The 144,179-nt window shown below is 46.1% G+C and overlaps 2 protein-coding genes across 2 annotated transcripts; one reads left to right on the forward strand and one right to left on the reverse strand.

Moving 5' to 3' along the window:
* The first annotated feature begins 22,386 nt into the window (after positions 1–22,386).
* LOC141060779 (aspartate aminotransferase, cytoplasmic-like) lies at positions 22,387–79,379 on the forward strand. The gene is made up of 10 exons (XM_073557133.1): positions 22,387–22,544; positions 30,824–30,989; positions 37,424–37,605; positions 38,465–38,582; positions 60,803–60,915; positions 65,362–65,463; positions 65,744–65,894; positions 72,234–72,399; positions 72,922–73,064; positions 74,866–79,379. The coding sequence occupies exons 2-10, from the start codon at positions 30,872–30,874 to the stop codon at positions 75,003–75,005; spliced, it is 1,233 nt and encodes a 410-aa protein (XP_073413234.1). The 5' UTR covers positions 22,387–22,544; positions 30,824–30,871; the 3' UTR covers positions 75,006–79,379.
* A 1,454-nt stretch (positions 79,380–80,833) lies between these two features.
* LOC141060781 (olfactory receptor 9I1-like) lies at positions 80,834–81,781 on the reverse strand. Its single transcript, XM_073557134.1, has one exon. It carries the CDS (start codon positions 81,779–81,781, stop codon positions 80,834–80,836), a length of 948 nt encoding a protein of 315 aa, XP_073413235.1.
* Between the last annotated feature and the right edge of the window lie 62,398 nt (positions 81,782–144,179).

Consider the following 144,179-nt stretch of genomic DNA (forward strand, 5'->3'; position numbering starts at 1 on the left):
AGGGAGACTCAGCTTTCTCACACTGGGCCCTACATTATGCTGCAAAATTTGTTGGTAGTCTTCAGACTTCATAATGCCATGCACACGGCCAAGCAGTCCAGTGCCAGAGGCAGCAAAGCAACCCCAAAACATCAGGGAACCTCCGCCATGTTTGACTGTAGGGACCGTGTTCTTTTCTTTGAATGCCTCTTTTTTTCTCCTGTAAATTCTATGTTGATGCCTTTGCCCAAAAAGCTCTACTTTTGTCTCATCTGACCAGAGAATATTCTTCCAAAACATTTTAGGCTTTTTCAGGTAAGTTTTGGCAAACTCCAGCCTGGCTTTTTTATGTCTTGGGGTAAGAAGTGGGGTCTTCCTGGGTCTCCTACCATACAGTCCCTTTTCATTCAGACGCCGGCGGATGGTACGGGTTGACACTGTTGTGCCCTCAGACTGCAGTGCAGCTTGAACTTGTTTGGATGTTAGTCGAGGTTCTTTATCCAACATTCTCACAATCTTGCGTTGAAATCTCTTGTTAATTTTTCTTTTCCGTCTACATCCAGGGAGGTTAGCCACAGTGCCATGGGCTTTAAACTTCTTGATGACACTGCGCACGGTAGACAGAGGAACATTCAGGTCTTTGGAGATGGACAAAAGATTTTGGTGTTATAATTCATATTCTCTGAAAAAAAGGCCAAGAAAGCAAAAATTCTGCCGGGGTATGTGAACTTTTGAGCACAACTGTGTATATATATATATATACCGTACATGTGTGTGTGTGTGTGTGTGTGTGTGTGTGTGTGTATACATACATACACACACACACAATGTTTTTGTTTTTTTTTAAAACACTTGGTGTTTAAACTTCATTTTAAAAGGAGCCTGCAGGACATTTTTACATATGACTGTATAGTCGACCATCTCCACTAACAATTTATACCTTTCAGGGCTGCCACTAGGAATTTCGGGGCCCCATACTGGCAAAATTTTTGAGGCCCCCTTCAGACTCCTTCCAGGATCCACCCCAGCCCCGCCTCCAGCCCTTGAACTGTCCACAGTCAAAAGATTATTTTAAGCTGCCACCACGACAAGGTAGACTCTTTTGGTTGGGCCATACTCTACTCTAACCTATTAAACATTTGTTAAAATATCCAATACAATTTAGGTATATTTTTATTTATTTTTCAATTTTAAAAATGACTAATATATGATTTGCCAGTCCTGAGATATCTATTCTTAAATGCATATGCAAATTAGCCTGGAAGTGCACTGAGGGCGTATAATTGCTCTTGTAATAAGCGATCTGAGTGCATCAACAGTCATGTCATGGCTGTGTCTGACCATGCTGGAACATGATCTAATACCACATCTCCTGGGTAAGGAAAGAAAATATAAGAAAAATATGGCGCCCCCAGGAGTATGGTTGCCACAGTGGCATTACCTTCCTCCTAGGGAGTGTGATGTCATGCTTGGAAGCAATAAAGGTTCCCTCTGTCAGGTAAATTCAACACACAGCATGGTTCCCACTCCAGGCCAGCAGAGGGAGCTCTGAACCAAAGCTGGGGGAGGAGCTGCTCTCTGGGGACCAGGAAGGGGAAGTTGAGTTAGTTCGTGTGAGGAGGGCGAAGTGTGTGGACAAGAGAAGAAGAGCTGGAGGATTGAGCAGAGCTCAGGCTCACTTCTAGCATAGCGCATGGTCCGGAGTCCGATCTCCGAGGTTGTATGGATACTGATGTTCCTGCAGCAGAAACCGGAGGAATAGGAAGCTGTAAATGCTCTGTTCCCACATAAGACTCGGAGGCACAACAGCAACATGTGAGCCAGAATAAGGAGGCTACAGCTGTCTGCCATACGAGGGGGTTCTAAAAGAGAGCAAGCAAGGGGAACTTCAGTGTAACTCAGTACTGCATGTACCTCAGATAAGCGCTAGAAAGGAGACTACACAACCCATCTGCATAGAGAGATTCCTAAGTTGCTTCCAGGCTGGCCAACTCCTGTTCCATCTGTAATCTGGATCCTGGACTGCACTTGCAAAGTAAAGGTAAAGGAAACTGCACCCTGTTGTGTCACTGCCTTCTTCCTGCAGCCCCTTCAGCACTGCTACATCTCTTTGCCTAACACTGCACCCTCTTCCTCAACACCTATTACTACTGCCCTGGTACCACAGCTCTACCTGTGGGGAGCTATTACATCTTGCTGCCTTATACCATCTATCCCAGAGGATCTGCCTGCAGCGTTGGCTTAACCCCTTCATTGCCGAGCACCTCAGGTGGCATCACGTATCATCCACTTATAAACTTTAATCAGCCATGCTTAACCCCTTTTACATGGATGCCCAGGGCCACGGACCGTGTCACTGCTACTGTGACACTTCCCTCTGAGATACCGGCCCAGTACCGAGTACCCCACTGCCCAGGCGGGCGATCAATTTTGGCATCACGAACAGGATTTAGGAACCCCGGTGTCACCGGGTCCTGTGTGCCAGAGACTGAGTTGTGTGCCATAGGCCTATTGCGCCGTTGCCGCCATTACCCCGCCACTTGGCAAGCGCGGGAAGCCACAAAGGGGCGGGCCGCTGTGGGCGGAGCCTGCCAGAGAGCGCGAAAAGTGAAGTGCTACGTAGGAAGAGACCAGCGGGCAGGGAAGTGAGAAGAGGCCTCCAATCCTGGCATCCCCTGATCATCCGGCCTGCAGAGCGGCAACCGATAAGCCAGCGTGACCCAGGGCCTGGCCAACGTTAACTAGGGGGGGGAGGAGAATGTCTGAGGCAAGAGAAGATGCAGCGGTGAAAGCCACCGCACCCCCCACAGCGCCGCAAGATGCAGGGGCCAGCGCAGCTGCGGCCCCAATGGCACCGCAGAATCCAGCGGCCAGCGCTGCTTCCAGAGCACAGCAGGAACAAGCGCACATCACAGCAGTCCCCGTAATGCCGCTGTCCATGCCCTATATACGGGGGCAGCCTGGTTACCACAGTACTCAGGGGAGTCACATACCCTGAGTGAATTTAAAAAGAGACTGTGCAGTTTGTTTGAGGTGTATCCTCTGTCTGAAAGCCAGAAAGTGAACATCCTTATTAGGCAGCTAACTGGTGCAGCGCAAAGGGAAGTAAAAGCCTGGCAGGACACTGATAAAGAGACTGCTAAAAAGATTCTGGCTAAGCTAAGATGCACCTTTGACACTCGCTCTGCAGCTGAAATAAAAATGAGATTCTTTGGGTGTAAGCAGAGAGCGCAGGACAGTATACGGGACTATGCTCTTAACCTGCAGGAGGCGCTGCGAGCCATAAAGCAGATTGACCTAGACAGTGTGAAAGATGGAGAAAGACTGTTAGGCCTCTTTCACACATCAGGTTTTCGCCGTCAGGCGCGATCCGGCGCTTTTGACAGAAACCGGATCTGGCGAAATACAATGCCGGATCCGGTTTCCCCCCCAATTGACTTGCATTTGCGCCGGATGGCCATGCGTTTCATCCGGTTTTCGCCGGATCCGGCAATGTGTCGCGATCCGGCGTCTGGAAAAAATGGCTACTGTAACGTTTTTTGTCTCCGGCGAAAAAGCCGGACACGCCGGATCCAGCGCGTCCGGCTTTTTCACACAATGAAAGCCTATGAGCGCCGCAATGCGCCGGATCCGGTTTTTTGGTCTGAGCATGCTCAGTAGCTCTGCCCACAGGAGATATATAAAAGCAAGACAATGGGACCCTCAGCCACACCCAACATGCCACCCAAGGCAAGAACCAGGAGCAGGAGAAGGCAGCAGACATCTGCAGCAGCAGCACCATCAGCACCACCCCAAATGGAGCAGCAAATGGAACATGCTGAGGAGGGGAGTCCAGCAGCAGATGAGAGACGGTAATTATCAAATCCCCCATTCCTCCAAACTATGGCCATGGAATATCAAGATATTCATTGGCCCTTTGTTTCTCTTTATTCAACAGCCGCCAAAGAGATGCAGCAGCAGCAGCAGCAGAAATGGCATCACTGGCAGCAGCAACAGCAGCAGCAATACCCACAGCCATGGAGTCTGGCCATCAACAGGACAGCACATCTTCTTCTGGGAGCCCTCCCTCGCATCGTCAGCGTTTGACGGTAAGTTTTTATTTCCAAAATCCATCTTCTCTGTAATATATGTCTATTCATTGCCTTTTATTTCAAAACAGGAATCACAAGATGAAGAGGAGCTCCCAGAAGAAGAAGGAAGGGGTGGACAGACATCTGGAGTGGGCTCACAATTGGTAAGTTTTTGGCATCAAACGCAGAAACACAACATCACACTACACACAACACATAGAAAACAATGTTCTGCAGACCACACACAGCAAACAAATGCCTACATCCAAAGACATAACATTTTTTGTTTTCTTCTCTAGTCTTCCCAATCTGGTGCTCGGCCAAGAGGTCCTCGCAGTGCCTCCCAGGGTCGTCGGCGACAGCAACGCGGCGGTCACCAGCGTGTAAGTATAAATATTTTTGCTTTGTTTTTTTGCACTTTTTATTTCATTTCTTTTGTGGAGGCTAATTATGTTATTTTTGTCTTTTTCTTTAACACCCTTCACAGCGTGCTCCCGACTCTGACGGTGAGGATGGAGGGATTGATGTGGACCACCTCATCGATCTCGTCAGAGAAAGGGAGCCGCTCTGGAATATGGCTGACCGCTGCCACGCTGACCTTATCGTTACCTGACGACTCTGGGAGGAAATCTGTTCGCTCCTTGTGGGCCGCTGGGAGGACCTCGATGTTCGGGCCCAGATTAAAGAGCGTAAGTATATACAGTACCGGTTGCTTGATGTAAACCAGTGTTTCCCGAACTCCAGTCCTCGTGGTCCCCACGGATCATGTGTTCAGGATTTCTATTTACTATGGAAATCCTGAAAACATGACCCCTGGGGACCATGAGGACTGGAGTTTGTGAAACACTGATGTTGTATACTAACCACTCCTTTCTCGTTTCAGGGAACAGAATTGTGAATCGGTGGCGGTCTGTGAGGGATCGTTTCAAGAAGGAGTTCAATAAAGAGATGCGGGCCCCGAGTGGATCTGGAGGACGCAGGAGCAAGTACAAGTACGCACAAGCCCTGTCGTTCCTCCGGGAAACAATGCTCACCAGAAGGTAAATATTACACACCACATGTGAAAAAAATGTTAGATGTAACTTTTTTTTTTCAGCCAGGGCCATACCATGTCAGTATTTTAATTGTTTTTTTTTCTCTTTATTCCACAGCACGGTGAGCAGCACTCGGGAGCCTGCACGATTGGACCCTTTTGAGGCGATCCCTGAGGAGACCGGCACCGAGGGACACTTCGACCGCCCCGGTACATCTGCACCTTCCCAGCCTTCCCACACATTCGACCCATCTGTCCCATCCACCAGCACAGGAGCATCGTGGCCGCCTACATTACATGAAGCTGCTGGTGAGGAGATCGCTTTCCCTTTACCCCACCCTTCTGCCCCTGCCACCTCTAGTACACCTGCGGGTACTGGGCGGCAGCGGCAGAGGGGTCAGGAAAAGAGTTATGCGCAAGAGTTCTTGCATCTGAATGCATCTTTCCAGAACTGTCTAAAAGTCTTGTCAGAGCAAATCTCCGCAGGCTTTCAGCAGATCAACTCCAGCATTCTGGAGGTGAAGACACTTCTGCAAACCATGCATTCAGAAGCAAGATCTTCGCCAAACCACACCTTTTTCAGGTCTGTTGTGGAGCGCATGGCAACACTATCTCCTACCCAGCAGATGCATGTAATGCATTCGTGCCACGGTGCTCTACAGCAGGTTACCTCCCAACCTCCACCTCCCACCACTGTAGTTCCTCCACCTGCACCCCCTCCAGCCAATTTCCATCCTCCCCCTCCTATTACATATGCACCCCCTCCAGCCACTTTCCATCCTCCCCCTCCTATTACATCTGCACCCCCTCCAGCCACTTTCCATCCTCCCCCTCCTATTACATACCAGCAACCTCACCAGTACCAGCAACCTCCCCAGTACCAGACATCTCCCCACTTCCAGCAACCTGCCCCGTACCAAACTTCTTCCCCGTACCAAACTTCTTCCCCGTACCAAACTCCTTCCCCGTACCAAACTCCTTCCCCATACGACTTTCCATCAACATCATCTGCTCCTACAGTCCCTGCCCAACCCTCCACTCCACCGCCCACCACCTCTTCTGCTTCCCACATGTCCACCCATTCTGTAGCTTTTTCCACACCTTCACCTCTAACTGTTCCTTCCCCACCACGATCCCAGTCCTCTCTCCACACACCCAGTGTCGAAGTGTCCTGCAGCCCCTCCAGCAGTATTTCCACCCCACAGTACACAGATTTGTAATGTGTGTTTTTTGTAATAAAAATGCCCATTGGGTTTAAAACCTTTATTAAAAAAGTTTTTTGCACTTTAAAAACATTTTACAAAAAAAAAAAAATTTTAAATAAAAGTTAAATTATCTTTTCACAATGGTTGTCTGTCATTTCTTTCTGCGGCGAACTATGTTTAAAAAAAAGGTTAAATACAGGGTATTTCAAAGGTAAAAAGGTATTCAAAACCAGGTATATAACTGTGGGTAAATTTTAGCTTTTTGCCACAGTTGTGTTCCTGGTTGTGTTTGAAGCAAAGTATTTCACCTAAAAAGTTGTGTTTATTGTTGGTGATTTCCTACCAATGTACACAACTTTTGTTAAAAGGTGAAATACTTTGCATAAAACACAACCAGGTACACACCTGTGTCCTAAAGGTAAAAATAGTAAGACCATGACAAGATAGCCAACTTTGGTTGGCAAAGGTATATACTGTTGGTCCAGAAGGTACACAAGTTTGGTTAGGGCACAAATCTTTCACACTCTGTCATCCTGCCAGTGTACTCTGCCTTGAGGGTCAATTTTAAAAACCGGATCCGGCGTAATCCGTCGAAAAACGGATGAACCGGATGAGACGGATCCGGTTTTGTCTGTCAAGAACAAGACGGATCCGGCAGAAAACCGGATCCGGCACATCAGGTTTTACAAAACATTTGCCGGATCCGGCATTCCGGCACGACGCCGGATCGCGCCTGACGCCGAAAACCTGATGTGTGAAAGTAGCCTTAAAGGAGCAATTTATTGAGGGACTCCCATCCAGTACCCACAGAGCACAGCTGCGCATCATAGCCCTACAAAACCCTGACCTAGACACTGCAGACTTCAAAGCCAGGGCTATCTGGGTGCTGCATGAACCAAATATCAGCCGTCCAGTGCCGCCTAGGCGTCCAGCGATCACATACCACCAAGAAGCAGCATCTTTGCCTCAGAGCCCTGTGGAGGCTGATGCACAGACTCTGGATAATGATCCATCTACAGAACTGCGCCTTCAGGTCCAAGAGCTAACCAAAAATATGGCTGCACTTGCCAAAACTGTACAGTCCATGCAGGTGTCCTCAAAGGAGAAGATCCAGCTGGCCTCCAGTTCAGAGGATGTGCCGTGGCTACGGAAGAAAAGGAACCCGCCACTCCGAGGGCGAAACAACGATCGCTATGACCAGGACGGACGTCCCATCTGTCGTCACTGCCACAAGGCAGGCCACATAGCAAGGTTCTGTTATTTAAATGAGCAACCCCTGGGGCAGAGGGCCAACCCCCAGGAGTAGGACCACAAGGCCCAAAGAACTGGTGAGCCAAGTATGTTGGAGGGTGACCGGTCCTCCCAGTGGTGATTGACAGCATCCCCATGAACGCTTTGCTGGACACTGGCTCTCAGGTGAGAACTATGCCATATATCCTTTACAAGCGGTATTGGGCTGACTCTGAACTGACCCGTGGCCCATGTGATGAACTTACAGTAGTTGCCAGCAGTGGTCAGTCTTTACCGCAAGTGGGATGTAAAGAGATTACCATTAAAGTGGAGCGAGTAGAGCTAAAATGTAAAGGTCTGATAGTTGTAGACATTGATCGACGAGAATGTAACCCAATGATGACCTTAGGTACTAATGTGATTGAAAATTGTCTTGCCGAGGTTATTGTTTTGTTGCAACAGGTAGCTGAGACTGCGTGTTACAGTGAACAACGAGTCCTGCAGAAGGAGATCAAGGCCCTGATGCAAAGACAGCAGATAGAACTGTCTGGCGGAGAAATTGGCAGCGTCAGAATGAGTGATTCTTTCCCCATTGCGATACCCCCCCAGATGTGAAATGTTGATTTGGTGTCGTGCAGCCATAGGCCTCAGAGGAAAAGATTACCAAGCCTTGGTAGAGCCAGTGTACTCTGATAGCAGGCCCACTGTCCTGACAGCCAGAGGGGTAGTTGATGTTCGCAAAGGGAGAGTACCTGTACGCCTCTTGAATTGTAGGGAAGAGGAGGCCACAATACCTCGGTATGCCACAGTTGCTAACCTGTTTACTGTCAGTAACAATGCAATACAGGTAGCAGAGCCCTTGGTCTCATCCGACCAGGTGGAGGACAATGGCTCTGTAAATCAGCTGGAGGAGTGGTGTCAGCAGCTGCAGGTGGGAACTGACTCCACCCCTTCATACCAAAAGAGTGGGGTTTACCGAGTGACTCAAGAGTATGAGCGGGTATTCAGTAAACACCCTCTAGACTTTGGGAAGGCAAAAGGGGTTCAACACCATATCCCCACTGGAGATCATCCACCCATCAAAGAAAGGTAACGGCCTATACCCCCAACACAATATCAATGTGCCAAAGGTATGTTGCGGGAAATGAAGGAGGCTGGGGTGATCAGAGATAGTTGTAGCCCCTGGGCAGCTCCAATAGTCTTTGTGAAAAAGAAAGATGGTACCATGAGAATGTGTGTTGATTACAGAAAAATTAACAGCATTACACATAAGGATGCCAACCCATTACCCAGAATTGAGGAGTCATTAGCTGCACTTAAAACTGCTAACTATTTTTCCACCTTAGATTTCACTAGTGGGTATTGGCAGGTTCCCATGGCAAAGGCAGACAAGGAGAAAACAGCATTTACCACCCCAATGGGTCTCTGCGAGTTCAACTACATGCCATTCGGGCTCTGCACTGCCCCCAGGGACATTTTTTACGGCTAATGGAGTGCTGTCTTGGACACAAGAACTTCGAGACAGTCCTGTTGTACCGTGATGATGTCATTGTTTTCTCCAAGACTTATGAAGACCATCTGAAGCACCTGGCTGAGGTGTTTGAAGCCTTGTCCAACTTTGGCCTGAAAGCGAAGCCATCCAAATGCCACCTCCTGAAGCCCAAGGTAAAGTACCTCGGTCATGTAGTGAGTGCAGAAGGTGTGGCACCGGATCCTGACAAAGTCACTGTCATCCGGGACTGGCAGAAGCCCAGCAACCTCCATGAGGTACGTCAAGTCCTCGGGTTGGTAGGCTACTATCGAAGGTTCATCAAAGGCTTCACTGAGATATCCACACCTATGCAAAATCTTCTGGTGTGCCAGCCCAAGAAAGCCAGGAAGAAGAGTCCTACATTTGAATGTAATGAGGAACTGGAGAGGTCCTTCACTCGACTGAAAATGGCTCTCACAGGAGATGAAGTTCTGGCCTACCCAGATTATGACCAACCATTTGTTCTGTATACTGATGCCAGCAACATGGGACTGGGAGCAGTACTGCCACAGGTACAGAAAAGCAAAGAATGAGTGATCTCCTACACCAGCAGGAAGCGCCGTCCCACTGAAAGGAACCCTGACAACTACAGTTCCTTCAAACTGGAGTTCCTTGCCATAGACTGGGCTGTGACTGAACGATTCAAGCATTACCTAGCTTCAGCCAAGTTTAACATCTTAACGGACAACAACCCGCTGACTCACTTGGAAACTGTAAAACTAGGTGCCCTGGAGCAGCGATGGATGGCCCGGCTGTCTAACTATGAATTTACCATCAAGTACCGAGTGGGGCACAATAATGCCAATGCTGACGCGCTGTCCAGAATGTCCAATATGCCAGATGCAGGAGAAGACCCTGAGGCACGCGAAGAAATAGTTACCTGCCTTCCACCGGCCAATAGCGGCCCAACGTGCCCAAGGAGTGAGAAACAGATGATCTATCGTGAAAGAGGCCACCCTAAATCCATTGCCTCATCATGACTGGGCAGAAACGCAGGATAACGACCCCGCAGTCCGCCTGATAAAGGAGCTACTGTCACAAGCTGACTCATGCCCAAGTCCAGATGCTCCTGAAGAAACCCAGCAGTTGTGGAAGGAAAGAGGCAGGCTGTTCATCTATGAGGGAAAGCTGTGTCAGAGGAGTATCAATGCCCGCACTCATGAGTTGGTCTGGCAGGTAGTAGTCCCAAAGAGGGAGGCATCAATGGTCTTGGAAGCATACAACAATGGAGCAGGACACTTTGGATGGAAGAAGTTGGAGGCCTTGCTCCGAGAGAGATTCTACTGGGCTGGTATGAGGTAGGCCATTGAAAATTGGTGCCAGGAGTGTGGACAATGCAACCTTCGCAGAAAGGACCGTAACAGCCAGCGAGCTCCATTGCAGCCAATAATTAAACAGCCACTCGAGTTGGTAGCCCTGGACCATGTGAAGCTGGTTCCAAGCCGTTCAGGCTACGTTTATGCTCTTACCATCGTTGACCACTACTCGAGATTCCTGGTAGTTGTGCCTGTCAATGATCAAACAGCCAGGACAGCAGCCAGAGCATTCCAACAGCACTTTTGTCGACCACACGGATATCCCGAGCGAGTTCTTACAGATCAAGGTCCAGCCTTTGAGGCAGAAGTGTTCCAGGAATTCTGTAACTTGTACGGTTGCAAGAAGATCAGGACAACACCGTACCATCCACAGACCAATGGCATGTGTAAAAAGATGATGTACGGAAGGTGACCAGATGGACGGACAGACTTGTCAGAATAGAGAAAGGAAGGTTTGCACAGTTTAGACAGGTGTCAGTTATCACAATGGGGGAAACAGCTAAGAAAGTGTAGTGGACGTGCAATACCTTGGGCTGACCATTAGAGGGCAGGGAGGAGTGTGAGTGAAGGGCTTGACATGATCTTAGGGCTTAGGAAACCGTTGGTCATGGGGGCGGAGTTACAGGGAATCGGGAATGATATAAATTTGACAGGAGGGTTCCAGAAAGTTCCAGTCCCCAGGGGGAGCTCAATTGACAGGAAGACTACGACAGTTTGTACACTGTGAGGAAACCAAACCAGGGGGACTGAAGAGAGAGAAAGTCAGGGGGGTGGTCCTGACATAAAGTACCGCAGTATAGACGAGGATCCGGATGTAGGACACCGTATTTGTAAAGACGTTTGACCAGTAAAATTACTGTTGGTGCACAGGCCTACGGCGGCCACAGTGACGGAGCTGTCAGAAGCGTCGCAGAGTGTAAAGGGGGACGGTACATATATATACGTCCCCGGAGAAAGTACGGTGTTAAATGTGTTCTGTAACTAGAGAACTGTGAAGAGAATTGCAGTGTGCGGTGAGGCCGTTTGGCGGACAGCGAGAGAGAGAATAAACTTGGACCTGTTGCACCTGAAACTTGCCTCCAGCTTGTGTCTGTACGTCACTGCGCTGTATCCATAGGGACTACCCCCCAGCCCGGCCCACGACCCTACACTTGGCGTAGTCGGCAGGATCGCCGCAGCTAATACGTCATCTTCTGCAGCAGGCCTGCCCCAAGGGATGGAAAAAGTCTCGGACTGCTCTGCGTGGATTATAAGCACCTGTGGAATACAAATCACCCACCTGTGGATTACAAATTGGGAACGCTGTGGAGCACCCCCGTTGTTAACAGAGGATCCGGGGCGGTGCCAGGTACTGTGCAGGATGGCGGTGTTACTTCAACGCAGAGGAGAGGTCCGGGTGTTTATAGTTGTTCAGAATGGACTGGGACCCCCACCAACGTACCCCTGGGGACAGCGATATGTACCAGTAGGCCGCCGCTCCCACATACTGGACCCCGACAAGTGGGTGGAAAGGCCTGCCCGTTGCCCCTCCCAGCAGAGGGAGTGGCACAGAGGAAAAGTTTGGCTGTGGCTGTCTGGCGCCATTTGAGTGCTGCTCATCGGACGATATGCGACGCTGTGGATGTCGGGGCATAGGGCGTCTGGAGTGGTGGTGGCACCGGGAGGTCGAGTCACGCCAGAAAACATCTTCCTCAGAGTCCCAGGCAGGAAACTGGATGCCGGGCGGAGAAGTGGAGCCTTTGCGGGGCCAGCGGGAGCGGCCACTGAAGATACCAGCAGGGGACCTGCCCGCGGAGTTCCTGAGCCTGGAGGCTAGCCCCGCCGGACGGCGGGCTGAAGAGCGGAGACTGCGGAAGGAGCCGCATGATAACGTGACGGAGGCCACGGTGCCGGGGAAAGTGAGAGTTCCCCCGGTCCCATCAGTGGCTCTGCAAGTGGCCCCCACCATTCAGCCGCAGCCCGCTGCATCCTGTGTCCCTGAGAGCCTGATCAGGGAAGGCCCTACTGTTTACGTGGAGCTGAGCGGGCCCTCCGCTCCTAATCCCGAGTCACCCCGCCCTGTGGCGCCACGGCCGGTGTTGCCGATGCGGAACCTGTCGCCAGAAGATGCTGTTGCGTCCCCCCTGCCAGAAGCGACATCTTCCCTGAAGCCGGCCGTTACTTCTGCTATACCGGCTCCGGCTGAAACTCCGGATGCGGTCCACCTTGCGGCCGCGGCTATGCCGGCGTTGGAGCCGGCTGCGGCTTATGTGTCGGTTCCTGTGGCCCGTTCTGCGAAAAATACCGCTGTCCCTGCTTGCCACCCGGTCCCAGCGGCTGCTGGGGCACCGACATCATCGGTCGCCTCTGCCCTGCTCTCATCCCCGGCTAAGTCCCGGCCACCGGACTCCCGGGCTCATACCGGAATCTCCGTTTGGGTCGCGGAGGTTATAAAGAAAAAGAAAGCCAGGGAGCAGGAAGTGTGGAACTTACTTCATACAAAGGGAGAGGCTGGCATGGCAGCCACATGATCCCAGGGACGGCTTGTGTATACGAACATACCAAGAGGATACGGGTTCATACGAGATCTTGCGACAGGCCAGAAGGTTTATATCAACGTTGCCTCTGTCCGTCATGGCCGGGCCTTGCAGGAGGGGGACTTAGTATCCTATTATAAGGAGTATTGCCCCCGCGGCTACTATGCAGTAGCCGTGCTCGTGGAGCCTGAATAACACGAGCCCCCATAGGAAGGACTGTAGGACACTCTCTGTATCCCAGGAGCTCCACGGTTGTGGGGATTCCTTGCTACCAGGCACTTGAAAGTGAATTGGACTGTTCGTTGCACCGTAGTGCAGGTTATAAAGGACAGTTCGTGAAAGAAAAAAAATTGTATATCTGTTGAGTTTCTTTTATTATGTTCCTCTTATAGGATGGTTTACGTTTGCTTATTAACCTGACAGAGCAGGGATACGAAGAAGAGAGGGAGTGTCCATGTCGAAGGAAGGGGGAGAAAAGGAAAAAAAAAATCTGTTATGTTTTATTGTTTTTGTGTGTGATGGTTTTAAAGCATTAGTAAAAGAAAAAAAAATGTAAGAAAATGAGGTACTTGTGATATTATAGAGTTGTTCTGATGTATGATATGCACAAGAAAATGCAACAGGTCAGGGTAAGGGAAGGTCTGTGTGACCGGCGGGAACGTGAGACCGAAGGGGTCTATGAGTTGAGAAGGTCTGGGAGACAGAGACGCCGATCATGACATGTAACTGAAAGAAAGGTAAAAGAGATGGAAGACGTGAGAAAGACAGCTGTCCTAGGTCATGTCCCCAACACCACGGACACCCCTGAAGGAGGAAGGCGGACACCGGCAATGACCTGGTAAGTGTGAGGCCTCGATCATGGCGTACTGGATAGTGGAAGGTGACAGAAGGGGAGAGTAGGGGAAGGTACACGCTGGTAAGGGAATGCAGGTGTGCGCGCGCGCGAGCTGGCGAGTAGCAGTAGGCTGCTCGGAGCATGGTGCTCCCAGTTTGGTTCGGCCCCCGGAGGTATCGGGTTTGGCCCAACAGCTGGTCCGACAACAGAATGTAGGGTAAGCTTCAGAGCGACGAAGGCAGGGATTACAATTGTCGAGGATGACAATAGACAAAGGAAGGGGGAGTGTAGGGAAGGTGACCGGACGGACAGACTTGTCAGAATAGAGAAAGGAAGGTTTGCACAGTTTAGACAGGTGTCAGTTATCACAATGGGGGAAACAGCTAAGAAAGTGTAGTGGACGTGCAATACCTTGGGCTGACCATTAGAGGGCAGGGAGGAGTGTGAGTGAAGTGCTTGACATCAGCTTAGGGCTTAGGAAACCGATGGTCATGGGGGGCGGAGTTACAGGGAACCAGGAATTATATAAATTTGACAGGAGGGTTCCAGAAAGTTCCAGTCCCCAGGGGGAGCTCAATTGACAGGAAGACTACGACAGTTTGTGCACTGTGAGGAAACCAAACCAGGGGGACTGAAGAGAGAGAAAGTCGGGGGGGTTGTCCTGACATAAAGTACCGCAGTATAGACGAGGCTCCGGGTGTAGGACACTGTATTTGGAATGACGTTTGACCAGTAAAATTACTGTTGGTGCACAGGCCTACGGCGGCCACAGTGACGGAGCTGTCAGAAGCGTCGCAGAGTGTAAAGGGGGACGGTACATATATATACGTCCCCGGAGAAAGGACTGTGTTAAATGTGTTCTGTAACTGGAGAACTGTGAAGAGAAGTGCGGTGTGTGGTGAGGCCATCTGGCGGACGGCAAGAGAGAGAATAAACTTGGACCTGTTGCACCCGAAACTTGCCTCCAGCTTGTGTCTGTATGTCACTGCGCGTATCCAGAGGGACCACCCCTCAGCCCGGCCCACGATCCTACAATGAATCAGGTGGTGATTGATCTACTGAAAACCTTGCCTTTGGAAGAGAGGAATCTGTGGCCAGAGAAGTTGCCAGATCTGGTCGACCTCTACAATCACATTCCTGTGAATTCCACCAACTGCACTCCAGCCTACCTAATGAGAGCAAGGCCTGGCAAGCTGCCTATTGATTTGGATATGGGAGTCCTGACACCTGAGGTAACTTCACCAGATGCTGACTGGGATTTAGAGTGGCAGCAGCAATACCGAAGAGTACAAGAATGTGTAGAAAAGAGTCTAGCGCAGGCAAGACAAAAACAGCTGAAGAACTACAATCAACATGCACCTGCAGTTCCCTTGTCACCAGGAGAACAAGTGCTAAAGAGAAAAAGAAGGATGCATAAATTGGATGGCCAATGGGAAGCTGAACCCTACACCGTTCTACTATCAAACTTTGACAACACCAAGGTGTGCTTTATAAGTAAGGATGGAGGAGAAACCTCATCAGCAGTATCGAGGGATCATCTGAAACTGTGCCTTGACCAAATAAAGGACAGAATGGAAGAGCAAAACAACCTTCAGCCCATAGAGGAAGAAGAGAAAAAGGTCAGCACTGTACTCGGAGAATTCCCTGCAAATTTGACTAGAGCGAATCAAGCCATAGTGGTGCCAGTTTTGACCTTTCCCCAACTGGTAGTGCAAGAAGAAGTGACTCAAGATCACCCTGAAAACCAGCAAGTACAGGCAGCGGATGCCACACCAGCAGTGGTACAAGAGAATTCTCACCCTGCCAGTGGTGAATCTGTCATGCCCCCAGTGAGTAGAAGTGGTCCTAGGAAATCTAGTATCCCTGTGCTATGTAGAACCACCAGTAGTGTAGCTAGTACAACACACACTACACCAGTAGTTAACACAAGGCATCCAGTAAGGTCCCCAACAACACCAGTGCTATGTAGGTCTGTCCGTAGTACCCAAGGTATACCACCCCTAAGGTTTCAAATATAAATACTGTAAGTTATGTAAATGGTAAACTGTAAATATGCCACCTTTTCAAGCTTATGTGCCTACAGAGACTCTGTAAGAACCTTTTGGAAATATCAGTTAGTCTTGTGGCCCAATTGTCCATCAAAAACAATGTGTGGCCAAAACTATCTTGTACATAGTTAACAACTGCTCAGGAAATGGATCATGGTCATTGACGCATGGACTAATTGTCATCAGGACTATTTTTGAGCTTTCGTTTTTGTAATCTTTCATTTTTTAAATCTTGTTACATTTACAATTGTTCATTTGTTAATATGTTTTGCATGTTTTCTTCAGTCCGGGAATACTGAATTGCACTAGGGGGGAATGTGGCACGCCCAGGAGTATGGTCGCCACAGTGGCATTACCTTCCTCCTAGGGAGTGTGATGTCATGCTTGGAAGCAATAAAGGGTCTCTCTGTCAGGTAAATTCAACACACAGCACGGTTCCCACTCCAGGCTAGCAGAGGGAGCTCTGAACCAAAGCTGGGGGAGGAGCTGCTCTCTGGGGGCCAGGAAGGGGAGGTTGAGTTAATTCGTGTGAGGAGGGCGAAGTGTGTGGACGAGAGAAGAGCTGGAGGATTGAGCAGAGTTCAGGCTCACTTCTAGCGTAGTGCATGGTCCGGAGTCCGGTCTCCGAGGTTGTATGGATACTGATGTTCCTGCAGCAGAAACCAGAGGAATAGGAAGCTGTAAATGCTCTGTTCCCACATAAGACTTGGAGGCACAACAGTAACGTGTGAGCCAGAAGAAGGAGGCTACAGCTGTCTGCCATACGAGAGGATTCTAAAAGAGAGCAAGCAAGGGGAACTTCAGTGTAACTCAGTACTGCATGTACCTCAGATAAGCGCTAGGAAGGAGACTACACAACCCATCTGCATAGAGAGATTCCTAAGTTTGCTTCCAGGCTGGCCAACTCCTATTCCATCTATAATCTGGATCCTGGACTGCACTTGCAAAGTAAAGGAAACTGCACCCTGTTGTGTCATTGCCTTCTTCCTGCAACCCCTTCAGCACTGCTACATCTCTGTGCCTAACACCTCTTCCTCAACACCTATTAATACTGCCCTGGGACCACAGCTCTACCTGTGGGGAGCTATTACATCTTGCTGCCTTATACCATCTGTCCCAGAGGATCTGCCTGCAGCGTCGGCTTAACCCCTTCTTTGCCGACCACCACAGGTGGCGTCACGTATCATCCACTTATAAACTTTGATCAGCCACGCTTAACCCCTTTTACATGGAAGCCCAGGGCCACGGACCCGATCACCGCTACTGTGACACTTCCCTCTGAGATACCGGCCCAGTACCGAGTACCCCACTGCCCTGGTGGGTGATCCAAAAACAGTACAAATTCATATGTACTGTATTATAAGAAAGACAGGAAGTGAGGTCCTGGGTGATAGACATGTGTCGGCAAGGTGAATGGCCTTGGTAATGTAAAGTCTGTACTAGTAGCAAAAGGTTATTGGGAGGGTTAATTTGACTGGATTTTGGGTCCAGAATTTAAGAGCAGCCGAAAGAGTCTGGATTAGAGCAGCTGTTCCCATAATCCAGGCTGAGTTCTACAGGCCTAATAAACAGACATGAACTAGTTTAACAGTATGGATTATGTTGGGACTGGAGAAAGACAGACTAGTCTGCTCTGCAAATGGAGTTCTTTGGTGAATGTATTTAATATAGTGTGACCTGCCGCTGCTGGGAATCCCAAGATTGCTGAGGCTTCTACATTTACCTTTGTTCATTATGCTGAAGAAAGGACTGTTTTATGCAATTCATTTATACCGAAGGAAAGCGGTTTTCATTTTGGAGCTGTAAAGTTTATGATGGACAATTAATTTTATACTATTTTGATATAGAAACCCTGCACATGTGCGTATCCAAGCGGTTACCAGAGAGCGTGACCCCCTATACGATATATGGTACTGTATATGCATAGTAGGAGCAGCGCCTCTCTTGGCTGCAGTCCATTTCTTTGGTGGAAAATGGGACAATGAACAGGCATCTCCAGCAAAGCAAGACACTCCCTGTGGCCTTTGACAACCTCTCAGCGACCTCTTGGGATCTAGAACTCCCCACAGTGGTGGCTCTACTACTCCTCTTTTGGGACTCAGGTTCCCACTGGGTACACAATATGGGGATGTACCACCCCCTGGTTTCCTTAGGAATTTCTCGACCACCTGGAACCATTCCAATAGGCCCACCAAATCGTCTACATTTCAGGGATCTCCCTGGACAACCCGCTCGACCATCCTGGAGCGTAACAATATTGCATCTTACTATGTTGCTTGATCTGGGCTGGAGTGGAGGATTCTGGCTGCAGCCATTTTTGCACCAGATGCAGTAGGTCAAAAATTTGGGACGGAGGCTTTTTATACACAATATGCCCAGTAGTGAACCCTTTGTGCTCTCACTGACACTCCCACGCATACCAAAATTTCGATTTTTAACTGTGCATCCTGTAATGTCAGATTATAATAGGCCTTCTGGGACTCACCATTCAAATAAGGGGCCAGTACCTCTTCCCACTGCTCTAGTGGTAGCTTCTCATGCTCTGCCACCCGCTTGAATACAATCCGCATCATCACCCGGGGTCATTTTTTTGCATAGCTTGTCTTACCACCTTCCAGACGTACGTGTCGTCACCTGGACTTAGGAGCGGAGCTTCCGGTCTTCCACAAACCGCATCTGTAAGAAAATCAATCTGCTTCTGGTGTTGCTGGTACTGCTGCTGCATAAGCAACTCAATTGTCTCTTGCGGCACTCTCTGTTGCTGCTGGTGCTGTAGTTGCTGTTGCTACTATGCTTATAGCAGATATTTCAGCAGGTCCTCCATCTTGCCTGACGTACGCTGGCTTGTGGCCGCCCCACGTGTTCACTGAAGACGTTGCCCGCAGTCTCCACCACCTTTGGTAGATCTGCTCACTTGGCTGCACACGGAGGTAGGCACGGGTACACTGCGGCTTTATGAACTTCCTTTGTTATTGTAGGAAGCATAAACTAAGGTGTGGTAAAGAAAATACAGCCCTCTGGGCAAAACCGGAAAACAAAACAAAATTGTGGTAGAAGAGTCCTTCTGTGAGCGGAGTTCCTCACACTCACAGCTGGAAGAACACACACTATTCAAGTTCACAAGTCCATGCGACACTTTCCTGGAGTGCTCCTTCTGCAAGCACATACTGAAATCGTTCAGCCATTTAAGCCCAGACCATGTGATTCCTCCATCATATGACTGATCACATGATGTTGACATCACAAAGGTCCTGTCAGGACTCTGCATGTGGAGATACGGTGGACCCCCTCTCACCCGCTCTATGGAGGTCCACTAAAACCAGCCCATAACATAACTCTCATTTCATCCTCTGAACATGTAGTGTGCTGGAGGAACTACCCTGGTTTTACATCACTGACACCATCATGCACAGTGACACGTATCTCCCCTCTATCACTTCACCAGTGACTCTGTCGCAGTATGTAAATGAGCTGTTAAGATCTATGGGCCAGACTAGATCTGGACTGGCTATCTCGAAATTCTGGCAAATGCCAGAAGGGCCGGTCTGGTCGTGGGCCACCTTGTCTGCTACATTGCTATCAGAATCTGCATCCTTAAGACGCCCATACTGTTACCAGTTGTGATGGAGCACAAAGTCGATGGCTCTGTCACTTACCTCAGCTGGGTCCTGCTGGGGGCCAGCACCAACAGGGAACTGGGCCGGTGCAAGTGGTCATGATGGTCTGAACCGAATGTAAAGGGAAAATGAATGACAACAATCAGCGAGCATGTCACTGATGAGAACCTGCACAATTTACACATATATGGTCTGCAGATCACTGGTGTAGACCTGATATCACAATTACAGTATATGGTCACTGTATGGTGGTAGTATTGGTTGCAGTACAGTGTTTTTGGTAAAATAGCAGTTCAAGCTTTAAGTTAGTTTGCAATGACGGTATGTGGCTCTATGTGACTGTGGACTTTTGAATCCTCAAAGAGCTCACGCACTGTGAGGATTCTCTGATGCTGGCGCTGCAGTTGGTGATCATGTGCAGTGGTATAACTTGAACAGCATGGGCCCCAAAATAAAAGCTCTAATGGGTGCCCCAATAATTGCAAGTTTTTAATAGCATTGGTCTTTTTATATAGGCCAAAGGGACTTTTGGGGTTCTCTCCCCTCCAGTGCCTGGGTGTAAATTGCAAACCTCCCCCCTATTGTAGTTACGCCCTTGATCATGTTAGAGAGAGTATGTGATTTGCATACATGTGGTCACTGCTGACTAGATGTGTACGGCCTCATGCAATACAAGTGACATTAGCAAAGCCGAGTACAATTAGTCAGAATGTGGCCGGAGGTGTGAAAATCACATACTTGCGGTCACATGATGGCCGCTCCCAAGGCCGCCACCAGAGAATCCTCACAGTGTGCGCTATGAGGATTGAGAAGTCTGACGTCACATAGAATTTAACCTTATCCCCTTTAATTATCAGTATGATGGTAATATCAGTACTGTACATGCTGTAATATTTGGGTATGGTTTGTTGGGATTTGTCTCCAATATTGCAATATTATGTAATCTTATACAATATTATTGGTGTTATTAGAAATATTAGTCTTGCAGTAAATCTTGATTTCCTTCAGGCAGGGTAATATTGGTTATATATTCCCATCTGGGGCTGGGGGGCAAGGACAGCATGAGCCTGTGTGTTGTCAAATGCCAGGGCTGAATTTCAGTTCCAGTCCATCCCTGGGCTGGACATAAAGCTCTGGAGGCAGATTCTCGGGGAGATCTTTGTAAATGAAAGTGGTCGTTATCATGAAAACCAACAAAGAACTGAGGGATCTGATTATAAAAAATCCTCCCAAGAAAGATCAACAAATTATACTTAAATTAAGCAATAATATGATAATCCAGATACGAAATATAGGGTTATTTTTAGAAAAAATAATAAATTTTATTGCACAAATATTATACAAACAAGACAGGGTATTCATATAAAGTGATAAGTGACAGCTAAAGGAATAAATGCACTACAAGATGGATAATGCAGTACATAGAGAAATGCGTCCCACAGCAAGACTGCATGTCTAGTAAATGGCAAGTATACAAAAATATAAGATTAACAGACCTAAAAGCTGACAATATACAATACAGGGCCAGCGAATTAGTAAGCCAAAAGAATAAGTAAATGGTGGTCTGTATATAACCTTGAGACATGTTGGATGCCGCATGCAGGGGTGCTAGAGGGACGCGCAGGAGCCTCGACGTGCGTTTCGCCTCACTCGGCTTCGTCAGGAGTGAGAAACCTGTTACATGTAATGCTAGCCCCGGAATCCTGCGCCGTGCAAAAGCACCATTATTTGTACCCATTCCGCCCTTCTATGGGCATTGGCTTCAGTGTTCTTCTGTGCAGGCGTCGGCGAGTCGCTGCTTCTTCAGGCGCAGTGACTTCTGGCGTGCACAGCAATAAGGTGCTCTCCCCACTTCCTTACTTCGTGCATAGTTAGGAACCATACAGTGTATGATGCCTCTGTCAACCGTATATGCATGGTGGGGAGAGCACCTTATCGCCAGACACACTGCAGGTCACTGCAACAGAAGTAGTAGTGACACGCCTGCATAGAAGAACGCTGAAGCCAATGCCCATAGAAGGGCAGAAAAGGTTCTATATAACTGCGCTATTGCAGGGCACAGGCGCGGGATTCTGGCACCACCATTACACATAACAGGGCACTGTGATGCTGATGGGAGGGGGGTGGTATGATAATGAGGACAGGATGCCGAGATTTCTTGCAGGAAATAAAAATACGATTTCTCAACAACAAGACCCCTAATATGAGGCATACAGTTAGGACTAGTGTAACATTTCTACTCCCACATTAATAGGTCATATATGTCCCAGGGGGTGACTGATTCCCTATAATCCATGCGGCCGCCGCTGTCGCCTGGGAAAGGTGATAAATTCAGGGGTTAATGATTTTAATCTAATGGAAGCTGGTGGGGATGGAAACAGTGATTATTGGAAAACTCCTTTAACAAATGACACAGACATGAAAAAATAATTAGTGAAAAAAACAATTGAAAAACACAAATGCGAATATGCAGCTGACCATAACCGCAGGACCGTGTTCACCCGAGGATTATTTGTCACCTATTCTAACTTAACTGTAAACTCCAAATTTTTTTAAAGAATTTAATTTGCAAAAAAAATGTTTTTCATTTTTGCGCACACATTACACTTATCGGTAAGATAAAAACAAACAACACAGGCATGAAAAAATAATTAACTAGTGAAAAAAAACAAATGAAAAACAAACACAATTGCGAATATGCAGCTGACCATAACCGTAGGACCGTGTTCACCCGAGGATTTCTTTGGTAGCCCCAGAAATAAAGTTAGGGACATTACGCCGGCACGTGTGCAACTCTTGCTGCAAAGTGGTTATAATTTTTTTTTTTTTACGCACATTAACCCCTTGCACCATGTGTTTTTTTTGAAGCTCTAGTCTATCAATAGCTGATGTTTTACAGTTTTTTTGACGGTTTCCTCACAAGCCTCAGTGGCCGTGTTGTCGGATCACCTTGGTGACTATAGTCACACGCCGTAACCAACGACATAAATGAGCGGAAGCACGGACTGTAGACTCAGGGCTGAGGAAGTGACAGGTGCCCGGGGCCTGTGTGCCAGAGGGCCATACGATGACGCTGTGTACACTGAGGAGGGGTCTTATTCCGGGTGTGTTCATAGGAATGTAAGGATCTAAACGTCAGAGAAATCCACATTCTAGTGAAAAAGGTAAGGATCTGAAATCATTGCTTTACCATAGCACTGACCTATGCTATAGCGGCGTACAACATTCTCTTATGCCTTTTCTTATATTAATCAGCTAAGCTTTCTGTCTGTGAATGCAAACCTTTATCAATCCAAGGGCTCAAAATCCTGACCGAAGCTTCCACATCTCGCATCGAAGGTTTTGATATAATTGGCAATGTTCTGAGAGGACAAATCTGGATCTAGGACATAGAAATGTAGGTAAAATGTATCAGCCTGGAGAATGGGTGGGCCACAGGAGTGAAGGTGACTATTGTGGAGGCCGAACCAATAGGCTGAAATGAATTCTGCTCAAAATTAATATTAAGATTATTTTTTATTATTAATTATATAATTTATAATTATTCATTCATACACACAACACCCCTTTACACAGCATGAACCCACATGCAGCCTTCATATATATCATATAATCCCCACACAGCCTCACTATATACAGTATAAACACCACATCGCCGCTATACAGTATGAGCCCCCCATACCCTCCTTATATAGACAGTGAACCCCCATATACATTATGACACCACACACCTATAAAAAAAGAAACAACACACACTCCTTGGTCCCGTTCCCCCGGCGTTTTGCTCCGGTCTTTGCTGTATGCGCTGACTCTCGGCACAGCAGGCGTGATGTGGTGACATCATCACCTCTGCTGTCTCAGTCACAAATGCTGATTGGTGGAAGAAGGATCCGGCGGCTTCCTCCTTCTCCGTCTCAATCACTAATAGCTTCATCCTCGGAATGCTGAGTGGGGAATGGCGGCAGCACAGTGTCTTCAGCCCTTGGGCAGTGTTGGTCCGTGAGCCGGACTGGAATAGCCAGAGGACAGATGTGATCCGCGGGACGCACTTTGCCCAAGTCTGGCTTGTAGTATTGACTGCGCAGCTTACAAAGCATCGCCTGGACTGGATATATTGTAGCAAACCTGCAGCTGTGAGAAGTTCTAGTTCTGAGCAAGTTCTAAGACTTTAGTGTAATTACAGACAACAGAAGTCTCAAAAATATAGTCAAAGTTATACATCAGAAAACCAGGGTGAAAACGTTGAAAACAGAGGCGTAGCTAAGGGTTTAGCTTAAGGAGTGGGCCCCTAACAGGTGGACATATCATTGGTGCAACCTGCACGGCCGTACATGAGCGCAAGAGGTAAGGGGGCCCATTTCTACCTCCAAAAAAGGTGCAATTTTGTATTGTTAGGAGCTCTAGGGCTGCAAAGGGATCATATATTGATCTTGTACAGGGGCCCTTTCTGTGTCCACCTGTGGCCCCTAACCAGGTAATCATGATTTTAGCTATGGTGGTATAGGGGAACCTCAGGAGATGACCGCCCTGTTATTGAAAATAAAAGTCTATACAAAGACCAGCACTGATATTACCACCTTATGGTGACATATAGTGATAGATACCAGTCCTGCAGGACATATAGAGATTACTGCACAGTTATAGATGGTGACTTACAGAGGACGTTCTTTCTGGTGGAGTCATTCACTTATCCCATCTTTTCCATCTGGCCCAGACCAACATGGCGACTTCTCCAGCCAGGACTCGTCTGCAGAGATTAGAACAAAGACACATTTCTCTTCTCATATTTCCAGCACCGTTCACATGAAATTCATGAAATCCTAGGATGTTAGAGTTGGAAGGGACCTCCAGGGTCCTTGTGTCCAACCCCTTGCTCAATGCAGGATTCACTAAACCATCTCAGACAGATGTCCGTCCAGTCTCTGTGTGAACAATTCCATTGAAGGAGAACTCACCACCTCTCGTGGCAGTCTGTTCCACTCATTGATCACTCGAAGTGTCAAAAAGTTTTTTCTAATATCTAATCTGTATCTTCTCCCATTCAATTTCATCCCATTGCTTCTCGTGTTTCCATGTGTAAATGTATTCCCAAACTGCACAAACTCCTCATCCTGCCGATACCCCAATACTGAGCCGCTGCTGACGTATGTGTCCCTATTACTGTACCTGCTGTGGTACAAAAACAGAGCTCCTCTTACTGCCCCACATACTGTAGTAATGCCACCACTGTGCCCCTTACATCGTAATAATGCCTCCTTTGTGCTCTCTAGAAGGAAAAATTGCCCCCTTAAAAAATATTAATTTCACCGTATGATGATCCCACAGCTCTCCTATACACAGTATGGAGGGCCCACAGCTCCCCTGTCCACCGTATGATGATCCCACAGCTCTCCTATACACAGTATGGTGGGTCCACAGCTCCCCTGTCCACCGTATGATGATCCCACAGCTCTCCTATACACAGTATGGAGGGCCCACAGCTCCCCTGTCCACCGTATGATGATCCCACAGCTCTCCTATACACAGTATGGAGGGCCCACAGCTCCCCTGTCCACCGTATGATGATCCCACAGCTCTCCTATACACAGTATGGTGGGTCCACAGCTCCCCTGTCCACCGTATGATGATCCCACAGCTCTCCTATACACAGTATGGAGGGCCCACAGCTCCCCTGTCCACCGTATGATGATCCCACAGCTCTCCTATACACAGTATGGAGGGCCCACAGCTCCCCTGTCCACCGTATGATGATCCCACAGCTCTCCTATACACAGTATGGAGGGCCCACAGCTCCCCTGTCCACCGTATGATGATCCCACAGCTCTCCTATACACAGTATGGAGGGCCCACAGCTCCCCTGTCCACCGTATGATGATCCCACAGCTCTCCTATACACAGTATGGTGGGTCCACAGCTCCCCTGTCCACCGTATGATGATCCCACAGCTCTCCTATACACAGTATGGAGGGCCCACAGCTCCCCTGTCCACCGTATGATGATCCCACAGCTCTCCTATACACAGTATGGTGGGCCCACAGCTCCCCTGTCCACCGTATGATGATCCCACAGCTCTCCTATACACAGTATGGTAGGCCCACAGCTCCCCTGTCCACCGTATGATGATCCCACAGCTCTCCTATACACAGTATGGTAGGCCCACAGCTCCCCTGTCCACCGTATGATGATCCCACAGCTCTCCTATACACAGTATGGTAGGCCCACAGCTCCCCTGTCCACCGTATGATGATCCCACAGCTCTCCTATACACAGTATGGTAGGCCCACAGCTCCCCTGTCCACCGTATGATGATCCCACAGCTCTCCTATACACAGTATGGTGGGCCCACAGCTCCCCTGTCCACCGTATGATGATCCCACAGCTCTCCTATACACAGTATGGTAGGCCCACAGCTCCCCTGTCCACCGTATGATGATCCCACAGCTCTCCTATACACAGTATGGTAGGCCCACAGCTCCCCTGTCCACCGTATGATGATCCCACAGCTCTCCTATACACAGTATGGTGGGCCCACAGCTCCCCTGTCCACCGTATGATGATCCCACAGCTCTCCTATACACAGTATGGTAGGCCCACAGCTCCCCTGTCCACCGTATGATGATCCCACAGCTCTCCTATACACAGTATGGTAGGCCCACAGCTCCCCTGTCCACCGTATGATGATCCCACAGCTCTCCTATACACAGTATGGTAGGCCCACAGCTCCCCTGTCCACCGTATGATGATCCCACAGCTCTCCTATACACAGTATGGTAGGCCCACAGCTCCCCTGTCCACCGTATGATGATCCCACAGCTCTCCTATACACAGTATGGTGGGCCCACAGCTCCCCTGTCCACCGTATGATGATCCCACAGCTCTCCTATACACAGTATGGTAGGCCCACAGCTCCCCTGTCCACCGTATGATGATCCCACAGCTCTCCTATACACAGTATGGTAGGCCCACAGCTCCCCTGTCCACCGTATGATGATCCCACAGCTCTCCTATACACAGTATGGTAGGCCCACAGCTCCCCTGTCCACCGTATGATGATCCCACAGCTCTCCTATACACAGTATGGTGGGCCCACAGCTCCCCTGTCCACCGTATGATGATCCCACAGCTCTCCTATACACAGTATGGTAGGCCCACAGCTCCCCTGTCCACCGTATGATGATCCCACAGCTCTCCTATACACAGTATGGAGGGCCCACAGCTCCCCTGTCCACCGTATGATGATCCCACAGCTCTCCTATACACAGTATGGTAGGCCCACAGCTCCCTTATATATGATATGCCCGCAGCTCCCGTACATACAGTATGATGTCGCCCAGAGTTCCCCTATACATATAATGATGCCCCCAATGCTCCATAGAAATACATGCAACTGAGCGCTCCGGTCCCAAGTGCAAGCGGCAGTGCTGGATATTAAGATGCAAGACTTGTGCAAGTTTCTCGCAAGTCTGATCCCTGCCTAATAGTTAATAGCGTTCCGACACCTTGTGACGCCCACACTGACAGCTTCTCTGCAGGGAGGAAATTAACTTTATTCCTCCCGGCAGCCTTGCTCTCCCAGTCATAAGGTTTGTGCTGGTGTGTAGATCGCACTAACCCACATTTCAAGAGAAGCTCTCATCACAAAAGGATCTTTAAATCAGGGGTTTTTATTCGTGTTAAAAGTATTTTTTATATCATACAATGTGATTTTCTGATTTTTATTTTTAGATTTTGTCTCTCACAGTTGAAGTGTACCTGCGATAAAAATTACTGACCTCTCCATTCTTTGTAGGTGGGAAAACTGGAAAAATTGGCAATGTGTCAAACACTTATTTTCACCACTGTACATGTTAAATAAAACCTGTTCATAGAGAAGTCTGCTTCTTTTTTCTTTTATGAGCTACTTTTTTTTTTCTGCTTTCTGAAATCATCGATGACTTTGAAAAACTGCTTACCGTATTCCGTCTTGGTGAAAGCAAGATGGACTATAAGTAGCTCACTGAGGGATCAGGTTCCAGAACACACATTGAAGTCTATGGAAAAGGGAGGGAGGAATGAAAAGCACAGTGAAAAGTCAGGCAGGCACAGACAGATGATGTTGCAGCTTTTCATCAATTTAATGCTGGATTTAGCTCCATTCTGCAGTAAGATGTTCTCCATGCTGTTGCCGCTGCTTCTCTGAGCGCTACAGAGGGAGAAGAGCAGATATCTGTTTCTCTGTGTTGTAGCAAGGTGGCAAGGGGTGGTAGTCATGACCAAGTCTCTTAAAGCAACAGTCCATAAGCACCCCAGCCCCTTGTACATGAAAAAGACAGGTGTGGTCCCAATCCTACAGCACAGTCTGTTACCTTCTTTCCATGTTCACTGCAGCCATTGAGGGTGAGGATCCAGGAAAAACACAACAGGCACCGTTCTGCTCCAACAGGGAAAACTCTACTGTACATGAAATAATGCTTCCTGCTCTGTCCCTGCAACTTCATGAGCCGGTTCAGCATCTCCAGCTCCCAGAAGGGGTTAAGAGCCACAAAAGTCCTTCAGTTGTCACTCACACTGTCCCAGTGTGCTGTTCCGTTGCCCGGTAGTCCTTGGCAGCCTGTAATCCCAGCCGGGAGTCCTTTCTGTCCCAGACGGGGACATGTATTCCCCAGACGGAGTTCCCTTCTGTCCCCGACAGGGACACACATCCTGCCTCAGGCAATCCTGCCTGGGCTCTGACTAGAAGCAGGAACTTCCTGCTCCTCACCCACTGGCAGGACCGACCCCTTTTATTACCGTATCTCTTTCTATCCCTAAGGCCTGTTTCACACTTCCGTTTTTGACCATCAGTCAAAATCCGCCGGTTTTTGAAAAAAACGGATCTGCCATTTTTTTCCCCATTGAGATGTATTACCGGCGGATCTTGATGGACGGCCATCCGCTGGATCCGTTTTTTTGCAGATCCGCCCAATCTTTTGCGTCCGCCGACATGCCTGGACGGACCCTGCAACGCTTTTTTTGCTGCAGGATCCGCATTTTATAGTGCGCATGCCCAGAGAAAGGAAGTCAGCCGGGAATTTAACCCTGAAATCCTTTCTGGCGGACGAAAAAAACTCTCTCTCCCTCTCCCCCTCTCCCTCTCTCTCTTTTTCTCTTTCTCTTTCTCCCTCTCTCTCTCTCCTTCCCGGGCAGCGGTTCCTTTAAAATTCTTCATTCGGCAGATCCGTCAAAAAAACGGATCCTGTGGCATCCGTTCACATCAGTTAATAACGGATCCGCTTTCCGCCTTTTTGGCGGATTTTGACTGACACAAAAAACTGAAGTGTGAAACAGGCCTAACCTAACAATACAAGAGATAGCATATACAATACAGGTCATACCTTACGAGAACATAATACAGACACAGTAATCTCCATTGATAAAGAAGAGTAGTTATAGCAAAACATCTGGGCACTGCATGGGGGACATGTGCCCAACAAAGGAGAGAGGGACTGAGGGTCCCTGCCACCTCCTTACAACATTTTATGCTCAGAACCAAGTGAAAATTAGGTGAAAACTGCAGTGCACAGGCCATCTAATGCTCACAAATGGGGTTATTCCTTATGTGAACAACCCCTTCACTGGAATAAATGGATTGCCCAAGGCAGAAATACATTTTTGGCTTTAAAATAACAAACCGAGAAATACTTTCCCTCCGACACCATTCATTAGGAGTCCACCATAGAGGTCTACACTGGCTCTAGTAGGTATGTTTGCTCTGCTTTAAAGACACAGGACAATGGCAGCCTGTGATTGGCTGCAGCAGTCAGGTGATTAGAATTGTGAATGTTTCTCTAATTTCTCTTCTAGTCACCCGACTGCTGCAGACAATCACAGGCTGCTGCAGCCCTTTGACTCCCGATTGCAGCAGACGTCACTTACAGACCTGGACGGGTGCCAGACAAGCCCTTTAATCTTCATGTATAGAAGAATATAGCCCATTTAACATTCTCTATGGTGGTTTCTATCTGTAGTGAAATGTGTGCCTAAGACAATGTTAAAAATCCCTTTCTTTAATAGAAAAAAGACAAATTATGGCCTAGACTAGAATCAGAACGGTAGAGATGGATGAGACCTCCAGGGCCATCCGGTCCAACCCCCTGCTCAACGCAGGAGTCACTAAACTATCTCAGATAGATGTCTGTCAGCCTCTGCTTAAAGACTTCCATTGAGGGAGAACTCACCACCTCTCGTGGCAGCCTGTTCCACTCATTGATCACTCTGTCAAAAAGATTTTTCTAATATCTAATCTGTATCTTTTCCCATTCCATTTCAGACCATGATCTCCATGTTGACACTGCAATGTTGGGTGACCCTCATTAATTGCATTTAACAATGTCCCTGTTCCTACCAAAGCATTACTGCAGAAGAAAATCCAATACAATGCTATTCCTTCTTTTACATATTGTTTTGAATCTGCAGACACACATCTATATGTTTTCATGGTAACAGACAACAAACAAGACATGTAGTCTGATTCCGCTGTCCTATTGCTCCATCAATCATCTACAGTAGTTCTTGCTGATATACCAAATGTATGTTAGTAATAATTGCCTAAAGGTATTTTCCCCCTTTAGAGAGAGTTTTCCTTTTTTTTGCTTAAATACATATATCTGAGGTTAAATAACATTTTTGCAATTTGGTTTTGCACCTTTTGACTTTGGCAGGTTTTTTGCTTCTCTGCACTTTCGACTCTGAAGCGGTCTGCAATTATAAATCATCTGAGAAGAGCTCAGAAACAGACAGATAAAAGAGCTGCAAACTCTCCTGCCCAACCATCAGAATGGGTTCACTGATGGAATTTCAGATCGTTCATTCTACAGCCAGCCATAGACAGTGTAACACAGAGGCTAGAGAAGGAAACTGGTGCAAAATTTTTAATAAAATCCAATTGCAAAAATATATATATATATTTTTTTTGCCTGGGTTATATGCCGTTGCCCATTATTTTAACATTGATGTCCAGGCCTTAGGATAGGTCATCAATGTCTGATCAGTGGGGGAGAGCGACACTCCCCCCCCACCAATCAGCTGTTCTAGGAGCCCGAATTACGGAGGTGCTCTGTCTACTGATAGTGACTGTGACGAAGTACTGCACATCCGCCCAATATTCAAGTCAACAGGGTGCAGATATGAATTACCCATCGAAGGCCATTAGATGGAGCAGTTCCGTAACTGGGCAGTCGTAACTGATCAGTTCCGGCAGCCGGAAGTGCTCTGTTTACTGATAGTGGCCGTGTCCGGGTTTTGCACACCTGCTTCCTATAGGTGTCACACCTCCACCAATCAGACATTGATGACCTCTCCTAAGGATAAGCCATCGATGTTAAAATAGTCGACAACCAAGTTAAGTAAAAAAACAAAAAACAAACAAAAACACCCTAAAAGGTGGACGAGGACAACCCTTTAAGATTTTGTTTTGGTTAAGCAGAAGACCTGCTCCTTCAGTCCTCTCCAGTGAAGAAATGGTGAACTCAAGATGACAACTCTCTCCGTGTTTCTTGATGTTCCAAGGTCTATAAAGGATAAAGATAAGCAGCAGGAAGAGGATTATCTCCAAGACCGGAATAGAAGGAAAGTTTTCCTTGGGCACAAAGGTAACCTTATAAGAGAGATTACACCTTATTGTAGAAACTAATTTTATTCTGAATTAATTTCATTTTTGGGAAATGAATTCAAAGTCTCCGTTCTGAGGCTTGTAGTCACATTCTTCATCGACAAGTATGGAACGTTTTAAGGTTTGAGAAGAGCATGGTAAAGGGATAGGCTTGTGCTGCACTCTTGCCAAAAATGGCACTGAAAATTTGGTAAAAAAGCAATCAAGGAACACACCAGACTCCTATATCTATAAAGGGAATTCTCCACTCACCCGTGACTTATGGGCCATCACGTATAAGCTGTATCCGGTCTTCACCGTTTTATGTTAGCTGCTACCCGCCAAATTAGTTTTGGAACCATTTAGATGTTTTTTTTACAGATATTTCTACAGATCCTTTTTACAAGTTGTTTCCGCTTTACATGGAAATATACTGAGATATTCTGTGAGAGTCTGCAAGAAAAAAATAACCATATAATATACTGAGAAAAGAGTAAAAAATTCTAAATGAAGTGAATTGGAGAAAAACCAAAAAATAAAATCTAAATTCTGCTACTGTTTTTTGGGTTCCGTTTTTATAGCTTTCAGTGTGCAGTATAAATGACCTGGAAACGTGGCTCGTTAGGTCAGTATGATTCCAGCCGATATAAAACCTGTACAATTTATTTTATTACTTATGGTAATTGGCTTCAATAATTCTGAATTCTGACCTGAAAAATAACAACAGGCAAAAAGTAATGCCATTTTCCGTGACCCATAACTTTTTTATTTTTTGCATCAACGGAGCCGATTGAATGATTGGTGAGCTGTACATTTTACTGGTACAATTCTGGGGTAAATAAGATGTTTTGATCACTTTTTATTGTCTTTCTTTTTATTTTTTAGAAGATGAGCGGGAACCAAAAAACAGCTGCTTTGACAATGCAATTTTTTTTTTAACAGTGCTTGGCTTATGGATTAAAAAATTGTACATTTTAATAAAACTTTTATGCTTTTTTATTTTTTAAATATTTAGTATTTTTGGATGAGGATAAAAAAACCTGTTAACATTTCACTGTATTTTTTTGTCCGCAGAGGGCATATGAGCCTGTGGTCTTTTGATTGCATGTACTATATACTGCAGTGCTTCAGTATTTGGGCTGAGTCAGACTGCCATATAACTCGTACGAGAATTGCATCGCACTGCACGGACTGGCCCGGCACCTCTCCTGACCTAAGTAAGACAGCGTGATGGATTACTATGCAGCTGTCAAGCTCAGGTTAGGAGAGCTGAAAGGCAGCACGAGGTTTCCCATGCGATTCTCGCACGAGAAATACGGCAGTCTGTCTCTGCCCTTAATAAAATCATGGTCTCCTTTGAAGCCCACTGGCACGTGCATCTATCATGAGAAAAGTCTCTGGTGTTGGATAGGAGTTCCAAAAATTGTTGAGCAAACATGCTTGGCAAGTTTTGGAATCTACCTTACAAGTAACTGAAGACACCCTGCCGCAAAGGTGCGCCAGAAATGTCCAAAATGGGAATACCCTATTGACCTTGACAGGTAGTGGCATCATATAGTAATGCTGGTTGGACCTTTACAAAGAAAGTACATTTCTTCACATGTATTAAACAGCTGAGATACTTTTTTGGTGCAAGTATGGGGACGTGGCATCTTCCCATCTTTCATTAGTCTGCAGTTCAATCCTTAGGCCGGGGTCACACTAACCGACGCAAAATACGGTCCGTAGTCTACAGGCGTAATACGGATGAATGACCCCTAAACAGTGCTCCGTAGGCAATCCGTAAGCAAGGTGTGGTTGCGTATTTTGCGCATGTCTGCATCCGTGTGTAATCCGTATGGCATCCGTATGCAATCCGTATGGTGAGATTTTCTCGCCGCCTTGCAAAATGGACATATAATGGAGCCCTATGACAGGGTTTATAACAGAAACGAAATAATAGATATAGACACATAGAATGCATATATATATATATATACCCACAAGTCACTGAGATGAACATATATAAATATATATATTTATATTTCACAGAGTTCTTCATAGCAGAATAGCCGCTAATTAAATTGCCGACTACTATCAAATAATTCCCCAACCCGACATGAAATGACACATGGTTTACATTCAGTAAAGCATTTCATTTCATGTTTTTTAATATGTCCTTGACTAATAATTAGATGAGGGTTTGTGTGCAAAATTTGGGAGTTGTAGTTGTTATTTTAAGGGGTTAATTCGTTGTTAAACAATTCGTGGGCTTCCCATTGCCCTGTAGCGGTTGCGAATGGGTTAATCTAACAAAGGGTTAATGTCACCTTACAATCGAATGGTGACATTAACCCTTTGTTAGATTAACCCTCTCGCCACCAATATAGGGCAATCGGAAGCCCACGAATTGACCCCTTAAAATAACAACTACAACTCCAAAATTTTGCACACAAACCCTCATCTAATTATTAGTCAAGGACATATAAAAAAAACTTTAAATTAAAAGGTTTACTGAATGTAAACCATGTGTCATTTCATGTTGGGTTGGGGAATGATTTGAGAGAAGGCGGCAATTTAATTAGCAGCTATTCTGCTATGAAGAACTCTGTGAAATATATATATATATGTTTGTCACAATGACTTGTGTGTGTGTGTGTATATATATATATATATGTATTCTATGTGGCTAAATCTATTCTTTCTTTCTTTATTAAACCTGTCAGTGTGAGTTTACTGTATAGTGCACTGAATTGCCGGCTTTTCTAAAAGACACCTGGTGCGTATTTCTCACAAGTCACATGTGTGGTCCATGTGTAATCCGTATTTTTTGCGCACCCATAGACTTGCATTGGTGTATTACGGGCATAGTACGCTGACAATCGCAGCATGCTGTGATTGGCACGGACCGTAGAATACAGATGAGAAATATATGGTTGTTGGGAGCTGCCCCATAGAGAATCATTTGTCCGTGTCTAATGCGAGCTTTTAGCGCCTCTCACTCGTCCGTATTCCTCGCCAGTGTGACCCCGGCCTTATTCTTTGTAAAAACTTTAAATAAAAACAACTTCTAAAAGAAAAATCACCTAGTGTAAAACAGCACAGGGTGTAGAGGAAACTGAAAATCAGGAAAGAGGGAGATGCAGCTGCAGATTCACACTCAGTTCTCAGTTTCAGTAAAATGGCATTTTTTTTGTCTTACAATAGAATAACTTAGTTACTTTTACATTTTTCTGACCCTGTGGCCAAAATAGACAGCATAATGTGTTTCTGATACAACCTATAATGTTGATCTATATGTTATTGGGGCATGACCAACTTTTGCCCCATGCAGGTATCAATGGGCTCTGTTAAGCTGTATCCACAGAAAACTATGTTTATTTGGTCTATGAGAGCATTAAGCTCTATTAAAACGATATTCTCATGTTATTTTTTGAGCAGTTCAGAGATGTGCAGTCTCATTACTTTCTGGTTTCTGGGGGGATGGGGGCAGACACTACTTGAGTGATACTTATGGCGAGTAGCAGAGTTGTAGTATTAGTAATACTGCTAAGCTCAGCACAAGTTTTCTTGTAAGACATTCAGTTGTCACTGGTATGTTCTGGAGTGTACATTGTTATCATTATTTTACACATAGAGATACCAGGGCATATGAACAAGCACACAGCTGGGAAAAGTGAGAGCTGTAATTAAGAGAACTGCTCTTAAAGTCACAATGCATTGTGATTTTGCAAGATTAATAACATCAGCTTGTCAGGAGCTGAGAGCAAGAGCGGGCAAGGTAGGTGAACAGATAACTGCTGCATACAAATTAATAGACTGGAAAGAAGTGACTGGGATGTTAAGAGTTAGTCCATTTCTTGGAATGTAGATACTGTGCACTCTCACACTCTAGGGCCAGGCTTTGGTGGCTGAGCTCAATGAAAGCCAGCTGCAGGGCTGCCACAAGGAAATTCAGGGCCCTATATTAGCAAAATTTTCATGCCCCCTTGAGACGGCTCTCAGGCTCCACCCCAGCTCTGCCACCACCCTTCGAACCTTCCACAGTCTCACCTCCCACTCTTGGAAAAACTCCACTTCTGCCCCATGTCCTCATCAAACCCACACCAGCCATTCCATTCATTTCAGGGGATAGAGCTATGGGGCCCCGGTTCTCAGTATGAGTGGGAGTTCTACTTCTGGGACCCCTCACTGATCACCACAAAGGAGCCCCCCATAAATCTCATTCCCACCTTAAAAGAGCGGAGCAGATGATTGGGCATTGTAATGCTGCTGCAGTGCAATATAGCACAACCTCTACCAGGGGATGCTGGTGAGAGAAGAGAGGTTGCATACACAGCGTAACACCACTGAGCAGCAGCACAAGCACCACCAGGTGGTTAAACAGTGATCAGACGAGCCGAGTCAGAAACACTTAGGAAAAATATACAAGCTAGAAGTCAGAGCCACACAGGAGCAGAGATAACCAAGACGTGAGACAGTCAAACAGGTCAGAAGACCAGCCAGGTCACATTCAAATTCAGAGAAGCTTTATTGGCAGGACTAAATACACATTAGTTTTGCCAAAGCAAGTGTACAAAAGGGAATAGGGATAGGGACTGTAGGGATATTGGGAAGGGGCTGTAGGAAAGGTGGATGGGGGCAGATCTAGGATGGGGCTATAGAAGTCCATGTCATAGGGAAGGTGGATGGGGGGATGGGGGTAGATCCAGGGTGTGGGCTATAGCACAGGGAGCAAACACTAAGACAAGCGGGGTGGCAGGAAAGGGAAGTCACGGGAGCAGAGTAAACGGGCAGAGGACAAAATACGGTATCAAGGGGTCAGCTGCTCTAGTCTGGGAGCATTAACTGTCACTGACATTAGTCTGCAGGCCACAGCAGACTGAAATAGCCACCAGAACCCAAAACGAAGTAGCGAAGATTAACCCCCGCATGACCAGACCAGGGAGAGAATAACATGAAACAAACCCGGCCTTGCTCATAACAGGCATGTGTGCAACCGCTCGATTGTAAGAGCCAGCTAACATGGTAGATTTCCAAGCAGAATTTTGGTGCCGACAGGTTTTTTCTCGGCATGGCTACAGCTAAAACCTGCCATCCTGCATTCTCCATTGCTCTCTCTCATAGATATGAATGGAAGGCATGAAAGAAGCGATTACCGTGGATATTCAGCAGAATGTCTGCTTGGAGATCCGCCATGTGAATTGGCCCTAATAATTATGCCATATGTTGTGTATTAGGGATAAGTATTAGGTTACTAGAATATCTCCTTTAAGATAGGCAACTGTACCTTATTGCTGGCAGGCAGGCACACCTGAAGCAGTCAGTAGAGTTGAACTTAAAATTGCTTAATAGTTTGTAGACAGGCAGCGGACAGAGAGGGCCTTCAACTTTACACTGCATGAGCAGGGAGTGGGGCACAAGAAGAGTAGCAGGTGGCAAGGCGAATGAGAGGTCAGATGGGGGAATGACGGGTCGGACGGGTGAGTGGGTGCACGCGCACGAACTTCATCACTTTTGGGCCCTCAACTCCTGCATATAATGTGCTGCAAGGGCCTGGGCCATGCCAGCAGCTTCTGAACAAAGGGCGGACGAGCTGCATTTGGCATCACTAATGTCAGACGCCACCGGTCCCCTCTGCTGTGGCCATACAAGTTTAGCAGCTGTGGCTGTAAGTGGCTAGGACCCTGGGGTTTAATAAAGCAAACTAATGTAATTAACCCAGGCTCCAGCGTGCCACGCAGCCTACAGGCCATTTATACAGTGGCTTAGCTGTGCTGCCTCAGAGTAGGCTGAGCGGCGTGTCTCATCCATTCCGGCCATGGCTCTTTGCTTCTGCTTACTGGACCCCATGCACCAGTAATGTCCTGATGGCGGCCCTGACCAGCTGTATACTATTAAACGTAAAATCTCTCATTTCAGGAGAATAACAGCAGATAGAAAAATCAAGACCATTGCAAACGTACAGTATCTATTTCATGCTAACTAAGTTAAGTAATTTAATATCTTAAAATACCCCCTTTAAAGAAAAAATCAACTCTGTCATCATACTTCATGATTCAGCACACAAAATCTCAGACTTCACAGGACGTCTGTATGAATGGAATATTGCTGTAGACAATGCTAGATCAAGCAGAGGAAACCAACAATATAATATATATCGGATGGTATCCTTTTGTCGTTGGGCAGCCTATACAGTGGCATTTGTTGGAGACTTCTATCAGAGGTGGACACTGGGAAATTCTCCCCACAAGTATCTTCGATAGCAGCCAGGAATGAATTCCGACCAGAACCCAAGTCAATTTTACCACTAGACAAATCAGATAAATCACCATTATCTAGTCCTTATTAGGAAGTCTTCTAGCACTCACTCTTGGTGATCCTTAAGGGTGATGTATCACCTTTATCTTCTTTTGTTCTGTTCCTGAAAGTAAGATTAATCCTCTTTTTTAATAGTTCTCCTATTTGAAGATGGTCAGCCATGGGTCCCACTGCCAGTGAAAAAAGTTTATCTTCAGATAGTCAATGACCCAACAAGGAATTATGAGCATCTGCCAGTGTCCGGAGCACCAGAGTTTATTCGGGGAGCTACAGAGTTTGCTCTTGGGAAGGATAACAATGCTATCCTACAGAATAGGGTAAGTCCATTTTAATTAACCCCTTCCACACCAATATAATTCTCAGTTGTTGCGGCTGATTGTTTGTCAGACAGCTATCTCCCCCAAACATAGGTAGGCTTGGCCAAGTGTCCCTGTGTTCTTCACATACACCTGAGGAAGAAACCGGTACACCATCGAAACGTGTAGTGTTTTTATATTTTGTGCAATAAACCTATCCGTAACCACTTGTGGAGAGTTTAACTCCTTACTACCTTCCGACATCGGTTCCAGCAATAGTGCCTACCAGCGGATCCTTTGTGTTTTTTTATGCATTTTCCTTGGATCAGATCCCGGTTCTTTGCAGATCTGCTGGCAGCAGCTAGATTCACATATGCACTTCCGTTTTGTTGTACGCTCAGTGCAACACATTCATGTAGGCTATTTACTTACTCAGCTTTTCCAAGTCTATCCGCCCTATGTGTGCGGGGAGATTCTTTTTTCTTTTTTGCTCCTGTGTTCTCTGAGAAATCCGGTGCCAAACTTCTTTTAGCAGTGTCTCATCTTCCAGAGCTCCCAAAGATGGGTTTTTGGAAATCCTCCTCTTCCCCAACATTAGACTATTGGCCCCATTTACATTAGACTGTCCGCCTTTAATTTATCCTGCTTTGAGCAGGGGGTTGGACCAGATGGCCCAGGAGGTCCCTTCCAACTCTACGATTCTATGTTTCTATGCCTTTGATAAATTCCTTTGAAAATGGATTGGGGTACTAAGGGGGAGTAATATTTCATCTTTATATTTTTTCTAAAATTCACCATATACCACATTGCTTTAGGATTGCAAACCATGGCAAGAAAAAAGTTGTGTGAAGACCACTGATGTTTTTTTTCTCCTGATCAGGCATGTGGTGTGCAAACACCAGGAACCACCGGGGCTTTCAGAATAGGAGCAGAATTCCTCCATCGTTGGTATAATATCGGTCAGAAAACTTCAGTTTATATTGCTCTACTTGCTCATGGTATGTTCTTCTTCTATGTGTGAAAGATACAAGATCTGTAGGTCCACCAAGAACTTTCTTCAAACCTATCAAAGAATGAACTATCGCTTGCGTCTCTCTCTACCCTTCTTGAAACCTGTTTTGACCATTCGGTGGAAGGATGTTTGGGGATTAAATTTAGTATTATGCTACAAAAATGTTCATGTTATCCTTTGTCCCAAACACAATGGCCCCATGGAATTCATAAGTTTTGGGCCCAATGAGAGTGTAGAAGGTGGATATCATAAAGCTTATGCAACCATCCATTCAGGTTTCTACTATATCGAGTTCAGAGTGTATGAGGCCGAGTAAAACTTTTGGAGCTTTTACCACATTTTCCAGACTTGGTATGATGACATATCACCTTTAGGACTCGTGCACACAACTGATTATTTTGTATGAGTATTACTGGTAGTTTTCATGATATTACCTATGATATTCTATGGAGCTGTGCACATGTCCAATTTTTTCCTCAGACAGAGTAGTCAGCGGAAACAGTTGGAGAGGAGACATGTCCGTTTTTGATCCGAGTGTCCGGTCAAGAAAGGGAAGGCAAGTCTATGGGTCCATGAAACAGATCAGACTCCACTCTGATGACATCCAACTGTAGTCCAATTTTCATGGACTGACTGACAGAGTAGAGAAGATGGAAAATTTTTGTGTTTTTTTTTTTTTTTTCTCTCCACGTCCGAGAAAAACTGATACCGGTCTGATCACACTCTGATCAGAGTAATTGGATCGTTGTTCTTGGATGGAGAGAAAACAGTTGTGTGACCCTACTTTTTCAAAGATAATGTCAAGTCTGATAGATCTTAAATTGCATTCTACGGTAAGGCCATGTTCACACTATCAGTTTAGTCAGTATTTGGTGAGTTTTTTTACCTCAGTATTTTTAAGCCAAAACCAGGAGTGGGTGATAAATACAGAAGTGGTGATGTGTTTGCATTATACGTTTCCTCTGACAGTTCCTCTCCTGATTTTAGCTTATAAAAACGGAGGTAAAAAACTCACCAAATACTGAACGTGTGAATGTGGGCTACAACAAGAACACTTTTTGACCGGATAATTAGAAATATGAAGATAGAATCATTAGCATCTAGTAGCTGGATCTCTAAGCTTAGAAAGACAATTTTAAAGAGGGTTTCCAAGATTATTAAAACATGGCTGCTTTATTTTATTTTTTTTATTTTTTTTTTATTTTATTTTAAAATTGCACAAAACAATGCAAAAAAAATATTTTTCACTATATTTATGTCAAAAAATAAAACCACACTGTAGTTTGTATGAACACCAAAACAATGCCGGAAAATATTAGCATTTTTCTCCCGCAAATAAGAATTCAAACAATCTCACTGGGGAAAACAATAAAAAGTTACAGCTGCCTGAAATGCGGAGAGGCCAAAATGTAAGGAATTGGTCCGTCATTAAGGGATTAAAATATTTAAAAACCTAATTATAAAGGGATTATGTAGTGGAAAGCCCCTTTTAATTTTGAAGGGAAACCTTCACCAATGGTATCATCATATATGGGCTCTATTCATCATTTGTGGTTTATTAGTCACTTTTCTTTTTTCATCTTTAGGTCTTTGTTAACATTTTTTGGCATCAAATGCTTCAAAACAGCACACATGTTTGATGAATTTTGTGCAAATTAAAAATGCTTATGAACGCCTTCACGACATTGGGATTTTCCTTTTTTTTTGCTTTCCTTTCTTTGCTCCCCTTCCCAGAGCCATAACTTTATTATTATTATTATTTATTATTATAGCGCCATTTATTCCATGGCGCTTTACATGTGAGGTGGGGTATACATAATACATACAAGTACAGTAATCTTAAACAAGACAAGTCACGACTGGTACAGGATAAGGGTGGTTTCACATTAGCGCTTTTTAAGCGCACGCACGGCCGGGGGTAGCTCCGCCCCCGAGCCGGCTCTCTGCCCGGCGTGCCCGCCCCTTGCTTTTAGCGCCGCCTCCTAGCGCACAGCGGCGCCTGCGATCGGCGCACCCTATCTTTAGCATAGGGTGCGCAGATCGTGCGCAGGCCGTGCGCTAGTTGCGCTTTGACCTGCGCTGCGCACTTTTGACGGTGCGCCGTGCGCGCCAAAATCAAACTTTTCGGATTTTGGCGTGCACGGCGCACCGTCAAAAGTGCGCAGCGCAGGTCAAAGCGCAACTAGCGCACGGCCTGCGCACGATCTGCGCACCCTATGCTAAAGATAGGGTGCGCCGATCGCAGGCGCCGCTGTGCGCTAGGAGGCGGCGCTACAAGCAAGGGGCGGGCACGCCGGGCAGAGAGCCGGCTCGGGGGCGGAGCTACCCCCGGCCGTGCGTGCGCTTAAAAAGCGCTAATGTGAAACCACCCTAAGAGAGGACCCTGCCCGTGAGGGCTCACAATCTACGATGGGATGGGTGAGGATACAGTAGGCGAGGGTAGAGCTGGTCGTGCAGCGGTTTAGTGGATCGGTGGTTACTGCAAGTTGTAGGCTTGTCGGAAGAGGTAGGTCTTCAAGTTCTTTTTGAAGGTTTCTATGGTAGGCGAGAGTCTGATATGTTGTGGTAGAGAGTTCCAGAGTAGGGGGGATGCGCGGGAGAAATCTTGTATGCGATTGTGGGAAGAGGAGAAAAGAGGGGAGTAGAGAAGGAGATCTTGTGAGGATCGTAGGTTTCGTGCAGGTAAGTACCGGAAGACTAGGTCACAGATGTACGGAGGACTCAGGTTGTGGATGGCTTTGTATGTCATGGTTAGGGTTTTGAACTGGAGTCTTTGGGTAATGGGGAGCCAGTGAAGGGATAGACAGACGGGAGAGGCCGGGGAATAGCGGGGGGACAGGTGGATTAGTTGGGCAGCAGAGTTAAGAATAGATTGGAGGGGTGCGAGAGTGTTAGAGGGGAGGCCATAGAGCAGGAGGTTGCAGTAGTCAAGGCAGGAGATGATGAGGGCATGGACTAGGGTTTTTGCAGATTCTTGGCTGAGGAATGTACGGATCTGTGAAATATTTTTGAGTTTTGAGTTGAAGTCGGCAGGAAGCGGAAAGGGCTTGGATATGTGGTTTGAAAGAGAGATCAATGTGAAGGATAACCCCGAGGCAGCGAGCTTGAGGGACTGGAGAGAGTGGGAAGCCGTTTACTTTAATGGATAGGTCCATTGGGGGGGTCACGTGAGATGGGCGAAAGATGATTAATTCTGTTTTGTCCATATTAAGTTTTAGAAATCTAGCGGAGAAGAAGGATGAAATAGCAGACAGACATTGAGGAATTCTGTTTAGTAGGGTGGTGATATCTGGTGCAGAGATGTAGATCTGTGTGTCATTAGCATAGAGATGATACTGAAAGCCATGAGATTCTATTAGCTGTCTGAGGACGAAGGTGTAAACGGAGAAAAGCAGGGGCCCTAGGACTGAACCTTGCGGGACTCCGACGGATAGGGGGCGCGGTGAGGAGGTGGTGTGTGAGTGGGAGACGCTGAATGTGCGGTCTGTTAGGTATGACGCAATCCAAGATAGGGCCAAGTCTGTGATACCAAGAGATCACATCAATTTCCATCAATATGGCCGCATGAGGGCGTGTTTTTTGCAAGACGAGTTGTACTATTGAATATTACCCTAGATTTCACCATATAGTGTACTGGAAAAAGAGAAAAAGGTGCAGTGAAATTGTCAAAAAAGTTCCACAATTTTTTTTTCATCATGTTCCCCAAATACTAAAACTGAGCTGTCATTATGATTCTCCAGGTCATTACGAGTTCACATTCACCTAACAGGTCAAGAATCTTTTTTATTTAAGTGGTAAAAAAATCCAAAGTTTGTAAAAAAAACAAAACAAAAAAAACACCATTTTCCTAGACCCATAGCGTCGCCATTTTACGGAATCTGGGGTCGAGTTAGGGCTTATTTTTTGTGTGCCGAGCTGACGTTTTTATTGATACCATTTTGGGGTAGATATGATGTTTTGATCGCCCGTTATTGCATTTTGTTGCATTCATAGAATCATAGAATCGTAGAGTTGGAAGGGACCTCCTGGGCCATCTGGTCCAACCTCCTGCTCAAAGCAGGATTCGCTAAATCATCCCAGTCAGATGTCTGTCCAGCCTCTGTTTGAAGACTTCCATTGAAGGAGAACTCATCACTTCTCGTGGCAGCCTGTTCCACTCATAGATCACTCTAACTGTCAAAAAGTTTTTTCTAATATCTAATCTGTGTCTCCTCCCATTCAGTTTCATTGCTTCTAGTCTTTCCTTGTGCAAATGAGAATAAAGTTGATCCTTCTTCAATGTGACAGCCCTTGAGATATTTGTAGACAGCTATTAAGTCTCCTCTCAGTCTTCTCTTTTGCAAACTAAACAATCCCAGATCCTGCAACCTTTCCTCATTAGACAGGGTTGCAGACCGGTCACCATTCTGGTCGCCCCCAAAAAAACGTAATTCTGGCGTTTTGATATCTCTTTTCTCATTACGCCGTTTACTGATCAAGCTAATTCTTTGTATATTTTGATAGATCAGACAATTCTGCACATAATGATACCAAATAAATAGATGTTTTCTGATTTTTTTAAATTGTTTTATTTTAAATGGTGCAAAAAGGGAGATGATTTGAAGTTTTATTTTTTTATTATTTTTATATTTTTTAGAACAATTTTTTTACTTTTTTACTAGTTTCAATAGTCTCCTTAGGAGACTTGAGACTGCGATCTTCTGATCGCTCATTCTGCTCATATTAGGGCTTCAGCCTTACTATAGGTAGCAGAATTGATCATCTGCTATGACCGCCAGCCATGGGGCAACTCTCATAGCAAATTGGCAATGAAGCAACAGTAGTCTCCTGCAGACCCCGGGATGTCATGTAAACACATTGGCACCCCGCAATCATGTGACAGGGGCGCCAATGGGTGAGGTTAGTGGTGCACGTCTGGCTTGCTGATGTTAAATGATCACTATTCCACCCATGGCTGTTAGAGGCACATGTCAGCTGGACAGATCAACTGCCACGTGCCTGAAAAGACTCAGGCTCAGCACCGGAGCCAATATCAAAGGGGGATACAATACCTATGAAGTACTTATATGTCATAGGTCGTGAAATGGTTAAATTTGCTTTTAGCTTGTTTTTGTGTCTCTTTTGTAAAAAAAAAAAAAAAGTCAGCAAAAAATGTCACATTTGGGCAAAAAATTACAACCATACATAAAATTGCTACTGGAGGGTGGTGGTGAATGGAGTGTGGGGGGTCAACTGTAGCACATCTGCACAAAATTTTTACCACTTTTTATAAAGTCGCATTTGATGAATCAGCCAAAAAGATCTATAAAGCCTCCAATATCACCCATAATGAGTAACTAAAAAAAAGGTGAAAACATAAAATAGACTTTAAAAATAGAGCAAAATAAAAGAGGAATAAAAATGAATTAAAAAATAGGCAAAAAACACCAAAAACTCTACATAAAAAGCACAAATGCAATAAAAAATCAGGCCCTACATTTGCGTTTGGACTGACATAAATACTCTTTGATGGCAGTGGAGTGACGGGATTGTAGTACTCGGAAGTTCACTATCTATTCCCATGCAGTTTCTCACGATAAATATGATAAAAGAGATTGTCTCAGAGGACCCATTCCTGCTCGTGTCACTGGACTGCTGTCATCATTGTCATTGTCTCCGCTCTTGTCCTAGGATGTAACCTAGGAAATCCTACTGCACAGAGAAAAATTCTTCTATATGGACAAAAATACAGTATTACAGGGAAAAACATTTTCCATGATTGGGCAAGATTATGCAAGTACGGGTAGGGGGCATAAAATGGTTAGCTTTTTATCTTTAATTTAATGCATGATGGCCCCCTTAGTAACATATACAGTGGGGAAAAAAAGTATTTAGTCAGCCACCAATTGTGCAAGTTCTCCCACTTAAAAAGATGACAGAGGCCTGTAATTGACATCATAGGTAGACCACAACTATGAGAGTCAAAATGAGAAAACAAATCCAGAAAATCACCTTGTCTGATTTGGCAAGATTTATTTTGCTAATTATGGTGGAAAATAAGTATTTGGTAATTAACAAAAGTTTATCTCAATATTTTGTTATATATCCTTTGTTGGCAACGACAGAGGTCAAATATTTTCTGTAAGTCTTCACAAGGTTGGCACACACTGTTGGTGGTATGTTGGCCCATTCCTACATGCAGAACTCCTCTAGAGCAGTGATGTTTTGGGCCTGTCGCTTGGCAACACGGACTTTGAAATTCCTCTAAAGCTTTTCTATGGCGTTAAGATCTGGAGACTGACTAGGCCACTCCAGTACCTTCATATGCTTCTTTTGTAGCCACTCCTTCATTGCCCTGGTGGTGTGCTTGGGATCATTATCACGCTGAAAGACCCATTCACATTTCATATTCAATGCCCTTGGTGATGGAAGGATGTTTTCACTCAAAATCTCACAATACATGGCCCCATTCATTCTTTCGTGTACACGGATCAGTCATCCTGGTCCCTTTTCAGAGAAACAGCCCCAAAGCATGATGTTGCCACCCCCATGCTTCACAGTAGGTATGGTGTTCTTTGGATGCAGCTCAGCATTCTGTCTCCTCCAAACACGGCGAGATTTGCTTCTACCAAACAGTTCTACCTTGGTTTCATCAGACCATATGACAATCTCCCAATACTCTTATGGATAATCCAAATGCTCTCTAGCAAACTTCAGACAGGCTCGGACATGTACTGGCTTAAGCAAGGGGACCCTTCTGGCACTGCAGGATCTGAGTCCCTGGCGGCGTAGTGTGTTACTGATGGTAGCCTTTGTTACGGTTGCCCCAGCTCTATGCAAGTCATTCACTAGGTCCCCCCGTGTGGTTCTGGGATTTTTGCTCACCGTTCTTGTGATCATTTTGACCACACAGGGTGAGATCTTGCGTGGAGCCCCAGATTGATTAAGATTATCAGTGTTCTTGTATGTCTTCCATTTTCTTATTATTGCTCTCACAATTGATTTCATCACACCAAGCTGCTTGTCTATTGCAGATTCAGTCTTCCCAGACTGGTGCAGGGCTAAAGTTTTGCTTCTGGTATCCTTCGACAGCTCTTTGGTCTTCACCATAGTGGAGTTTGGAGTGTGACTGTTTGAGGTTGTGGACAGGTGTCTTTTATACTGATAACAATTTCAAACAGGTGCCATTACTACACGTAATGAGCGGAGGACAGAGGAGCCTCTTAACGAAGATGTTACAGGTCTGTGAAAGCCAGAAATCTTTCATGTTTTTAGGCGACCAAATACTTATTTTCCACCATAATTTGAAAAATAAATCTTGCCAAATCAGACAAGGTGATTTCCTGGATTTATTCTCTCATTTTGACTCTCATAGTTGTGGTCTACCTATGATGTCAATTACAGGCCCCTCTCATCTTTTTACAGTAAGTGGGAAAACTTGCACAATTGGTGGCTGACTAAATACTTTTTTTCCTCACTGTAAGTATTACAGGTTCTCCTCCTCCTCCTAATGTCGCCTTCCTCACAGACCGCAGGTGAGTTTTGTCCATAAAATGGCCACTTACGGAGGAGCATGTGACCAGTCTATCAGCCTCATCCAGTCATAAAACACCTCACATTGGAGGTTGGTAGGCAGTTCTGGTCAAAAGCTTCTCCATCAGTGGCTATTTTCTGGACAGAATAGCTTGCAGTTTGTGAAGAAGATAATGTAGTAGATTTGCCTGCCAACTTTCTAGTGGGTTCTAAGGGGTGACGTCTTTACTTCTGGAGACTTGCCAGTGTAATGAGACTTATAGGCCATACAATGCTCCTCAGGGAAATGAAATATGCAAATTATCTCTTCAGAGAAGAAGAGGACTAAAACTCTAGTGTCACCTACTGGAAGTGTCAATCCTGAAAATCAATATCGAGCCTTGCAATATGACTTAGGTTAAAAGCCAAACCAGATACTCGATTAGCTGACACAAGTTTCAGGGGTTTTGCCTCTTCTCAGTGCAAAGCAGGAGGTCTGAATTGGCTGTATGAGAGGCCTCTGACTGGCATCCAAGGTGTAATTTCTCATAATCAGCAAATCAGAGTCGACTTGAATTTGACAGCATATTTCAGATTCGCCCAAATCAAAAATTGTTATAATTATATTGGCACGAATCAAGGAAAATGATGGCTGCATGATTATGTTGGGTTCAAAAGTGCTAGGAAGGGGTTAAAAAAAAGTAGTAAAAATAATTTTGACCTGACTGCTTTGGTCTGGTCACACCGGTGCGGTCTGTACTGGTCCAAATTTGGCAATTTCTGGCACTCAGCATTTTTAGTGTCACATGAGGTCATAATGTCATGGTATAGTCAGCACAGGAGATGCTGAAGATACTGGGCACAGGAAGATACAGCTGATACCAGGCAATGGAAGATGCCAAATGTGACCCACTGAAGACTACATCTGTGACCAGACATCTGGACCAGAACACAGTTAGACCCGGTGTAACAGGCCAGATTAATCCCCCCAGAATATACCCAGAGTTAAAGTGGCCTAGGCCAGATTATACTCCTCTGGGTCAGAATATACCTCAGCTGCTGTAGATCAGATTTTTCAGGCTTTTCAGAACCATTGAGTGATATAGTCAATGATGAGGTCCCAGGCAGCACACGGGGGGGGGGGGGGGGGGGGGCGCAGAGACAGCGAACAGGGCCCCAGGCAGCACACGGGGGTCAGAGACAGTGAACAGGACCCAGACAGCGAACTTGGCCCCAGGCAGCACACGGGGGGGGGGGCAGAGACAGCATACAGGGCCCCAGACAGCACACGCAAGGGGCCCCAGGCAGCACATGGGGGCCCCAGGCAGCACACAGGGGCTCTGTTAGGCGTCGGATTCCTGGCACTGCACAGCGGGAGTCCAGAGCCAGACATCCTGCGGTCTCCTATTCTTACGCGACCGCTCCAGGTGTTGCATAGCAAACATGGCAAGCCAGGCTTGCTGCTCAGACTTGCCTCTGGTGCAGCAATAGCAGCGCAGTCTGCTCTGCAGGGAACTGCTCCTGAGGCTAAGTCCTCATGCCATGCTACTGGGCATGCCCGAAACTTGACCTCTCACTGGAGAGCAGGGGTCACATGCTCAGGTCCTACGTCGGATCTGATTGGTCCTTTCCACGCTAATGGAAGGTCCCGGAAGCGCATCGCTATAAAAAGCCCGCATGTCGGCTCGGCGATGCGCTAGTGTAGCATATTATGCTGTGTGTGTATGGTGACGGATGTGTGGACTGGTGACTGACGCATTATGAAACCCCTTCCCTCGGATATTACGACTGGTGACAGAGAGTTGGATAGTCAGTCTCAGTTTGTGGCAAGTTACACGCCACGTGATACGCGCCTACACTAGCGTCCGTCGGCGCCCGTGTCTCAGCGCCGACGTCTGCGGCTTTACCTGCTGCTGTGCTGCACTAACCGCAGCTACTCTTGGTCGCTGTTGCGACGCCACACGCAGGTCTCTGTGACATTAACAGAGCCGCGTCTCTGCATCACATTGCCTCTTGCGACTCTGTGCCACAACAGAGCCGTCCTTAGCGTTCGGGTGACGTTAACCCGAGCGCAGTACCTCATTGATTAGGTGCATCTGCCATTGTTCAGCAGCGGTCTTGTCACCTACCACACGGTGGACTCCGGGCGGCGAACGCACCTCCTGTTATTTTATATTTGGTGCATTCCGCCGTCCTAACAGTACACTAGCGCCAGGGTCTGGCTGACAATGGCAGACGTGCAGCAGCTGTAGCGCTACATTCGGCAGCTGGAGAGCAGGTTGGCGGCTATCGAGAGCACCAACTCAGCTGCGAATGCTGCGCTAGCTGCCGCCCAGACGGTCGCTGAAGCCGTCTCACGTGTGCCTACACTTTTGCTCTCGCCAGCAATCTCTTCCCTCCCGCTCCCCGATAAGTTTTCGGGTGAGAGCGCCACCTGTAGGGGATTCGTCAGTCAGTGCTCCATTCACCTGGAGTTGCTGGCTGCACAGTTTCCTACAGAGCGGGCCAAGGTGGGCTTTATTGTCTCCTTGTTAGCTGGCCGGGCATTGCAGTGGGCCACACAGGTGTGGGAACGTGATGATCCCGTGGTTCAGGGGCCTGCTCAGTTCCTCGCGGCGCTGAAGCAGGTCTTCTTGGGACCACAGGTCACACATGATACGGCTCTCCAACTGTTAGCATTAACACAAGGGTCACTCTCGGTTAGCCATTATGCTGTCCGGTTTCGGACATTGGCTTCCGAACTGGAGTGGCCGGACAAAGTGTTAGTCCCAGTGTTCTGGAGAAGCCTAGCTGAGCACATCAAGGATGCTCTAGCCACCCGAGATATTCCCACAACTCTGGAGGAATTGATCTCCGTCTCCACCCGTATTGATCTCCGGTTCACGGAGCGCGGGCTGGAGAGGACTCAATCCAGACGTAAGATTAACCTGGCTCCCACCTTTACCGAACCGCTGAGCCATTCCGCTCAGGAGCCTCCCTCCATCGAGCCCATGGAGGTATCTCGCACCGGTACTAAGCCACGTCAGGTGCGGGGCTCTGTGCGCTGTTATCACTGCCGACACTTTGGCCACTCAGCTGGCACATGTCCTCAGCGGCCAAAGGGACGACCCCGTTCCATGGTTGTAGGTGGTGGCCAGTCCCAGATGGAGCCCTTTTCGCCTAAGCCGGTATTCCGGGGTACTCTGGATAATGGTTCCTCCACCTGGGAGGCAGAGGTTACTCTGGACTCCGGGGCCGAGGGGAACTTTATGTCCTCAAGTTTTGCCCAGAGTCACTCTATTCCCCTGGTATTACTCCCACAACCTCTAACCATCAGGGTGGTGGATGGGGCACCATTGCCGTCTCAAGTGACCCATCAGACGGTCTCACTCAGTCCCACTCAGTCTTGCCATGTCCCCCTCACATCGGGAGACCCTGTCCTTGCTTATTATGCCTCATGGCATCGATCAGGTACTTCTCGGGGTTCCCTGGCTTTGTTGTCACTCCCCTCACATTGATTGGGCGTCGGGGAGAATACTGGGCTGGAGCAAGGACTGCGAGGGAAGGTGTCTAAGGGACAGTCTTCAGGTAGCATCTACAGAGCTGCCTACAGATCTCTCCACGCTTCCTGAACCTTACCATCAGTATGCGGACGTCTTCTCTAAGAAGTCTGCGGAGACACTCCCGCCGCACCGTCCCTATGATTGCCCGATTGCCCTCCTGCCGGGCACAGAACCTCCTCGAGGTTGTGTCTACCCATTGTCTCTTCCGGAGACAGAGGCAATGTCCCAATATATCCGGGAGAACCTGGCTCAGGGCTTTATCATGAAGTCGGTGTCACCGGCTGGGGCAGGCTTCTTCTTCGTTCAGAAGAAGAGTGGAGAGTTACGCCCCTGTATCGACTACCGGGGTCTCAATGCCATCACGGTAAAGAATAAGTACCCTCTCCCGTTGATCTCCGAGTTGTTCGACAGGTTGCGTGGGGTGCGGCTATTCACAAAGCTAGACCTGTGAGGGGCATACAACCTGATCCGTATTCGCGAGGGAGACGAATGGAAGACAGCTTTTAATACCCGGGATGGCCATTATGAATATCTGGTCATGCCCTTCGGCCTTTGTAATGCGCCCGCTGTCTTCCAGGACTTCGTCAACGACGTCTTCCGTGACATGCTTTCTACCTCGGTGGTGGTCTATCTGGACAACATCCTCATCTTTTCGCCAGATTTTCCCACCCACCGGAAAGATGTCTGCAGGGTATTCGACCGCCTGCGGGCGAATTCCCTGTTCGCCAAGCTGGAGAAGTGTCAGTTAGAGCAGGAGTCCTTGCCATTTCTGGGCTATGTCATCTCGGCCCAGGGGTTGGCTATGGACCCGGCCAAACTGCAAGCGGTTATGGACTGGCAGGAACCCCATTCTCTTAAAGCGATGCAGCGCTTTTTGGGGTTCGTTAATTATTACCGTCAGTTTATACCCCACTTCTCCACTCTGGTAGCTCCTTTGGTTGCTCTCACGAAAAAAGGAGCTAATCCTAAGGCGTGGACCGAACAGGTTTCTAAGGCTTTTTCCTCCATAAAGTCCTACTTTGCAGGCGCTCTTATTTTACACCGTCCCGATGTGGATAAGCCGTTTATCCTTGAGGTAGACGCTTCTTCCGTCGGTGCAGGAGCAGTCCTTTGCCAAAAGGATGCTCAAGGTCGGAAGCATCCCTGCTTCTACTCTAAGACCTTTTCACCGGCGGAGAAAAATTACTCCATCAGCGACAGGGAGCTGCTGGCCATGAAATTGGCTTTCTCCGAGTGGAGACATCTCCTGGAGGGAGCCCAGTTCCCCTTTCAGGTGTTCACGGACCACAAAAACCTGGTCTATCTTCAGACGGCCCAACGCCTGAATTCCCATCAGGCCAGGTGGTCGCTCTTCTTCTCTCGCTTCCGCTTCACCCTGCACTACCTATCCGGGGAGAAGAACATCCGAGCAGATGCCCTCTCGCGCTCGGTGGTCTCAGCGGAAGAAGGAGAAGCTGAGCCCCGGTTAATTCTCCCTCCGGAGAGTTTTACGACTGTGGCTCCTATCGCTCTCGAGTCGGTACCGCCAGGCAAGACCTTGGTGCCTCCTCGGCTACGGCCGGAGGTTCTTGCCTGGGCACTTGCCTCCAGGCTAGGTGGCCATTTTGGTAATAAATGGACCACCGAACTCCTGGCAAGGTCATATTGGTGGCCACATATGGCTCAAGGCGTCAAGGCATACGTGAAAGCATGCGTCTCGTGTGCCTGGAACAGGCCCTCTAGACAGAGGCCGGCGGGGCTCTTGTTTCCCCTGCCAGTAGCGGATAGACCATGGAAAATGGTGGGCATGGACTTTATAGTTGGCCTGCCCAAGTCCAGTGGCAGTACGGTCATCTGGGTGGTTACCGACCATTTCTCCAAAATGGTACATCTGGTGCCACTCGCACGCCTACCTTCCGCCCGAGGTCTGGCCGTCCTGTTCATTAAGCATGTATTTCGTTTACATGGTATGCCGGACAAAATCGTAAGTGACCGAGGTCCCCAGTTTGCGTCTCATTTTTGGAGGGAGCTCTGCAGCTTACTCAGCATCGAGCTAAATCTGTCCTCCGCCTACCATCCCGAGACAAATGGCTTGGTCGAAAGGGCCAATCAGACCTTGGTCACCTATCTACGACATTTTTTCCCTGCCAGGCAGGATGACTGGGTATCCTTGCTGCCTTGGGCCGAATTTGCCCTAAACAATGCGGTGGCCGATTCCACTGGTCAGATGCCTTTTCTCCTAAATTATGGTCAACACCCACGCGTTCCTGTCCCAATGCCGGTGTCCTCCACTGACTCCAGGGTGGCAGACTGGGCAGTGGAGGCCCGGGACATTTGGGATCACACTCAGGATGCTATCAGGGCATCTAAAGAAAGGATGAGGGCGTCCGCCGACACGCACCGGCGACCCGCGCCAAGCTTCTCCCCTGGCGACATGGTGTGGCTCTCCACCCGGAACATTGAATTGCGGGTCGAGTCCCCCAAGTTTGCACCACGATACATTGGACCGTTCAAGGTCCTCGAGCGACTTAGCTCAGTGGTCTACCGCCTGGCTCTTCCTCCACATTTGGCCATATCGGACGTGTTTCATGTGTCCCTCCTCAAACCAGTTCACATGGTCCGGTTTTCTGAGCCATCCACCGGGTCATCAGACATTTCGTCTGACGAGTATGAGGTTAACGCCATCGTGGGGTGCAGGTTTGTCCATAGCAAAAAGTTCTATTTGGTGGACTGGAAGGGTCATGGTCCCGATGCTTGGACCTGGTGGAGAATATTCATGCACCACTCCTGGTCGCGGCTTTTGAGCGCAGTGAGGCTCAGAGGTGAGGGGACCCTAGGAGGGGCAATGTTAGGCATCGGATTCCTGGCACTGCACAGTGGGAGTCCAGAGCCAGACATCCTGCGGTCTCCCATTCTTCCTCGACTGCTCCAGATGTTGCTCAGCAAACACGGCGAGCCAGGCTTGCTGCTCAGACTCGCTCTGACAGCCTGGATGTTGCTGCCACCTCTGGTGCAGCAATAGCAGCCCAACTGCTCTGCAGGGAACTGCTCCTGAGGCTAAGTCCTCATGCCGTGCTACTGGGCATGCCCGCAACTTGACCTCTCACTGGAGAGCAGGGGTCACATGCTCAGGTCCTACGTCGGATCTGATTGGTCCTTCCCAAGCTAATGGAAGGTCCCGGAAGCGCATCGCTATAAAAAGCCCGCATGGCAGCTCGGCGATGCGCTAGTGTAGCTTATTATGCTGTGTGTATGGTGGCGGATGTGTGGACTGGTGACTGACGCATTATGAAACCCCTTCCCTCGGATATTACGAATGGTGACAGAGAGTTGGATAGTCAGTCTCAGCTTGTGGCAAGTTACACGCCACGTGATCTGCGCCTAGACTAGCGTCCGTCAGCGCCCGTGTCTCAGCGCCGACGTCTGCGGCTTTACCTGCCGCAGTGCTGCACTAACCGCAGCTACTCTTGGTCGCTGTTGCGACGCCACACGCAGGTCTCTGTGACATTAACAGAGCTGCGTCTCGGCATCACATTGCCTCTTGTGACTCTGTGCCAGAACAGAGCCGTCCTTAGCGTTCGGGTGACGTTAACCCGAGCGCAGTACCTCATTGATTAGGTGCATCTGCCATTGTTCAGCAGCGGTCTTGTCACCTACCGCACGGTGGACTCCGGGCGGCGAACGCACCTCCTGTTATTTTATATTTGGTGCATTCCGCCGTCCTAACAGGCTCCAGGCAGCGCGTAGGGCCCCAAGCAGCACACAGGGACCGAGGCAGCATACAGGGGCCCCTGGCAGCGCACAGGGTTGCAAAGACAGCGCACAGGGGCCCCAGACAGCACACAGAGGCCCCAGACATCGCACAGGGGCACAAGATAATGCACAGGGACCCCAGACATTACACATTGCACAGGGGCCTCAGCCATTGCTCAGTGGCCTCAGACATTGCACAGGGGCCCCAGAAATCACACAGGTGCCCAAAACATTGCACAGGGGCCCCAGACAATGCACAGGGGCCCCAGACATTGCACATGGGCCCTAGACAATGCATAGGGGCCCAAGACATCACACAGGGGGCCCAGACATTGCACATTGCACAGGGACCCCAGACATTGCACAGGGGCCCAAGACATTGCACATTGCACAAGGGCCCCAGACATTGTACATTGCACAGGGACCCCAGACATTGCACAGGGGCCCCAAACATTGCGCAGGGGCCCAAGACATTGCACAGGGGCCCCAGAAATTGCACATTGCACAGGGGCCCCAGACATTGCACAGGGGCCCAAAACATTGCACATTGCACAGGGGCCCCAGACATTGCACAGGGGACCCAGAAATTGCTCGGGGGCCCCAGACATTGCACAGAGACCCCAGACTTGGCAGAGGGGCCGATGACATTGCACATTCCACATTGCACAGGGGCCCCAGACATCGCACAGGGGACCCAAACATCACCAAGGAGCCCTAGACATCACAAATTGCACAGGGGCCTCAGACATCACATAAGGTCCCCAGACATCACACAGGACTGAGTGATATACTCAAAAATGGGGCCCCAGACATTGCACAGGGGGTCCAAAACAGCGCACAGATTGTCCCAGACAGTGCACAGGGGGGCAGAGACAGCGCACAGGGGGCAGAGACACAGGGTCCTGCATGCTGTCTCTTCCCTCCTTGCGCATTGTCTCTGCCCCCTGTTCACTGCCTGGGGCCCCTGTGCAAAGCCTGGGGAACCTGTATGCTGCCTGGGGCCCTGTGCGCTGCCTGGGGCCCATGTGTGCTGTCTGGAGCCCCATGTGCTGTCTCTGCCCCCCTGTTCACTGCCTGGGGCCCCTGTGTCCTGCGTGGGGCCCTGTGCGCTGTCTGGGGCACTGTATGTGGTCTCTGCCCACCTGTTCACTGCCTGGGGCCCCTGTGCACTGCCAGTGGCCCCTGTGTGCTGCCTAGGGCCCTGTGCGCTGTTTGGGGCCCCGTGCACTGTCTCTGCCCCCCTGTTTGCTGCCACGGGCCCCTGTATTCTGCCTGGGGCTCCTGTGTGCTGCAGCGCGCCGTGGCAAATTTTAGGCCATGCCCCGACCACACCCATGTCCACGCCCCAACCACACCCATATAGCACTGCTGATTACACTGACTGGTACTGAGGGCACAGTGGCTGGCATTGTGGGCACAGTGGCAGTTACTGTGGGAACACTGACTGGTACTGAGGAAAAGAAAGAAAGAACAGAGAGAGAAAAAAGAAAACAGAGAGTGAGAAAGAAAGGAGAGGGAAAGAAAGAAAGAACAGAGAGAAAGAAAGATGGGACAGAAAAAAAGAACAGAGAGAGAAAAAAAAGAAAGAGGGGAAAGAAAGAACAGAGAGAGAGGAGAGAGAGGAAAAAAAGAAAGGGGAAAGAAAGAAAGAAAGAAAGAAAGAACAAAGAGGGAGAGAGAAAGAACAGAGAGCGAAAGAAAAAAAATGAACAGAAAGAAAGAGGGGAAAGAAAGAACAGAGAGAGAAAGAAAGAACAGGGAGAGAAAGAAAGAGGAAAGAAAGAACAAAGTGAGAGAGAAACAAAGAGGGGAAAGAAAGAACAGAGAGAGAAAAAGAAAGGAGAAAGAGAACAGAGAGGGAGAGAGAAAGAAAAGGGAGAGAAAGAAAGCAAGAAAGAAAGAGGGGAAAGAACAAAGAGAGAGAGAAAAAGAAAGATAAAGAAAGAACTGAGAGAAAGAAAGAGAAAGAAACAGGGGAAAAAAGAACAGAGAGAAAAAAGAAAGAAAGAGGGGAAAAGAAAGAAACAGAGAGAAAGAAAGAAAGAGAAAGAAAGAACAGAAAGATAGAAAGAAACAACAGGGAAAGAAAGAACAGAGAGAAAGAACAGAAGGATAGATAGAGAGAAAGAAACAACAGGGAAAGAAAGAACAGAGAGCGAGCGAAAGAGAAAGAAAGAGGGGAAAGAAAGAGAACAGAGAGAGAAAAAGAGGGGAAAGAAAGAACAGAGAGGGAGAGCGAAAGAAAGAGGGGAAAGAATAGAGAGAGAAAGAAAGAAAGGGGAAAGAAAGAGAACAGAGAGAAAGAAATAACAGAGAGAAAGAAAGAGAAAGATTAGAGAGAGAAAGATTAGAGAGAGAAAAAGGACAAAGAAAGAGCAGAGCGAAAGAAAGAACAGAGAGAAAGAGAAAGAAAGAAGGGAAAGAAAGAACAGAGACAGAAAGAAAGAACAGAAAGAGAAAGAAACACAGAGAGAAAGAAATAAATATTCTATAAAGATACTATACCAGTCCGGCTCACATTGTAATGCCCACCTGAACCTCCTGGTGCAGGACATATCATGATCCGCTCACATGGCCAACATCCCCGAGTCCAAGGCAATCCCGCTGTCTGCGCTGTTAGAGGAGGACACGGTGAAGGATCTGAAGCATTCCCTGAAGTGCCTCCATGGTTCCGTCACAATCTTCTCCCTAAATTACCTCATTTCCGGTCAGCTTCCTGCACGTCAATTCCGATGGAACGTCACGTGCGAGTTTTTAAGTGCTCCTTGGGGCTCTGCCGTGTACTCCTATGTCCACGGGTAAAGTAATCTCCTGGCCGGGGTAGTGGGGCAGACTCTCAAAATCAGGACTGTCCCGCTGGATCTGGGATGGTTGGGAGGTATGAATGCTCCCCATCATACACCTTGTACACGCATGGCTGCGCACACTTCATACACACACAGTTCCACTTTTTATGCCTCGTACACACACGGCTTCACACCGTACACTGCGCACACACACAGCTTCACTCAGTACACACATGGCTCCACTCCATAAACCTCGTACACATGCGGCTCTGCTCCGTACACCTTGTACACATGCGGCCACGCTCTGTATACCTTGTACACACATGGTTCCACTCCGTAAACCTTGTACACATGCAGTTTTGCTCCAAACACCTCGTACACACGTGGCTCCGCTCCGTACACCCCATACACACACAGCTCCGCTCCATAAACACACTGCTCTGCTCCGCAAACACATGGCTCAGCGCCGTACACTTTGTACACACAGGGCTCCGTTCCATACACCTCATACAGACGTGGCTCCGCTTCGTACACCTCGTACATGTGCGGCTCCGCTCCGTACACATCTCCGCTCCGTACACCTCGTACACACACAGCTCCGCTCTGTTCACCTCGCACATGCGCGGCTCCGCTCCGTACACCTCGTACACACGGGGCTCCGCTCCATACACCTCATGCACGGCTCCGCTCAGTAGGCCTCGTACACGTGCGGCTCCGCTCCGTACACCTCGTACACTCACGGCTCTGCTCCATACACCTCATACACATCTCCGCTCCGTACACCTTGTACACGCACGGCTCCGCTGCGTACACCTCGTACACACATGCGGCTCCGCTCCTTACATCTCGTACACATCTCCGCTCCGTACACCTCGCACATGCGCGGCTCCGCTCCGTACACCTCGTACACACGTGGCTCCGCTCTGTACATCTCATACATGCGCAGCTCCGCTCCGCAGACCTCGTACACGTGCGGCTCCGCTCCGTACACCTCGTACACATCTCCGCTCCGTACACCTCGTACACGCGCGGCTCCTCTCCTTACACCTCATACACACGTGGCCACACTCCATACACCTTGTACACACATGGCTCCACTCCGTAATCCTTGTACATATGCGGCTTTGCTCCATTCACCTCGTACACATGTGGCTCTGCTCCGTACACCTTGTACACACATGGCTCAGCTCCGTAAACACATGGTTCCGCTCCGCAAACACACGGCTTAGCTCTGTACATTTTGTACACACAGGGCTCCGTTCCGTACACCTCGTACACAAGCGGATCCGCTCCATACACCTCGTACACACACGCGGCTCCACTCCATACACCTCGTACACATCTCCACTCTGTACACCTCGCACACACGCGGCTCTGCTCCATACACCTCGTACACACGCTGCTCTGCACACCTCGTACACACGCGGCTCCGCTCTGTACACCTCGTACATGCGCGGCTCTGCTCCGTACAACTCGCACACACACGCAGCTCCATCCACCCTGTAAACCCCTCCTGACCCCACACATACTTCCCTTTCCAGCACGATGACAACCAGCACAGCAGAGTCCTGCATACACCGAGGGCTTTGCGCACAGGACCTGTGTGAGGTCACAGGAGGGGAGTAGTCAGGGGTCACATGTTCAGGGGCCTCGGACCGAGACCCCGATCTTGTGACCCCTGACTCCTCCCCTTCTGGGACCTCATCACAGGTCCTGTGCGCACTGAGCAGGGATTTATCAGTGAGGGGCTGTGGTGGCTGGTGGGTCTGTCTGGGAGGGCGAGGATGGGGTCGGTGCATGGGCAGGCGTGGTGGCTCAGTGCAATGCGGGAAAAATGAGCTCCTGCCTGGGACAGCAGGACAGGCAAACAAAAACGGGACTGTCCCACCAGATCCGGGACAGTTGGGAGCTATGCTTTTTAGAGTACTACTTCTCACTGCAATTTTGGGTAGTCCTGTTGCAGAAAGTTTACTGTGTTAATTTTGAAATTCTTGATGTCATCACGATGGCTAAAGTGTAGAGCTTGAAGGGGCCACATTATACTGGAGCAACAGAGGATTGTTTAGAAGAGTATTGCTTTCTATTCCTTAGGCCAGTAGCAAATCATAGCGGGAAGGAACAGAGGTTGTTTTCTCAGGCACCAAACTCTATGAATTTTGCTTTCCACAACCCACTTTTACTACTTGGCGAGGCACAGGGGAGCAGTGAGCGCCCAACTAGTGAGTAAGAAATATACAGTATGTTTAAAGCAGCCAAGGGAAGCTTTCACATCTAAGTCAGTGTCACTGGTTTCTATGCAGAGATCAGCAGTCAAGCTGAGTTTGTCATCAACTGCTGTGCTCTGCATAGACAACAACAAAGATGACAAAGCTCACTTCATCATACTGAGAGCTGTGTCATATTGGTCACTGCCTATGCAGGGCACAGTAGTCTGTCTCAAACTCATTTTGATGGCTGCACTCTGCTTAAGATGCAGCTGCGATGATGAAGGTTAAGTTTTTATATACTTTTTCTAATCCTAACTAAGGTTATAGTTTGAACTATAGTAAAGACTAGTGTTAGCTTTAAGACTAGGGCTAGCTTTAGGGCTAGGGTTTGCTTTAGGACTAGGGCTAGCTTTAAGACTAGGGTCAGCTTTAGGACTAGTGTTAGCTTTAGGGCTAGGGTATGCTTTAAGACTAGGGTAAGTTTTAGGACTAGTGTTAGCTTTAAGACTAGGGCTAGCTTTAGGGCTAGGGTTAGCTTTAGGACTAGGTTTAGCTTTAAGACTAGGGTTAGCTTTAGGACTAGGTTTAGCTTTAGGACTAGGATTAGCTTTACGATTATTGTTAGCTTTAGGACTAGAGTTAGCTTTAGGACTAGGGTTAGCTTTAAGACTAGGGTAAGTTTTAGGACTAGGGTTAGCTTTAGGACTAGGGTTATCTTTAGGACTAGGGTTAGCTTCAAGACTAGGGTTAGCTTTAGGACTAGGGTTAGCTTTAGGACTAGGGTTATCTTTAGGACTAGGGTTAGCTTCAAGACTAGGGTTAGCTTTAAGACTAAAGTAAGGATTAAAAAAAGGTTAAGTTTAGGACTAGGATTACTGCTAGGGCTAAAATTAGAGCTATGGTTAGGATTAAGGCTGGGATAATAGAGTTACATAAACCACAAATTAGTAATAAAAAAAATCAAAAATAAATGTTTTTTAAAAATTTTATGTACAATGGTTAGGGGTGCAAAATACTTGCCTTGCCCTGGGTACAGGGAAACCACACTATGCCACTGCTCTATACAACCCCTTTAAACATTAATACAATATATACTGTAACTGATGTTAGAAAAGTTGTACTTGGGCATTTTGTCTGCCAGCCTAAGTAACCCTATAGTTCGTGCAGGAAGTGCAGTCACACCCGGGCCCTGGAGTCTAGGGGGCACCAAAGGCCCCTTTTTAGCTCCTATAAGTCCAATACAAAGACCTGTTATAGTTGGGGCCCTTTTGGAGATTTTGCACTGGGGGCCCACAAGGCTCCAGTTACGCCACTGACCTTATTCACAACACAGCCGGTGACATTGTATATGGATTCATGACCAGGGTTCTGTTACATAACCTAAATGACCCAACCCCGCTCCTCGCGTTGTTATGAGGTCTGGCTTAGTAGTTATCTAACATGGTCAGGAATGCTCCTACATACAAAGACTTTGCAGTGATGACACTGGAGTTTCCGCTTTCCCAATATTCCCAATGAGGCCTTTAAACTTGGCATTTCTAAACAAATTATCCTTGGCACGCTAATAACAATCCCAGCCGCTCCCGGGAGAGGTTTCACTCAGTGAATTTTCTTTCTTCTGACCCTTAAATGCCTGCCTGGACCCCTGCCCACCTTCACAATCTATCACCATTTGTCTATTTTTATTCATTTCCTCATTGTAGTTAATGCTACCCCTTCTTCAGTTTCTTCCCTTTTAACTTGTCTTATGTCAGAACAGGAAGAGCTGGGTGGGCTACTGCAGCCGGAGGAAAAAACAGGAGCCGAGTGGTGTATAGCTTACTGGGGTCTATAGGCCGATGGTATTCAGACTAAATATAAATATGCTGCCGTTCAGCCCGGTGCTCCGCAGGATAACACGCAATGTTATTGTATAGGATGGCACCTCCATTGTCTACTAACGTAATAACGACGGCCATCAATGGGGCGGCACAATATTTTATTGTGATGCCAAATGTGTGCGGACAGACTGTAAGGAACAGCGGAAGAGTGAGTGAGGTCATGAGTGAGACCTCTAGTTAATGTGACCTTGGTGTGTAAGGTATCTTACTCTCATGATAAAAAATGATTTATGATCAGTTTTTAGGGATGAACGAACCTTTCGAAAGTTGCCAGGTTCACTGAATTTTCTTGGAAAATTCAATTTGCGGCAAATTAGTTCTCGCGCCTTGAAAGTACTCCAAAGTCTTCAATAGCCCTGAAAAATGTATATGACCTTATTCTCTCTCCCTCAAAATCCATGGTTCTTCATTCTTCATCAAACAACTGTTACTTCTACTCCCGCTTTAGCCAAGTCCTTGTTTAAGTGTGTTCATAAAAGGTACATGCTAAGGTCAGCAATTCTATGCCTTATATTCAATATATTGATGATTTTTAGCCTTGAGACTGGTTTTCTTGTTTTTTCTGTAGACCGATACCGCTGGATATTTGAGTCCGCTGGATTATCAGATATACGACCATATCGGTTTTGGGATGTCAACAATATGGGCCTGGCATTGCCAGAAATGTTGGAAGATCTGGAGGTAACATGACAGCAACATTCACATATGTTTCTGATGGGCAGCACAGTGACTCAGTGGTTAGCACTGCAGCCTTGCAGCGCTGGGGTCCTGAGTTCAAATCCCACCAAGGACAACATCTACAAGGAGTTTGTATGTTCTCCCTGTGTTTGTGTGGGTTTCCTCCGGGTTCTCCGGTTTCCTCCCACATTCCAAAGACATACTGTTAGGAAATTTAGACTGTGAGCCCCAATGAGAACAGTGATGATTATGTCTGTAAAGTGCTGTGGAATTAATGGCGCTATCTAAGTGTGTAAAATAAATAATTTGCATATACGCTGATATTTTAGTCACAATTGATCGAAAACAATGTGCAGCTTTCCTAGTTTAACGTCTTGAACACGTGACATTACCATCTTTTCTGAGTAAATTTCCAGAATAGCTGTTATGCGTGTATTTGAGGACTAATATCTTTGTATTATATGACTGACATCATGCATTTCTCATCAGTTTTCCCCGCTTCAGGCTGTATCTCTAATTTTCAGTTGTTTCTGAGCTAATGAGTGGAGACTGGCTGCTATTATATCTCCCATACACGGTACACACTGACATGAGGGATTCCTGGTCTACTAGCACATAGAGCCAGGAGCATCAACAGTATGAAGGACAATATAACAGTAGTGCAGAGCTGTGTAGCTGTGAATCCAGCTCAGAATTGAGATAAAACACCGGAAATAAATATATAGTGTCTTTGCCTCTTTTATTAGTTTGCTGGCAGTTATTCCTGCCTGGACCAAGGGCGAGTCTAATTGTTTTTCCAAGTTAATGACAAGTACAGGAGTTAGGAGGATGAGAAGTGGTTGATTAGTGGTTCAAATTTTTTTATCCAGTATTTTCTCATACTATTGATTTCTGGAAAGTTTGTTGACACAGTGAGCATATAAAGGGGCAGTGTAGGTTTGTTAAACTGGTCATTTGCTTTGATTCTACATAATTAGCTGTAAACTGCAGGTAACATTGCTGTAAGCATTTAGTTTCCTTGCAGCTCCCCCACAGGAGAAATAAAGTATTACATAGTACTCATTGAATTGCAAATATGTGCCAAGTCCTCCAGAGAGAGAGAGCGTGGTGGGTATCCCTCTATCAACTAAAAATTCTCTAATGAGTTTTCTAAGGCCGGGGTCAGAATTGCGAGAAACCCGGACGAGTCTCTCGTCTCTCACGTCAATACCCAGCACTGCCGCCAGCACTCGGATCGGAGTGTTCAGCTGCATAGAAATACTTGCAGCTGAACTCTCTGATCTGAGTGTCGGCGGCAGTGCCGGGTACAACTCTCTTAATCTGTTGGCCCTCACTGAAACCTGGATTCAGGATTCTGACACTGTCTCTCCTGCTGCCATTTCCTATGGTGGCTACAATTGACTCATTCCCCGAGACCCACAAACAGACCTGGTGGTGGAGTTGGCATACTCCTGTCCCCACAATGCACTTTCCAGGTCATCCCCAGTTCCATCACTCTCATTCCCTTCTTTTGAGGTCCATACCATCAGGCTCTTCCGTCCCCTCTCCTTCAGAGTAGCGGTCATATACCGACCCCCAGGCTCACCCACCCACTTCCTTGACCACTTTTCAGCCTGGCTGCCGCACTTCATGTCCTCAGAACTACCAACTCTTATCCTGGGAGACTTCAACATCCCCATTAACAGCCCTACTTCCACATCTGCATCCCAGCTTCTATCACTAACCACCTCTCTCGGCCTCTCACAGCTCTCAACCTCTGCGACACACAAAGACGGTAACACCCTTGACCTGGTCTTTGTCTGGCTTTGCTCAATGTCCTACTTAAATAACTCACTGCTTCCCCTCTCTGACCACAACATTCTCTCCTTCACGCTCACAAATACTCGCCCACCACAGCACACTCCTACCTATCACACATTCAGAAATCTACAAGCCATTAACCCTCAAACACTTTCAGACTCCCTACAATCTTCCCTGTCCCCAATCTCCTCTTTTTCCTGTCCTGATCTGGCTGTTCATCACTACAACAACACTCTTACAACCACCCTTGACCAGGTAGCGCCCCTCACCCTCAGAACCTCCAAACACAGAGTAAAACAGCCCTGGCTCACATCGCAAACTCAATTTCTCCAAAGATGCTCCAGGAGTGCTGAACGCCGATGGAGAAAAACCCGCACGCCAGAAGACTTCATCCACTTCAAATTTATGCTAAGAACCTACAACTCTGCCCTTCACCTCACCAAACAGACCTACTTCACCACCCTGATCTCCTCACTAGCCAACAAACCCAAGAACCTTTTTGACACCTTTCACTCCCTCCTCAGGCCAAAAGCGCAAGCTCCTATCTCAGACATTTGTGCAAATGACCAGGCCTCCCATTTTATAGAGAAAATAGATAATATCCGTCAGGAAATCCGCTCCCAACCACCAAGTGCTGTGACTCCCATCCCTTCCTGCATCTCCACTGGCTCACTTTCCACATTTGATCCCATCACAGAAGAAGAAGTCTCCCGACTCCTCTCTTCTTCTCGCCCAACTACATGCACTGCCGACCCCATTCCCTCACAACTCCTCCTGTCTCTCTCTCCAGTCATCACAACTCACCTAACTACAATCTTTAATCTCTCCCTCAACTCAGGCATTTTCCCATCCTCCTTCAAACGCTCTATCATTACTCCATTATTAAAGAAACCTGCTCTCGACCCATCCTGCACAAACAACTACAGACCAGTCTCCAATCTCCCCTTCATCTCTAAACTCTTGGAGCACCTAGTCTACTGCCGCCTTACCCGTTACCTCTCCACTCACTCCCTCCTAGACCCTTCACAGTCTGGCTTCCGACCCCTACATTTGACTGAAACTGCACTCATCAAAGTGACCAATGACCTTCTGACAGCAAAATGTAACGGTGAACACTCTCTGCTCATTCTTCTTGACCTTTCTGCAGCTTTCGACACTGTTGACCACCGTCTCCTACTCCATAGGCTCCAGTCACAAGGCATTAAGGACACTGCTCTCTCCTGGTTCTCTTCCTATCTATCTGACCGCTCCTTCAGTGTTTTGTTCGCTGGCTCCACGTCATCTCCTCTTCCTCTCGCTGTCGGGGTACCTCAGGGCTCAGTCCTTGGCCCCCTTCTCTTCTCTCTCTACACGGCCCCAATTGGACAGACCATCAGCAGATTTGGCTTTCAGTACCATCTTTATGCTGATGATACACAACTATACACATCATCCCCTGACCTTACCCCCGCTATACTACAGAATGCCAGTGACTGCCTGTCCACAGTCTCCAACGTCATGTCTGCTCACATTCTAAAACTTAACCTCTCAAAAACTGAACTTCTTCTGCTCCCGCCATCTACTAACCTCCCTAAATCTGACATTTCCCTCTCCGTGGGTGGCACCATAATAACACCCCGGCAGCAGGCGCGCTGTCTGGATGTTATGTTTGACACCGACCTCTCCTTCACATCCCATATACAATGTCTTGCCCGCTCTTGCCGCCTACACCTAAAGAACATCTCCAGAATTCGCCCTTTTCTCACCATGGAAACAACAAAAACCCTCACTGTAGCATTGATCCACTCCCGCCTGGATTACTGCAACGCTCTATTAATTGACCTCCCCGCTACTCGACTTTCCCCTCTCCATTCCATACTTAATGCAGCAGCCATGGTCATCTACTTGGCTTATCGGTACTCGGACGCGTCCGCTCTTCGCCAGTCCTTACATTGGCTGCCCATTCATTATAGGGTCCAATTCAAAGTACTTGTTCTCACCCACAAAGCTCTCCACAGTGCAGCACCCCCCTACATATCCTCCCTCATTTCTGTCTATCGGCCTAGCCAACCGCTGCGCTCTGCAAAATACTTTCGACTAACCTCTGCACTAATCCTCACCTCCCGCTCCAGACTCCAAGACTTTTCCCGCGCTGCGCCAATCCTCTGGAATGCTCTACCACAAGAAATTAGGACTATCCACACTTTGCACAGTTTTAGGCGCTCTCTCAAAACACATCTATTCAGAGCAGCCTATCACGTTCACTAATGAGTCACTTTATGTGCAAGTGTCAGTATGTAGCCCATTCACTATCTCTGTCCCCCACCTTCTCAAGATGGCTGGACCATCATTGTAAATACATCATTGTAAATACACATCGGTACTTTGTATCTCCCCCACCTCATTGTAGATTGTAAGCTCTCCCGAGCAGGGTCGTCTTATTTTACTTTAATTACTGTATTGTTAACGTTGTTACTTATGACTTGTGTTTTGGAACTGTTAAACTGTAAAGCGCTGCGGAATATGTTGGCGCTATATAAATAAAGATTATTATTATTATTATTATTATTATGTGTGAGACTCGTCCAAGTTTCTCGCAAGTCTGACCCCGGCCTAAGTCTAACAATCCCTTTTAAATATTGTGTCCATAAATGTTTTTTTTTTTCTTAGGGGTCCCCCGACTTTTCTATTGTTATGCTGCCAACATCCTGCAACCCAACTGGAATACAACTCCGCAGCAGTGACTGGAAGCAGATAGCGGATGTCATGAGGGTGAGAGAGAGGGTATTGCGTTTCCTTCATCTGTTGGCACTGGGATGGTTATGCAAAACAGCCTGGGTGCTAAGCAATGATGCTCACGTCCATGCTGATTACAGACCTTACTGTGTCAGTGAATTGTATATAAAACTGTGCTGATGAGGTTGTCACACAGCTGCAGCGCTCGTTTCAGTTAGAGTACAGGTATCATAGCTGTGCTTGTATCTAGCTGTGCACCTCTATGGTTCGTGCCATTTTTCTGAATTCTAGTTAAGTATTTTTATGTTCATTTTAGAGAAAGAACATGTTCCCATTCTTCCATCTTAAAGATCAGGGCTTGGCCTCCGGAGATGTGGATGTAGATGCTTGGCCTGTGCGTTACTTTGTATCTGAAAACTTCGAGCTCTTATGTGCCCAGTCGTTCTCCTCAAGTTTTGGATTATATGGTGCGTATAGAAGAAATAGGGTTCGTATATTATATGGTATTATGTGGATTATGACAGCCTATTCTAATACATCAATATCTCTCACGCATAAATGAATATATATAAATAGATGGATAAACTTTTGATTAGCCGTAGAGACTGCCTCAACGCGTTTTGCCGTCCGTTCGGTTCATCAGGAATCTCAGGTGATGCATAGTGTCACGCTTACCACTCCCGCTGATCCCACGCCCGCTGCCTCCACCGCGCTCTCTGCTCCTGCCACTGCTTCCATTTCGGCCTCCGCATTGCCCGTGGCCTCCGGGCATGCCCGCCGCTCTCAGCGTGCTCATGCAGCAGGTGCGCGTCCGCCTGTACTCCTGCCCTCAGCCCCGCGGTCTCAGTGCTCTACCCGGGGCGCATGCGCACCTCGCGCCCCAGATCACAGCACAGGCTAAGCCATGCCGTCTCCCCACCTCCATGACCCTGCTGACCTGACCCGGAACTCCTGCTTCTATAAGAGGCAGCCTCTCCCTCTGATCACTGCCTGATCGTCACTCGTGTGTAGCTAGTGACCCTGGTCCCTTGTCAGCCTGCCGTCTCGGTTCTCCCTACTGCGTTACTCCTTCCCCTATCTTGTTTATCCTGTTTAACCTGCTCCTTGTGTTTCTCTCAGTGCCTGCCATCTCGTGTCCTCTCCCAGCCTGTGTCTTCGTCCTGCCCGTGTCTCATCGTTCCTGCCGTGCCTGCCCGAATACTCTGGCCCGCAACCCGGTGTTCCAGTCCTGCTAACCAGTGTCTTCGTCCCCTCTGTTTGCCTTGGTTCCGGTCCTGCACGTCCGTCCACCTGCCTATCTCCTGCTGTGTCTCCTCTGTCCTCCTCGGGTACCGGCTGCCATGGTGAATAGTTTCCCCTGGGCCTGTCCCTAACGCTCCCTGTATAGGGGTGGTCCACCTGGTCCGCACGCCCGGGGGAGGTTCTCTTACCACGATCTAGTGGGTTCACCCTTGAGAACCATCACACATAATATAAATGATAACTACAAATTCAGGATGAAAAAAATCACAGGCTAAGATGGTCCAAGCTGAGATGGTCCAGCCGGTGATTTTTTTCATCCTGAATCTGCAGTTATCATTTATACTATGCATCACCTGAGATTCCTGATGAACCGAACGGTCGGCAAAACGCGTCGAGGCAGTCTCTACAGCTAATCATAAGTTTATCCATCTATTTATATATATTAATTTATGCGTGAGAGATATTGATGTATTAGAATAGGCTGTCACTCATTTTCTGTCTTTAGCTCACTGTATCAGGGCGCTGAAGGGAGAGTGAGGAATAGCCGCCAAGGAGCCGGGGCGCCCTTCCGCTTGAGCTAGGGTGCCATCCTAACCGTTAGGCAGTATCAGCTCAGGCAAAAAGCAGGGGCTAATACGTCTATAGCTGGTGCTATCAGAATGGATTTTAGGGTATTTGTTTAATACGGTGGCCCTCATTGGATTATCGTTAATTTCTACACCACATGGGTACTGGTGTTTTTTAATCAGGTATATTAAAGTACATTGTTTTTAGAGCGTATATATGTTCACAACACTTTTTTGGTCCTGTACAATTTGGATAGTTCTTGGCCTATTAATGAACGAAGCGAGGAGAATTGGCAAAAATCTTACTCCAGTCCCTGCTGGAGTAGGTTTTGTTCTGCATCGACCATCGCTACTCGTCTTTATTTTGATGAGCGGTTGTCGCATCACCTTTGTCGGATCTGGGTGAAAATGGCATAAAAAAAAAAGAGTCCAAAGTTATAAATATTTTTAGCAGTCTCACATTGTGCCCCCAAAAATTAGTGAACTTTTGCTTCAAAAAACTCACCAAAAAAGCTTTCATGAATTGCTGCTGTAATTATAAATGCAGGATGCATTTTACATTTTGGTTTACATGCTGCCATTCTTTTAATGCAAACTCCTGAAAAAAAAAATTTGGAGACGATCACGACTCCATTGTCTGCCCTAAAAGAAGATGACAAAACTACAATTTCTGCAATCTGAAATCACAATGCTGCCATCTGGTGACAGAAACATGGATTGCAATGTTTGCAGTGCCATCTGGTGGCAGAAATACCAATTGAAATATTTGCCTTTTATTCTACAGAGCCCCAATTGAAAAAAAAAAAACCTTAACCACTTCATGACCGGGCTAAATTCCGTTTTTTTTTTCGTTTTCGCTTTTTCCGAGAGCTATACATTTTTTAATTTTCCGTACGAGGGTTTGTGTTTTTCCAGGTTGAGTTGTATTTTTGAATGATAGCATTCTTTTTATTATGTGATCCACTGGAAAGCAGGAAAAAAATTTCAAGTGCGTTGAAATTGGAAAAAAAAGTGCAATTCCACAATTGTATTTTAGTTTTTTTTTTATTTACCATGATCACTATATGGTAAAACTGACCTGGCAATATGATGCTCCAGGTCAGTATCTGGTTTTTTTTTTTTTTTTTTCCAAGTGGTAAAATTCACTTTGGAAATTTGTAATAAAAAAAAAAGAGAGAAAAATTTTGCTTCTGTCGCCATTTTCTGAGATATTTTTATGGCTTCAATTTCCGTCGTGCTCTCGGGCTGGGAGAGAGCTTATTATTTGTGTGCCGAGTTGACGCTTTTATTGATATCATTTTGGGTTAAATACGATATTTTGTTCACCTAGCATTTTGATCTGACTTTTATGAATGCAGCGATGCCAATTATGTTTATTTATTTATAGTTTTATTTTTAGTGGGGGGATTTGCACATATTTTTTTTTCTGATTTTTTTTAAATGTTTTTTTTCCCACCTTTTACTGTATTTCTTAGTCCCCTTAGGGGACTTGAAGCTGCGATCATCCGATTGCTTGTACTATACACTGCGTGCAGAATTATTAGGCAAGTTGTATTTGAGAGGATTCTTTTTATTATTGAACAACAACTATGTTCTCAATCAACCCAAAAGACTCATAGATAGCAAAGCTAAAATATTTTTGGAAGTTGGAGTGGGTTTTTTTTTAGATTTGGCTATCTTAGGAGGATATCTGTTTTTTCAGGTAACTATTACTGTGCAGAATTATTAGGCAACTTATTAAAAACCAAATATATACCCATCTCACTTGTTTATTTTCACCAGGTAAACCAATATAACGACACAAAATTTAGAAATAAACATTTCTGCCATTCAAAAACAAACAGACAAAAAAATCAGTGACCAATATAGCCACCTTTCTTACGATGACACTCAAAAGCCTTCCATCCATAGTGTCATGATCCAGTGTTGGATCTGGCGGTATTAAAAGCACAAAGTGAACTTTTTTTACTTTGGTTGAGTTCAAAGGTGTTTTGACTGTCCCCGGTGGTGGTTAGCGGTATCGCACCATAGGTTTAGGTTAATGTGCACTTAATTAGGGATCAGGTGTGACTCCCTATAAAGGTGTGCTTAGGGGGTTCACTCACCGCTGGTGATATTTCTTTCTGAGTTGTTGGAGAGCCTGGTGGAAGGATGGAGCGGGATAGGAGTCCTGCGCAGTCAGCCATAGAGGATGAGTGCCAGCTAATGGTGTCTGCAGGAAGGACTGGCATGGCTTGGTGGAGTCGCAGTTTATGGTGTCGGCGGGAAGTGCGGGCATGGCTTAGAGGAGTGGCGACTAGGAAGAGAGTTGCACTCAGCATGTTCGACTTGGTTGCTGAGAACTGGACTCGAGCATGCTTGGATTCTTGGCAGAGGCTGGACTCATCTTGGGACTCTGTGTACTGGACTGCTGCAAGTGGTGATGGACTCTGCTCCCAGGCTGCACGATGGTGACAGATCCAGTTATGTGATGGATCAGGGTGGAGGAGAAGATGCACATAGGTGGTGGGCTCTGTTGCTAGGAGCGCACGCAACAGAGCAAAGATAAGTGGTGTTTCCCCTGTATTGTCTCTTTCCTCATGTGTGTTATTAGTGCAGTGGTGGGATTAGTCTCCGCACCGACCCATTCCCTAGTGAGGGTTTAGGGTCAGGGCGAGCAAGGGCGTTAAGGTACGCGTGCGGCGACAGGTGCGGAGCCTGTTTAGGGAATGTGAGGAGTGTAGGGACACTGGCTCAGGGGAGTGCAGGAGATCTCCATTTCCCCATTCCCTATCGCAGGGCCCACCATTGTTAAAGTTACCCAGGTTCCCCCCTTATTATTTAAATGCGCCTTACTGGAGGCGGTGTTTCCAGATATATGTATGCATGGCGTGTAATACCTAAATCCGCCAGGTGGAGGCGGCGTATCCACCTGTACGCTTTATTATTTAAATTCGCCCCACTGGAGGCGGTGTATCCAGGGTCACATGTGTTATGGGTTCGCCTTGCGACATCAGCTGCGTCCTGACATACGTGACCATGACACATAGATTCTGTCAGTTGCTTGATCTGTTTACGATCAACATTGTGTGCAGCAGCCACCACAGCCTCCCTGCCACTGTTCTGAGAGGTGTACTGTTTTCACTCCCTGTAGATCTCACATTTTATGAGGGACCATAGGTTCTCTATGGGGTTCAGATCAGGTGAACAAGGGGGCCATGTCATTATTTTTTCTTCTTTTAGACCTTTACCGGCCAGCCACGCTGTGGAGTATTTGGATGCATGTGATGGAGCATTGTCCTGCATGAAAATCATGTATTTCTTGAACGATACCGACTTCTTCCTGTACCACTGCTTGAAGAAGGTGTCTTCCAGAAACTGGCAGTAGGTCTGGGAGTTGAGCTTCACTCCATCCTCAACCCGAAAAGGTCCCACAAGTTCATCTGTGATGATACCAGTCCATACCAGTACCCCACCTCCACCTTGCTGGCGTCTGAGTCGGAGTGGAGCTCTCTGCCCTTTACTGATCCAGCCTCGGGCCCATCCATCTGGCCCATCAAGAGTCGCTCTCATTTCATCAGTCCATAAAACCTTAGAAAAATCAGTCTTTATATATTTCTTGGCCCAGTCTTGAGGTTTTATCTTATGTTTCTTGTTGAAAGGTGGTCATTTTTCAGCCTTCCTTACATTGGCCATGTCCCTGAGTAAGGCACACCTTGAGCTTTTTGATACTCCAGTAACGTTGCAGCTCTGAAATATGGCAAAACGGGTGGCAAATGGCATCTTGGCAGCTTGACGCTTGATTTTCCTCAATTCATGGGCAGTTATTTTGCGCCTTTTTTTATCAACACGCTTCTTGCGACCCTGTTGGCTATTTGCCATGAAACGCTTGATTGTTCGGTGATCACGCTTCAAAAGTTTGGCAATTTCAAGACTGCTGCATCCCTCTGCAAGACATCTCACAATTTTTCACTTTTCAGAGTCCGTCAAATCTTTCTTCTGACCCATTTTGCCAAAGGAAAGGAAGTTGCCTAATAATTAAGCACACGTTATATAGGGTGTTGATGTCATTAGACCACACCCCTCCTCATTATAGAGATGCAAATCACCTGATTTACATAACTGGCAGTTGGCTTTCAAGCCTATACAGCTTGGAGTAGGACAACATGTATAAAAAGGATGATGTGATCAAAATACTCATTTGCCTAATAATTCTGCACACAGTGTACATAGCAGTGGATCCTCCTTGCTATATATATATATCTAAAATCACCATCTCTTATGAACATCATATAAAGGCTGGCTTTCACAGGAGAATTGTCATGATAATCATGGAGGTCTTCAGCAGACCGCCGACTGTCATGGCAACCCATCGGCGCCCCGCGATCACGTCACAGGTAGGGCGATGGGTGCATGGAATGATGTGCTTTTCTGTCGGTGAATGCTGCTGTCAGAAGTTCACATCGCCATTTAACAGGTGAACAGCCGCTGTTGGAGGCAGATGATGGCTGAATAATTCAGCTATCATCTGCCTGCAAAAATGTATGCTTGGCCTGCTAACCAGCATCAATGCCAGGGGCACTCCACATGACGTAACTGTATATCATATGTCGTAGTGGGGTTAAATGTTATGATGGCTAATTGCTGGGGATCTGCTGACTACTGGACCCCAGCAATCCTGAGAAGGTTTCTTTGGAATTCCAAGAATAGGACTTTGCAGCCCCCTCGTGAATGGACCTCTGCTATATTTATAATCTAGTGAAATGTCAAGGGCAAAGATCGGCTATTTCCAGCTGTTCCACAGGCAATGAATAGATTGGAGGCCAAGCGTATGCACCTATGCTCCGTGCAGGACTGCAAATCCCCATTCTGGGAGTTCCAAAGCCTCAATTTTAGGATCGGACAGTGATCGGACCCCCAGTGATCAGGAAGTCATTGCCTATGCTATGAAATTGGGTATTAATGGATGGTTATCATGAGTTCAGTAAAATATTCTGTGTGTTATTTGCTGATCTGCAGGTGAGAGAATCGGGAATCTGTTAATCGTTATGAACAGCAATGAAGTTCTTATCCGTGTTCGCTCCCAGCTAGAAAATCTTGCACGTGAAATATGGTCAATGCCACCATGTATGGGTTCACGGGTTGTGGCAACGGTGCTGAATAATCCATTGCTCTACGTAGAATGGTAAGATGTTTGGTTACAATGATTTATCTTGTTCCATGTTGAATGTTGAGGCAACTGCCAACATTTCTGAGGTGTTTAAGTCCTGCACTAACCCCACTCATGCATCTCCATCTTGAGTTCCACCCCTGAACTCTCACTTTTGGCCAAGGTTTACATAACCTTCGGTTGAGGTTTCTCAGAATTTCCGGGATAGTTGGCAACTGTTCATATTAAAGCCCCTCTGATAATGATACTAGAAGATAATCCTCTATCGAAATTCTCATTTTGCCTGTAATGGCGCTGTTGGGAAACAAATATCATGGGGCTTTCATTCATTTGGATGAACTCCAGTGTCTATCTGTAGATGACGGCCATTCTTGACTGAAAGCAGAACCATTAAATCCTTCTCCTATAGGTTCAGACGATACTCAGGATTCCTTCTCCCACCAAAATCGTATTTACCTATGACCTGTATTACAGATCTAGGGTGTACATCATGCTCAGAGCATTTCTCCTATTTAATAACTTTTTTCCTTGTCATAGGAAGGACAGTCTAAAAATGACTGTAAGGCGCCTCATGATTATCAGAGAGAAAATTAGAGAGAAGCTACGACTTTTGGAGACCCTAAAATCTTGGGAGCATATCACCGAGCAGGCGGGTGTCTTTGCTTTTACAGGGTTAACCTGTAAGTAGCTGAATGATAGCTTTTTTATGTTGCTTTAACGTGAGTGACATTTGTGATTATTAGTGGCCTATTCTAAAAATTTAGATCTGCAGGACTCTTGGCACCATCATCTGATCCTAAAAATAGTGGTGCTGTTGTAATCAGAACTCAGCCTCATTTTCTGGAATAGTAAGAAGTTTTAATACTAGGTAAAGGCACTACAAGATGTACGGAGCTGTGCGTGGTAAATGAGGAGGAAGCGGTGATTGTTCGAGTTACGCGGCCCACTAAAAAGATTGGTTACTCAACACTCAGCCTCCACATTTCTAAAATTGATCTTTTTTCTAAGTATAGGCCACCAATTTTAAAAACAGACAGTCTTTTTAATGTTATCATATTATCGAAGGTCAGGTTATCTCCTTGATGACTGCCACTGTGCAGCAGTCCCGTCCAAACAGGGCAGGTGCCGACTGTGTTGTACAGCTGGCATATGAGAGTAAGTGCTATGATCGTAGCTAGATCTGATTACCATTTTTGATGCTGTCAATTTTGAAAAAGGAATTAGGGAAAGTAGGAACTGGTCTCATTGGCAACCTTGAACTCTACGCATGTGGTGCCGATGGGCTGCCATGGCTGGACCACTGAAGGCCTCTGTGTCTTTCATGTTCAGTGGCAGACAGCTAAAAGAGGGCCCCTGAGCTAGAAGAATATATGGGCCATTTGCAGTTCAATTTCTCACCATAATTCACAATTCCACCTGCATTGGAAGTGGAAATGGGCCCCCTTACCTCTTGTGCCTCTGTCATGTCTCATTTTAGTCAAAGAGACAGTGGTGAGAGAAGTGAGGAGGCAGTGATAGAAGCTGCGACCACTTCTCCCTGCCTCCTCCGTCACTTTAAAGTCTCCTGTGGACAAAAGAACCTGTATAATTGTCAGTACTAATTAAATATATGACTATTTATCCCACACGTTGTATACTGAAAAGTTTTTTAAAAAATTAAAATCAGCAGAATTTCTGTTTTTTGGTCACATCACTTCCCAAACTACAACATAATATAAAAAAAGATCAAAAAGTCAGATAGGCGCTCCAAAAAGTCATAATGCAGCTCTATAGATGGAAAAATAACAGTCATAGTCCTTACAAAAGGGAGGAAAAAATGAAAGTGAAAAAAACAAAAAAAATTAACAAATTGCCCAGTCCTTCAGAAGTTAAAGAATAGGTTCATCTTGTTGGCCTGTTTTCAAGAGGTTGTTCAAAATTAGTAAACCATGCCTGCGTCTTCTACCAAGACGAATGTCTGTTCAGAGTCAAATTGGAGATTTTTTTTTTTAAAGAAGCATTCATCATATTATACAGCACTGTGTTCTTACAATTGCTCATTTTGCCTTTCTACTAAATTAAGTCTTCTCTTTCTCATTAGGTCTATGGCATCACGTGATTACAAACTAACTAGCTGAATCCTTGTATGTAGAAACGGGAGGTCAATTTTTCCTGGCAGCATGGAGGGTGACGCAGGTGGGTCAGGAGGTGAAGAGGGGAATGATTCATGCAGGGACAAGAGACTTCTTGTTTCTACATAGAGCAGAGAAAAGAGAAGAATTAGCTGGGTAGAAAGGCAAAATGAGCAATTGTAAGTACACAGTGCTATATAATATGACGATTGCAATGTATTCAGAGGATAGAAAAAAATGGGAGGATAGCTTGTTTAAGAACTGGAATTAAGTACAATTTCCTTATATAATGTTAATTATTGCCACATTTCCATATTTCCTTGTCTGTCTTCCAGAAGTGTAAACAATTTGTATTTTTCTCTCACGTCAGTGAATCAATTGGACATCCTGGCTAAAGAGAAGCACGTCTATTTAGCAGCTCACGGACAGCTGAATATCTCAGGCCTCAATGCAAATAATCTGGATTATGTCACACAGGCCATACATGACGTTACTATGGATGAGAATTAGCTTCCAGCAAATATCTGCCAGGACCTCAGGAGTCTCACAAGACCGAGATCAGAAGGCCAATTATTAGATCCTTAAGGTTAAAGACTTTTTTGAGGGGGCAGTAATCTGATTATAAATCAGCATTTGGCTCTCCCGTTGGGGGTGCACCAACTTGATCCTCTCCTTGACAAGAGTATCTCAGTGAAATTTAGATTCGCTCTATTCAGCAGCTTGTATCTTAGACCCAACAGTGCCTCCTTAGAACCTGCATTATATCATTAAGTTTTCCCTGCTGCTCTTATACATGTCCCCAATTGTGGCCCTATAAACTAAAAATGTCCACCATTATGGCCTTATACACCAATAATGTCCCTTATTGGGGCTCATACACCATTAGTGTCCCCCATTATTAACCCCATACCCTAATAATGTAAAACATTGTCTCCCTTATAATAATATTATACCCTATTGTAGTCCAATACACTTATAATTTACCCATTGTAGCCCCCAGTTAGTCATAATGTCCTTCATTTTGACTCCATACATCAATAGTGTCTCCCTTTATGGCCCTTACATAAATAATGCCTTTCATTATTGCCATGCAAATTAATAATGTCCTGCATTATTAACCCCATACACTAATAAATCCTTCCATTGTGGCCCCATACACCAATAATGTCTCTCTATTAGGGCCATTTCACTAATAATGTCCCCAATTATGGCCCTCATACACTAATTCCCCCATTGTGGCCACCTAGATCAGTAATGTTACCCATTATTGCCTCTATGGAATAATACTATCCGTCATTGTGACTAAATACCTACATTAATAATATCCTCATTGTGGCCCTTATATAGTAATAATTTTCTCCTTTCTGGCCCCATACAATGTATTGTCCCCCATTGTGGCTCCCCATGAACAGCTCATGGTTTCGGTAGGAATGCTATAGTGCTTAACTTTCCCTGTGGTGGCACTGCCAGGTTTCTCTCATGTGCCTATCTTCAGGAGCGCCCCCCCCCCCCCCATTTCCTGGCTTTTTCGTTACCGTAGGAAAGCAGTACGCTCCTGAAGATTGACAATTTGGGCTGGAGAAATGGCTGCACCACCAGCCCAAACTTTGTGCTCGCCCATGCTGTTAACAAAGGCAGTTTTGCCTCTGCAGTATGGAAGTTGAGTAGAGACACTTAAGCTGGCCGGATCCAAGAAGAGTAAATAGCTCCGGCCACCACCTTATCCTACAAAGTAAAAAATACCTCTGTCTTTGAGGATGGAGAGGATGTTTAATAAGGGATAAACTGCAAAATTTCTTGTTTAACATGTGCAGTTTGCAGGGAACTCTGTCATCCAGTCCCCAGGGGGAGCTCAAGTGACAGGAGGACTACTCTGTCCCCTTTCCTTTAACATTGGCACTTTTCTTTTTGCATCCCCGCTATGTCAGGCAAACCAATTTCAACACTTATAACAAGAAAAACATTTTTCTTTTAACCTGGACGCAAACTGTCCCAATTACACCGTTATGCAGATAGCGAATTCCCAACAGTTCAAGCCATCTCCTGGTGGCTGGTAGCAAGGGACACCACAACCGTGGCGCTCCCAGGATGCAAGAAGTGTCCCTTTCTGCAAGTTAGTATAAACGAGCCGTCCCGGGGATCATGCAGCCGCCATGCCAGCCTCTCCCCCCTCATGGAGCAGGTTCCAGACTTCCTGCTCCCTGGCCTTCTTCATCTTTATAACTCCTGCGACCCAAACAGAGGGTCCGGTACGAGCCCTGGAGTCCGGTGGGCGGGACTTAACCAAGGATGACGGCGGGGCAGAGGCGGCTGATGATGTCAGCGGCCCAGCAGCCGCTGGGGCCGGGGTGCGGGCAGTGACAGCCGGATTTCTCGCAGATTGGGCCACAGGGCCTGACACATAGGCCGCAGCCGGCTCCAACGTGGGATAGGCCGCACCCGGAGTTCCAGACGGAGCAGGAGTAGCTGCCGATTCCGGGAATGAGGTCGCTACCCGCAGGGGACACGCAGCAGCGCCTTTTGTAGACAGTCTCTGCACCGGCGACACCAGACGCGCCACCGGGCATGATGAATCAGGAACGGTAACGGAGGCCCTGCTCAGCTCAGCGTAAACAGGAAGGGCCTCCTTGGCCAGACTTTCGGATACACAGGGGGCCGCGTTCTGCGGCTGAGTAGCAGGGACTTCTTGCAGAGCCGCTGGCAGAGCCGGGGGGAACTCTCACCTTCCCCGACGTCGCAGACTCTGTCACATCTTCCCGCGGCTTCTCCCGCAGTCTCTGTTCTTCACCCCGCCGTCCGGCGGGGCTGGCCTCCAGGCTCAGGGGGTCCGTGGGGAGGCTTTCTGGTGATGTCTTTGGTGGTCGCTCTTGTAGGGTCCGCAACCACTCTTCTCCGCCTGAGATCTGGAAGACTGTCCATTACTCCCAGCGGGTCTCGATCTCCCGATGCCATCGCCACTCCAGGCGCCCGAGGCCTCCTGGCACATATCGTTTCCCCCAGGAGCACGTTGGAGGGGGCCCCAGTCCATCCGGAACCATGGCAAACACCCAGACCTCTCTCCTGCGTTGGAGTAATACCGCCATCTTGGGCAGAATCAGCTGCTGCCTTGGATCTTCTGCAGCAACGCAGATCCGCCACAGCGTCCCAATATGTAATCCACAGGTCAGTAATTGGTAGTCCACAGGTGTTTATAATCCAAAATAGAGCAGCCCAAGTTTTTCTCAGTCCTTCAGATGCAGGCCTGCCACAGAAGATAGCGTATTAGCGGCGGCGATCCTGCCGACTACGCCAAATGTAGAGTTGGGCCAAGCTGGGGGGTGCTCCCTCTTTATACCGCGCAGAGATGTAACAGAGACACAATGGAGGCAAATGTCGGGTGCAACAGGTCCAAGCTTTATTCTCTGGCCGCCCACTTGACAGCCTCTGCAGTACACCGCACTTCAATGCAATGCACTTTACTTCGCTTTACTTGTTGGCCCTCCGTTTCCAGAGCCGCTTCCCACACACCGTACTTTACACTGGGGACGTGTATGCGTACACCGTCCCCTCTTCACTTGTTGACACTCCTGTCAGATCCGTCACTGTGGCCGCCCTAGGCCTGTAACCAACAGTATTTTTACTGAACAGTAGACTCTCTCAGTACGATATGCTTTACCTCGATGCCTCGTCTATTCTGCGGTACTTTCCTGTCAGGACCACCCCCCTGACGTTCTCTCTCCTCAGTCCCCCTGGTTTGGTTTTCCTCAGAGTGCCCAGACTGTTGTAGTCCTCCTGTCACTTGAGCTCCCCCTGGGGACTGGAACTTTCTGGAACCCTCCCTCAGTATTTATATCTCTCCCGGTCCCCTGTCACTGTAACTCCGCCCCCCATGACCAACGGTTTCTAAAGCCCTAAGCTGATGTCAAGTCCTTTGCTCACACTCCTCCCTGCCATCTAATGGTCAACCTAAGGTACTGCACGTCCACTACACTTTCCTAGCTGTTTCCCCAGTGTAGTAACTGACACCTGTCTAAACAGTGCAAACCTATCTTTCTCTATTCTGACACGTCCGTCCGTCAGGTCACCTTCCCTACAAAGTCATGCAGTGATGGGCACATGGTTGTGAATGTGCGGGTGTGATGCTAGCATTACTGTTCCCTCATGGCCGGATTGTCAATGGTGTACCCCATGATGGTGATGTGGAGAGGAAACATGCAAGAAAGCTGCAGTGGTGTTGTAAAAACAGAAGTAAACTTTACTTAAAGCCGCAGATGTAAAAGGGCTGATGGTGGTACTTAAACCTGATGGTTACACGGCTGACAATCACAGAGGAACATTTCTTAAGACAAGTTCCAATTTCAGCCGCAGCAACAGGCACATTAGTAATAAATGAGAATGCCGTAGAGTATGTTTCAGGACAGTCCATAGGAGCTGCTGGTTAACCATGGCAGACTACACTAAATGTTTATTTTCCTGAATATCTTCCACTCTATTCGGGTTTGCTACACCCTAGTGGGCCTCTAGATCCCAGTAACTTCTATTCATTACTACATGTAGGTTGGTGATCAGTTTCATCATCTGCTTCTTTGCCATCTTGTGCATCTCCCACTCTATATGGGGTTGCTACACCCTAATGGGCCTCCAGATCTCGGGCCTCCAGATCTCAGTACCTTCTATTCTTCATTACATGTAGGTTACTGATCAGTTTCATCCTTTGCTTTTTTCCCATCCTGTGACTCTTCTGCTCTATACGGGGTTGCGACACTCTAATGGGCCTCCAGATACCAGGACCTTCTATTCTTCATTACATGTAGGTTAGTGATCAGTTTCATCATCTGCTTCTTTGCAATCCTGTGACTCTTCCGCTCTATACGGGGTTGCTAAACCCTAATGGGCCTCCAGCTCCCAGTACCTTCTATTCTTCATTACATGTAGGTTGGTGATCAGTTCCGGGGCCTCTTCCACTCTATATGGGGTTACTACACCTGAACGGGCCTCCAGATCCCAGTACCTTCTATTCTTCATTACATGTAGGTTGGTGATCAGTTCCTGGGCCTCTTCCACTCTATATGGGGTTACTACACCTGAACGGGCCTCCAGCTCCCAGTACCTTCTATTCTTCATTACATGTAGGTTGGTGATCAGTTCCTGGGCCTCTTCCACTCTATATGGGGTTACTACACCTGAACGGGCCTCCAGCTCCCAGTACCTTCTATTCTTCATTACATGTAGGTTGGTGATCAGTTCCGGGGCCTCTTCCACTCTATATGGGGTTACTACACCTGAACGGGCCTCCAGCTCCCAGTACCTTCTATTCTTCATTACATGTAGGTTGGTGATCAGTTCCTGGGCCTCTTCCACTCTATATGGGGTTACTACACCTGAACGGGCCTCCAGCTCCCAGTACCTTCTATTCTTCATTACATGTAGGTTGGTGATCAGTTCCTGGGCCTCTTCCACTCTATATGGGGTTACTACACCTGAACGGGCCTCCAGATCCCAGTACCTTCTATTCTTCATTACATGTAGGTTGGTGATCAGTTCCTGGGCCTCTTCCACTCTATATGGGGTTACTACACCTGAACGGGCCTCCAGATCCCAGTACCTTCTATTCTTCATTACATGTAGGTTGGTGATCAGTTCCTGGGCCTCTTCCACTCTATATGGGGTTACTACACCTGAACGGGCCTCCAGATCCCAGTACTTTCTATTCTTCATTACATGTAGGTTGGTTATCAGTTCCTGGGCCTCTTCCACTCTATATGGGGTTGCTACACCCAAATGGGCCTCCAGATCCCAGTACTTTCTATTCTTCATTACATATAGGTTGGTGATCAGTGTCATCATCTGCTTCTCTGCCATCCTGGGCCTCACCACCAGCTGAGTCCTTGCACAGTTTGGTTTATGTGCAGACCAAGGAATTCCTCCTATTAAGTGGTAAAACAGAAATACTGCACTACATTTTCTTCTCATAGTTCTCTTTTTCCGAGAGCTGCCCTCCTACATCCTTGCCGTGGCTGCCTCTGTGTTACTACTCTAATTAGCAACCAGAACTGCGGCATTTTATAAACTAAACTTCCCCCACCTAACTTTTCCCAAGCTACCATCTAAGTAATGATGAAGTTAACCCTTAGTGTGTGCTGAGTACTGCACAATAAACCAGTGCAAAAAGTCAAGTGTTTAATGCATATTTCAGGGACATATAACATAATAAAAATATTAATGTAATCCCCAACTTTGGAGCATTTCACAAGCATTTTGCAATTTCACCCATTTAATAAGATGATAAAACCCCTTTACTTGTAAGGGACTCTTCCAATTACAAAGATAATGTAAAATAACAAACAATTGACTACTGGCTATAGGTCTTTGTGTTTTATTAATGATTTTAACAACTTCCTCGAAGCCTGTTTCACGCTCTGGTTTCTAAAACTGTACACCACCGGGTTTAGCAGGGGGATGTTATACACATACAATGTGGTCAATACTTTGGCTTGACTTAACGACATTGACGATGGTGGTCTCATGTATAAGACAAACACCATGATATAGAAAAGAGTCACAACTGTGAGGTGGGAACCACATGTGGAGAAGGTCTTGTATTTCCCTCTCGATGTCCGGATCTTCATGATACTAGATAATATTTGTAGATAGGACATTAGAGTAAGTATGAAAGATGTCATCACTAGCACAACCCCCTGTGTCAGGATTACGGTATGGATAAGTGTTATGTCGTTACATGCCAGATGTATGAGCGCATTGACATCGCAGAAGAAGTGATTGATTAGGTTCGAGCTGCAATAATCAAAGGTGGAGGTAACGGTGGCGATCGGAATTGAGGCGACAATTCCACCCAACCAAGAGCCAATGGCTACAAAAGTACATACATGTTGGTTCATTACGACAGAGTAATACAGAGGTTTACAGACTGCTACATATCGGTCATACGACATAATGGTTAGCAAAAAATACTCCGTACTACCAAAAGCAATGAAAAAGTAAAGCTGCAGGACACATTCTCCATAGGAAATGCTGCTGTTGCCGGTGGCAAAAATAGATATCAGCTTTGGGCAAGTAACAGACGTGTACACAATATCAAGAGACGACAGGTTACCTAAGAAAAAGTACATGGGGGTAGAAAGTGAAGGACTCCAAATTATAAGAATAACCAGGATCAAGTTTCCACATATGATCAAGATATAAACATTAAGAAAATACAAAAACAGAGGAGCTTGTATGGCTGCAAAGTCCGAAAAGCCAACAATTAAAAATTCCACCATTTTGCTACTGTTGTTTCTGAAATCCATGATTGTAGCAGAACTTTCACCTGTTGAAATAAATAGAACAACAAAATGATTTATATAGATTTACAAGATTTATTTCTTTCGTGGGAAAATTAGGGATGTCCTTGTAAAGTTTGGGCAAATTGAACAAAACACTGCGACACAATCACATTATGCCAGTTTCAATGCAAATGATAAAAATCTGGATAGAAAGAATTTAGGGTGAAGTTATTTTTTTCATCTTAGTTCTAAGAAGAATCTAAAAATCATTACTTGACATATGAAAAAACACACACAACCTTACCCCCTACCCATCCATTCACTTCTCTTGACCATGAGAAGTAGAAAATGTGAAAAAAATAACTATACCATTCTAATGCCATTTTGTCCACTATTAAAGAACTATCTTCAATAAATTAAAAAAAAAGAACAAGGCATCCCAGACGTAATGATTTGGCCCTCACCGAGCCTTGATCTCGCATCATCCAGTCTGTCTGGGATCATATGAAGAGACAGAAGGATTTGCACAAGCGACATGTGCAGAAGATCTGTGGTTAGTTCTCCAAGATGTTTGGAACAACTTCTATCAAAGACAAGTGTACCTAGAAGAAGTTATGCTTTGATGCTATATTGATTGAATTTGTATTTCTCTTTTGTTTATTCACTTTGCATTTTGTCAGTTGCTAAAAATAAACTATTAACATTTCTATTTTTAAAGCATTCTTAGCGGCATTTTATTCACACATGCCTAAAATTTTTGCACAGTACTAAACATTACATTTGCTATTGCTATTAACCTTAGACCTCTTTTTTTTCCCACCCATAAAAATCTCTTTAACTTCTCTCCTTCCGATATATTCAGGTTTCTCAATGCCCCAATTACTAAAGAGAATCTGTCAACAGATTAAAAGTGGCCAATATATTTTAATCTTAGTGAATATTTCACTGTTTTCTTCTTTTAAAATCCGCTATATGATTCCAGCGATGTGGTCTTTTTATTTAGTGCTATATTTTTATGAACTTTACTAAGAGGGCGTGGCTCACAGAGTTCTTTGGGGGCGTGTCTTTATGCTACTCTATATTATCACTCTGTGAGTAACACCCTCTGGGTAAAGACCATAATATTTAGGGTATTAGCACACTAAATAAAAATGCTCTGGAACCAAATGGCAGAATAAAAAAAAAATCGAAAACTTAAGTGGAGCACTGGGAATAAAATAAAATATAAACTGGGATCAAAATATAAACTGAGTGACCACTTTTCACCTGGCAATAGGTTTTCGTTTTACATTTTTTTGTCCACAAATCCCCTTACTACATCCCAGACTCTTTTTACTAATTGCAATGAGGTGTACATGTTATCCCTCCATTTACCACTTTCCAATTTATATATTAAGAGTCTTTTCCCACTTAGTACAGTGTCACTCAGTTGGGTTTAAGTCTCGGTTGGGTTTACTGCATTGGTGAAATGTGCGGGACCATCATGTCTACATTTAATGGTCTTTGGGTATGGCAAAAAGTTTGTGAGTCTGAAAATGGATTTGAAATGATCACCAAACAATTGGACATTAGTGATGAGCGAGTAGCATCGTTGCTCGGGTCTCCCCGAGCATGGTCGGGTGATCTCCGAGTATTTTGGCGTGCTCGGAGATTTAGTTTTCCTCATCTCAGCTGCATGATTTGCGACTTGTAGACAGGCTGAATACATGTGGGAATTCCCTAACAAACAGGCATTCCACACATGTATTCAACCTGTCTAGCAGTCGCAAATAAAAATTTCCGAGCACACCAAAATACTCGGAGACCACCCGAGCAACGAGTATACTCGCTCATCACTATTGGACATCAATCAGTGGTGGGGCATGGTTGGACTAGGAGGCACGAGACTCCTCGTCCTGTAGTGGAAAATCTCCTGTTATTAACATAGTGGTTTTACTGAAACAGCAAAACACAGTCTAGTAAGTGACACATCATTGGAATCAGGGTATCTGTCCCTACATCATGCTAATCTCAGATTACTTAAAAAAAAACCTGCTGACAGGTTCCTTTTAACATTTTGCCTGAGTTTTTTGGGGCATTTTTGGAGCAAAAACTGAATGGAAACAGAGGAAACGCTCCAAATCCTCCTTGAAATATCAAAACTACTCAAGAATTTCCATTCCATTTCGCCTGTAAAAACTCAGCAAAAAGACTGTGGGCACAGAGCTTCAGTGAGTTTTGTTGGCTGCTTAAGTGTGAATAAATTAAAATAAAATGTCGACCATCAGTGCAGCACGCAGCATGTTTCCACAAGTGAATTATATAAGAAGCAATTGAAGTGAAAGGGTTATTTACTGCATTCACAGGTCCATATTGTTCATGTCGAAAATACGAGTGGATGTCATCAGAGGTGATCAAGGAAAACGTCCTAAATGTTACTTTAGATTGTGTCATAGCAACATAGTTTTGAAGGCTGAAGGAAGACTTTATGTCCATCTAGTTCAGCCTATTTTTAGTGCAGCTGTTCTGCATTGTTGATCCTGGGGAAGGCAAAAAACCCACAGAGTAGAAGCCAATTTTCTCCATAGGGAAAAAAATTATTTCCCCTAAGCTGGGTCAACCATCTACCTATAATATTCTGTTATTCGTAACCTTCTATACTGTTACTCACAAGAAAAGCATCCATTCCTTTCTTAAATTCATTCAGTGAGTTGGCCATCACCACTTCCTCAGGAAGAGAATTCCAGAGCCTCACTGCTCTTACCGTGAAGAACCCTCTTCTATGCTGGTGCAGAAATTGCCTTTCCTCCAAACGAAGAGAATGCCCCCTTGTTCTTGTCACAGTCCTTGGTACAAAGAGTTCATTGTATTGCCCACTGATATACTTGTATATATACAGTGGGGCAAAAAAGTATTTAGTCAGTCAGCAATAGTGCAATTTCCACTACTTAAAAAGATGAGAGGCGTCTGTAATTTACATCATAGGTAGACCTCAACTATGGGAGACAAACTGAGAAAAAAAAAATCCAGAAAATCACATTGTCTGTTTTTTTTTTCATTTTATTTGCATATTATGGTGGAAAATAAGTATTTGGTCAGAAACAAAATTTCATCTCAATACTTTGTGATATATCCTTTGTTGGCAATGACAGAGGTCAAACGTTTTCTGTAAGTCTTCACAAGGTTGCCACACACTGTTGTTGGTATGTTGGCCCATTCCTCCATGCAGATCTCCTCTAGAGCAGTGATGTTTTTGGCTTTTCGCTTGGCAACACGGACTTTCAACTCCCTCCAAAGGTTTTCTATAGGGTTGAGATCTGGAGACTGGCTAGGCCACTCCAGGACCTTGAAATGCTTCTTACGAAGCCACTCCTTCGTTGCCCTGGCGGTGTGCTTTGGATCATTGTCATGTTGAAAGACCCAGCCACGTTTCATCATCAATGCCCTTGCTGATGGAAGGAGGTTTGCACTCAAAATCTCACGATACATGGCCCCATTCATTCTTTCATGTACCCGGATCAGTCGTCCTCGCCCCTTTGCAAAGAAACAGCCCCAAAGCATGATGTTTCCACCACCATGCTTTACAGTAGGTATGGTGTTTGATGGATGCAACTCAGTATTCTTTTTCCTCCAAACACGACAAGTTGTGTTTCTACCAAACAGTTCCAGTTTGGTTTCATCAGACCATAGGACATTCTCCCAAAACTCCTCTGGATCATCCAAATGCTCTCTAGCAAACTTCAGATGGGCCCGGACATGTACAGGCTTAAGCAGTGGGACACGTCTGGCACTGCAGGATCTGACTCCATGGTGGCGTAGTGTGTTACTTATGGTAGGCCTTGTTACATTGGTCCCAGCTCTCTGCAGTTCATTCACTAGGTCCCCCCGCGTGGTTCTGGGATTTTTGCTCACCGTTCTTGTGATCATTCTGACCCCACGGGGTGGGATTTTGCGTGGAGCACCAGATCGAGGGAGATTATCAGTGGTCTTGTATGTCTTCCATTTTCTAATTATTGCTCCCACAGTTGATTTCTTCACTCCAAGCTGGTTGGCTATTGCAGATTCAGTCTTCCCAGCCTGGTGCAGGGCTACAATTTTGTTTCTGGTGTCCTTTGACAGCTCTTTGGTCTTCACCATAGTGGAGTTTGGAGTCAGACTGTTTGAGGGTGTGCACAGGTGTCTTTTTATACTGATAACAAGTTTAAACAGGTGCCATTACTACAGGTAATGAGTGGAGGAAAGAGGAGACTCTTAAAGAAGAAGTTACAGGTCTGTGAGAGCCAGAAATCTTGATTGCTTGTTTCTGACCAAATACTTATTTTCCACCATAATATGCAAATAAAATGAAAAAAAAAACAGACAATGTGATTTTCTGGATTTTTTTTTCTCAGTTTGTCTCCCATAGTTGAGGTCTACCTATGATGTAAATTACAGACGCCTCTCATCTTTTTAAGTGGTGGAACTTGCACTATTGCTGACTGACTAAATACTTTTTTGCCCCACTGTATATTAAGTCTCCCCTAAGTCTTCTCTTTTCTAGAGTAAATAGACCTAATTTTGATAACCTTTCTGGGTATTGTAGTGAACCAACTCCATTTATCATTTTAGTAGCCCGCCTTTGAACCCTTTCAAGTTCAGTAATGTCTTTCTTGAGCACCGGCGTCCAAAATTGCACACAATACTCCAAGTGTGGTCTGACGAGTGATTTGTACAGAGGGAGAATTATGTTTTCATCTCGTGTCCCCAGACCTCTTCTAATGCATCCCATGACCCTATTTGCTTTGGTGGCAGCTGCTTGACACTTGGCACTCCAGTGTCCCTCAATGCTCTTTCTTGGGATCCCCATGTTTCATCACACATACTTTCTATCTGGGAAAACTCAAAAGTCCCATGTTTTCTAGTTAAATGTCTATGGTGGTGACACTCAAATCTACCTCTGTGGCCCAGATGTCACCTCTCTGCAGCCCAGAAACCTAAAATGTCTATCAGCCAAATCTCTGTTCTTCTGCTCCTGCTTCCTAAAACTCAAAATGACAAAAAAATATCTGGACTCATCATCTTTTCCCGATTCCAGTCTACCCACCTACCCATTATAAGAAATGACTCCCCACTCATCTCTGAATCACAAAGTCCATTGCCTCAGCATGACCTTTCAATCCATTCTGTTCTTCAAAACACACATCCAAGTCCTTACCACCACCTGCTGTCTACGTCAAAAAGATTTCTTGACTATGTCCTTTCCTCAACCCTGTAGTCAACAAGAATGCCAATTCATGCCCTCATCATCTCCCACCTAGTCTACTACATCATCCTCTGTAGCCTCCCATCTAACTCTTGCATTCTTCAACCCATCCTCAACTCTGACTCTCTGCTAATCCACCTCTCCCCACACTATTCATCTGCTTCTACCCCACGGCAATACCTTAATTTGTGTCCCATTACTCAAATAATTCCATTTAAAATATTAAGAAGTTTGTCCAAAATCTACAAAATTGAAGTCGCACTTTTCATGCAAAACTGGGCACAATGGTTATCACCAAAAGCTCTTGTATACAAATCTCAAAAAATGGGGCAGTCCTCCAAGGTCTTATGGTGAGAAAATGGATTTTAATCAGCCCAACCTGGTAAATAATAAGTATATATAAGTATCTATAGTATTAGGTAATAAAATAGCTCATATTTAAATACAGGTATAAAAATAGCACTAAAATATAAATGTAAAGAAGTACCGGTATATAGTATATTTTGTATGCTATTTTTTTTACCTGTAGTTTTTTTCTTTTACGCAAGGTCTGAGTGTCTGAGAATAAAAACCGGTGACTCCAAATGATGGAAGATTTGTAAATATATGTAAACATTTTTTAACAGGTAATTTTTTTTTCTTCATTTTGCGCAAGTCTAGGGGTTTAAGAAATAAAATCATTGGCTCCAAGCAAGCTGTCACCTGTAGATCGGCTGCTTTTGTGTACTCATAGAAACCAATAAGCACAATGTAAGGATCTGTTGTGGAGGCTCCGTCTCAGATATGTAAAACAATATAGTGTTTCTGTTTTGTCAAGTATTTCTCACTTACATTATATCAGTGGCAGGGATGAAAATACCTGTTACACTCAGTCTAGTGATTCCATCATCAGACATAGGAGGGTACTTGCAGGAATGATCATTAGAACGGCTGATGATCATTACTATTTATAAGATCTAACTCTCTGATGGTTGCATTTTTAAGCTTTGTTTTCACCCTAGAGAAAACTAAATTCTCATATCTCTGCAGAATTATTTCTGTGTGTCATAATAAAAATAGTATGAAGAGGAGGATGAATGAACTCATGGAAATCAACATCCGACACTGCGGAGACACCATCACGTGTTTCTCAACGCAGTGATTCTAGAGCACTGCCCCATCCCTTATGGGAAATATGTAAAACATGCAAAACAGAAGCCGCGGAGACACCATCACGTGTTTCTCAATGCAAGCAATGACCAGCCAGGTCTTTGCCCGGGAAGGAACAACCACGGGAAGGGCAGTCTCCAATGAAGGAAACCACCTGTGCCAAAGCATGGTATCCATCCACAGACAGCTGTTTCGGGGTATTGCCCCTCATCAGTGTGGAGTAGGAAACTGGCTGGTAGGAGCAATGCCTAGTAAAAAGACTATGAAGAGGAGGATGAATGAACTCATGGAGATCAACATCCGACACTGCGGAGACACCATCACGTGTTTCTCAACGCAGTGATTCTAGAGCACTGCCCCCATCCCTTATGGGAAATATGTAAAACATGCAAAACAGAAGCCGCGGAGACACCATCACGTGTTTCTCAATGCAAGCAATGACCAGCCAGGTCTTTGCCCAGGAAGGAACAACAACGGGAAGGGCAGTCTCCAATGAAGGAAACCACCTATGCCAAAACATGGTATCCATCCACATACAGCTGTTTCGGGGTATTGCCCCTCATCAGTGTGGAGTAATAAAAATAGTAGACTTAGTTTTATAAAATTTGAAGTCTGAAGAAATATTAACCCATAATATTAATGGGAACCTATCATCAAATATACTGTCTATAAACTGCAAACCGGTCACGTCTTTTAAATGGTGTCACTCACTGGATTGGGACTTGCAGCATAAAAGAAAAAAAAAATCTTTAAAAGTAGCGCTACCATGTAGAGAGGAACAAAACTTTTGAAAATTGAATTTGTCAGATTTGCAAGTACTGAAAATCTTCGGATTGCCATGAAAACAATGATGTAACACCCTGAGGTCTCCTAGGGCTGTGTCCAACCCCTTTTAATGCAAGCATAAAGCTAATAATGTCCAAAGGAACTCAACATATCTGGCTAAAGGGAAAAGGGATGGTAACTGTTTTTCCCTGCTGTCCTGTGACACATTACGGGTTTGATTCATCATTTGCAAATTAATGAAGACACTTTTCTTTTTCTTTTTTTTTTTTTTACTTCTGGCATTCGCTGACATTTTTTGGACCAAATTCTTCAAAATGGCTCAAGCAGCTCATGAACTTGGTGCAAAATCAAAATTACTCTTTTAAATAAAAAAAAAGCTTTTAGAATAAAAAGTTGTAAATCATTTAACACCTTCACCCCCCAAGCCTGTTTTCACCTTCATGATCATGCCAAATTTTGCAATTATTACCAGTTTACATTATGTGGCTATGACTCTGAAACACTTCAACGGATCCCAGTGATTTTGCTAGGAATTTAGAAGTGTTAAAAGTTTACCAGAAATTTCTAATTTTTCCAACAAAATGTACAAAATCGTTTTTTAAGGGACCATATCACATTTAAAGTGACTTTGGGGGGCCTATATGAAAGAAAATACCCAAAAGTGACCTCATTCTAAAAAGTGCACCCCTCAAAATCCTTAAAACCACATTTAAGAAGTTTATTATCTCTACAGGTGCTTCACAGTAATTATTGCAATGTGTAAAGAAGAAATTAACATTTTACTTTTTGTCACAAAAATTTTACCTTAGCTCCTTTTTTTATTTTCACAAGGGTAACAAGAGAAAATGGCCCACTGAATTTGTAATAAAGTTTCTCCTGAATATGCAGATATTATATATGTAGGGGGAAAATTACTGTTTTGGTGCATGGCAGGGCTCAGAAGGGAAGGAGAACTGTTTGACTTTTTGAATGCAAAAATGGATGGAATTGAGAGCAGACACCATTCTGCGTTTGGAAAGCCATTGATGTGCCTAAACAGCGGAAACCCCACACAAGTGACCCCATTTTGAAAACTCAATAAATTTATCTAGATGTGTGGTGGACACCTTGAACCCCCAAGTGCTTCACAGAATTTTAAAGCGTTGACCTGTGAAAATGAAAAAATATTTTTTCCTGCAAAAATGTTGATTTTTGCCCCAAATTTTTCATTTTCAAAAGGGTAACAGGAACAAAATTAACCCCACAATTTGTTGTGCAATTTCTCCTAAGTATATTGGTACAAAGCTGAAAAGGGAAGAAACACCATGTTGGATTTCATGTTTTGTTGGATGTTAAATTGGCAGAGCCCCTGAGGTGCCAGGAGAGCAGAATCCCCCCGTTAGTGACTTCATTTTACAAACTACACCTCTCACTGAATGCATATAGGGGGTGCAATGAGCATGTTGACGTCACATGTGCATCATAGAAATTTATACCATTGAGCGGTGAAGAAAGAATAAGTTACATTTTGATGGCTAAAATTTTGTTTTAGCTTCAAATGTAAAATTTTTATAAGGGTTAATAGGAAAAAATGGAAATCTCAGTCTATTGCACAACTTCTCCTGAGTATGGCAATACCCTACATGTAATCGGGAACTACTTGTGAATCACGGTGCATAACTCAGAAGGGAAGGAGCGCCATATTATAGTGCAGATTTTACTGTTATGGTTTTCAGGTGCCATAACCCACTGGGTGAGCTCCTGAGGTTCCAGTACAGCAGAACCCCCATAATTGACCCCATTTTACAAACTACCCCTCTCATTGAATTCCTGAAAGAGTGCAGTGATCATAGTGATACCACGGATGTGTCACATTTCATTTTGCATCAAACAAAAATGTTACATTTTTCCTGCAAAAAAATTTGTTTTAGCCCCAAATTTTACATTTTCACACAGGGAAATAAGTAAAAATGGCACCAACACAATTTCTGCTGAATGTGGCAATACCCCATATGTGGCTGTACTGTACTTTTAGCCACACAGCGAGACTTGGGAGGGACGGAGGACTATTTGCCTCTTGGAGCACATATTTTCCTAAAATAGTTTGCAGACACCATATACAGAGCCCCTAAGTGCTAGGAGAGAAAAATATCCTCCTCAACTGACCCCATTTTGGAAATTATACCTCTTTGTGAATTTATCTACAGATGTAGTGATGATTTGACTCCATAGGAGTTTTCCAGAAATAAGCAGCAGATCTGCCATTGTAGTGTGTTGGAATTTGTTTGGGTCACAAATCCATTCCTGTCTATGAGTGTTCAGTTGCTAGATTTGAATGCTGTTTATAAAGTAAAAAAAACTCCCAGAGGCTCACACAGGGATAGCATGTAACTGTATTTCCTGTGTCTGTGTATGAGAGAAGCAGCCTGCTGTAGCTGCTACATAGATAGAGACATACAAATTATTTATTCCTGATCTATTAAACTCATCATATATTGTTCCTGAATAAACAAGTTCTGCTGTCACACATTTGGAGAGTATCATGAGTAATCCGCTGCCAACAGGTTATGGACCCAGAATGACACAGAACCCCAGAGTAACACAGCAATAGAAGCCCAGAGCAACAGAGAAGACATCCACTAGCAGCAATCCTGTCAAGTTCTCAGTGCCAAGCCTCATTAACCAGAACTATCAGTCCTGTAAATTCAAGGTGAAGATGCTGCTCATAAAAGAAGGTATGTGGAAATATGCTCAGGAACAAGTGCCTCATCCATTACCAGATGACTGGCTAGAGAAGGATCAGAAAGCACAAAGCACGATCTCCCTCAGTGTAGATGATAACCAGATTGTACATATATACAAGTGTGCAACTGCAAAGGAGATATGGGATGAGTTACAGAAAGTGCATGAAAGATCAAATCTCAGCAATAAGCTTTATCGCATGAGAAAGATGTATCAGTCTAAGCTAAGTGATGGACAGAATATGCAGGACTATATAAGAAACACCCTAGAGGTTGTGTAGCGTCTCAGGGGTATTGGAGAAGATATTAAAGATTTTCATGCTGCTGCACTTCTATTAAGTGGTCTTCCAGAAAGTTGTGACACACTCATGACTGCACTACATGCATGGCCAGATGATGAGCTGACACTAGAGTATATGTTAAAGGCAAACTTATGGATGAATTCAAGAGAAAAATGCAGCATGTTAGCAGCAGTAATAAATCCAGCACAGAAACAGCATTAAAGACACAGGATTTCCCTAAATATAAGAGCAATTTAAGAGATACTCGTTAATATTTTGCCTGTAAAAAGCCTGGCCACCTTAAATCAGACTGCAGAATTTTGAAAGCAAGAATGAGTCAGCTTAAAAAACAAAACAGTCATCAAAGGGTTAAAACAGCTGTAAAGAAAGAACCTGCATGTCTTGAAGCTGCATTTAGTGCCAGTACAGGCCCATCTGCAAAGCATATATGGTGTATAGATTCTGTTGCAAGCAGTCATATGATAAATAACAAGGATTTCTTCACTGACCTTAATGAAAGCAAGTCAGAAAAGGTCATCTTAGCTAATGGTCACTATATGACTTCAGAAGGAGTAGGAGATTGCTACCTCCACTCTCCAGTTTCCTCAGCACAAAGCAGAAAGATCCCAGTAAAGGATGATCTCTATGTTCCCAGCCTTGAAAGCAATCTTCTGTCAGTAAAGACGCTCATGCAAAATTGGAATGTAGTTACTTTTAAAGATAACAGCTGCATCATCTCAAAGAAGGGTCACACTCTTCCACAAGAAAAAATCCAAGATGAAGTTTATCAGCTAAAATGCAAAGAAAGAGTGTACAGCGCTAGACAAGATCTGCATAAGAACTGTATCTATGTATGGCACAGACGTCTTGGGCTCAGAGACCCAGAAACAGTAAGGAAGCTAGCTCAACTTGCAAATGGTGTATATCTTGTTCATTGGAAGGGTTATGGTCTTGAGGACCGGTCATGGGTTCCGGCGCGATCGGTCCATGCAGATCGGTTGGTCCGGGCCTTTCATGCCAGATATCCTGGGAAACCTGGGGTCCGGTGGCTCCCCGTTGAGAGGAGGGTACTGTCATGTTCCAGGTCTGGGTGTGCTTTCTGCTTCATGATCTGGTCAGATGGGGGTTAACCTTCTCTGCCTTTCTCTGGTGAGTGGGTGACTATTTCCCTGTGCTGTATCTGGCAACTGATGTCAGTGATAGTTCATGTCTGTGTAAAGAGCAGTTGACCTAGCATACCCTGAGTGTCTCCTGTGCTACCTGTCTGCCCGTATTTGTATTTGCCCCGTTCCCTACCTCTGACTTAGTGCTTTCTGTGTGACTGTTGCCCGCAGTGTATGACCCGGCTTGACTTCTTACCTGCCCATCCATCTTCCGTTCCTGTTTTGGATTGTTCTGTCTGGCTCTGACCTGTGGCGTTTTTCTGGCTGTGCTTTCATCTCGTCCTCTTTGGTAACGCACTCCCGACCCTGCTTGCTTCAGACCTTGCACCTACCTTCCCCTTTGACACCACGTTCCTGGCTGCTGCTGACTTGGCTTGTATGACCTTTCTATTGCCCCCTAGCGGTCTTCACTTGAGGTAAGCTCCGGTTACCTTCCTTCCTCGCCCTCTATTATTTGTCCCTGTATTGCTTGACAGTCATCAATACAGTTTAATGGGTTTTGTGTAAAATTACGGTCGTTTATAATTTGTAAAAACTGGTTGACCTGCTACAGTTAAAAAATATGTTTTGGTCCAAAAATTAACTATTGTCATCCACGCAATTTAACCTGCTTTGTGTGAAATTATGATGGTTTGAAAAATATTTAAAAGTCGCTTGGTCTGCTACAGGTGACCAACATTTTATGTTACAAATATTCATTATTGCCAGCCAAACAGTTTGTTGTGTTTTTGTGAGAAATGATGGTGGTTTGAAATTTAAAAAAAAAAAGCTTGACCTTCTACAGGTGACTTATTTTTTTCTATTAAAAAAATTAGTTTCAATTAATTAAGGAATCTTGGTTTATGTAGCACCATTAATTCCACAGCACCTTACAGACATTATTATACTGTACATACACATATGCTGATACTACAACTCTAATACAGTAATATCACAACAATATCACACAGTAAAAACCCACGATTAGCTGCCCGAATTACCCAAATCACACATGCAATATCAGCTCTCTCACCTATGGCTCACTATCCCTAAGGAGCTAGGGGGAGTAGAGGGCCTAGTTAGAAGAGGTTACAGATTCTCAGTAATGTATGTCCATCATCATCCCAGGAGAAGAGAGAGAGACAAAAGCACAACTCTGGCATTTATATGTCCAGCTAGAAAGAGGTTTTTCTAACCCCAGGTGTGGGGGATAATGTGACCAGCATATTGTCCACTAAGATACATTCCCTCAATCCTGATAAAATCTGTTTTACTAGCACATGGCAGGACCTTTCTTTGTAGGACCTTTCTTTGTAATACAGCAAGCTGGAGGAGGGGCTTCTGTTCCATATGGAAAACATATGGGGGAATTACATATAGATGTGTATATATGAGCAGGTTGCAGGATGTAGTGAAAGACAGAAGGCAGGAGCAGAGTTAAAGAACAGTAGAAAGGGTATTAACAGCTGTTGGGTCAACTTATCCTGTCAGAAGTTTCTCAGCATGGGATGAATCACAGAGCGGGTGATGATGACAGCAGCGGCTGGCGCAGCACTTGTCCGATGGGGTCCTGGAGGTAACGAGGATCCATCTTCTGGCGGCAGTGGTTGGTCTCCGGTACCTTCCACTAAACCCCTAATCCATACATTGATGTGGCCAGGGGAGTGCGGGCCTCTGCACTATCTGAGCCCAACGTGATCTGGTGGCTATACACTGGTGAATCGGAGCGCAGAAGGTGGTCCTGGACCTGGTCTCTCTTAGGTGGTACACGCACGGTACTCACGGGCCTGGACCATTTGACACACCGCTTTGTGGCGACCAACGGGCGCACTGCATGTCTCTCCTCACCAGCGCCAGAGGCAATGCTCAGGTGCGGGCCTGCGCTGTATGGATGCTCAAGGGCCGGAGCACTCACTGGTCCCTGCTGCGCGCTGTCTGTTACTGCCAAGTCTGCCTGTTTCTGCGCTCGCTGAGGCTGTTAACCCTTAACCACACCCCCTGCTTCCGCATACAAGGATTGATCCGATCCCTTAAGCTTTCCCTCAGACAACAGAGGAGACAGCCCCGACAGTTCCGGAACCGGCACAGAACAGGTATCTACAGAATGAGACCCTCCAGTTGATGACTTCAAATTTCGATGGATGGCCCTCCTTATAATTTTTTTCTGGCTTTGGACTCTGTTCAAAGCGTTTGAGTGTAGACATACCACAACTACTCTTTCTTAATATTTGAAAGAGGTACTCCAGTTTATACCTTCAATGGTGTATTGATGGCATTGCTTGCAATGTTTGGTATGCTTTGTGCTGTATGCAGAGCTTTTATGAGTGTAGGAAAACCACAACAACCCTTTGTTCACAATATTTGAATGAGGTATTCCAGTTGGTGCCTTCAAATTGGTGACCCTGTTTGTCATTTTTGGCAGGCTTTGCACTTAGTGTATAGCCCTATTGAATCTAGGAGTACCACTACATGGCAATTTGAACAGAATGTGTATAAGGCCCTCCTATATGTCTAATACATGTCTAAGTCCCTCTTACATGAAATTTGTGGCAGTTCTTGTTTCCAATTTTTTTTAAATTGAATTGTTGTTTACTTAAATTATTATTTTTTTAAATCCTTTATAAATGTTGACTTATATACAAGTATTATACAGGAAAGAATGTTTCTTCATATTTTTTTTCCTGTAAACTCCAATGTCTCTCTGATTTTGAATGTTTTACTATCAGTCCTTAAAGTGGAAGAAAAGTGAGACACCATTGTTCTCACCAGCAATTTGAAGTCAGATATGCTGCCAGGGGTTTTCTCCATGATGTTCGCCTTCCATTCAACACTTTTTCCATCCTTTTCAACATTTTTAATGCCCCCAGACCTCCTTGTAGGGTCTTCCGGAAAAATTATTGGATTTCTCAGTCTCCCATTATATTCATTACTCGAAATGAGCACCCCGAAACAGCTGTCTGTGGATGGATACCATGCTTTGGCATAGGTGGTTTCCTTCATTGGAGACTGCCCTTCCCGTGGTTGTTCCTTCCCGGGGAAAGACCTGGCTAGTCATTGCTTGCGTTGAGAAACACGTGATGGTGTCTCCGCGGCTTGTGTTTTGCATGTTTTTGCATATTTTCCATAAGGGATTGGAGCATTGCTCTAGATCACTGCGTTGAGAAACATGTGATGGTGTCTCCGCAGTGTTGGATGTTGATCTCCATGAGGTCACTCATCCTCATTTTCACAGTCTTTTACTAGGCATTGCTCCTACTAGCCAGTTTCCTACTCCACACTGATGAGGGGCAATACCCCGAAACAGCTGTCTGTGGATGGATATCATGCTTTGGCATAGGTGGTTTCCTTCATTGGAGACTGCCCTTCCCGTGGTTGTTCCTTCCCGGGGAAAGACCTGGCTAGTCATTGCTTGCGTTGAGAAACACGTGATGGTGTCTCCGTGGCTTGTGTTTTGCATGTTTTTGCATATTTCCCATAAGGGATGGGGGCATTGCTCTAGATCACTGCGTTGAGAAACATGTGATGGTGTCTCCGCAGTGTTGGATGTTGATCTCCATGAGGTCACTCATCCTCATTTTCACAGTCTTTTACTAGGCATTGCTCCTACTAGCCAGTTTACTACTCCACACTGATGAGGGGCAATACCCCGAAACAGCTGTCTGTGGATGGATACCATGCTTTGGCATAGGTGGTTTCCTTCATTGGAGACTGCCCTTCCCGTGGTTGTTCCTTCCCGGGGAAAGACCTGGCTAGTCATTGCTTGCGTTGAGAAACACGTGATGGTGTCTCCGCGGCTTGTGTTTTGCATGTTTTTGCATATTTCCCATAAGGGATGGGGGCATTGCTCTAGATCACTGCGTTGAGAAACATGTGATGGTGTCTCCGCAGTGTTGGATGTTGATCTCCATAAGGTCACTCATCCTCATTTTCACAGTCTTTTACTAGGCATTGCTCCTACTAGCCAGTTTCCTACTCCACACAGATGAGGGGCAATACCCCGAAACAGCTGTCTGTGGATGTATACCATGCTTTGGCACAGGTGGTTTCCTTCATTGGAGACTGCCCTTCCCGTGGTTGTTCCTTCCCGGGGAAAGACCTGGCTAGTCATTGCTTGCGTTGAGAAACACGTGATGGTGTCTCCGCTGCTTGTGTTTTGCATGTTTTTGCATATTTCCCATAAGGGATGGGGGCATTGCTCTAGATCACTGCGTTGAGAAACATGTGATGGTGTCTCCGCAGTGTTGGATGTTGATCTCCATGAGGTCACTCATCCTCATTTTCACAGTCTTTTACTAGGCATTGCTCCTACTAGCCAGTTTCCTACTCCACACTGATGAGGGGCAATACCCCGAAACAGCTGTCTGTGGATGGATACCATGCTTTGGCATAGGTGGTTTCCTTCATTGGAGACTGCCCTTCCCGTGGTTGTTCCTTCCCGGGGAAAGACCTGGCTAGTCATTGCTTGCGTTGAGAAACACGTGATGGTGTCTCCGCGGCTTGTGTTTTGCATGTTTTTGCATATTTCCCATAAGGGATGGGGGCATTGCTCTAGATCACTGCGTTGAGAAACATGTGATGGTGTCTCCGCAGTGTTGGATGTTGATCTCCATGAGGTCACTCATCCTCATTTTCAGTCTTTTACTAGGCATTGCTCCTACTAGCCAGTTTCCTACTCCACACTGATGAGGGGCAATACCCCGAAACAGCTGTCTGTGGATGGATACCATGCTTTGGCATAGGTGGTTTCCTTCATTGGAGACTGCCCTTCCCGTGGTTGTTCCTTCCCGGGGAAAGACCTGGCTAGTCATTGCTTGAGTTGAGAAACACGTGATGGTGTCTCCGCGGCTTGTGTTTTGCATGTTTTTGCATATTTCCCATAAGGGATGGGTGCATTGCTCTAGATCACTGCGTTGAGAAACATGTGATGGTGTCCCCGCAGTGTTGGATGTTGATCTCCAGGAGGTCACTCATCCTCATTTTCATAATACATGTCTAAGTCCCTCTTACATGAAATTTGTGGCAGTTCTTGTTTCCAATTTTTTTTAAATTGAATTGTTGTTTACTTAAATTATAATTTTTTTAAATCCTTTATAAATGTTGACTTATATACAAGTATTATACAGGAAAGAATGTTTCTTCATATTTTTTTTCCTGTAAACTCCAATGTCTCTCTGATTTTGAATGTTTTACTGTCAGTCCTTAAAGTGGAAGAAAAGTGAGACACCATTGTTCTCACCAGCAATTTGAAGTCAGATATGCTGCCAGGGGTTTTCTCCATGATGTTTGCCTTCCATTCAACACTTTTTCCATCCTTTTCAACATTTTTAATGCCCCTAGACCTCCTTGTAGGGTCTTCCGGAAAAATTATTGGATTTCTCAGTCTCCCATTATATTCATTACTCGAAATGAGCATCTGTGCATTAGAAATTGCGCAGTTCAAGTAACGAGCATCTGAGCATCTTAATTCTCGCTCATCCCTCGTCAGCAATCCTTCTGAAGACTTGCTGTAAAACATATCTTTGAATTCAATGCATTTTGCTGTTTTAGCCTAAAATGGGTTAATAGCTAGGGTCAGTCCAGGTGAGGAGGAGTAACCAGGCATTTGTACAAAGAGGTAGATGCTTTTAGCCAGATATTTGAGTAGCAAGAATTATCTAAGTTATAGGTCACAAGTGGGAAGTGTGCTGCGATTAGGAATCAATACCAGGTTTAGAACAGAGGCATTACAACCTAATACCATCTAGATGGCCGGAGACAGTCAGGAATAAGAATAGAAAGACAGATTCTTCACTTTAAGTACCTGCAGTAGCATAAATAGAGCTGATGGAGGTGTGATTCCCGTAGGCAACTAGGAAGGAGTGGGATAATGACAACGTGTCTAACTGGTCCTGGAGGACTAAGTAGAATCTTACTCTGACTAGGTAGGAGCACGGGATATAGTGGGGGTTTGAAAATTGTAGAATAAATTCTCTAAAACTCTGCAAACATCTTGTATCACTTTTTGTATATTACCTCTACCAGGCTATGGGAAGGATATTACCTGGAAGATTACTCTGCCTCCAGAGAATATTTTACATGACTCAAGAATTACTAGAGTAGACAAGTAACTAGTCTACTACAGGACAGGAGAACGGAAATTTGTCTTCTTGTAAACACATTTTTTCACTTTTAGTTTATGACTTTGTAATGTCTGATAATGTACTTGTACCATCTGTATTGTAAAGTTCTGCGGAATATGCCGGTGCTATATTAATAAAGATTATTATCATTATTAAAAAAGTCCTCTGCTAAGATTCCTTTTCTCTTGACCAAAGTGTGGATGTGTGGTGCCACTGAGGGTTCAGTTGCCACAGAGGTACTGCACCTCCTACTGAGGTGTGGTGCCCCACCATCCAGGTAAGTTGGAGGCTCCTGACCACGCTCCAACACTTGCATCCCACACAACACAGTAATTCAGCAAAGCCACATTGCGGCTCCCTGCTTGGAACACGAAACGTGCTGGGAGGCAGGTGGAGTTAGAATACTTAAAAGAGCGGGAAGGTTTAGAATTTCAGTCAGTCAGTCAGTGAGAGAGGAGTGAGGAGAGAAGATCCCTGAAAGAGGGATGGAAGAAGGAGGTGCTGCAGCAGATCTCAGTGACCTGGGTCTGCTGGTACGGTAAAGGAAAGAAGGAGAAAGACATTGAACAGAAACCTGATCTTCCATAAGAAGGAAAGACTAGTACGGAACGTAGGAGTAAAAGGGAACAGAGGACGTGAGTTAGGACAGAACCCTGTCTAGAAGTTCTAAGCGCAAGGACGGGGCCCGGTCCCCGAGGTTGTATGGATACTAATGGTCCTGCAACAGACACCGGAGGAGTAGTGGGCTGTAAATGCACTACTCCCATCTAAGACTTGGGGGCACAACAGCAACTTGGATAGTGAGCCGGGACTAAGGAGTAAGGAGTCCCCGAAGCAGGCTACAGCTGTCTGCCATACAAGTATAGTTCTTGGGAACATCCGTCAGGAGGAACTCCAGTGTAACTCAGTACTAGGAGTGCTTCACACTAAAGGCGCTATAAGAGGAGACGTTCAGAAAGGCACATGTTGGCAGAGTGTTAGAAGGGAGCATTCCATCTGGCCTGGAGGTTGACTGAGTCCCTGACCCGGAGGACACAGCACGGAGGCAGGCACCTGTTTGTACTATAGACTTTGAGTAAAGCTTTGGAACTACAAGCCCTGGTGTCCTCCATTCATTCCTGCGCCAACACACTCAGTACCGCTACATCTGGGTACCAGCTTCTACACCGCCTACGCCTCTCCTCTACCCCTATATCTACACTGCCCTGGGACTACAGCTCCACCTGTGGGGAGCTTCACCATCATGGCTGCAACACACCACCAGTCCCAGAGGATCTGCATGCAGCGTCGGCTTCACATCTCACTTGCCGAACACCACAGGTGGCGTCACGAACTATTCATTCAACTACATATTTCCGTTCCCCCATTACTTGGGCGCCCGGGGCCACGGACCGGGTCACCGCCGCTGTGACACATCCCGCTGACACCGGCCCGGTACCGAGTACCCCAAAGCCCTGGGAGGGCGACCCAGAGAGCATCTCCAGCTCTGGGGACTTGTCCGGTCCTGCTCTACACGGCTAACTTGATCTCATTTGAAAGATGATATGATTAGTAAACAATTTGCACATCACTTTATTTATAAATTATGCTGTCTTATCACGAAGAACATTACTCCAAGTTACCACTATTCCCTTCTGCCTTACTTTGTGTCCACTGCCTGTTGTCAAGTATAATCCTTCTCTAACAGCAGAGTCACCCAGATGGATTACAAGAAATGGGGGCCGGTCTTTGTCTCTCTATAGGAAGTGGGGGTTGATCTTTGCCTCCCTGTAGAAAGGGAGGAGTTATTGTGTCATATAGCAAATGTGGATAGGTCTTTGCATCTGGTATTGATGATGGCAACGAATTTGATTTTTTCCTTTTGGAACGTCCTAAAAATGTATACAATGGCATCTAGTGGCCACAGAAATTATTAATTGCAGTAGAGTAAAATTAATAGCTGCTAGGCTGAAGACCTCTTCTGACAGCCTGAATTGAACTGCACTTGAAAATGCATTATCAGTCAACAATTTTGACCCCTTTCGGCCTCCATACCCCACTTACTGAACCTTTCACATGGTGTTTTTTTCCTACCTTTCCTTCTTTAAATGACAGCAAATGACTGCTCACTCACACCCAGTCCCAAAAGCTCGCTGCCTTGGGGTAATCCTTGACTCTGATTTCTCCTTCAAATCACTTATCCAAGCCCTTTCCACTTTCTGTCAACTTCAACTCAAAAATATTTCCCGGATCCGTGCATTCCTCAACCTAGAATCTGCAAAAACTCTAGTGCATGCCCTCATCATCTCCCGCCTTGGCGACTACAACCTCCTACTTTGTGGCCTCCCCTCTAACACTTTCGCACCTCTCCAATCTTTCCTAAACTCTGTTGCCCGACTAATCCACCTGTCTCCCCACTATTCCCTAGCCTCTTCTCTCTGTCAATCCCTTCACTGGTTCCCTATTACCCAGAGACTCCAGTTCAAAACCCTAACCATGGCATACAAAACCATCCACAATCTGTCTCCTCCATACATCTGTGACTTTGCCTCCCGATAATTACCTACACGCAAGCTCCGATACTCACAAGATCTCCTTCTCTACTCCCCTCTTATCATCTCTTCCCACTATTGCTTACAAGCTTTCTTCTGCACATCCCCCTACTCTGGAATTCTCTGGAATGCTTTGGACCCCAACATATCGCAAGCTACGATACTCACAAGATCTCCTTCTCTACTCCCCTCCTATCTCTTCCCACTATTGCTTACAAGCTTTCTTCCGCACATCCCCCTACTCTGGAATTCTCTGGAATGCTTTGGACCCCAACATATCAGGCTCTCACCTACCGTGGAAATCTTCAAAAGGAACCTGAAGACCTATCTCTTCCAACAAGCCTGCAACCTGCAGTAACCACTAATCCACCAAACCACTGCAAGACCAGCTCTGCCCTTTCCTATTGTATCCTCACTCATCCCTTGTAGATTGTGAATCCTCAAGGGCAGGGTTGTCTTTTCTCCTGTACCAATCATTGTTACGGTACTGCAGCACAGGACTAGGGTAAGATAGGGGAAAACTGACCTTGCACTGCGACTAGGCTGATACCCTACGATTGATTGGGTGACCCATTCCTTGTGAATAGTCCCACCGACGATCCTAGGTTAATCTCAGCGAAGACCTATAGATATGGCGAAGGGGGTCCCTGAAAGATCTAAGGACTGGGTACAAAAACGAGTCACCTAATAGAAACGCAGAGAAGGCTGCAGAAACAAACTGCAAAACGAAACTAAGGCTAGTTTCACTCTAGCGTATCTACACGCAACGCACGGTGCTGCTAAGCCCCGCCCCCTCCGGTTATTTCCTCCCTGCTATCGCACAGCGCTGCATGCAATCTGCGCACCCTATCTTTAGCATAGGGTGTGCAGACCGTGCGCTGGCCATGCGCTAGTAGGATTTTGCATGCGCTGTGCCCTTTTGACGTTGCGCCGATGTGCGCCGAACGCACCATTATGCATTTTGGTGCGCTCGGCGCACCGCCAAAGGAACGCAGCGCACGCAAAATCCTACTAGCGCACGGTCTGTGCACCCTATGCTAAAGATTGGGTGCGCAGATCGCATGCAGCACTGTGCGATAGCAGGGCGGAAATGACCGGAGGGGGTGCGGCAGGGCTTAGTGGCGCCATGCGCTGCATGTAGATATGCTAGTGTGAAACTAGCCTAAGACTGGCAGAACCAGAGGTCCAAGAACTGCACTAATTAAGCACACAGATGGCAAAGCAATGCTCCAAGCCAGACTTCAAACGGATTAACACTGTTGTCCAGCAAGGAATAGGAGACAGGTGCAGGTTAATAAAGGGTGATACAATCACCTGACCAAAGGCAATCCCACCACCAGGGGAAAAAGACCAGCAGCCAGAACACTACAAGAAAATGGCGGATAGTCACAAACTGAACATATTCAAACAGTACCTCCCCTTTAACGAGGATCCCCTGATCATCTAGGCCAGGCCTTATTCGGAAGTCTCCTGTGAAAAGCCTTAATCAATTTTGAAGCTGAGACATCCACAGCTTTCACCCAGAAATTGTCCTCGGGACCGAAACCCTTCCAGGACACGAGATACTGTAAGCAACCTCTGTGCCACCTTGAATCAAGAATGCGTGAAATCTCAAACTCACAGTCCTAATGAATTGGAGGAGCAGACGGCATAGCCACCTTATCAGGCATGTCAACTTTCTTCAGCAAAGATACATGAAAAACTGAATTAATTTTCCAGGATGAAGTAATGTCCAATCTGACCACTGGCGAGTTGACAATCTGAACCACTTTGAAGGATCCTACAAACCTAGGCCCCATCTTTTTGGAAGAGATTTTAAAACGCAGATTCTTAGAGGACAACCAAACCATGCCCCCAACAACAAACCTCGCCTCCCTTCTTTTCTTGTCAAAATATTTCTTTGACCTCCAATTAGCCCGATTCAGATAATGGCATACACTACTCCAAACTCTTTCCAAATTTCCAGAAAAACTATCCTCCTCAGGCATCACTGCCCCAATCCTAGAAAAAGGACCAAAAGATGGATGCTTCCCAGTACAACAGAAAAAAGAACACCCAGCCGAAGAAGACGTATGATTATTGAGAGCAAACTCCGCTAATGGTAGATATTCCGACCACATCTCCTGATTGTCTGCTTCAAAACATCTCAAAAACTGCTCAATATCCTGGTTCTTCCTCTCGGTCTGTCCATTGGACTCCGGATGATAACCCGACGAAAATGATAAATGAACCTTAAGTCTGTCACAAAAGGCACGCCAAAATCGAGCAACAAACTGTGGTCCTCTATCTGAGACACTGTCCGTGGGGACACCATGGAGTCTGACAATCTCTTTCACAAATGCCCTGGCAAGTGTCTTAGCACAGGGTAATTTATTGAATGGAACCAGATGACACATCTTACTAAACCAGTCTACCACAACCCAGATGACAGAAAAACCCTCAGAGACCAGCAGGTCGGTGATAAAATCCATTGCCAGATGCGTCCATGGGGAACTAGGAACCTCTAATGGGCACAGCAACACTGCCGCTGGAGCATGAGAAGCTTTAGTCCTAGCGCATATGGTACACTGACGCACCCACTTGACGATTTCTCTTAGCCACCCTGGCCACCAGAAATTCTGACCGATCGACTTTCTAGTTTCGGCAATCCCTGGATGACCCACCAGACAAGACTCATGACATTCCGTAAACAAAGCTCTCCTCAGGGCTTTAGGCACAAATAATTTCCCATACGGAGTCTTGGTTGGTGCTGCATCCTGGGCTTTAAGAATGCTATTTTCCAACTCAGAACCTAAAGCTGCCATCACCACCCCTTTCTGCAGAATAGATTCCTCCTTTTCAGTATTAACTGCTGGGGAGAAACTTCGAGACAAAACATCAGCTTTAACATTCTTTGTCCCAGTGATATATGCACAGAACAATGGAACCGGGCAAAAAACAATGCACACCAGGCTTGACAAGCATTCAAACATTTGGCAGCATCCAGATAGATCAGATTCTTGTGATCAGTAAAGACTTGTATAGGATGTCTAGCGCCCTCCAAAAAATGTAGCCAATGCTCAAACGCAAGCTTAATAGCCAGCAATTCTCGGTTCCCAACATCGTTGTTGAGCTCCGCCTCTGAAAATTTCTTAGAGAAGAATGCACAGGGATATACCCCATCCTCTCCCTCCTGTGACAGAACAGCCCCCACTCCTACTGATGAGGCATCCACCTCTACCAGAAAGGGCTTAGTCTCGTCTGTCTGGATCAAGGCAGGAGCAGAGCTAAACTTCTCCTTGAGATGCTCAAAGGCCTTGACAGCCACAGGGGACCATTGGACAGTATTGGCACCCTTCTTAGGCAGATCAGTAAGGGGTTTGGCGGTAACAGAAAAATTCTTTATGAATTTTCTGTAATAATTAGCAAACTCCAAGAATCTCTGAATTGACTTCAAGCATTCAGGTCTTGGCCGGTCCAATACCGCCTGAACCTTCACCGGGTTCATCTCAAACCCATCACTGTAAACAATGTTCCCCAAAAAGCTAATTTTCTGTACAGCAAACTTGCATTTCTCCAGTTTAGCAAAGAGTGAGTTTTCTCTCAGAATCTGCAGAACCTCATGGATTCTCTGCCAATGTGACTCCAGATCGGGCGAGTAGATCAAAATATCATACAAATAAACGATAACACTCCTACCGATCAACGGTCTCAGAATGTCGTTGATGAAATTTTGAAAGAACGCCGGAGCATTTGTAAGGCAGAAAGGCATTACTAGACACTCAAAATGACCTTCTGGGGTATTAGAAGCTGCCTTCCATTCATCGCTTTCTTTAATTCCAGCAAATTATATGTCCCACGGAGATCAATCTTAGAGAACCACTTGGCTCCAACCTATTGGTTAAAAAATCTGGAATTAGCGGCAAGGGGTAAGGATTGCGTACAGTGATCTTGTTAATCTCCCTGAAATCCAAACACGGCCTAAGACCCCCATCTTTCTTTAAGACAAAAAAGAATCCCACAGCCACAGGGGACTTGGAGGGTCTTATATGACCTGTAGCAAGATTAGTCTGCAGGTATTCCTTTAAGGCCTCCCTCTCGGGGATCGTCAGATTAAATAAACTACTCTTAGGGAGAGTAGCACCTGGGACAAACTCAATAGCGCAATCGTAATCTCTATGCAGTGGCAGAGCTTGTGACTCAACTTCAGAAAATACTTTCCAGAATTCCTGAATGGGTTCAGGTAGCTCATTTTTCACCACAGTAGCGATGTGTACATCACAACATTTCCCATAACACACCTGACCCCAGGATCTTATAGTATTTGATGACCAGTCCAGTACAGGATTGTGCACTTTTAACCAGGGTAACCCCAGAATGACTGGAAAAGACAATTTATCAAGTACAAAGAAATCTAAAGATTCCTGGTGCTCCATATGCACAGTGAGTGGAAACACGTTGACCTTTCGGGAAACGCACCCATGCTCTAGAGGAGTGTTATCAATCGCCACTACAGGAAAAGGGAATGACAAAGGTACAGACTCAATCTTATACTTGTCAAGAAATTGTTGATCGATCAAATTCAGTGCAGACCCACAGTACACCATCACTTGAAAATCCATAGTATGACCATGACAGATAGAACTACCAGAAAAAGAAACTCCTGCAGACCGTAAAAAAAGCAATACGAATGGGAGGTTTGCTCTGAGCCCTTTTTTTTCTGATTTATGCGAACTTCACATTGCTTGATAAAATGGCCAGTCTTACCACAATAAAGGCATAGCCCCTCAGAGAACCTTCTCTCCCTTTCCTGGGACCGAGAGGACATTGCACCAAGTTGCATAGGTTCCCCGTAGTCCACAGGGGTCTCTTGAGAGACAGGACCCAGCAGAATTGTCTCTCAATCTTCTATCCACCCTGATGGCTAACTGCATTGCAGCCTCAAGTGTATCAGGTGCAGGGTATGCAATGAGTAAGTCTTTAACCCTGTTATTCAGACCTGCTAAAAACTGACTTCTGAGTGCTGGATCATTCCAGCTGACTTCTGCAGACCATCGTCTGAACTGGGTACAATATCTCTCAGCGTCACCAGAACCCTGTTTCAGCCGTCTGAGGTTAGCCTCGGCTGTAGAAACCCAATCCGGATCGTCATAAATTAACCCCATAGCAGAAAAAAATGCTTCTACTGACATCAAACAAGGGTCATCTGGACGCAATGAAGATGCCCAAACTTGCGGCTCCCCTCGCAATAAGGACATAACAATCCCCACACGCTGTAATTCAGCCCCTGAAGACCTGGGTCTAAGCCGAAAATAAAGTAAACATGTATTTTTAACCTAAAAAAATTCCTGCCGTTTACCAGAAAAACATTCAGGAAAACTCACCTTTGGCTCGTCATGGCGGACCCCTGGGCAATTACTCATGTGCTGTTGTAAGCTGGAAACTTCCAACATTAACTGTGGCAGGCATTGAACGAGATCCTGAACGCTGTTCATGTTGCAGAGATCCGGGGTTTTTTTTTTCATACTTTCTCGGGCTGGACAAACTGTTATGGTACTGCAGCACAGGACTAAGGTAAGATGGGGGAAAACTGACCCTGCACTGTGACTAGGCTGATACCCTACGATGGAGTGGGCGATCCATTCCTTTTGAATAGACCCACCGACAATCCTAGGCTAATCTCAGCAAAGACCTATAGATAGGGGGAAGGGGTCCCTGAAAGATCTAAGGATTGGGTACAAAAATGGGTCACCTCCTAATAGAAATGCAGAAAAGGCTGCAGAAACAAACTGCAAAAGAAACTAAGACTAGCAGAACCAGAGGTCCCAGCACTGCACTAATTAAACACACAGAAGGCAAAGCAAAGCTCCAAGCCAGACTTCAAGCGGATTAACACTGTTGTCCAGCAAGGAAAAGGAGACAGGTGCAGGTTAATAAAGGGTGATGCAATCACCTGACCAAAGGCAATCCCAGCACCAGGGGAAAAAGACCAGCAGCCAGAACACTACAAGAAAATAGCTGATAGTCACAAACTAAACAGATTCAAACTGTCATGATTTGTATTGTTTAAGACTACTGTACTTGTTTTTTTATTATGTATACCCTTTTTCACATGTAAAGCACCAAGAAATAAATGGTGCTATAATAATAAATAATAATAATAATCCACCATAACCATGGAGTGAGACCTTGGTTTGAACCTGATGCTTTTTTACCTGATGTTGACTTTGGTTCAAAAGTCGAAAAGATGTTTGTTTTTAGATCTTTTAATACCTTATATTTTATTGGATGCTTTTACATTATTTTATGTAACTAGTAAATAAGCTAACTTAAGAAAATAAAGCACTATGTATTCTGATAATACCAATTCAAAGCGCCTGATAGAACCTTATTATTCTACTAATAAAATTTATCTGCTTTACCCATGGTACAACTATCCAGGTATCCAGTGAGGTCCAGATAAAGAAGCAGCCAGAATCCAGCAATTACAGAATTTTGCTAAGCTTTTTTACATAGCTCACAAGGTAAGCATAGACATACTGTATACAGTATGTTTTCTCCTCTCTCTCTTTTAACCTAATAATATTTCACTAGGGGGCACTGCCCTCTCTCACCTTTTTCTATTGCATGTAGTATTATTTTGTTTCTCTATAGGAAACGGGGGCTGGTCTTTGTCTCTCTATAGGAAGTGTGGGTGGATCTATGACTCTACAGGAAATGGAGGTGTGTCTCTGTTTCTCTCCATGAAATGGGGTTGGGTCTCTGTCTCTCTATAGAATGTATTGCTAGATCTTCTTCTCTCTATAGGAAGTGTGGGTGGACTTTTGTCTCTACAGGAATTGGGGGCTGGTCTTTGTCTTTCTATATGAAGTGTGGATGGGTCTTTGACTCTAGAGGAAGTGAGGTCATGTTTCTGTTTCTCTCTGTTTACTGGAAGTGTAGGCGTGTCTCTGTCTCGCTATAGGAAGTAGGAGCAGGTCTTTGTTTCTCTATTGCAAGTGTGGCTGAATATTTGACTCTTCCAGAAGTAGAGGCATGTTTCTGGTTCTCTACAGGAATTGGGGGCTGGTCTTTGTCTTTCTAGACAGAAAATGGGTGCAGTTCTTTGTGTCTGCTTCTGCTCTCCTTTCAACCTGTGTATGGGTTTCAGTACCATCTTTATGCTGATGTAGTGACCAGCAGATTCTCAGGATGCAGTGACGAGACATGAGACAGGGTATAACTTGTATAATCAACTTTTATAAATTGGAGCCACTAGGGCTATGCTGAACAGGCAGACGGGAGGTAAACACAAATCTGTCCTCGCAGGGACTCAATAAAATAAACAATACTTTCTAAAGGAAACTGGGAGTACCCCGGCTAGTCCGGGTGTAGAAAGCCGGAACGTGGCCAAACTATGGTGATTATGGATATAGTCCACTTATCCTTCCTTGCGTCACTTGGGATCGCAGATGCGGCCGCCTATAGATCGTTGATGCGGCTGTCTTGACGCCTCGATATCCCGGGGAGATTTGGGCTAGACAGGCCCTTGAAAAAACGATGCCGGTAGGGCGCAACAGGCCCTGAAGAAACGGTGCCGGTGAGGCACAACAGGCCCTGAAGAAACGATGCCAGTGGGGCGCAACAGGCCCTGAAGAAACAATGCCAGTGGGGCACAACAGGCCCTGAAGAAACGATGCCGGTGGGGCGCAACAGGCCCTTGAAGAAACGATGACGGTGGGGCGCATCAGGCCCTGAAGAAACAATGATGGTGGGGCGCAACAGGCCCTTGAAGAAGCGATGACGGTGGGGCGCAACAGGCCCTGAAGAAGCGATGACGGTGGGACGCGACAGGCCCTGAAGAAACAATGACAGTGGGGTGCAGTAATGACGCAGTTCCCAACTGACCAGTAGCCGTTTTCTGATAAGGGTCCCTCCACAGCCGTGAAATGGGCCTCTAATGTTGCCTAGGACGGGGTGGTGTCCCCTGAGGCCGGTGATGACAGGGTCGCCACGGTGGGAGAAGGCCAGGGGGCAGTGTCCAGGCCTCTGTGGCCGCTTTACGTGTCGTCACAGCCGCGACCTGAGGTAAGGGATCTGTCTCACCAACGCGGGGGGCGGCGAGGCTTTCTGCGAATGGGGGCGGGAAGCGGCCTCCGGTAAGTCTCTCACGTCTCCCTTGTCGGTGAGTGAGCATTATCCTCCTCACAGGCTCCTGTCGGTGTCCCTCCAAGTCGCCCGGCTTCCTGCCTCCTGTCACACTCTCTCCCAACTGACACTCCAGCGCGCCCCCTGCTCCTTTTATCATTGCCCCGCCCCCTGTTTACCTGACAGCTTCAGTCAAGTCTCTCCCTTTACTGTCCTCCCAGTATTGTTCCCTCAGGAACCCTGATGGCGGTCCCCTGGGTACCTGCCCGGTCACTGTCTGGGAGTCCTCCTCCCCACACTCAACCACTCTGTAAGCTCGCCAGTCCTCGGGCGAGGGCTTTAGTCTTTTGAGATTGGTCTGTAGGGGTTTGAATGTTCGTTGCCATATGAATTGATCTTGCTCATATCGTTCAAGGGGTTTGCCGGCTGTTGACCGCTCGGAGCGTTTAAGTTCAACTGGGTTAGAGTCGTCGGGGTGGTGGCTATCGGTGGGCTGATTGGTGCGGGTGGGCTAATTGTGTCAGATGATACCTTATTGAGTGGAGGGCCTCTGTGTCCTGGAAGACAATCTTCATCATCGTCCGGGTCCCAACATACGGAAGACGGTTCGGATGTCGACGGGGTAGGCTTCGGTTGCTTCGGGTCGGAGGAAGTACATGGGCGTAACATATTACGATGCACAATACGAGTGGGCAGTGTTTCATCCTCCTCAGGTCGTATTTCGTACACCGGTCCGTCTGGATGGATACGGCGTAAGACCCGATAAGGACTTTCTTCCCAACGCGGCTCCAGTTTGTTCTGGGGGCGTTGATCTAGTACAAGCACCCGATCCCCGCTTTGAGGTGAGGAGGTGGGGTTGCATTCTTCCCTGGGTGCTCCCAGTCTCAGAGCTTGGTGTGTACAATTCGGTGAAGAATCCACAAAAGAAGAAAGGTAGCACTCATCGAGTTGAAGAAACTTCACACATTTATTGACATATAAATCGCATGTCGGGCTGGGGGAGTGACATAAGGAGTGCAAAAAGGCTGACAATGCCATTTCACGCTACACGAGCGCTTCGACTGGAGCCGTCGAAGCGCTCGTGTAGCGCGAAACGGCCGTTGTCAGCCTTTTTGCACTCCTTATGTCACTCCCCCGGCTCGACATGTGATTTATATGTCAATAAATGTGTGAAGTTTCTTCAACTCGATGAGGGCTACTTTTCTTCTTTTGTGGATTCTGAGCATCGTCTAGTTCCAGGTCAAGCACCAGAGTCTACCAGTTGTCAGCTTCCTGCACATTGTGCACCATTCAGGAGTACACGGTAACAGCGGTGCCGTCCGCTTTTTTTCTTGATTCATTCAATTCGGTGAAGAGTTTGCAGCCGGTGGCAATGATTTCGGACCCAAGACGACACTCCAGTCCAGGGCTGAGGCTCTTCTGGGTCTAACTCCACCTCCGTGATCCCTTTACCTTCTCGTCCGAACAACAGGGAATAGGGGGTATAGCCAGTCACTCGATGTACCCTATTGTTATAGCCCCAAACTAATTCATAAACATATTCGGGCCAACGGGCCTTCTTGTCACTCTCCAGAGTGCGCAACATCTGAATCAATGTCCGATTAAATCGTTCACAAGCCCCATTCCCTTGCAGGTGATACAGTGTGGTCCGGGATTTGTCAATTCCATAAAGGTGATGTAGTTCTTCCATGACTTTTCCCAAAATACACGCTCCCTGATCAGAATGTATTTGTTGAGGGCAGCCGTTTACTTGTATAAAGTTTCTACAAATGGCGGAGGCAGCTGACTCTGCGGTCTGATCCCGAGTGGGGGTGACCACAGCGAACTTGGTGAAATGATCTACCATAACGAGACAGTGTTCGTATCCCTGAAATGCGGGCCCAATGGTCAGATAATCCACCGTCAGGAGCTCAAGGGGCACTGTGGTCACAATAGTCTGTGTTGCAGCTCGCTGAGCGGGTGGTTTGGCTAATTCACACAAGCGGCAGGTCCGGCAAATTTCGTCCACAACGGCCAGCAAGCGTGGGTGGTAAGCTTTCTGTTGCAGCCATTGCAAAGTTTTTTTTGTTCCGAAATGGGCCCCTTTTTCGTGAGCCTCCCGAGCCAGTACCGTCATCGAGGTTGTTTGTGATGTTATTTTACGATACAATAATCCCTTTCGGATAACCAACCTCTCCCATAGTCATAGCATAAACAACAGGTCTTGAGTCAAATTGTGCCGTTGAGAGTCAGTGGGTAATTGCCCAGTGGTGACTCACGTCCTGAGAAGGCCAACCTCTTCGTCTTCTTGTTGCTGTTGTTTCCACTTATCCCGGGATTGTTCCAGTATGCCCCTTGGGGTCTCAGAGGAAGATATTTTTTTATTGTCAGTTGTGAGCACGGCAGCAGTGAGAGCAAACAGTATTTCCTCTCCTTCTAATTACATAGTAACATAACATAGTTTTGAAGGCTGAAGGAAGACCTTATGTCCATCTAGTTCAGCCTATTTTTAGTGCAGCTGTTCTGCATTGTTGATCCTGGGGAAGGCAAAAAACCCACAGAGTAGAAGCCAATTTTCTCCATAGGGAAAAAATTTCCTTCCCCTAAGCTGGGTCAACCATCCACCTATAATATTATGTTATTCGTAACCTTCTATACTGTTACTCACAAGAAAAGCATCCATTCCTTTCTTAAATTCATTCAGTGAGTTGGCCATCACCACTTCCTCAGGAAGAGAATTCCAGAGCCTCACTGCTCTTACCGTGAAGAACCCTCTTCTGTGCTGGTGCAGAAATTGTCTTTCCTCCAAATGAAGAGAATGCCCCCTTGTTCTTGTCACAGTCCTTGGTACAAACAGTTCATTGGAGAGATCTCTGTATTGCCCTCTGATATACTTGTACATATATATTAAGTTTCCCTTAAGTCTTCTCTTTTCTAGAGTAAATAGACCTAATTTTGATAACCTTTCTGGGTATTGTAGTGAACCAACTCCATTTATCATTTTAGTAGCCCGCCTTTGAACCCTTTCAAGTTCAGTAATGTCTTTCTTGAGCACCGGCAACCAAAATTGCACACAATACTCCAAGTGTGGTCTGACGAGTGATTTGTACAGAGGGAGAATTATGTTTTCATCTCATTTCCCCAGACCTCTTCTAATGCATCCCATTACCCTATTTGCTTTGGTGGCAGCTGTCTGACACTGGACACTCCAATTTAGCTTCTTATTGACTAAGGCTACTTTCACACATCAGTTTTTTGCCGTCAGGCAGGATCCGGCTATTTTTAGAAAAAACGGATCCGGCATAAATTTTGAAGAACTGTAGAAACGGATCTGTTTTTTTGCTGGATCCGTCTAGCAGGTTATATCTGTTCCTGGGGGCTGGCCAATTGGATCTGAGCATGCGCAGACTTAAAAAAACGGATCCGGTGGCTGGATCCGTCTTTTTCTGGATTCGGCGCATTCCGGCGCCCATAGACTTTCATTGTAGCAAAAAGCTGGAAGCGCCGGATCCGGCGCTTCCGGCTTTTTTGCCGGAGACAAAAAACGTTACAGTAGCCGTTTTTTCCAGACGCCGGAATGAGACAAGTTGCCGGATCCGGCAAAAACGGATGAAACGCAATGCCATCCGGCACGATCCGGCGCTAATGCAAGTCAATGGGGAAAAACTGGATCCGGCATTGCATTTTGCCGGATCCGGTTTTACAAAAAAAAGCCGGATCGCGCCTGAAGGCAAAAAACTGATGTGTGAAAGAGGCCTAAGATGCCTAAGTCTTTTTCCATGTTTGATTTCCCCAGCAGTTTCCCATTTAGTAAGTAATTATATCATCTGTTTCTCCTTCCCATGTGCATAACCTTACACTTATCTGTGTTAAACCTCATTTGCCATTTTTCAGCCCAATTCTCCAATTTACTCAAACCTGTCTGTAGTTGCAAACTGTCCTCCTTTGTGTTAACTACCTTACATAGTTTTGTATCATCTGCAAATACTGATATTTTACTGTGTAAGCCATCCACTAGATCATTAAGAAATATATTAAATAGTAGGGGGCCCAATACAGAACCCTGTGGTACCCCACTAGTAACCCTGGCCCAATCTGAGTATGCCCCATTAATAACCACTCTATGTTTTCTATCACTAAGCCAGCTACCTACCCATCTACACACATTTCCCCTAGCCCAATCTTTCTCATCTTACTTACCAATCTTTTATGTGGGACAGACACTGGCTTTAGAGAAGTCGAGATAAATGACATCCAATGATTCTCCTTGGTCCATTTGAGAGCTTACATCCTCATAGAAGCTGATCAGGTTAGTTTGACAGGAGCGATCCTTCATAAATCCATGTTGATATGGAGTTACACATTTATTAACATTGAGATATTCCATAATGGTATCCCTTAGAAACCCTTCAAAAATTTTACCCACAACAGATGTTAAGCTTACCGGCCTATAGTTTCCTGGTTCCCTTTTAAACCCCTTTTTGAATATTGCTACCACATTTGCTTGCCGTCAATCAAAAGGAACAGACCCTGTTTCTATAGAGTCTTTAAATATAAGGAATCTATCACATTCCTTAACTCCCTTAATAACCGATGGTGAATGCCATCAGGGCCTGGTGATTTGTCAATTTTAATCTTACTAAGGCGGTTCAGCACTTCTTCCTGGGTTAGGCAGGTAATACTTAATGGGGAGTTTACATTATCACTCTGCATTTCCCCTGGCAAATCCTTTTATTTTCCTTAGCAATGAGTCTCTCAGTTTCCAATTTTGCTAAATGTATTTGTTTTTTACACATTTTATTTTTTTCTCTATAACTTTTTAATGCTTCTTCATTGCCTTCTTGTTTTAGCTTCCTAAATGCCTTGTTCTTGTTATTTATTGCCCTTTTTACATCCTTATTTAGCCACATTGGTGTTCTCCTGTTCCTAGCCCTTTTATTTCTGTACTGTATGGCTAGCTCGCAGTGGGTGTGTGAAACTGATTTAAATATTTCCCATTTATTTTCTGTGCTCCTAGTTTTGAGGACATTGTCCCAATCAATTCGGCAAAGGTCCTCTCTAATTCTTCGTCTCGATTCTGTCCTGGAGTTGTGTGTCAAATCCTGGGGAGGGCGTCTGCATGGACATTCTCGGCCCCTCTTTTGTAGATAATCTTATAATTGTACTTCGCCATCCGGGCCACCCATCGCTGTTCTAAAGCCCCCAATTTGGTGTTTTCCAAATAAGCCAGCGGGTTGTTGTCAGTTCGCACTACCACCTCGGAGCCCGCTAGGTACTCTGCGAATCTCTCCGTCATAGCCCACACCACTGCGAGGAGCTCGAGCTTAAAGGATCTGTAATTGTCAGGGTTACGCTCGGAGTCATGGAGTGAGCGACTTACATATGCAATCACCCTCTCCCGGCCATCCTGAACCTGTGACAACACAGCCCCCCAGCCCGTGAAGACTCCCATCAGTGTGCAAGATGAACGGTTGAGAGAAATCCACATAAGCCAACACTGGGGCATCCGAGAGCGCAGCCTTGAGGTCTCGGAAGGCCTCCTCCTGAGGGTGTTGCCACTGGATCTTTCGCCCATTAGCCCCAGCGGGAGCCCCCCGCAGCAGGTCTTGCAGGGCTCGAGCTCGACATGCAAAATTCTTTACGAAGCGAAGGTAATATCCGGCTAACCCCAGAAAAGCCCGCACATCTTTTACCGTCTCAGGGGTAGGCCATTCCTGGATAGCAACAACCTTCTCCCGGGATGGCCTCACACCCTCTGCCGAAACTACATGACCCAGATACTCAATCTGAGAGCGAAATAGGTGGCATTTCTCAGGCTTCACCTTCAACCCGTACTTTTGCAAACGGCTGAGTACCTGTCCCAACCGCTTCAGGTGGTCCTCGAAGGTGGCGGCATAGACAATGATGTCATCCAGGTAGATCAAGGTGGCCTCAAAATTGAGATCTCCCAGACATCGCTCGATCAATCGCTGAAAGGTCCCGGGGGCGTTGGCCAGCACAAACGGCATCCGATTAAACTCAAACAGTCCCATGGGCATTATGAATGCCGTCTTGGCTCTATCTTTTTCTGACATGGGCACCTGCCAGTACCCACTGGCCAAGTCCAGGGTCGAAAAATATGTTGCCTTCCCCAAGGTGGACAGGGATTCTTCAATGTGGGGCAGTGGGTATGAGTCTTTAATAGTGCAAGCATTCAGTTTACGATAATCCACACAGAATCGTAGTGTACCATCTTTCTTCAGGACCAAGACGATTGGGGCCGCCCAGGGGCTTTGACTTTCCCGTATCACTCCTTTTCGCAACATTTGGGCCAGCAAAGTTTTCACCTCTTGATAGAGTTGTGGCAGAATCTGTCGATATTGTTCCCGGATGGGGGCCGCTCCTGCTGTGGGAATTTCATGAGTGATGGCGGTGGTACACCCAAAATCGTCCTCATGACTAGCAAATACTTCATGGTACTGTCCAAGCAATGTTTTTCTCTGTGAGAGTTGAGCTGCAGTTAATCAAGAAAGCTCAGCCTGCATCTGCTCCAAAATATTTCGGCCCTTCTCTTGTGCCGAGACTTCGTGGGCCTGCAAGGTTCGTATTGTTACTTCCCAAGGATCCTCGGGGTGTACTTGAAATTGAACCACAGGAGCTGGCAGCACTTCTTCTAATGGTCTTACTATTACTAGTTTGGCTAGTACAGTCCGTGCTTTCAGAACGGTGTCTCGGTCTTCAAGGTTAACGCAGCGCACCAGGACGGTTCCTTTTTGCACCGTAGCCAGGGAACGGGCCACCAGTATGCCAGGAGGTAAGCGCTCTGAGTGACACGGCTCCACCTGCACCTCCACGCCCTTCAAAGGTATCGGGGCTCGAATTGGCAGGGCCACCACTGTCTGTCCAGGAGGTAGCACAAGCAGGGGAGCCGCTGACGTGATGACCTTGCCCAGAGCCTCGCCCTCCCGGCAGTCCTGATGTACCCACGCACCTCGCACCAGCTGCTGGAATACCTGCCCCTGAGCTGTGCGAGAACCCCACTGCTTCAGGATCTTCTGTGTGGGATCCTTTAGTAGTGAGTGGCCGAACTCTCGTAAAATATTCATGCCTAGGGTGATGGGGTGCCGTTGATCAGCTTCTCCTTGCGTTAGCACCACCCCTCTGCGACCAAGGGATTTGCCGCACAACGTCACCTGCACCCACACTTCCCCGGCAACTGGGACCGGCAATTAGTTGGCGGCTACTAGCTTAATCATGGGCCCTCACTGGGGTCTTGCTGCCTCCGGGAAGTTTTGTTGAAAGTACATTGCAGGCATGGTGGTTACCTGTGAACCCCGTTTCTACCAGACACCGGACGGCCCGGCCCTCCACTTCCGCCCAAACCACCGGACACTGTGCTACCAAATCTTCGGGACTTCCACCTCCCCTAGTTGTGGTTTTCGGCTCCGAGCGGCATCCCCCCAGCCCGGAGCCCTTTAGTTTAATAGCCGCCGGGGTGGGTATCTCCCACGCCGTGGACATTCTCGGGCAAAGTGGCCTGGTTCTCCACACTCAAAACACCGGGCCTGTGTAGGCTGAATACCCCGCGGGGAGCGTGATCCCCAGGAGCCGGGGTTAAAGCTAGGTCGTCCAGTCCCGGTCTCGGTTCTTCTCTTTACTTCGGCCAACTCGCCCTTAATATTTTTCAGCTCCTGCTTCATCTCCTCCACCCACTGAGGCACCTCGACTACATTCGCGGAGGCCTCCACACCTCGGACTTTCCCCACGGGGACCGCCATCCCCTGCTCCTGCTCTCGAGCATGTGCCTGACTTCCCACCTCTGAAAAGTCTATTCGGGGATTCATTCTGATCTGCTCCCGCAGTGCCTGTTTGACTAATGGATCTCGCAAACCAGTTACCAGTAGGTCACATAGGGTAATATCAACAGGTCTTACCCCTACACCGTCCTTTCTTTCTATAGCCGTATGCAATTCCTGGAGGACATTCATATACTCTGTGATCGTCTCCCCCTCTACTTGCATCCGAATAAACAAACGGGTTCTTAACTGTCCCACATTAGTGTGGTCCCCATGGGTCTGTTCTACTATCTGCAACACTTTTACAAAAGTGTTGCGGTGCCCCGGAGGTTTCAACATCACTGACCTCCGCACCTCCCCGTCCAGTGCCATGAGTGCCACCTCGGCTTCAAGATCAGAGGTCATTGGGTGCATCCAAAAGAGCCCCCGCATCCGCTCTGTCCAGCTCCATAATATAGTATTGGAGCTGGAAAATCTAGGCAGGTTGTTCAGCATGGCTCCCAATGAAATGCTGTAGCGGGGACCCTCATTATTTATAGAGTTGACAGCTTCGCCCTTATCGGGAGCACCACTGTCTGCGCACGGAGACTGCATCCTACCGACTACTCCAAGTGTAGTGACCAGCAGATTCTCAGGATACAGTGATGAGACACGAGACAGGGTATAACTTGTATAATCAACTTTTATAAATTGGAGCCACTAGGGCTATACTAAAAAGGCAGACGGGGGTAAACACAAATCTGTCCTCGCAGGGACTCAATAAAATAAACAATACTTTCTTAAGGAAATTGGGAGTACCCCGGCTAGTCCAGGTGTAGAAAGCCGGAACGTGGCCAAACTATGGTAATTATGGATATAGTCCACTTATCCTTCCTTGCGTCACTCGGGATCGCAGATGCGGCCGCTTAGAGATCGTTGATGCGGCTGTCTTGAAGCCTCGATATCTCGGGGAGATTTGGGCTTGACAGGCCCTTGAAGAAACGATGCCTGTAGGACGCAACAGGCCCTGAAGAAACGATTCCGGTCGGGCGCAACAGGCCCTGAAGAAACGATGATGGTGGGGCACGACAGGCCCTGAAGAAATGATGCCGGTGGGGCGCAACAGGCCCTGAAGAAACAATGACAGTGGGGTGCAACAGGCCCTGAAGAAACAATGATGGTGGGGCGCAACAGGCCCTTGAAGAAACAATGATGGTGGGCGCGACAGGCCCTTGAAGAAACGATGACGGTGGGGAGCAACAGGCCCTGAAGAAATGATGATGGTGGGGCGTGACAGGCCCTGAAGAAACAATGACGGTGGGGCACAGTAATGACGCAGTTCTCAACTGACCAGTAGCCGTCTTCTGATAAGGGTCCCTTCACAGCCGGGAAATGGGCCTCTAATATCGCCTAGGAGGGGGTAGTGTCTCCTGAGGCCGGTGATGACAGGGTTGCCGTGGTGGGAGAAGGCCGGGGGGCAGTGTCCAGGGCTCTGTGGCCGCTTTACGTGTCATCACAGCCATGACCTGAGGTAAGGGATCTGTCTCACCAAGGCGGGGGGCGGTGGGCGTGGCTTTATGCGAACGGGGTCGGGAAGTGGCCTCCGGTAAAAGTCTCTCACGTCTCCCTTGTCGGTGAGTGAGCAGTATCCTCCTCACAGGCTCCTGTCGGTGTCCCTCCAAGTCGCCCGGCTTCCTGCCTCCTGTCACACTCTCTCCCAACTGCCACTCCAGCGCGTCCCCTGCTCCTTTTATCGTTGCCCCACCACCTGTTTCCCTGACAACTTCAGTCAAGTCTCTCCCTTTACTGTCTTCCCAGTACAATTCCCTCAGGAACCCTGATGGCGGTCCCCTGGGTACCTGCCCGGTCACTGTCTGGGAGTCCTCCTCCCCACTCTGATGACACACAACTACGTATACTCATCATCCCCTGACCTTACCCCCACTGTACTACCGGACACCAGTGATTATTTGTCCACAGTTTCCAATATCATGTCCGCTCTCTACCTGAAGCTCAACCTTTCCAAAACTGAACTTCTGCTCCTACCGTCAACTGACCTACCTAAATCTGACATCTCTCTCCAAGGATGACACCACAATAACACCAAGGCAGCAAGCGCGCTGTCTGGGTGTAATGTTTGTGTAAGAAGATGAGACAAGACGGAATCAGCAGTGTGCGGTGCCCTTTAATTCTGGAACTATCGGGGCTGTCACCACTGCTAGCAGGGGAGATTTCCCATAGGAGGGAGAAACCATCTGGTCAGACAGCAGGGGCATGGGGTACTTAAGGGAGCATGAGCTCGGGAATAGAGCAGACTTGGCGGGAAGGCGACAGGAGATGGGTGACTCCCTCTCCACAGCTCCTACTGACAATTCCCCTGCTTCCAGACCTCCGTGTGCTGACTTGGAGATTACCCCTGATGTTATTGAGTTACTGTCTGTGAAAAAGCTATTGAATACTGTTGTTTTGCCTGGGATACCGTTGTCACAACCTAGAGACTACTCCGAGAGACCGCAGACTGTTGTGACTAGTGCACGTGCTTGCGACCCGTGCCTGGCATCATTCCTGGAACATTCATCCAGAGGATTGTTTCCATGCTACAGCGCATTAAAGACCAAGAGGACTAAATCCTTTGGCATTGTCGGGCGGCAGTGCTATTCCTTCCTGTGGAACAGAGTCAGAGACTTTGTGGGCCATTTGCGGCGGCGTCGGGAGATATTCAAGCCTCCCCCCTGCCAGAACATCAACCGATAAGTTCACTGATTATATAGCATATTCTTGTTACTCTTTTTCATTGCCTCCCTGTGAGGAGTGTTGCTATTATTAAATTGTTCAGTAAAAACTGTTAACCCCTTCTCTGTCTCCAGTTACTCACTGTATCAGACAAACTGCTTCTGCCTCTTACATTTGACACAAATCTTTCCTTCACCTACTATATACAATCTCTTGCCAGCTCTTTTTGCTTGCACCTGAAGAACATGTCTATAATCTGCCCCTTTCTCACCATGGAAACAACAAAAACCTTCACTGTTGCCCTGGTCCACTTTCGCCTGGACTACTGTAATGCTCTGTTAATTGGTCTCCCCTCACTCAACTTTTCCCTCTACAGTCCATCCTTAATGCAGCAGCCAGGGTTATCTATCTGGCTAATCAGTACTCAGAAGCCTCTGCTCTGTGCCAGCCATTGCACTAGCTGCCCATACATTATATGATCCAATTATAACTGCTTGCTCTCATCCACAAAGTTCTCCACAGTGCTGCACCCTCCTACATCTCCTCCCTCATTTCTGTTTATCGGTCTGCTCATCCTCTAGACTCCGCAAGTGACTTACCACTAACATCTGCACTAATCTGTTCCTCCCACTCCCAGCTCCAAAACTTCTCCCGAGTTGCACCAATTCTCTGGAATACTGTACCCCAAGAAATTAGGATGAACCACAACTTACACAGTTTTTGGCGCTCCCTAAAAACATATCTGTTTAGGGTGGCCTATCACGTTCCATAATCAAAGTCCTTTGATGTATAGTCCATTCTCTAATTCTCTGAACATAACTTTCCATCAAACTCCACCGCACACAAAAGCACCACAAATACTGACTGGTGAGCAGTTCATGCAGCCTTTATCTATCACCATTCTCTCAAGATGGCTGGACCATCATTATAAATAAGCACTTGTACTTTGTGTCACCCCCACCTCATCATAGATTGTAAGCTCTTACGAGCAAGGTCGTCAATATTTTTTCTTTAATCATTGTATTATCTTTATCTATGTTTCTTATGACTGTTGTATATGAACCCTTGAATTGTAGATCGCTGTGGAATATGTTTGCATTATGCAAAGATTATTATAGGTATATTATTGTAGTGGGATTAAGGTATGTTTTTCTACAACGTTCTGTGAAAGAACAGGTGCACCTAAATTGCTCTTATAGTGGTAATTAGAGTTGAGCGACTTTTGTTTTTTTAGGGTCGAGTTTCGTTTCGTGAAACCCGACTTTTCCAAAAGTCTGGTCGAGCAAGATCGGCCGATTATACGGAAAAGTCGGGGTCGTCCCGAAACACGAAACCCAATGTAAGTCAATGGGGAATAAAAGTCGGCAGTGAGAGGAGGACAGGAAACACACCTACAGTGCCCATTTGAATGCCAAAAGCATCAATTCTTCTTACTTAAGCTTGTCAACCTTAATTAACTTCATAATACAATTACGCACTGAAAAATGGGGGTTATTTGGCTAAAGTTGTGGGGGGGTAGGGCTGGCTCCAAGTTTTCATGTGCCCTGGGCGAAAGAGCGCCCCTTTAACACATACCACAACTCATCATGCTCCGATACGGCAGAGAAATAGCGGTATAGTACAATGAAAAATACTTCACTTTTTACATCTCATGACGAGGCCCATCTATTTCACCATACAGAATCATTGGTCCCATATAATGTTTGAAACAGTTTATGATGAGCTCCACATAATGCTACAGTATATGTTGGTCCCCATGGATGAAGCTCCACTGTCTTATAGGCCCAAATAATGCTCCAAACATAATGGGCCCCATTTCTAATGCTCTAGTGTATAATGGGCCCTGTAAATGCTGCTCCAGTGTCTGATGTCCACCTTTGGAATGTTCCAGTGTATGGTGGGCCCCATCTATCATTCTCCAGAGTATAGTGCTCCCCAAAAATTGCTGTCCCAACATTGAAAACAATCAAATAAGTCTCCTTGCTAGGGAATCCCTGTACTAGTCTGGACTCCTCGTCGTCCCCATCTTCCACCTCTCTGCACAGTATTTCAACCTTGCAAGTGCTGTGATCCTGAGCAAGCAGGGGGGGCCCACTCATTGGCGATGGCACTGGCACAGGGCCCCTGATAGTACGGTGGTGTGTCTGATGGCGGGTGGGCCGAACCTGCACTTTCATCTGCAGCTTCCTCTTTGTCACCGTGTAAGATGGAACTGTATATGGGAAGGGTAACCTGAGTTTCATCAGGGTCAGATTCAGGCCGGGTAGCGTGCGAGGGGAATGTAGTGGTCTGGGTCAATGTACCAGCAGATTCATCGAGCAGTGGCTGGGCATCAGTGCACTTGTGTCGCCCCCAGGAGTACGGTCGCCACAGTGGCATTACCTTCCTCCTAGGGAGTGTGATGTCATGCTTGGGAGCAACGAAGGATCTCTCTAGCAGGTTAACTGATTGGGCGGCGTTATTCCCACGAGTCATGACCCTCCAAACAGCGTTCATGAAGGCAAAGTGTTTGTTTTACGTGGGCAGTATGGTTGCAAAGCTGAACCTTAAAGGAATGTCCAGAAGGGCACCACCAGGAGTGGAGCCTACGGTTAAATTCGACTCCACCTGGGAAACCTCAACCATGCCAGCTACAGAAAAGATGCACACATTGCAAGTTTAATTCCGTTAACGAACGAGACTCCGTCATGCCCCGCGGTCCGAGTCCGGCTTACTAGAGGGACACGTGAGGCTCTGGCACATGAGATTGGCCAATAACTGGTGTGTCATGCCCTTACATGTCCGTGGCTGCATGTGCGCTACACTGAAAAGGCCAGCGTTTGTCGCTTACAGGTGCAGATAACCCGCTGAACAACGTTAGTGATGGGGATCACTGATTACAATTATTACCCGCGAACGATGATTTCCCAGTAAGTGCAGGTCAACTACAGTTCCGGAATTAGGCCTAACCGTCATTCCTGAAAAAATGAAAAACTTACGTGTGCAAACCACAGGTGCTGTAGCTTGCTTAACAGCTCGCCAGCCGTTCTCACGCCCAGTATGGATTACACGTGATTGCACAAAGGTGAGAAAGGGTACCGTATCCCCAGATAACATGTATGAATAGCATAGTGTACACATTCAAAATATACGTCTATACATCAGGAGGCAGGCTCAGACGATGTTAGGCCCAGTATGGATTGCACGTGATTGCACAAAGGTGAGAAAGGGTACCATATCCCCGGATAACATGTATGGATAGCGTACACATTCAAAATATATGTCTATACATCAGGAGGCAGGCTCAGACGGTGTTAGACCCAGTATGGCTTGCACGTGATTGCACAAAGGTGAGAAAGGGTACCGTATCCCCGGATAACATGTATGGATAGCGTACACATTCAAAATATATGTCTATACATCAGGAGGCAGGCTCAGACAGTGTTAGGCCCAGTATGGCTTGCACGTGATTGCACAAAGGTGAGAAAGGGTACCGTATCCCCGGATAACATGTATGGATAGCGTACACATTCAAAATATATGTCTATACATCAGGAGGCAGGCTCAGACGGTGTTAGGCCCAGTATGGCTTGCACGTGATTGCACAAAGGTGAGAAAGGGTACCGTATCCCCGGATAACATGTATGGATAGCGTACACATTCAAAATATGTGTCTATACATCAGGAGGCAGGCTCAGACGGTGTTAGGCCCAGTATGGCTTGCACGTGATTGCACAAAGGTGAGAAAGGGTACCGTATCCCCGGATAACATGTATGGATGGCATGCACATTCAAAATATATGTCTATACATCAGGAGGCAGGCTCAGACGGTGTCAGGCACAGTATGGATTTGACGGCCCAGACTACACAGCGGAGGAGCAGGGAGAGGTAAAGACTGCAAATGCTGGGGCCCTGCCCAAGCAAGGGGGGCCCACTCGTGGGCGTCAGTACTGGCACTGGGCCCCTCATAGTACGGCGGTGTGTCTGACGGCGGGTGTGCACCACCACCATCAGAGAAACTTGATTGCACTATGAGGGACCCTGTGCCAGGGCCCACGCCCAAGAGTCGGCCTACCGACCTATCCAGGGCAACGGCACTCGCACGGTGTCGTGCGCTAGGTGGTGACCCCGGCCATGGGGGGGGGAGGCAGCACAGTTAGGGAGTTTTAGAAAGTGGCATATGTTGATGTTGGACATTCAGCTGATGCAAAAGGCGAAATAGGTCAAGTCCCAGGAAGAGGTGGACCAAAGCAAGCAATTTTTCTGTCACCCTATGTGTCATCAGGGGAAGGTGGGACAAAATCCTTGGAAACCCATGCATGGTTCATTTTAATGAAGGTTAGATCATCCACATTTTGGGTTGACAGACGGGTCCCTTTTTCTGTCAGGATTGATCCAGCTGCACTGAAGACTCTTTCCGATAGCACACTTGCAGCTGGGCAAGCGAGCTCCTGTAAGGCATATTGGGCCAATTCAGGCCAGGTGTCCAGTTTAGCGGCCCAATAGTCAAAGGGGAATGACCAGTGTGGGAGAACATCGATATGGGAGGAAAAGTAGTTTGTAACCATAGTTGACAACTGCTGTCTCCTGTCACTTTCCATCGATGCAGTGCTTTTTTATTAGCCAATATTAGGTCAAGGTTCTCCTGTGGCATGATGTTTTGTAATTTGCCTTTATAGCGTGGATCCAGGATGCTGGCCAACCAGTAGTCGTCATCGTTCATCATTTTGGCAATGCGGGGGTCCCTTTTTAGGATCTGCAAGGCATAATCTGACATGTGGGCCAATGTTCCCAGTGTCAATGATGCACTGTGAGTGCTGGTTGGAGGAGCACTTTCTGGCAAATCCACATCCCTCCAGTCACGCACAAACCCTGTACCAGACCTTGCCACGCCAACATTTTCACTTGCCCCACGAGATGCATCCTCCTCCCCTAAGTAATCATTCCCATCATCATCCTCCTCCTCCTCTTCTTCCTCCACCTCGTCCAGGAGAGGTCCCTGAGCAGACAATGGCTGAATGTCATCAAGGATTCCCTCCTCATCAACATTGGCTGCAGACGCCTGCTCCTTAAGGTGCATCAAAGTTTGCATGAGCAGACGCATAAGTGGGATGCTCATGCTTAGGATGGCGTCGTCTGCTCTTACCAGCCGTGTGCATTCCTCAAAACACTGAAGGACTTTACAGAGGTCTTTCAGCTTCGACCACTGCACACCTGTCAACTCCATGTCTGCTCTCAAAGTGCCTGGCCGTGTATCCTCCCACAAATGCATTATGGCCTGCCTCTGCTCGCACAGCCGCTCCACCATGTGCAGGGTGAAGTTCCACCTTGTTGCAATGTCGATAATGAGGCGGTGGTTGGGAAGGTGGAGCAATCGCTGCAGCTTCTGCATACGAACGGAGTGTACAGGCGACCGGCGGATGTGCGCGCACAGTCTTCGCACCTTCTGGAGCAGGGCTGTTAACTCCGCATAATTTTTGAGGAAGCACTGCACCACCAGGTTCAAGGTGTGAGCCAAGCAAGGTATGTGGCTGAGTTTTGAAAGGGCTATGGCTGCCACAAAATTACGGCCGTTATCACTAACTACCTTGCCTGCCTCAAGATGTACACTGCCCAGCCATGACTCAGTTTGTCGCTTCAAGTACTCGGCCAGCACTTCGGCGGTGTGTCTGTCGCCCAAACACATCATCTGCAACACAGCCTGCTGACGCTTTCCACTAGCTGCTCGATAGGGGGACACCTCGTGTGCAACAGTGGCAGCTGCAGATGGAGTGCTCGTACGACTGCGCTCTGTGGACGAGCTTTCGCTTCTGGAGGAGGAGGAGGAGGGTCGAACGCCTACAGCCAACTGTTTCCTATACCGTGGGCTAGGCAGCACTGTCCCACCACCGCTGTCCCCTGTGGACCGTGCATCCACCACATTAACCCAGTGCGCAGTGATGGACACGTAACGGCCCTGGCCATGCCGACTGGACCATGCATCAGTTGTGAGGTGCACCTTTCCGCTCACTGACTGCTTGAGTGCATGGACAATGCGGTCTTTCACATGATGGTGGAGGGCTGGGATGGCTTTGCGAGAGAAGAAGTGGCGACTGGGTAGGTCATAGCGTGGTACTGCATAGGCCATGAGTTCGCGGAAAGCTGCGCTTTCCACCAACCGATAGGGCATCATCTCAAACGAGATTAGTTTGGCAATGTGGGCGTTCAAACCCAGTGTACGCGGATGAGAGACTGAGTACTTTCTTGACCTACTCATAGTGTCTGGGAGGGTGAGCTGGACTTGAGAGCTGCATATGGTGGAAGTAACGGTGGACAGGGCGGACTGAGAGAGGGTTGATGATGGTGATGGAGTTGGTGTTCTTTCTGATGGCCTAGATTCAGTATTTCGTTGATATAACAGTGGGATTCCCTGACTGCTGTGGCCTTGCAACGACACCACAACATTTGCTGCTGTGCTAACCGGTGGGCTTACAGTGGGGGAAACAATGTAACGTTGCTGACTACCTTCTTTGTGATCAGTTGCACATGTGGCACTTGAGGTTTGGTGTTGTGTCCACGCTTGCAAGTGCATGCTGGTTAAATGTCTAAGCATGCAACTGGTATTCAAATTTTTCAGATTTTTCCCTCGGCTAAAGGTCTTTGCGCACTTCTTACAGATAACCTTGGCCTGATCATGAGGATTTTGTTCAAAAAAGTGCCACACTGCACTCTTCCTACTTTGGCAGACATTTTGCGGCCTAGCACGCTGTGATCTTTTGACCCTCTGGACAAGCTGTCCAGCAACTCTTTTGATTTTTGGAGCCTGTCTTTGGAGTGCTCTGGGCCTGCCAGATAACAGCTGTTGCGATGTCGATGTCTGCTGTGGATGCTCCTCATCTGAGCTATTGGAAGCAGCACCCTCTTCCCCCAATGGATGCCAATCTGGGTCAACAACTGGGTCATCCATCACCTCCTCTTCAATGTCATGTGCACCTTCCTCTGTGTCACCGTGTATGGTGGTATAGTGTGCGGGAAGGGGCACCTGAGTCTCATCAGGGTCAGAATCTGGCTCTGTACACTGCGAGGACAATGTAGTGCTCTGAGTGAATGTACCAGCAGAATCATCTATCAGCGGCTGTGCATCAGTGCACTCCATGTCAGATTCATCTTGGCCTGGGTAATTCACCATTTCACTTGATAATCCAGGCATGGTATGTGAAAACAGCTCCATGGAGTAATCAGTAGTATGGCCTGCGTCATCCTTCAATCTTAGTTGGGGTGAAGGACACAAGGAAAGGTGTGGTTCATGAACATGAGCCTCCAATGACAACTCAGTGCTTTTACGTTTTACAACTTCAGAAGAGGAGGCGATAGAGCTGGAGGCTGAGTCAGCAATGTAAGACAAAACCTTTTCCTGATGCTCTGGCTTTAAAAGCGGTTTGCCAACTCCTAGAAAACTAAGCCTTCGAAGCCTTATGGAGCCAGACGATGACGCAGGCTCAACACCTCCTGCATTCGGTCCTATTTTGCTCTTGCCACTACCATCAGATCCACCACCAACACCATCATTACCAGCTGCCAACCCCCGCCCAATTCCACGGCCTCTTCCACCAGCCTTCCTCATTTTTTGTAGAAATGTAGACAAAATCCAACAAACTATATAGTAATGTAAAACAAGGTACAAGGTGTCTATAGGACAGGGGAGATTTTGAATTTCTGCACACAGTTGTGGACACTTATGGATTGTGTGAGGCCCACTGAATGTCACAGCGCTATGTCACAGGCTCGATGGCACAGGTGTGAAAAAAGTGACTACAGGATCACAGAGATTTTGAATTTCTGCACACACTTGTGGACACTGGACACTTATGGATTGTGTGAGGCCCACTGAATATCACAGCGCTATGTCACAGGCTCGATGGCACAGGTGTGAAAAAAGTGACTACAGGATCACAGAGATTTTGAATTTCTGCACACACTTGTGGACACTGGACACTTATGGATTGTGTGAGGCCCACTAAATATCACAGCGCTATGTCACAGGCTCGATGGCACAGGTGTGAAAAAAGTGACTACAGGATAAGGGAGATTTTGAATTTCTGCACACACTTGTGGACACTGGACACTTATGGATTGTGTGAGGCCCACTGAATATCACAGCGCTATGTCACAGGCTCGATGGCACAGGTGTGAAAAAAGTGACTACAGGATCACAGAGATTTTGAATTTCTGCACACACTTGTGGACACTGGACACTTATGGAATGTGTGAGGCCCACTGAGTATCACAGCGCTATGTCACAGGCTCGATGGCACAGGTGTGAAAAAAGTGACTACAGGATAAGGGAGATTTTTAATTTCTGCACACACTAGTGGACACTGGACACTTTTGGATTGTGTGAGGCCCACTGAATATCAGAGCGCTATGTCACAGGCTCGATGGCACAGGTGTGAAAAAAGTGACTACAGGATAAGGGAGATTTTTAATTTCTGCACACACTAGTGGACACTGGACACTTTTGGATTGTGTGAGGCCCACTGAATATCAGAGCGCTATGTCACAGGCAGAAATTGGCTAGTGTATCACAAACTACAAGGTGTATGTAGAATTGGGCAGAATTGGAATCTCCCTAGAGTGTAGGTCTGTAAGAACGGAACAAGTCCTCCACTTATCCTTCCACAGTGACACACAGATAGCTTCACTGTGGCCGTGATAACAGCCGTTACACGGTGCTGAGAGGAGCGTGCACGTACACGGCTGTCAGGTGTACGTAAAATTGTCAAGCTCCGTGTTTTTTAAGTATACGGACTGACACACGCTGTCTCTCTGTAGTTTTGAATGTGATCAAACAGCAAATATATTTAACTGTTTGAAAGCTAGACAAAACTAGTAGGTGCAGGTCTGTAAGAACGGGACATGTCCTCGACTTATTCTCACAGAGTGACACACAGATAGCTTCACTGTGGCCGTGATAACAGCCGTTACACGGTACTGAGAGGAGCGTGCACGTACATGGCTGTCCGGTGTACGTAAAATTGTCAAGCTCCGTGTTTTTTAAGTATACGGACTGACACACGCTGTCTCTCTATAGTTTTGAATGTGATCAAACAGCAAATATATTTAACTGTTTGAAAGCTAGACAAAACTAGTAGGTGCAGGTCTGTAAGAACGGATCATGTCCTCGACTTATTCTCACAGAGTGACACACAGATAGCTTCACTGTGGCTGTGATAACAGCCGTTACACGGTACTGTGTGAGGAGCGTACACCGCTGTATGGTGTGAAAAAATGCACGCTCAGTACCTCAGCAGGACAAAAAAAAAATTGGGATTGCTTTTAAAAAAGCAGTTTGCAGAGCAGTGGGTAAACAGCAATGCAGCTGTCAGGAAGCCTTAGAAGGCAGCCTAACAACCAACACCGCTGATCCTCCACAATATAGCCTCCCCTTGCACTGCACACACAGTGACTGGTGTGTTGTACAGGCAAAATCGCTAGCAGCAGAAGCAGTTTTTTTTTCTTCTTCCCTGCCTAACACTCTCCCTACAGAATCAGCAGCAGCAACCTCTCCCTATGCTAAGATCGGCAGAAGTAAGATGGCGGTCGGCGTGCACGCCCTTTTATAACCCCTGTGACGCCCACCAAAGCAAGCCAATCACTTGCATGCCCTTCTGAAAGATGGTGGTGACCCCTTCCTATGTCATCACGTTGCCCACAGTGTCCGTGGATCCTGATTGGCTGAAAAAGAGCGCAAAACAAACTTTTGAAGCGCGACTTTGGCGCGTAAGTCGCCGACCTCGTGGCCGACCTCATCCTAGGGTCGGGTTTCGTTTCATGAAACCCGACTTTGCGAAAAGTCGGCGACTTTTGAAATTTTTTGACCCGTTTCGCTCAACTCTAGTGGTAATGTAAGGAAATTAACAACTTATGGTGCATTTATATGAGCTGATAACACTGGGGAACAATTTGAAAAAAATTTTCTGTTGAGTTAGGTTTTTGAGCTGATTTATACTAAAATTGGCATGCTGATTCCAAAAATGTAGTCAGTTTTTTTCTATCACGTCAAGTTTTTCCTCCTCAACTTACCTGCCATAGAAGCACAATTGCACTGATTTCTGTAATAAGACTTGTTATCTGAGTACAATTTGACTCATATAGAGCTACGTGGCAACTTGTAAGAGTAGTCACAACTGAGACAGTGTGGTGAGAGGTGTGTACAGCTCCCAATACGTCATAATTATCAATATCTTTACACAAAAAATGTATCATAGTAGGAATAAATAGGATTTGTGATAGCTTTTCTCTTTACATTGGGCGCTTAGTTGTAATTTATATATCTTTTATGATTTTTTTCTTTGTTAGTTTTCAAAGCTTTCCATCTCAGTGTTTTATTTACTTATGTACATATTTCCTTTGTTTCAGATCATGTCTGCTCCTTCTTCCTCTCGTCGTAAATGCCTAAGCAACCCTGACTCCTTCTGCTATATTTGTGGTGTTTTCACAATTCCAGTTCAAAGGGCAAACATCAGTGCATTTGTCAAACAAGCATATTTTGCATATTTTAAAGTAAAACTCGGTGATCAAGATAAGCCATGGGCCCCTCACATAGTGTGCAAGCAGTGTGTCGAGAGTTTACGGATGTGGACCAAAGGAACACGTGAAAAGTTGGCATTTGGTATCCCCATGGTGTGGAGAGAGCAAAAAAGTAATTCCACAGACTGTAACTTCTGTTTAGTGAAAACATCAGGATTTAACAGGAAAAATAAAAGTAAAATAGAATATCCAAATCTACCGTCAGCTATCAGACCAATGCCTCATTCAGCTGAAATTCCAGTGCCAGTTTTCGAACAGCTACCATCTCTAGAAGTTCTGAGTGATGTTGACGAACACAGTGACAGCAATGATGCAGAATTTGAAATTCACAAGGATTCAGTTCATAAGGGATTTGATCAGCACGAGTTAAATGATTTAGCACGTGAATTGGGCTTATCAAAAAAAGCTTCAGAATTACTAGCATCAAGGCTGAATGAGAAACAGTTACTTGAACAAGGAGCGAAGGTATCATACTTTCGTACTAGAGAAAGTACATTTTTGCAGTACTTTCGGTGTGACAGCGGTTTTGTGTTTTGCCATAATATTCCTGGTTTACTACAAGAATTAGGGCTTTCAATGTACAATCCAAATGAATGGCGACTGTTTATTGATAGCTCAAAGCGGAGTCTTAAGTGTGTCCTTCTACACAATGGCAATTTATTTGGTGCAGTCCCTATTGGGCATTCTGTCTCTCTTCGTGAAGAACATGGAGATGTAAAGAGAGTTATTGAGTTATTGAAATATGACACACACAATTGGATCATCTGTGTTGACCTTAAAATGGTTTGCTTCCTTCTTGGTCAGCAACGTGGGTACACAAAGTATCCCTGCTTTCTCTGTATGTGGGATAGCAGAGCTCGAGAAAAGCATTGGGTTGAGTCGAATTGTCCTCCAAGATCTGGTCTTAAACCTGGAGATCCTAACATTCTACATCAGCCACTTGTTGACAGGAAGAATATACTATTCCCACCTCTGCACATAAAACTAGGTCTCATGAAGCAATTTGTAAAAGCATTGCCAACTGACGCCGACTGTTTTAAGTACATCATGTTGGCACTTCCTGGACTGTCCATTGAAAAAATCAAGGCTGGTGTGTTTGATGGTCCACAAATTCGACAGCTCCTCAAAGATGAACATTTCACCGGGACTATGTCAGATCTTGAGAAGAATGCTTGGTTATCATTCAAAGACGTCGTCAAGAACTTTCTTGGAAATACATGTGCAAGTAATTACAAAGAAATTGTTCAGAAACTATTGGAGAGCTACAAAGCACTTGGTTGCAACATGAGTATTAAACTACATTTTCTGCATTGCCATCTTGCCAACTTTCCGGAAAATCTTGGTGCTGTTAGCGATGAGCAAGGTGAACGATTTCACCAAGATTTGAAGGTTATGGAAGACCGTTACAAGGGTAGATGGGATGTACATATGATGGCTGACTATTGCTGGAGCATCAAACGTGATTGTCCTCAAGCTAAACACTCCAGAAAAAGCTATAAATGTACATTTTTACCTTAAATACTTGCATATATATATATATATATCCTTTGTAAAAAACATGATAGTGTTAAAAAACATATTTGTCATGCCTATTTCTTATATATTTCATTTTTTGTTCATATTTGTACTATTTAAAAAAAAAAAAAAAACTTTTAAGGTACAGTAGTTTACATATTTTTGAGAAGACAAAAATCCTATAGTTCAAAAACTTGACGTGATAGAGAAAAACTGAGATCATTTCTGGATTCAGCATCCAAAAATTAATTAAGAACAGTTGTCTGACCTAACTCCTAAAAAATTGCGTTCCCCAGTGTAATCAGCAAAGAAGTGTTGGTAAAAATGTTCCTTCACCTGACAAACAATCAAATTGCTTGTTCATCGGTTGATTTTTTTTGCCATCATAATATTGCCATTGTTTTTGACAATACAATGCCCCATGTAGACAGGGAATATGCTGCAGATAACCTATTACCAGATGATGACAGAAGGATCATATTAACAATCATTTTGTCCCCATCATTGTGTTAACACATCAGTAAATGAGTTCTGAATGACTTGATTAACAGTCAATCTGCTCTGGATAAGTTAATTTTTTTGGCCAAAGTCGGCACATTTAAATGTATTATTACTCTCAGGTTTCTGTCATGATCAAGTCCAGAGTTTGTTTTCTGCTATCTTCTCTTTGGCCTGGTCATGTGGGGGTTAATCCCCTCTGCCTCGTTCTGGAGCTGGCTGGGCTATTTCAGTCCTCTGCAGCCTGCGGGCCAGCATCAGCTATACTGCAAGCTTCCAAGCTAGTGCCTCTGACCTGTAATCCTTTAGTGTTCCTTCTGACCCTGATTACTTGGACCTGTGTATGACCTGGCTTGATCTCTGGACTCTGCTTCTGGTTTTTCCATTTCTGATACCACGTTTTCCGACAGGCTTTTGACCCTCTGGCTTGTACCCTGACAACGGCTTACGTCTTATGTTTCTGATACCATGTTCCTGGTTGGTCCTGACTTCTCGCTCGTCCCTGACTATGCACTTGCTGTCTCCCTTGGTACTTCTGCTCCTGACAGTTGCTGACTTCGGCTAGTCTGACCACTCTTTCATTACCTGTGACACCTGTGCTGTTGCTCTGTGTTACTACGCTGTGCGTGTGTGTGCAACCTCTCTTCCCTCACCAGCACCCCCTGGTGGAGGTTGCGCTGTAGTGCACTGCAGCACCATGTTACAGTTTCCTTGTGGATTATATGTCATTTCTGAGGGAGCCAGCAATAAGACAGATTCTCATCAGCTTACTGTAAAAAAAAATAACAAAAAAGGTTGTAATCTGGCACCAGTTGGAAAAAGAAAATATAAATGTATTTAATTTCTCTAAAAATTAAAATGCTGAGTAAAAGAATCAGAAACACATATGACCGCCTTTCGACTTTCAAACTTCTGTGATTCCTTAATCATAGGAAATATATTATTTATTTTTTCCAACAGTGCCGGGTTGAAACATTTTTTGTCTATTTTTTGCTATTCGCTTTAGGAGACCAGCCTAGAGTATTCCGAGCATTGTTGCATCTCTCTTCGTGGCAGGGAGTTGAAAAGTTACTTGTCTATGGATTTGTCAAGAAACCTCACTAACAAGTTGGGATTTACCAAAACTAACAACATCTTTTCCTTCATTCTAAATGTCATATTTACCATAAAAGCCAAATAAAGCCATAATCATATATTGATTTGTCTTCACTACAACTAAGGGTCACCCCAGCCCAGTGGAGCACCAGAGGTTCCAGGCTTGACCAGGCTTTGAAACAAAAAAGCAGCTCAAAGCCCCAGTAGAAGACGACCCCACAAAAGGCCAATCATTTGTCATAATTTGATAATGCTAAACTAATGTTGAGCTTCTTATAACCATTTTCAATGCTTTTTTAATATCTTTGTTCCTTAAACTGTACACCAATGGATTCAACATAGGGATGACATTGGAAAAAAGGACACCTATTATTTTGCGTTGTTCGTGTGAAAGAGAAGCTCTCGGCATCATATAGAGCGTGAAAATCACTGAATAGAACAGAAAGACGGTGGTGAGATGGGAGACACAGGTGGAGAAGGCTTTATGTTTCCCACTTAAAGACTTTATCTTGGAAACAGTATTAATTATAAAGATGTAAGAGACCACAGTGGGCAAAAAGCAGGTGGTCAAGAACAAGGCTCCTTCAAACAATATGATGTTCTGGGTAGAAGCTGTGCTGGTGCAGGAAAGTTCTAGCAATAAAGCAATATCGCAAAAAAAGTGATTGATGACATTGGAGGAGCAGTAGACATTTTGAGATGTTGTGACGGATATGGGTATACTGAAGATGAAGCCACAAAGCCAAATACTTAAGGTGGCTACTCTACAAAATCTCCTGTTGAGGTCCATATGATAATGTAGAGGTCTACAGACTGCCACGTAACGATCATAAGACATCGCTGTGAGAAGAAAATATTCAACCGAGGTAAAAGCAACAAAGAAAGTATACTGGATTACGCATTCTGAGTGAGACATGGTGCAGCCAGCCATGACGGAGATGTATATCAGCTTTGGAGAAGTGACAGAAGTATAGGTGATGTCCAAGAAGGCTAAGTTAAACAAGAAGAAATACATAGGTGTCAGCAACAAAGAGCTCAAAGCAATGAGAGCAATGAGGAAGAGGTTTGCCATTAATGTGGTCATATAGGTTAAGAGAAAAAGCAAAATAATTGAAATCTGAAAAGACGGAAAATTGGAAAACCCAATAATGATGAAATCAGAATGCATAGTATGATTGTAAAGTGTCATTTCTTATGGTTTCAATGTTCCTAAAGGCTTCAGTGAGAACATCTTCTTATGAAGAACCATCATTTTTCTGCCATATTTCTGTATTAAAAATAAACATACTATAAATTTTAGCAAAAATGCACTTATTAAATATTTAAACAGTCTCTTATGGATCGTGTATACAGTGATGTCACAAAAAGCCTTTAAAATCCTTAAAGAAAAATCACAGTTTAAAATAATGTCAGGCCGGTCAAAGATAATTCAGATTTTGGTATCTACTAAGGACCAGAGTCAGGTTTTCTGATGAATGTAATAATGTAATAATCCTCCAGCACTACTTCTATGGGACAAACAGATATCCAACCATAATATAAAACTTAGGTTTTAAGGCTACTTTCAGACTAGAGTTATGAGGCGCAGCGCAGGGCCGCCACTTAGCTCCGCCCCCGGCCGAGCCTCCTCCGGTCAGCTCCTCCTACCGTGCGCTGGTATGATTTTGCCGGCGCGTGCACCCTTTTGCGCTACGCCGAGAGCACAAAAATGCAACATGGCGCGTTTGGCGCACGTTGTCGCAGCGCCAAAAGAGTGCATGCGCCGGCAAAATCATACCAGCGCACGGCCAGCATACCCAACACTAAATATAGGGTATGCTGATCACATGCAGCCTCTTGCAACCATAGGAGGAGCTGACCGAAGGAGGCACGCCTGGGGGCGGAGCTTAGCGGCGGTCCTGCGCCTCATAACGCTAGTCTGAAAGTTGGCTAAGATGTTAAGTGGTTAAAAATCGAGCTTAACCACCTATGCCATTTGTGTAGTGTGGCTGCTCATTCTATATAGTAAATAGGAAAGTATCTATGTCATATCTGGCCTTATGTTAGACTATGTCCTCCTTGGTACCTTCTCTTGGAGCTCGATTTGCCCACATATAATATACGATACCATCATACACGGTCTACTTATATTCGCAGCATAATGGACAAATAACAGTTTAAAACAATTTGAGGTGAGCTACATGACTCCGACACATAGAGTAAAAGAAGCTACATACCCCTCTGTAAAATACCGACCTTTCTTGGCCTCCTGTGTCCTCTTGTCATGGACTCTATTGTCCTCATGGATAAAGGCGAGAAACATCATGGTCAGGTGATGCCGCCACCTTTAAGGATGTCTTCAACAGAGGAAGCATAATGATTTCAACTTGAAGAATGGAGTATTTGACAGCTGAAGGGGGAGGACCACCACTGTTCTTCTTTGTTAATATTCAATATACAAAGAAATGGGTAAGAAGGAACAAGTTGAAAACCAACCTAGGTGATGGATTTATGCAAGAATGTTTGTAAGCTGAAGAAACATTTCTAGGGATCTATTATATATTTTACCTATGTATTTATTGATTTTATGACAAATTTATTGATTGTAATAGGCTTTATATCAGGCGTATCAAACACGTGGCCACCAGGCCACGTGCAGCTCCTCGAAACTGCATCATATGACCCACAGGCACCGAAGCTTCTGTGACGATCACAGCCTGGTCCAGGATGCCTTCGATGTCAGTGCTTCTTTTCAGTTGAATGCACATCCTTGATCCCAGCTGTGGAAGACAAGAGGTTAGATGTTCACCGAGAGAATGAGGTCAGGTCAGGAGAATTTTTTTTTAACATACCGTACATGTGAAGAGCTGCACAATAGGTAACATTACTACAAGATTGGGACCAGAATGGAGACATTACCACAAGAAGGGAATATTATTACAAGATGGAGACATTACTACAAGATGAGGACAAGGATGGGAACAATATTACAAGATGGGGATCAGGATTGGGAAATTACTACAAGAAGAGGAAATTACTACAGGATGGGTTGCAGGATGTAGACATTACTACAAGACGGGGACCAGGATGGTGATATTACCACAAGATGGGGACATTATTACAAGATAAGGACCAGGTTGGGGACATTACTACAAGATAGGGGCCAGGACGGGGGACATTACTACAAGATGGGGATATTACTACGAGATGAGGAACAGATTGGAGACATTACTACAAAATGAAGACCAGGATGGGGTCAGGACTGCAAGATAGTGACCAAGATGGGGGACAATATTGTAACATGGAGACCAGGGTGGGGACATTACTACAAGATGAGGACCAGGATGGGGACATTACTATAGATCAGGGGTCTCAAACATGTTGCCCACGAGCCGCATGTGGTCCTGGAAGCTGCATCATACAGCCCATAGGCATTGGAACATTCTGAGACTAGCACAGCCTGGTCCAGGGGGCCTTCGTTGCCAGCACTTCGATTCAGTTGAATGTGCACTTTTTTTTTGCACTTTTAATGCGCTTAGAATTTTTTTCCCGCTTTCCAGTGCATCACATGATAAAATTAATGTCATGCAAAATAACAACTCGTCTTGCACATAACAAGCCATCATATGGCTATGGGGACGGAAAAATCTATCTATCTATCTATCTATCTATCTATCTATCTATCTATCTATCTATCTACTATTGTCTAAATATTCATCTATCTATATATCTAGTATAAATTCATACTTTACTTACATCTTTTAAATATGTAATTTCTCACTTCGGAAATATTTTTAAAAAATTCCAAAAAATTCCTTTGTTAGAATAAATAATGATATCGCAGGCAAAATTGTGTCAAACTGTGATGATATCTCAGGCCCAAATTCTCCGGAAACACTGTCAATGAGACTCATCACAAGTCATTATTTATTACGATGCTGAATCCCATGAGGTTGAATATAATTAATTCCTTGCAGAGTTGGATGATTCCCTATGGATTATTCCAAGAGCAAGAGGCTTCACGGCAGGGGCAGACACAGAATGGCCAGAGGCGATTGTCTACCAGTTTCTTTATAATTCAATCTATCTACATAAATCTGTCTTTTACCAATTTTACACTTAAAGAGAACCAGTGAGCTCTTCTGACATCTGTCTTAATAAATAAGTACAATGCATATCTTCTCCGTTGTGCCATTCCCCTGTTGTTACTCCTGGAAATATAGTAATAAATTGACAATTGGGTCTTTTTTAAACTACTGTATAATGCATTTGACTCCGAGGCTATGAACCACTTCTTTCCATGGGCCCTAAGAACAGCCATAAGGCCCAATGCATCCCTAATAGGGATGAGTGAACACGAACTGTAAAGATTGCGGTTCATACCATCCGGTACCGAACTCCGAACAGGTAATTTTGCACGGACGTCCATTTACTGTTTTAAGGCTAGTTTCACACTTGCTTTTTTTTGCAGCGCGTTTTTCCCGCAAAAAAACGCATTGAAAAAACGCATACATAAGCATACAACTGCTGCGTTTTTTTCAAGCATTTTTATGAGCATGCATGAAAAAAACGCAGCGTTTTTATGCGTTTGTATGCGTTTTTAGTGCGTTTTTACCGCGTTTGCGTTTTTTCCAACATTTTTAGGTGGCCCCTCACACTACCCAAACCATGACTTTACTAACCCTAACCCTGACCCTAACCCTAACCCTAACCCTGACCCTAACCCTAACCCTGACCCTAACCCTTAACCAAATCATACTTAACCCTAACCCAAACCCTAAACCCTAACTAACCCTAACCCTAACCCTAACCCTGACCCTAACCCTAACCCTAACCCTGACCCTAACCCTAACCCTAACCCTAACCCTGACCCTAACCCTAACCCTAACCCTGACCCTAACCCTTAACAAAACCATACTTAACCCTAACCCTGACCCTAACCCTAACCCTAACCCTGACCCTAACCCTAACCCTAACCCTGACCCTAACCCTTAACCAAATCATACTTAACCCTAACCCAAACCCTAAACCCTAACTAACCCTAACCCTAACCCTGACCCTAACCCTAACCCTGACCCTGACCCTAACCCTAACCCTAACCCTAACCCTGACCCTAACCCTAACCCTAACCCTAACCCTAATAGGGATGAGTGAACACGAACTGTAAAGATTGCGGTTCATACCATCCGGTACCGAACTCCGAACAGGGAATTTTGCACGGACGTCCATTTACTGTTTTAAGGCTAGTTTCACACTTGCTTTTTTTTGCAGCGCATTTTTCCCGCAAAAAAACGCATTGAAAAAACGCATACATAAGCATACAACTGCTGCGTTTTTTTCAAGCATTTTTATGAGCATGCATGAAAAAAACGCAGCGTTTTTATGCGTTTGTATGCGTTTTTAGTGCGTTTTTACCGCGTTTGCGTTTTTTCCAACATTTTTAGGTGGCCCCTCACACTACCCAAACCATGACTTTACTAACCCTAACCCTGACCCTAACCCTAACCCTAACCCTGACCCTAACCCTAACCCTAACCCTGACCCTAACCCTTAACCAAATCATACTTAACCCTAACCCAAACCCTAAACCCTAACTAACCCTAACCCTAACCCTAACCCTGACCCTAACCCTAACCCTAACCCTGACCCTAACCCTAACCCTAACCCTAACCCTGACCCTAACCCTTAACAAAACCATACTTAACCCTAACCCTGACCCTAACCCTAACCCTAACCCTGACCCTAACCCTAACCCTAACCCTGACCCTAACCCTTAACCAAATCATACTTAACCCTAACCCAAACCCTAAACCCTAACTAACCCTAACCCTAACCCTGACCCTAACCCTAACCCTAACCCTGACCCTAACCCTAACCCTAACCCTGACCCTAACCCTTAACAAAACCATACTTAACCCTAACCCTGACCCTAACCCTAACCCTAACCCTAACCCTGACCCTAACCCTTAACCAAACCATACTTAACCCTAATCCTGACCCTAACCCTGACCCTAACCCTAACCCTAACCCTAACCCTGACCCTAACCCTTAACAAAACCATACTTAACCCTAATCCTGACCCTAACCCTGACCCTAATCCTTAACAAAACCATACTTAACCCTAACCCTGACCCTAACCCTAACCCTGACCCTAACCCTAACCCTAACCCTAACCCTGACCCTAACCCTTAAAAAAACCATACTTAACCCTAATCCTGACCCTAACCCTGACCCTAATCCTTAACCCTAACCCTAACCCTAACCCTGACCCTAACCCTAACCCTGACCCTAACCCTAACCCTAGCCCTAACCCTGACCCTAACCCTTAACAAAACCATACTTAACCCTAATCCTGACCCTAACCCTGACCCTAACCCTTAACAAAACCATACTTAACCCTAACCCTGACCCTAACCCTAACCCTGACCCCAACCCTAACCCTAACCCTGACCCTAACCCAACCCTAACCCTAACCCTGACCCTAACCCTTAACAAAACCATACTTAACCCTAACCCTGACCCAAACCCCAACCCTAACCCTGACCCTGACCCTAACCCTAACCCTAAACCCCCTTAACTAACCCTAACTCTAACCCAAACCCCTAAATTCCATGGTTAAAAAAAAAAAACGCATATGCAAAAAAACGCATACATGAGCATGCCAGTGCGCACATATGCGCATCCATAGGCTATAATGGCCATTTTTAGCGCAAAACGTGCGCATATGTGCGCATGCGCTTTTTTGCAGGGCCAAAAAATGCAACATGCTGCGTCTGGAAAATACCAACGCACACCCCAAAAAAACGCAGCGCATGAAAATCGCATACGTGCGCTTACCAGCGCGCAGGTATGCGCACCCATGTTAAATATAGGGGAAAAAACGCATGCGCAGGTATGCGTTTTTTTCCAGCGCTAAAAAACGCAAATGTGAAACCAGCCTAAGAACGTGGCTCTATGGGTCACTAGCAGTCTTGTCTCACGGGCAATAACATAGTAACATTGTTAGCAAGGCCGAAAAAAAGACATTTGTCCATCCAGTTCAGCCTATATTCCGTCAGAATAAATCCCCAGATCTCCGTCCTTCTAAGGCTGTGTGCACACGATGCAGATTTGCAGCAGATCCGCAGCGGATTTTACCTCTCAGAAACGTTGCATATCTGCATTGTGATGTACAGTAGCCTTAAAATCAATGTAAAAAAAAAAAACGCCGTGCAGACGCTGCAGATTTTTCCGCGCGGTTTTCCCGCGGTACAAAATCCGCAGCATGTTACTTCTTTTGTGCGGTTTTCCATCTCCCCTGTCACCAAATCCGCAGGGGGAAAACCGCAGTGGAAAACCACACAAAAAACGCATGAAAACCGCATTAAAAATGGAAGAAATCCGCTGGAAAAATGCAGGTCATTTGACCTGCGGATTTCTTCCATTCTGCGCGGAAAAATCCGCAGGGCCAAAAAGTACGTCTGCACTCAGCCTTAGGGTATGTGCACATGTTGCCGACTCTCCTGTGGATTTTTCCACACAAAAACTGCAGCTCTTGGCAGAAAACGCATGTGCGTTTTTGATGCAGTTTTGTTGCGGTTTTGATGCATTTTTGCCGCTGATTTGATGCCGTTTTTCCACGGATTTGTATGCGTTTTTGTAAGCTAAATAAAGATACGTTATTTAACAAAACAAAAAGATTTGTGATGTCATTTCTGTCCAACCTCCTCTTTTACATTTGTCCAACCCACACTCCATTACACACACAGATAGATAGATAGACAGATACATAGATAGATAGAAAGATAGATGGATAGATAGAAGGATAGATAGAAGGATAGATAGATAGATAGATAGATAGATAGATAGATAGATAAAAGGATAGCTAGATAGAAGGATAGATAGATAGAAGGATAGATGGATATATTTTAATGAAATAAAACACGACACGGTTTTCATATTTTTATTATTTATACGCCCTTGTCTCCTAAAAAAACCCAAAAAATAATAAACCAACTGTGTACTTCCTGTCCGACGCAGTCCAATTAATAACGAGGGTCCCACGACGATCTACCTTATAGAACAGTGACATCAGGTGATGTCACTGCTCTATAGGGCCTCCCAGTGATGAACTGACAGGAGACAATGCCTCCTGCAGTCCATCACTGAGGTTACCTGAGTTCAGAGTCTCACCTTACAGCAATGCTGCGTGAGAATTAGGGTTAGCGCTAGGGTTAGGGATAAGGCTAGGGTTAGTGTTAGGGCTAGGGTTAGGGTTATGGGATCTCTTTCCCGGCGGAGGGATACCTGTGGCTGTAGTTTCATTGCTGGAGCCCCTGGAGAGCGGTCGCATCAGCTGATGCGGCTGCTCTCGACGGGGGATCGTCATGGGACCCTCATTATTATCTGGACTATGGTGGAGAGGTAAGTATAGGTTGGTTTATTATTTTATGTTTATTGCAGGATATCGAAGGCTTCGGGGAATTAGGTGTATATGTTGACTATGTACTCTATGCCATGTGTTGTATGTTATATGAATGTTCTGTATGTTGCATGTTCTGTATGTAATGTATGTGTTTTTTTTTTACATGCAACACATTAGCCGGATGATGGGACTACTATTGTCCCATCATTGGCTAATGTGTGACTCACTGACAGTGTAGCAGGCATTGCCCGATGGGACTTGTAGTCCCATCGGACAATGCCCACACATACACACCACCACAGAGCACCCTGCAGAGGCCCGATCACTCCCGCACAGACCCCCCAACAGCGCGATGAGCCCCAGAAACCCCCCACACAGACCCCCAACAGTGCTATGAGCACTGGAGACCCCCCCGCAAGACCCCCCCGCAAGACCCCCGACAGCGCGATGAGCCCTGGAAACCCCCCTCAAGACCCCTGACAGCTGGATGACCCCCGGACAGGACCAGTAAGCCCCTGCACAGGCCCCGCCAGACCCCCAGACAGCCCGATGAGCCCCACAGACCCCTGCACGCACACATAGCCTGCACACGCATCCACACCCAGTCACCGCCCACACACTATACACGCACACTCATACACGCCCAGTCACCGCCTAAACTCTTCCCCCCTCCCGATCTGCAGCGTTTCATCCACAGCAAAGCCGCAGATCTTTAAGAGACCTGCGGCTTTGCTGCGGATCAATGCAAGTCAATGGGTGCAGAAACGCTGCAGATCCACCCAAAGAATTGACATGCTGCGGAAATGAACCCGCAGCTAATCCGCACGGATTTTTCTGCAGCATGTGCACAGCGTTTTTCAAATTCTGTACAATGCAGCAGAAACTGCTGCGGACCCCCAGGGCCAAATCCGCTTCTGATCCGCGGTAGAATCCGCTACATGTGCACATACCCTAAAAATCTAATAACTGTAAGATACAATACTGTTACGCTCCAGGAAGACATCCAGGCCTCTATTGAACCCCTCATCTGAGTTCACCATCACAACCTCCTCAGGTAAGGAAATCCAGATTCTCACTGCCCTAAGGTTATAAGTCCACGGGGCATAATCCCTGCGCTTTGGATGCAGCGGATACCCCGCTCCACCCAAAGCACTGCCCCCTGTTGTATGCGCGGTGATTCCACATGTGCTCATTGAACACATGTGGAATCACCGCATCCTATTTATAGACTGTGTTATTTATCTTGCGGAGACTGAGCATCTCCGCAAGATAAATAGACATGCTGCTGTCTATACACTAAAGACACGCCGCATGTCCGGCTACGCAGGGCCACAGGATGTGGCTGTGCACGCATAGTGGAGACGGGATTTCATAAAATCCCCGCAGCAAATCCTGAAGGAATCCAAACCGTGGAAACATCGCCTAACAGTAAAGAATCCTCTTCTTTGTTGGTGGAAAAACCTTCTCTCCTCCAAACGCAGAGAATGCCCCCTTGTAACCATCACATTCCTTGGTATAAACAGATCCTCAGAGAGATATTTGTATTGTCCCCTTATATACTTATACATGGTTATTAGATCGCCCCTCAGTCATCTTTTTTCTTGACTAAATAATCCTAATTTTGCTAATCTCTCTGGGTATTGTAGTTCCCCCATCCCCTTTATTAATTTTGTTGCCCTCCTTTGTACCCGCTCTAGTTCCATTATATCCTTCCTGAGCACCGGTGCCCAAAACTGTACACAGTACTCCATGTGCGGTCTAACCAGGGATTTGTACAGAGGTAGTATAATGCTCTCATCATGTGTATTCAGACCTCTTTTAAGGCACCCATGATCCTGTTTTCCTTAGGAGCCACTGCCTG

This window comes from Dendrobates tinctorius, unplaced genomic scaffold (assembly GCF_039654945.1).
Source record: "Dendrobates tinctorius isolate UK_male_01 unplaced genomic scaffold, ASM3965494v1 ptg000245l, whole genome shotgun sequence".
Lineage (NCBI taxonomy): Eukaryota > Metazoa > Chordata > Amphibia > Anura > Dendrobatidae > Dendrobates > Dendrobates tinctorius.

Excerpts from the sequence above, each read along its gene's own strand:
- LOC141060779 (XM_073557133.1), top strand. The coding sequence starts at position 30,872 with ATGACAACTCTCTCCGTGTTTCTTGATGTTCCAAGGTCTATAAAGGAT. Across the intron at positions 30,990-37,423 it reads AGTTTTCCTTGGGCACAAAG|TTCTCCTATTTGAAGATGGT; the intron begins GTAACCTTATAA and ends CTTTTTTAATAG. Across the intron at positions 72,400-72,921 it reads CCATTGCTCTACGTAGAATG|GAAGGACAGTCTAAAAATGA; the intron begins GTAAGATGTTTG and ends TCCTTGTCATAG.
- LOC141060781 (XM_073557134.1), bottom strand. The coding sequence starts at position 81,781 with ATGGATTTCAGAAACAACAGTAGCAAAATGGTGGAATTTTTAATTGTT.